We start from the raw sequence: 144,179 nt of genomic DNA on the forward strand, positions 1-144,179 counted from the left end.
AAACTTCAAGTCTTCTTTAAAAGGTAAAGGCATGTTACAGATTTGTTGACCTGTTATTCACCAGTTAATCAATATTAAAATTTGTACAACTTTCACTTACATTTGATTCTTTGCAGCTTGCCTCTGAGCTTTTCTTTCTTTCCTTTTCTGATCTGGTGGCTTAGCAAAAACAATTTCAATATTTTCTCCCTCCAAGTCTTTGCCATTCATTTCTTCCATAGCCTTAAAAAAGTAGGTATTGATCAATACAAGAGACCTTTCACAACTATGATTCATTTAAAGTTAAGAAAATCATTTACTATTACCACTAGAAGGATGAGATAAAATAGGATTCTTGATTTCATTTAAAGATCCAGCTCTTCAACTATTAATCTTTTTGACTTAGTTTAGTAAGTTATGCGATTTGCCAAGGCCAATAAAGGTTAGCTTGAGTAATTACATGACCTCTGAGTTTCCTTCAATTTTCTAAAACATTCTGATTTTAGGATGACTAAAAATCATTAGTCTAAGTTAGATGCCTATGATAATTCCCCCAGTTATTTACCTTGACAGCACCATCTCGCTCATCAAAATGAATGAAAGCATAATCTTTTAATTTCTTCACTCGTTCCAGTTTCCCAAACTGACTAAATGCCTTTTCTAAAATCTCTTCTGTTACAGTATTGGCCAGGTTGCGTACGAACAGCACTTTTACCTGAAATTTAAGAAAGAAACAGAAACTTCCTATGTATTTCCAAAGGATTCAGTTTCCAAGATGTCACCATCCCAACCCTGCAGACTTAACTTTAGTCACAACCCATTAGAAGAGTACCAGAAATATAAAATATAGACTAAAATTTCAACTCATTTGGGTAAATACCAAGGAGCATGCTGCTGGATCTAATGGGCAAAAAATCTGAACATTCTCACCAAAGGTATACAGATGGTGAAAAAGCATAGGTAGTGATGCTCAATTATCATATGTCATCAGGGAATTGCAAATTAAAACAGTGAGATACCATTACAAGCCTGTTACAGTGACCGGCCAAAATCTAAGACACTAACACCATCGGATGCTGTTGAGAATACTGAACACAACATATTCACTGCATTAGAATGCAAAACGGTGTAATTTGGCAGCTTCTTACAAAACTAAACATACTTTCATACCATATGATTCACCAGTCACACTCCTTGGTATTTACCCAAAAGAGGTGAAAACGCATCCACACAAAACTCTGTATATGGATGCTTATAGCACCTTAATTCATAATTGCCAAAACTTGGAAGCAACCAAGCTGTCCTTCAGTAGGTGACTGGATAAACTATAATAAATTCAGACAATGGAGTATTACTTAACACTAAACAAGAAATGAGCTATCAAGCCATGAAAAGACATGGAAGAACCTTAAATGTAAAAGAAGCTGTCTTAAATGGCTACATACTATACGATTCCAACTACGTGACATTTGAGAAAAGACAAAACTATGGAGAGAGTAAAAAGAGCAATGGTTGCCAGGGATGAGGGGACGAGGGAGGAAAAGGCAATCACAGAGGATTCTTAAGGCAATGAAAATATTCTGTATGATACTACAATGGTGGATACAACATACATTTGTAAAACCCATAGGATGCAGAACACCAAAAGGGAATCCTAACGTAAACACTGAGTTATAATAATGTGTCAATTTAGATTCACTGATTATGACAAATGTACCACTTTGGTGAGGACACTGATCGAGCAGGAGGCTGCACAGCTATGTGGGCAGGTGTGCGTACGGGAAACTGCTGTACTTGTTGCTCAAAAAACAAAACATGCTACGCACAGTACTTTTCATTAGTTATTATTTTACGATTAAAATGGACGTGGTTATTTCCTAATAACGTGAACACCATGCCATCTGAAATAGCTGTTGAACTTAACACAGGGAGTCAAAACTAATTAGGACCTGCTTTTGAAACCCTAAAGAGAGGAGACAATGTTCAAAACACTGGTAACATAAAGTCTTCAATCCTGAAAGCTCCTCAAGTACAACTACAAATTTAAGCTTTTGGCTAAGAAACATTATCACTTCCTCCTAAAATACCTGAAGTAGCATCTGAATTTCTTAATCTAAAGGGCTAACCAATGAGAGCTTAATAAGCCAAAAAAAGAATGAATCCTAAGTATTTTCTGTCCTCAAGAACATTTACCCTTTAATATTCACTGTTCTGACACTTCACACTCCTCTCTTGATTTTAGTAAACTAGTTGTATTTCCTAGCCTATCGTCATCAAGGATTCTTTAAAAGGTTAGAATAACTTAACTGCAAACTGCACTGGTAAAGTGTTGACTCAAGAGATGTTTGTTTTCATAGATGTCTCAACTGACTGCTGAAGCACCTAATAATAGCTAAACCTTTTAACTGCAGCAGCTCTGCTGAGGCCAGTACAGTTCACTATTTTTAGGAGTAGGACTTTTAACACAAAACCCATGTAATCTAATGGCGCCTCTCTCAAAAACTCAAACTGCTCTTCGAATCCACACAAAAATGAAAGTGAATCATCTCCACTGCATGTAGGCTACCTACTTTATCATGAGAGTATGATGGCTACACAACTGTGGCTGAGGGTCCATGAATAAATTCCTATATTCACCCTCCATGCACTCGTTATTTATTTCTGGTGTGTGGCCTTTAACACAGAACACTTCTCTCACTTTCAAAAATATGGTTTAAGGAAAAAGCACACACAAGTTTCCCTCTGCTCTCTAAAGCCTACCCCTGCTCCCAGCAACACCACAAAAAAAATTGTAACTCAACTGTCATTACCTTTGCCATAACTTCAGGATCGGGATCTTCTATAGGATCAGCCCATTCAACAGTTCCAACATTTCCCCAGACCTTGACTTTACCACTCATTAACCTACGTCTTGCCTGGGCAGCTGTTTTGTGATCTTCGTATTCAAGAAAGCAAAAGCCTCTGTTTTTTTTCTTGTCGTCTGGTTGGTGATACAAAATGACGTCTGTAAGACCCTCTGAAAGTAAGCAACAATTCCAGAGAAATTAGATAAAATAAGCAGATCAAAAGATTTATTTTTCTAATATTATACTTGAATATCAGAATGAAAAATAATCTCTTATCTCTACCGGGGACTCTCAAAACACTGGTCCAGATAATTCACCTAATCCACACTTTCCAAGTGTTCCTAATGCAAAAATCCCCATGAAAAGAAAATGTATTCTTTTTACTTTGACCTGAGAACTATTCTGCTTCCATTTATCAGATGACAGAGAGGTATGAAATCTTTACAAAGCTGTTTTAGGAAAACCAGTAGTATAAGTCAGACATGGTTAGAAATTTTTCTCTGCTTCCATTAATTAGATGACAGAGAGGTATGAAATCTTTACAAAGCTGTTTTAGGAAAACCAGAAGTATATATCAGAAGTATAAATCATGGTTAGAAATTTTTCACCCCATGAAAGTAAAAACTAATTTTTTAATGGCACTTTTCTGGCCTCAGACATCAATGTTTATTTCAAATGAAACAGAGACTATCTTAGTATTGTATAAGAATTTCAAATGTTCCTGGAAACGGGTAACAGGCTGATAATTTGCTAAATATTCTAGGCAGACAAAACTATTTTTTCTAGTTTCTAAATGACAAAAGCCTGTCACTTGGGAACTTAAAAAAAAATGCTTTACAATTCAAAGAAATTGCACCATATTGACAAAGTATAATCTCTGCTTATAGCAAGAGTACTTACCATTCCTATAATTTGGAAAATCAAGTCATTACTTATCAAACATTTTTACTAAGAATGTCAACTAGCACCTCAAAATGCATAGAAACACACAAAGAAATACAATTTTCCAAAACAGGGGAAGCACAACGATTCTGCAGACTGAGTTCAAATCCCAGCCGTATTCCTTACTAACTACATAACATTCAGCAAGTTATTTCCCAAAACCTTCTATTTCCTTATCTGAAAAATGGAGTTACTCATCTTATATGGCTATAGTGAGAATACAAGTCCATAAATGCAGTGCTTAAAACAGTGCTTGGCACACAAAAGCATGCAATTACCTTAAGTATTAGAGAAGTTGAACCTCCTTCCAAGTAAACCCAACTTACCTGTTACTTTGCTAAATTCTTCAAGAATCTGTTCCTTGGTTTTACTCTTAGGAATAGAGCCCACAAAAAGCCTGTTGTTGGCAACGGAGATGCAGACACCAATGTGTTTTCCAGAACGAATTTCATGATTATTATACTGAAAGGTGGAAAAGTGCACCATGTTTTAAAAATACTTAAAATATCCTACTATAGGTGCTCATTATAGAAAGATATGCAAATCCCATACACAAAAGCAAAATTTTTTAACAAATTAAAACTTCATCACTTAGGTTTATCAAGTATTTTTATCCTTTAAAAAATTATAATCTGAGACAGGAAGATTGTACTGACAAAACACACTAACCAAGTTTATGAATTAAAGCAAAAAATTGTCAAGTCCTTGAAATTTAGCAAATTTGGTAAGAATCTAGTCTGTAAGCAGCTTAAATTCCAAATTACTGATTCCACAATACCTTATTTTCTACTTAAATTCATCCTTCCGACTAGTTATTCTCATGCAAGGGAAACAGATTCCAGTGCCAGCAAGCTTTCTGCCTTTCTATTAATCAGCGCTTAAATCTTATTTTTCCATCTCCCCTAATCACTTGTAAAAAGTTACAATAAGGGATTTTTGGTTTCAAATACTTAAATCTAAAAAGGAAACCTTGTTATTCTGAATCCGACCCAACTTTTCCCCCATTTCATTTTCATCAAGCCTACAATAAAGTTGGAGAAAGACAAGTAGATTATGGTAAACTACTATAAAACTACAGTAAAAAGTAAACAATCTTCAAGTAACCATATTCCATAAAACGGAACAATACCGCAGAGGCAAAACCCAAAAAGTTCCTATCCCTGTTATTCCCATTCTTGCGTAACAGGTATATCAGGTATAAGTGAAGAAAATACAGACAAGTCAGAAAACTGATGCCTCCCTCTCCCTTTTTCTCCATCTCCAGATATTCAAAATTAAACATGAAGTTCAAACATCCTTCCTTCAGTTCAGAACAGTTTTGTACTTTTTACCCCACTGACTCCGTTCACGCTTATCCGAGTCTCTGGTCATCATGATCCCAGGATTATCTCTATGCTTTACACTTATGCTGGAGACATTTTTTTTTAAATCACAACTTTGCCTATTGAAAAAGAATCCCACAATGACTCCCCATCAGCAAAACAAAGTTCAAACCCTTGGACGTCATTAAGCCCATCCTAAAATCCCTACCACTTCTCCCTTTTCTTCACAATACTATAATCTCGGCTATTTACATCAGTTCTCAAACAGTTTTCATACTGCTCAACCTCTGACTATAACGCTTTCCCTGAAACTTCACCATCCAAACTCCTCTGCATACCTGTAGATTTGAGCTCAACCAAATATTCTGCAATCCCTAAATCCTATAAAGGTCAACAAAAACACCCTTCTGTGTTAACACAGATCAGCAGTTCTCAACAGGAGTGATTTGCTGCTCCCCCGACACACACACATTTTGGTCAACTAGAGGTGGGGTTTGCTCTTGGTATTTAGTGGGTAGGTAAGAGGCCAGAGATGTTATTAAACATCCTACAATTCACAAAATAGTCCAGCATAATAAAAAGTTATGTAGTCGAAAACATTAATAGTGTTGAGGTTAAGAAATCCTGCCCTGGACTTCGTTTTCCCATACCATTTATATTCTATTTAGACCAAACACCTCTTAAAAATAGAAACATGTGGTTACGGGCAGATATTAGACCTATGGCTGAATCCACCATTGCATGGGATTATGGACAAGTAGACTACAATACCCTATTACACAAATAAGTTAACTTGAGAACACAATAAACTGCTTTAAGACATGTACATTCCCTAGATTTTTATATCTAAGGATCAAGTAGCCAGCCTTAGTGACAAATCAATGGCTTTCAATCTGGTCATTTAGTCTGTAACTCCAGAAGTTGACAAAAACAATTAAAATCAGAAAAAGAATGGACGGAAATACAAAGTTTTAAAAAGGGAGAAAGAGGAGTTATTTTGAAGATGACAATTTGGTATCATTTTCCCTTTACTGTATTTCTTTCCAAATATTCTAAGAGCAGAGGCTATTTACTTAACAATGCTGCCTCAAAATAGTAATGACTGTTTCTATTATTACCTACAAAAGAAAAGTTTCTTCCTTTCTAACCTATCCTCACTATGGTTAAATCAAGGCGGGGTAGGTAGAAGGTATTTAAATACTGTAGTCTCTGAACAATATGAAGACATGAATATTTAGTAGGATTTATAAAGAAAACTAACTTTTCATCCACATTTTTTAAATTTAAAAAATTGGAACAATTATAGCTGACCCATAGAGAGTAAACTGGCTCTCCAATGAAAAGAAGTCATTAAAGGAGCACAGGTGACCCTCTGCACATAGCATACTGTCCAAATAAAGCAAAAGTGCCTAGAAATAAACATTTCTTAAAGAAATGCCCCATCTACAGATTAAGCATGCACTTTTGTAAGTATATTTGAGTTGTTCAACTTTTCTCACTCTAGCATTTTTAAGACCAATCTATCACCTTAAATTCGAAAATAAACTTTGCATCCTAGCAGGTGTTAGCAGGTAAGTAACAGTGACTTGGATGGTAGAAAAACATTACGAAAACAACGGTTCTAATCCTTAATAGAGATCCTAATTTAATGCTGATAAACCCTTACTCTCAAGGGTTAGTAATCAGGACGATATGATAGTATCAAAATAAAAAAGAAAACGTAATCTTTTCCAAACTCTAGAAAAGTGGGCACTGAAGTTAACAAATTTTAGAAATCTAGCTTTCAGATCCAGTAGCACAGTGAGGTAACCAAATAAAATAAAGATGAACTTTGAACATTAACCAATGCAGTTTCAGTATTTCGGAACACCAAAATGAGTTGTACAGTCTGGAACATTCCCATCATCTACGTTCAAAATATCAATTCACTCTTTCCTTCCCTTATAGCCAATCAGTTACCAAATCCCCAGAAATTCAGCAATCTCAGACTTAGAAAACCAATCCAGAAGTGGCTGGTCAGTCCTAACCCTTACAGCAGCAAAGCCGTTACCTCCCAAGCCCGTCCATTTAAGTCTTCTTTACCTTGAGCCAAACCTACTTCCCTAAGAATTCTACAATAAATCTTATTTCCTCCTCCAAATGACAGCACTTCATATACCTGCACACAATGCTTAGGACTCAATCCCCCTCTATGCTTGGCTAATCATTACTTCTCTGAAATTGGGAACTGCCTCCAAGAGTGTCACCAAACAGTGACATCCATAACACAATCCTATAGAGGCAGACTGAGACTGAGGAGTCTAAAGTAAGATGGAGACTATTCTTACACTTCTAAACACCAGGCCTCTGCAACATGTAGTCCATGATTATCTTGGCTTATTTGGCAATCACACCACACCACTGACACACTACAGCTTACTCGTGGATTAGTCATGTATAGGACTTGACTCTCAGCCCTACTCAATTCCATCCTGCTGGTGTAAACTACTGTCCCAGGCTATCAGAATCTTTTCAGATCCTTATTTTGTCATCCATGGCATTAACCACTACATATAGATTCAAGTCACCAAACGTCCCAAGCACTCCAACTATGCCCTCACTCATATCACTGATTTAAAAAAACAGAACCTATACCGTTATTTACATCATGCAACCCATACAAAGGCTCAAAACTTTAATAGCACCATGCAACGCAGGCCAGCAGTCATGCCTACTGCCTTCTAGCACTGACTTTACACAAGTTTTATCTCCCTTCCCACAAAACAGTGCTTCAACTATTCATCTATTTCCTTCACTGCCCTGCTCACACCTTTTTGTCACAAAGCCTTCTCTAACAACCTCAACCCAAAGCAATCGATCCCTTCATCCCTCCTTTACCCTGTGAACCACCTGCTTCCACTTTCATTGTAGTTAGCCTCTCAAGTCCTAGAAACACCGAAGTCAAGAACTGGATCAAACTACCTTGTATGCCCATAGTAAAAGTTTTCATGTTAAACACACTAGACACTTGCTAATTGTTACTAAAATATTCTGTCCACCTGTCTTGCCAGCTGCATTCATCAAAATGGTTGTACACTGGTGTATACAACCGCTGTGGTGAATAAACTATCAGTGACTATTAAAGTCATAACCCTTAATGTGCAAATAGAGGTCAGTATTCCAGTCTTTGTAACAAAGGTATTTTCAGTAGGACACTTCCTATGTATAGGAACCATAACCATAATGGGCACTGCAGAAGCCAGTGGCCCTGGGCTCCAATTCCAGCAGCACACCACACAAATACATATACACACTTGCCTGGTCAGCCAGTCAGGTTATTTATCTAGTACCTACTCTATAATGGCACCATTCTAAATGTTGAGGATACAGGAAAAAAGAGCAAATTTTCTGATGGGAAGAGAGAAGCAAATAATCTTTCAAAGTCAAAAATAATTTTAAGTACATCTAAGCATTCTTTTTTTTTAATCATGTTCAGTATACTGTCATGGGGCAACTGGGTGGTAAGCCTTTCTTAGAAAGGCCTTCTAAGAAAACCTGATTGATAAGAAGACAGCAGCTGTGCTAACTGGGAGAAGTGGGAGAAAGAACAGAAGGCAGCCTCGAGATGGAAATGCTCATAGCTTTTGTGGAGGACAAAAAAGGCAAAGTGTGGATGGAAGGGTAATAAAGAAGAATAGGAAGAGAGAGGTAAGCAAAAACTTGATCAGATAGAACCTTGTTAGGAAGCCATTATTAGAGTTCTCAGCATGGGACTGTTGTGATCTAATCTACACAGCTAAAAGGTAAGACTGTAAAGGAGCAATGGAAAGCAGTGAGACTAGCTAGAAGGATTCTTCAAATGGTACCTCAGGCTAGGATGGTAGCAGGAAGATGGTACAAATTGGTTAGATGCCAAAAATAAATTTGGCAGTAGAGACGACTTACACTCTGAATTCCTTTTAACACTACCTAAACCACTAAATAATTTGAACAATCAGGCTACCTGGCAACATAACTTATACTGCTGGCTTAAACTGTTATGTCTAATTAACGATAAGGACATGCTAAACAAACCTGGTATCAAACTAAACCAGTATGGCTCTGTGCAAGCCACCCAGACTATTTATTCTACTGCAAAAGGAAGATATTTCACTTACCTTGAAGAATGGGTTGAAGTGATCTTTAAAGGTAATAATGTAGCACCTAGCACAGCTCCTGTGCCTCAACAAGCACAAGTGGTAGCTATTATTCACCTTTTCACAAATTTAAATCTTGCTTCCTTAGCTACATTGTCATCATTTAGGGATGAATTTTCTTATTCCCCCAAATACAAGGCAGATGTTAGCTGAAAATAGGGTCATTAAGAAGTTTGCAGTTGCCTCTAACTTCATGCCTCTTCTTCAGCTGTTAACATCAACCCATTTGACAAGTAATTCAGATGCAAACTTAAAATCTACAGTCTTTATTGGGGGGGGGGGTCGTTGTTGAATAACATCAAAAAATAAGGCTGAATATATAAACTATCTCAATCGAAGGTATTTCTCAAGACACAAAGTACAGGAAAGCAAAAAGAGATGGTGCTTCAATCTTGTCTCATCTATAAATAACGTAAAAAAGGCATTTTCTCAACATCTGATTATGTGCAACTAGAACAACAGTTCAACTACCTTATATAAAAATTCACCTTAGATAAAGCTGTAATTCAAGTAGACTTGTGACATGATACGAGTAGAAATAGTTTTCAAAATACGCTTCCTTAAAAAATACATTTAGGAGGGGTACTCATTTCCAGGAATCAAAACAAGGTAGCAAAAAACATCCAAATCAACTTCAGTTTTTTATTTCTCTAGAATGTTTCATTTCCTCAAAAGCCTAGTCCTTTCTTCTACTGTTGCATTAAGGCAAATCTCCCAATTCTATTATCGCCATAGTCCTAGCTATGGTAAAGCGTCCTTTTTAAAAAAGCAATGACAATACGTCCAATTCATCCCAGTGCTAAAGAATACCCTTAAAAAGACAATAAAGCACAGAGCCTCCTATTCATCAGACAATAAAAAATAATTATGCCCCCAGATAAGGACTCAAATCACAAACCCAGAAAAAAATGTTAAAAGATTTAGGACAAGAGCTAGCTCACAGACCAATCAAAATGGCTGTTTGGCTACCTGGAAATTTCTGCGTTACAGTTGAAAAACTTAACTACATTAATAAGACTACTCTAAGCCTACAGCAATGCAACTTTGGACTACATGATCTGTTAAGCCAAGGCAATTGCCCAAACTGAGACATATTTCATGTGTACTTATTGGCACTCAAAATAGTGATGTTAGGACTGGATTATATAACATCTTCTTCTAATGATGTTTCTTTACTATAAGGATTCTGAACATCATCTAGAAATAAATTCTAGAGAGGACCTACCATAATTAGTGTATTTTGGCAACAAAAATTAAGTAGTCTACAAATGTTTAATGATTCCTTTTAAAAATATTAATAAATACACAAATCATTACTTGTAACACTAAATAATCACACCTATTGAGCAAAACTAAAGCTTTATGTAATACCTAGTAAATAAACTGGATCTGACATCACTAAATTCTGTACTAGCTTTTTGTAGTAAGACAGTCTCATTGCCTCCTCAATCATTATGTATTTCCACACTAAAACTTACTGCTACTTTATTACTACCTGGCAAAATGTTCTATTCTTTTATAGATTCAACTGGATGCCTCCTAAAGTATCTTTCCAGAACTCTAAAAAGTCCTCAGTTTTACCTGAACTGTTTAAACTAAAAACGTGACAGTTCAAAGGTTACCATTGAATGGACCCCTAGAGCTGTACATACTCTCCCTTCTGAAATAGAAAGCACTCTTTGAAAGAAAAGAAAATCAGCCATGGTTTAAAAAGAAATATCTCAACTCCTGAATTCTTTATTCTTCCCAAGTAGCATACTTTTCTAATGTTAACCTTTACAATGTTCAATTACACACACCAATGGAGAGATCCAAGCAATACAAAAAGCAAAACCAAGTAAGTGTATTTGTTTTCTTTTTCTCCTTAAGGTTTGCCTTAAAATGTGATATATATGATGGTGAGGGAAGGAAAAATAAAATTCAGGATGAAATCACTCTAAGGAGTTCAAGTTTGCTTAGAATTACCCATAAAACATGTAAGTCAGATAACGCAAAACTAACAAACATCTGCTATAGTGAACCATTTACAAAAGTTCCTCCCCAGCTGTACTTTTTGATGTATTTCTTGGATTGAAATTAACTTACATCTTCTACTACAAAACACAGCAACTACTTGTCACAGAATAAGACTAATTTGAAGAATTATATAAGCCATAGTTTGAAACATTAAAATTCTTTCAATTGGGAAAATAACTAGGTCCTCACCTGACATCTAGTACTTTTAAATCAGACATTGCCAATCAACATAAAATCCTTTATTTCATTAACTAGAAAGTTATCATCACAATGTCTTTGTGAAACATTTTCGAAAAAGGGACAGCCAGATATGGCCCTTTAAGAGCTCTATCTACTACAGTTACTTTCTTAAACCTTTTAACATTCCTTAAAAAAAAAATCACTAAGCCAAATTCAAAGCACCAGTAACTTCAACTCCACCACACTACCTTATACATCCTGAGTCAGTTCAACTATACGTGGAAAAAATACTGCTACAATGTGTACACAGAAAATGTGACACTGCCTAATCAGCACTTCAAAAACCTTTGGTTAACACAATTAAGAAAAGTCCTGGCTTTAAATGAAAACAGAGACTGTGAAAACTGAAAAGAAAGAAAAACTCACCAGTTTAACAGCCTCCTGAGCTGCTTCTTTTGTACAAAAAGTGACAAACGCATAACCTCTATTGAGACCAGTTAGTGGATCCATCATTAGACGAAGATCCCATATAGGTCCAGCTTTTTCAAACAACGGAACAAGTTCATCCTCAAACAGATCTCTTGGGATCTTCCCTACAAATATCTGTAAATTAAATATGAAGTAAAAACCATGGAGAGTTTCTTTAGGGAACCAGACACCTGTACATTTACTACAAAGGGTACAAGTTTTTAGTCTCTTTACCTCAGTGCCAACAGAAGGCTGCTGACCTGAATAAACGGAATCTGGAGGCGGTCCCCCATACTTCCTCTGTCCAGTGGTCACATCGAGTGTGTATCCTGTTCTTTCCAAGAGTGCCTTAAAAAGTTCAAATGTCATTAATACATTTCATTCATGAGACCACACCCATACACTGAGCAGTTTAAAATCAATCTTGTTCAAATCTTTCCATGTATCTTAGCAACATTCCCTACTTACAGATTTCTGTTGTGTTTCAGAATTCCCCTTTTAATGTATGCTTGTAATTTATAATATGCCCTAATTTATAATGAGAATTTCAGGATCCTGGTCAAATTATTTTCTGGTCTCCAATTAATTACTGAGTAGTGCTTAGTGAACAACACAGAATATTGATCCGTCAACAACTTTCAAGGCAACGTGTACCTATTCGGCCCTTCTAAAAAATGACTGCACCTAATTAGGCTGAAAATAATTCTCTCCTGAAGAAGGAGATGGTTAACTTCTCTCTCAAATCTAGCTTTCTTACCCAATAAATTTCCCTGTAACCCACACTTCTAGGTACCTACCACCATTCTGGGAGTTTCACCAACCTTTATAGAAATTACACTCCTCCAATTAAGACCAGAAACTTAGGAGTTGCAGGAAAAATGACCTCTTATTCATCTGACATTCAAGTACCATGCTTCACAGGACAGCATGGATCACTCAGAAAAAATGAGAGCCAAAATGATTTTGAAAACTTTATGAAGCTGCAACAATGTGACATAACCTCTACATATTACCTCCCTAAAAGTGAACTGTTAAAATTTACACAACTCATATTTACTCAGAGCAAAATTTCTCTTCATCTTTTATAATAAGCAAAAAGACTAGAAAGAAGTAGTCCACTGTTAGCCTAAGGAAAAAACAAGAATTATTCCTTTTCCACCATCTCACCCACAAAGCACAAAACTGGTTTTCTGAATAATAAAAGCAACCCAATAATCAGATGATAAATTCTGAAATAAAAAGAAACACTAGGCACAGGACAAAACTTATCAAAATGCTATTAAGTGATTTGGGGGTCACTTTAGTCTTTGAAGATGAAAATGCCTAGACAGATTTTAAATATTTTCTACTCAAAGAACATTAAATATTTATGAAAAAATACTGTAATTGATAACAACTCCTTTATTCGTAAACTGTCTTAACAAAAAAGCCCAGAAAGTGCTACATGTTTTAAGTAGTCTTTTTCTATTATCTCCAAATATATTTGCTTAACAGTGCAACACTGGGTTAGTAACAAAAATAAACTCAAATCTATTACTATCACATAAACTAAACCATTAAATGGCTCTTCTTCCCTTTTTCCCATATGTAATCCCTGCGCTTCTTTCACTTTAATCTTTAAGTGACCCAAATAATACCTTTTATGTCACTCGCTAAAAACAAAAAGGAAAAACTTATTCCCTCTGAAAAATATCCTATAAAAATGTCTGTCTTCGACGTAGAGAATGAACTTGAGGACACGGGGAGGGGGAAGGGTAAGCTGGGACAAAGTGAGAGTGGCATGGACATATACACACTACCAAATGTAAAAATCGGTGCTTTGCAACCACCTAGAGGGGTGGGATTAGGAGGGTGGGAAGGAGATGCAAGAGGAAGGGGATATACGTTTGCATATAGCTGATTCATTTTTTTATACAGCAGAAACTACAATAAAGATGTTAAAAGAAAAAAGTCTGCCTTCTTGCCACAATTTAAGTCACACTAAAGCTTTAAGCCACTCCCTTCCAAAGATAGAACTGAATCTCACAAACGAAATTTTCAATTTTTCATAAAATTTTAATAACTGTCTCAGTATAGACTTAATTGCAGCTGATTAATTACAATGAGTAACAACTATATTCCATTTCTTTGGAAAAACTAAACTTATAGCTCAAACGCAATTCACCCACAGCTACAACTGCAGAAGGCTCAAATTTATAGATGGCATTAACGTCTAACTCCATATTCCAAGCTTCTCCCTCCTCACAACATTAAAACACACCTGACACCTATATTGTTCCTAATAACTTATTTTCTTAAACCATAACCCTTGGTTCAAGAGCAGTGGCACACTATATTAAGAGTACCAGATTAAAACTAGTATGATCACCGTCATATTTGCTATGAACTAAAAACTCAACACAACTAAAAAACACCAAGATCAAAACCTAGTTGACTTTGAGGCCATTTACTCTTCTGACTTTGGGGATGGGGGGAGCGCAAAGGAAACCTACCCTCAGCCTCAGTTTCCTCATTTACATTTCCACAGTAATCCATTTTATCCTTAAAAGCTGCTTTCAGAATTGAACAAATTGGCCTTAAAAACCCATACTAATGGAAGAAGAAGAAGGCAGTGTTAAAATACTAAACCCATTTAATTTGGGGGCTTGAGAATCCTAAGAAAAGCGGTCAGCTGCTGAATGTACACACTCCACCAGTATGGGGTGAGCTGATCCCCTCCCATTTTGGTTCCACTGTCAGTTAATCTGGACTTGCAGGTTTCTAAAAAAAAATATGGTGGCTGTATTTCTTTAAATCTTTTATTTAGAATACCAGTAACACAGATTTAAGAAACAGTAGCTGGCTAAGAAGAAAAACTTCAGAACTGTTTTAGAAACAAATTGTTAAAGGCAAGAAAAACAGTAATTACAAAAGATTAACAAATTACCTCATGGTCATTAACTTGCAACATCAAAAAAACCCACAAAAAACAAACAAAAAAACACGAAAAACAAAACACACCCACCCATTTCACACCCAAAGAATATTTACCAAAGCTAGAAAATAGGAAAAAAAAACTTTAAAACTGAAAGGAGTAAAAAAGAAAGTTTTTAAAGACATACCTTAATTTTTGCCTCATCTGGTCCTTTGCTAGAATCTGCTACTTTGGTCCCCTGTTTTTCTCTCTGCCTATAAGTCTTCATGACTCCACATAAAAAGGCACTTTTGTTCTGCAAACGAATTTTCCAATCATATTTAACAATAATTATCTTAAACGTATAAAACTTGAACTATCAAAACTACTCAGGTTTTTTATTCTTTTTACACTGACACTAGATTAACGTTACCTGAACATGAGAGAGATCACTGTCTTTAAACTGCTGAAGAACTGCCAATGCGCCGTCTTCATTGAATTCTTTTAAAGCTTCGATAGCTCTTTCATCTAAATCGCTATGTGCAACCAGCCCTGGAGAAGAAAAAACTTAATTAATTGTCAACTTTTAATATTTTTAGAAGGTTTTTTTTTAAAAAAAGACCATGTTTGCCAATACAGGTGCCAACTAAGAACTCTTCCATGCCCCCTTATCACCTATATAATGAAAAACACACATACTTTAGCCATTCTGAACGGCATTATGAACTAAATAAGGCCTCTCAACCACTTTTTTTTATCTTGTTCTGTGTCTAAATCAGACAATTCTGAACCCTATTTCTACAGCAAATATATAGGCTCACAAATTCTAAAACCAACCAACGAAGTACCGAGCATTACAAATGAACCTCTACTCAATTTCAAATACCACTAGAAAAAGCAAGAGCCACACGGAGACAGACTACAAGTCTACAGTTACCAAGTTATTTAACAAGAATCCTACTATAAAAATACCCCCAAAAAGTCACATGGCCTGCTTCCAATATTTAGCAGCTGTTGCTACCATCGTATACTTATCCATCTGGCCAGCCAGCCTTTACCTCCTAACCCTTTCTCTTCCCTCCCTCTATACACATTAACCTCTAGTTCACAACTAGCACAACAAGGCAAAACTCCAGGTCCCACACTAATTGGAAACCACAAAAAGTTGCTATTTTAGCTCAAAGCCAGAAATCCAATAGAAAAATTTCATGATATAATTTTGCAAGTGTTAGTTCTTACCTGCAACGTAAATTTCATCTAGTTTTTCAGCAACTTTCTGTGGTAAACCAGCATCAAGCAATGTCTGAAAATTTTCTGAATGGATAACTGCAGAAGTAGTATCCATGGGCTCTTCAGTACCATTTCCATTAACATGTTCTGTAGCCATGTTTCCAGAGATCTGTTCAAACGCAATAAGCAAAATTAAACTAGGATCTTCAGAAAGGGTAGGGGACAATATGAGAGCCCCAATCTTTACTTTCCCTACCAATTTCTACACCAGCCAGCCTGCACCTCCCTTTAAAGAGGCCTTACTTGAAAGTCACTGTCTCCTGACAAGCCACATTCGGAGCTCGGGGCACAGAAGGACGGATCCACTACGTTTTTCCTTAGCACCACCCCTGACTCACCTGCTAACACTCCCTAGGAAAAACCACATTACAAATGGAGCCCAACCAGCACGAGGACGAGCCAGCGTGCCACATGCAGCTGTGCCCGTACGGCGAACGAGGTGTGTGTGGAGCAAGCAAAGCTGGGCTTTTCCCTCTCAAAGGTAAACCCCCGAAGTGCGCGCTTTTCCCGCCTGACGCTTAAAGATCGGTAACAACAGCCTGCGAAGAACAAAGCGCTCACACAAGCTACCTTCCCACCACCCAATTTCTCCACCCTTCACCCGCACACCCCAAAGACCGCCCCCGACTCCGCACCCAGAGCGGCAGCCTCACCGCTGCGGCCCCCAGGAGCCCAGCAGAAACACGTGCTCTGCGCCTTCCAATGTCCTACAACTTCCTTCCACGAAAACCCACCGAGTCCCAGGCCAAGACCACCGTCACCGGCTCCCAACAGCAACCCCAAGCCGCGGCCGGAGCCCCCAGCAAGCAGCAGCAGCAGCACAACCTCGCCCCTCGACACCGAGGCCGCGGCGGCGCCAGGCCACAGGCTCTCCCCGCCCCCCAGCGCCGCCGTCTCGGCCGTGACACATGGCTCTCTCTGCCCCGGGCGCCGGCGACCCCCGGCCGCTCGCCCGCCCCGCCGAGACGTGCGCCGCGGCGCGCGGTGCAAGTCCCCCACCCCTCGCCGGTCCCGGCAGCGACTGCGGCGCGGGGGCCGGCGGTGCCACCCCCGGGCCGGGGCCGACAAGCCAGCGGCGCGAGGGCGTTCCGCGAACTGCCCAACGCTCGCCGGACCCCGAGCACCACCCAACCCCGCCGCGCGGCTGCGGGACAGGACCGGCTCCTCTCCGCCCACTCCCGCGCCGCGGCGACGGCCACGACAGCACCAACTCCGCCGCCGCTCGTGGTCCGCGCGGGCCACGGGGGCGCCTCCTCCCTGGAGCGCCGCAGACAAAGCCCGAATGGCAGCAGCACATGGAAGGGAGAACGAAGTGGCGGCGCGGGCCGCGGCCTACTCCCAAGCAGCCCCAGTCAACGTGCTCCTCTCTTCCTTGGAATCCATTTTCCAGAAAAGCCGGTTTCTCCCCGCACCGCCCTCCCCCAGCTCACTCCACAATGTCACGGAGCTCCCCTCCCAGACCCGGGTCCCGGCGGTCGTTACCTCCCCGTCGGGCTGCGGCGGAGGAATCCTGTCCGAGGAGATCCGGTTGCGGGCAACGCGTGCTCGCTGCTCCCTGGGTCCGGCGCGAGTGGAGCTGTTGTAAAATGGCGGCCGAAGCTCACGCCGCTGGCAGCAAACCCGATCCAGTTCCACTCGCCTCCGAGCGCGCTCCCAGTGCGCGCGCGCGCCTCCGCGTGACCCCCCCTTCCCTTCCCTCCCCTCCCTCGCGCGTCCGCTTCTCTCACTCACTCCTTCAGCCCCTGCCCACCTCCAGCTCCTCCTTCTCCTTCTCCCACCACCACCAGCGTCCGTCCGCCTCTTCTCTAGGCCTTTCTTCTTCCCCTCCCTGCTCCTTTCCCCCACCGCTCGCACTGTCGTCCGCGGCCGCTCAGGCACGAGTGGCCGCCCTTCCCCTCCTCGCTTGCACGCTCGCACGCTCGCTCCCTCCCTCGCTCTCTCGGCCCAGTCCCCCCAGTCCCGACCGACTCGGCTCCTCTCTTTCTCTCTCCCGCGCTGACGTGACGACGTAGCTTACGCCTCGGGACGCGCGCCCGCGGGCTCCGCCCCCACGCCCGCCACCTCCCTCGCTCCTCACCACACGGGAGGGCGCGAGACCCCGCCCTTCCGCTCCGGCGGCGGCGGAGGGGCCGAGAGTGAATGAAAGGCCCGCCCCTTCCCCTCCCGGCACTCCCCCTCCCGCGCCCCTCCGAGCGGGGCGGGGCGGGCCGGCTCAGCGTGTCCCACTCGTTCTCCTTTGTCAGGAGACAGGCATCTCCCCACCCCGCCCCACCCCACCCCCACCGCGGCACCACGCGCACGCCCCCCCAACCGAGCTGCCGCTCGCCCCACCCCCCGCCCCGTCCCGGGCCGGCGGGGAACGGGGCGGGGGGCGCGGAACGCGAGCGGAGCTCCGCGGAGGGTACCCACCGGTCCGTGTGCGCCCGGCCCCCGCCCCGGGCGCCGCGGCCGCGTAGCCGTTCCAGGCGGTGTCCACGCCGCCGCCGCCCCGCGCTATCCTAGCTCGGGAAGCTGCAGGCGCACGTGTCCCCCGGGGCGGGGCGAGGCAGACAATGGGGCGGCGGGGGAGGGGAGCGGCGCGGAGCCCGCGGACCTTTGGTCCACCTGGCCGGCGGGACTCGAGTGCGGGAGTCCCTCCTGGGAAACTGGGTCTCCCCGGCCGGACAGTGGGAACTCCGGGGCCCCGCGCCCGCGTGGCTTCCCTTCCACGGGAACCTTGGGCGGAGGGAGGGGCGCCCGGGGCTCGAACGAGGAAACCCCGGCTGCTTTTGAGGGGGAACCGGCTGGCTCCAGTGGAGCGAGGAGCGGCTCCCGCCTTAGGATGCTACGAAAGCCAGATTTGGAAGCAAAACCGCTGGGTGGTGAAGAGTTGTGCAATACTCCGTTTCAGTCCCTGGCCTTTTCAGCAGTTAAGGGCTTCCTCACGGCAGTTTGAGCAACTTGCAGCAGCACAGAGCTGCGTGGTTAGAGCAACTGTGAAGAGCATATCTGTGTTTCTTTTCGAAAATCTTGGCAATTAAATCTTAACTGTAGTGACACTTCTTTTGTAACCGTATACTAGGTACAAGAAAGACAAGACAAAGGCATTTGCATTTCAGACGCCGTATGGATACTAATTTTGTTCAATGCAGCTGTAATGAAAAACGGGAATAGTGTCCTTTTCATTAAAAAAACAAGAGCTCACTGGTTCCCTAAACAAAAAGTTAGATGAATACTCCTCAAAGTGCTTAAGCAGTTCGTATGCCAGATTATTTTCATTAGTACCTGGATCAAGATATGAAATTTTTGAAATATTTTGACCAAAAGACTAGCCAGTCGGTTTAGTAAGGATCTGGGCACTCTACTACCTAAAATTTCTTCCTGTCATACATGGACCTGCTGTTGTATTCAGCTCATTCAGCAATAGGGACTTTAGTTCATAATTCGAAGGTTGTAGATAATGTTATAAATGAAACCAAATAACCAAAATGTTTAATACAAAAATATAATAAAAACTGGGTAATCCTATAGATGAAGGAATGAAAACAACAGATCTGAACCATCCAACACTTTTTTTTAAGACTTTCCTGGGGATCAACTTTCCTTTAAAAAAAGAATGAGAAGGAGAGGGAGGGGGAGGGGGAAGAAGAGGAAGAGGAAGGAAAAGAAGAGTCTCTACCTAGGCGATGTCATCTACCAGATGACCAGACCTCCCAAATTGAAATCTCTAGTTCTTCTTTGACCTCTAATTCCTTCGCCTAACCCACCCACCCGACACCTTTCTGTGGGCTTTAGGCACTCCAAATCAACATTTCAAAAAACTGAGCACAACATCGTCCCCTTCATCATCCAGCTCCAGAGTTCCCATCTCAGTGAACATCACCCACTTGCACCCAGCAGCATTAGCTGAAAACCAGGGAGTCATTCAGGACAGTACCTTCTCCCTCAAGGCCGTATCAATTAACCAAGTCCTGTCAATTTTGTCTGCCTAATATATCTCCACTTCTCTCTGTGTCGCACCCCGGGGATAAGCTACCATCACTTACCACCTGGACTAATGATAGAGCCTCCTGATTCATCCATCCTTGCAGCTTTTCTAATCCATTCAAAGCCGCACATGTACGCGCGCGCGGTGTGTGTGTGTGTGTGTGTTTGGATTTTAATTGCAGATAAGATCTGCTTAAAACCCTTCATTAGCTCCCCAATACACTTAGAACCAAATCCTTAACTAGATCAACAAAGCCTTCCATGACCTGTCCCACATATCTCCCCAGCTACATCTCTGCCATTCTCCCAGCTTCAGCTGGCCTTCTCTCAATTCTGGCATTTCTCAGGATGGCACACATTAAGGACCTAGACAGGAACTTAGAGATGCCCTGAGCAGGCCTGAGAAAAAAGCTATCAGCTATGCTCTCCAGTTGACATCTTGTTGAGAGAAACAATGGTATAATTTTCCTCCTGACCTGCGGAACTTCTTATTCCAGGCTTGATGCCAAGAATTACTACTATTACTGAAACATAGGGAATCCCTAATAATACTTTAAAACAAAAAACAAAAAACAAGAAACTAATAGATAGATTGATTCACTTGGTACGATAGATGCATTGGACTAGATTGAAATGTATGTGAAACATCTGGCACAAGAAAATTCTCAAAAAATTCTCAATAAATATGTGTCCTTACTTATCTGAATCCTCTTTAGTACCAAACACAGGATTTGATGCTCAATAAATATCAGTATTTACTGAATAAAACCGAAGAATGATAGGCTGAGACCCAAAACAACCTTGATTCTAATCCCAGATCAGCTACTAATGGGTAGCGTGGGCTTGGGTAAATCAGTTAACTTCTCAGAGTTTCGATTTCCTCATCTATAAAAGAAGTGCATTGAAAGAGATAATTTTTTAAGATCTCTTCTAGCTCAAACATTTTGCAATATATTTTTAAAATTTCTCAAACTCTTTCTCTGGGTTCTCATGGCTTAAAAATATTCAAATGTCCTATTTGCCACTAAAGATCTTCCCCATTTGAATCCCAACTTTCCTTTACAACAAAATAGCCAGCTATTCACCTTACGTGAACCCTTGCTCCAAGCAAAAATAACAGCAACAATAACAAACATTGATATTATCTGATTTGGGATATCATCTCCACTGTGGTTGTGGAGAAATTGACACATTCACTGTTAGTGAAATGAGAGATTTTTTGTTAATAAATAAATAATCGTCATATTTATTAAGCCCTGCTCCCCCAAGTCTGTTCTTCCATCCTTCCACCATGAATGCCTTGTAACCTGGTACTTGCCGTCCAGCTAGAAATTCCACTTCCAGCCTCTGGGGCAGCCAGGTGTGGCCAGGTGACTTAATTCTCCCCAAGGGAGTGAGAGGATAGATTGATATGACTTTATTTACAAAATAATTGGACTATAATGCTTACTGAAGCATTGTTTGTAACATACATATATATGTGTGTGTGTGTTTTGTTTGTAAAAATGTATATAAGCTAAACATCAAGTAATAGGGGACTGGGTAAATAAATTATAGTGTGCATCCATAGCATGGATTATTCTGGAGCCATTGAAAAGAATGAAGTAGCTACCAATGTCCTTACATGGAAAGAGATCCAGGTTATATTCTTAATTTTTTTTTAAAACCACCTAGAGAACAATGTAGAGCGTGACATTTATTCATTCAGTTGAGCACCTTCTGTGTACTAAGCTCTGTGTTATGCACTAGGTTCACAATATTGTATGTCAATATAGACACAGATTGACCCCTGGCTCATGAAGCTTGCAGGTCTGTGTGAATGTGTATAACAAGGTATGATGGATATAAAGATTTTTGTTTCTAGAGAACAATTACAATTAGAAGGATGGGGTGGGTGGAGATCACCACTTTTTACTTCATACACTTTGGTAATGCTTAACTTGTTGCAATAAATATTTTTAAGTTAATTATTTATGGGCCTCATTACTGTTTTTCCATTCATGTAACCTTTGAATTAGTAAGAAAATGGAGACCTGTTAAGTTGCAATTAATCAAAGCCAGGCATAAAGTCATGCCTGTTTGCCTGTTTTGCTTGTCATCCAAATTCTTCCACTACTAAATGCCAAACTGTTTTTTTTAATATCATATTTTCTTCTTTTCTATATTTTCTAAACTTTTTGCAATTACCATATATTAATGTTATAATGAGAAGAGGGGGCTAGAATTCATATGGGAAAAATTCACACCATTGTTCTTTTCACAGAACCATAAAAACCTAGAGTCAAAGCTTACCCTTCCCCCTCCCCATATCCTCAAGTCCATTCTCTAGTAGGTCTGTGTCTTTATTCCTGTCTTACCCCTGTGTTCTTCATGACATTTTTTTTCTTAAATTCCATATATAGGACATATATACACTACCAAACGTAAGGTAGATAGCTAGTGGGAAGCAGCCGCATAGCACAGGGAGATCAGCTCGGTGCTTTGTGACCGCCTGGAGGGGAGGGATAGGGAGGGTAGGAGGGAGACGCAAGAGGGAGGGGATATGGGAACATATGTATATGTATAATTGATTCATTTTGTTATAAAGCAGAAACTAACACACCATTGTTAAGCAATTATACTCCAATAAAGATGTAAAAAAAAAAAAAAACCCTAGAGTCAAAAGAGACTGTGGAAGTCATTCAATCCACTCTTTCTAATAATCAAGAAAGTTTTTGCAACATCTCTTTCTCATGGTAATTGAATGGCTGATATGTTAAAATTTAAAACTTCTGCTCTGCAAAGACACTGCACAAGAGAATGAAAAGAAAAGCTACAGACTGGGGGGAAATCTTTGGAAAACACATATCTGTTAAAGAATTAGTATCCAAAATATACAAAGAACTCTTAAAGCTCAACCATAAGAAAGCAAACAGCTCAGTTTTAAAATGAGCAAGGGAGGGCTTCCCTGGTGGCGCAGTGGTTGACCGTCCGCCTGCCGATGCAGGGGACGTGGGTTCGTGCCCCGGTCCGGGAGGATCTCGTATGCAGCAGAGCGGCTGGGCCCGTGAGCCACGGCCGCTGAGCCTGCGCATCCGGAGCCTGTGCTCCGCAAAGGGAGAGGCCACAGCAGTGAGAGGCCCGCGTACCGCAAAAAAAAAAAAAAAAAAAAAAAAAATGAGCAAGGGACTTCCCTGGTGGTCCAGTGGGTAAGACTCCGTGCTCCCAATGCAGGGGGCCCAGGTTCGATCCCTGGTCAGGGAACTAGATCCAGCATGCCGCAACTAAGATCCCACCTTGCAACTAAGATCCTGCATGCCACAATCCTTTAGTTTCCCATGCCGCAACTAAAGATCCTGCACAACAAAGATCCCACTTGCCGCAACTAAAGACCCAGTGCAACCAAATAAATAATTGTTTTTTAAAAAAATAAAAATGAGCAAAATATCTAAACAGACACCTCATCAAAGAAGATATACAGGTGGCAAATAAACATATGAAAAAAATGCCCAGCATCATATGTCATTAGAGGATTACAAATTAAAATAGTGAGATACTGCTACACAACAGTTATTATGGTCAAAATCCAAAAAACGGATGCTAAATGCTGGCAAGGATATGGAGCAACAGGAACGCTTATTCATTGCTAGTGGGATGCAAAATGGTACTGCCACTTTGGAAGACTGCTTGGCAGTTTCTTACAAAACAAACATACACCGTATGATCCAGCAGTCATATTCCTTGGTATTTACTCAAATATGTTGAAAATTTAAGTATACACACACACACACACACACAGACCTGCACAAGGATGTTTATAGCAACTTTATTCATAATTGCCAAAATTTGGAAGCAACCAAGATGTTCCTCAATAGGTGAATGAGTAAACAAATTTTAGTACCCATATAATGGAATATTATTCAGTGCTATCAAGAAATGCACTCTCGGGCTTCCCTGGTGGTGCAGTGGTTGAGCGTCTGCCTGCCGCTGCAGGGGACACAGGTTCGTGCCCCAGTCCGGGAAGATCCCACATGCTGTGGAGCGGCTAGACCCGTGAGCCATGGCCACTGAGTCTGCGCGTCCGGAGCCTGTGCTTCGCAATGGGAGAGGCCACAAAAGTGAGAGGCCCGCGTACCGCAAAAAAAAAAAAAAAAAAAAGAAATGCACTATCAAGCTATGAAAAGACATGGAGGAATCTTAAATGCATTTTGCTAAGTGAGAGAAGCAAATCTGGAAGGGCTATACACTACATGATTTCAACTATATGACATCCTGCAAAAGGCAAAAACATGGAGACAGTAAAAAGATCAGTGGTTATGGGGCTTCCCTGGTGGCGCAGTTGTTGAGAGTCCGCCTGCCGATGCAGGGGACACAGGTTCGTGCTCCGGTCCGGGAAGGTCCCACATGCCGCGGAGCGGCTGGGCCCGTGTGGGCCATGGCCGCTGAGCCTGCGCGTCCAGAGCCTGTGCTCTGCAACGGGAGAGGCCACAGCAGTGAGAGGCCCGCGTTCCGCAAAAAAATAAAAAAAAAGATCAGTGGTTGTCAGGGGTTCAGGGGGAGAGAGGGAGGGTTAAATAGGTGTAACACAGGGAATTTTTAGGGCAGTGAAACTATTCTGTATGATACTATAACAGTGGATACATATACATTCGGCAAAACCCATAGAATGTACAACATAAAGAGTAAACCCTGGGCTTCCCTGGTGGTGCAGCGGTTGAGAGTCCGCCTGCCAATGCAGGGGACACGGGTTCGTGCCCCGGTCCGGGAAGATCCCACATGCCGCGGAGCGGCTGGGCCCGTGAGCCATGGCCGCTGAGCCCGCGCGTCCGGAGCCTGTGCTCCGCAACGGGAGAGGCCACAACAGTGAGAGGCCCGCGTACCGCAAAAAAATAAATAAATAAAAATAACCCCCGTTTAAAAAAAAAAAAAAAAAGAGTAAACCCTAATGTAAACTATGGACTTAAGTTTATAACAATGAATCAATGTTGGTTTGTCAATTGTAACAAATGTACCAACTAATGTACAATGTTAATAATAGGAGAAAGGGGCGGGAGAGGGATATATGGAAACTGTACTTTCTGCTCATTTTTCTTAAATCTAAAAACACTCTAGAATAATAAAATCTATTAATTTCTAAGGTCCTAATATTTTATAGTAACATTTTTTTAAAGTTTTATTTATTTTGGTTGTGCTGGCTCTTAGTTGTGGCAGGCGGCCTCCTTAGTTGTGGCACGTGTGCTCCTTAGGTGCGGCATGCATGTGGGATCTAGCTCACTGACCAGGTATGGAACCCGCGTCCCCTGCATTGGGAGTTGGATTCTTAACCACTGGGAAGTCCACCACCAGGGAAGTCCCAAGGTCCTGACATTTTAAATACACTTGAAATGCTAGGTATCCTTTTTATTGCTTTTAGCTTTTTTTTTTTTTTTAATTAGAAGTTTAGTCTCATTTTAGCTGTTTGCATTTTAACATTTACAATGGGGTTGATGGATTAAATTACAAGAAGCCACAGATTTTATACAAGTAACGACAAAAAGAACAAGGATTATGTAAACATAAACTGAAAGAATGTTTCTGTCAAAGTATTCCCACTCTACTCTGAATGGAGTCTCAGAATATAAGCAATCTTTGGTTGTTCAGATATTCAAGATGAATTGAGGCACAAAAAAGGAAAATTTAGTAATAATTTTTTCACTGAACATGTCATCATGTTGTGTCTCAAAGCTCTTCCCAAGGGTAACCTTACCCCAAAGCCCTGCTAAAGCAGCAGCCTAGGCTGTCACATTTTTACTCTGCACACTCACCCCTGCCTTGTCACAACTAATTGGATCAGCATCAGGTACCAGACCATACCTAGAGCAGAACCAAAGATAGAGTCAGTGTCTTGAAGAGGGAGTTAGAGCTGGGGCCATGAGAGGTCATGTCAAACTAAAATTATGAGGAAGCAGAAACCATAAATAAGCAGAAGCTAAGAGGAATCCCCTCACTATATTTATCATTCCACAAATATATTTTGAGCACCAGTTATGCGCAAGGCACTTACTGAAGCACCAGATGAGTATAGCAGAAATGTCTTTTGCCTTCATGGAGATCACAGCTAAGTGAGAAGAGAGAGAGAGAGAGAGAGAGACAGAGAGAGAGAATAAGTAAATTAATTAAATATTTATAAAATGTGATCAATGCAAAGAAGAAATTTACGTAGTATAGTGTTACATTGGGTTGGTTAAGGAAAGCATTTCTGAGGAAGTGATGTTTAAAGTGAGGAATGAAGTGGGGCTGGAAGAATATTCCAGGCAGAATGAATAGCGTGTGTGAAAACTCTGAGAGGAGAAAAAGCATGGCCTTTCCTGAAAAGATGCCAGTGTGGCTGGAGCATATTTGGTAAGGGAGACAGTGGCCCAAGATGAGTTTGGAGAAGTTGGTGGGAGATAGATTATGCAGGACTATGTAAGTAAGTATGATAGGAAGCCATTGAAATGTTTCCAATGTTTAAAATTAGTATTTAGAAACGGAATAGAAGTTGGGGGTTGACAATGGATATGGAAACAGGTAATGGATAGGAGTTACTTGGACAAGGGTATTGCAGAGGAAATGGAGAGAAGTGGACATACTCAATGTGTATTATTTTAATATAAATTTATTTATTATTTTTTTATTTATTATTTTTGGCTGCGTTGGGTCTTCATTGCTGCGTGTGGGCTTTCTCTAGTTGAGGCGAGCGGGGGCTACTCTTTGTTGCGGTGTGTGGGCTTCTCATTGCAGTGGCTTCTCTTGTTGCAGAGCACGGGCTCTAGGCACGCAGGCTGCAGTAGTTGTGGCTCGTGGGCTTCAGTCGTTGTGGCTCGTGGGCTCTAGAGAGCAGGCTCAGTAGTTGTGGTGCACGGGCTTAGTTGCTCTGCAGCATGTGGGATCTTCCTGGACCAGGGCTCAAACCCATGTCCCCTGCATTGGCAGGCGGATTCTTAACCACTGCACCACCAGGGAAGCCCCTCAACGTGTTTCTTTTTTTTTTTTTTTCAGTACATGGGCCTCCCACTGCCGTGGCCTCTCCCGTTGCAGAGCACAGGCTCTGGATGTGCAGGCCCAGCGGCCATGGCTCACGGGCCCAGCTGCTCCACGGCATGCGGGACCCTCCCAGACCGGGGCACGAACCCACGACCCCTGCATCAGCAGGCGGACTCCCAACCACTGTGCCACCAGGGAAGCCCCCCTCAACGTGTATTTTGAACCTAGTTTGCGAAGGACTTAGTGATAGACTGATGGTAGGGAGTTGAGGAAGCAATTGATGGATGTTGGTGCCATTTGCTGAGCTGGTGAAGATGTAGGGTAACATTTGTCAAGAACGTATCAGTTAGGAGTCAAGGAGAGAAGCAGAGCCATGACAAGGATTCTGGAATCAGGGGTTTCTCATAGGAATAAGAATTCATATGCTGGGAGAAGCAATGGTCCAAAAGGAGAGTTGGAGAAGGAGAGCTGAGTCACTAACCAGCCCTTCTGAAGCCTGGGTGAATAAGGAGACCTTGCAGGGGAATCTGGGAAGCCTAGCACATCCAGTTGCTGGCGTGGGAGGGGACCATGAAGGAGAACTAGTGGAGAGCTATGTGGAAGGCTGTTTTGTGGTGGGTGGCAGGCTTGGAGTCACTGTTGGTTTTCAGTGTTGACAGTTGGGAAAAAGAGCTAGATATGTACCAGGGAAGAGAGAGATCAAGCTAAAACCCACCTCTGCATCTCTTTTTCACTACGTTTAACCAAGTTCTTGAGTAGCTTTTTTTTTTTAAATGTTTCTTCAGTTTCTTTTAATCTGGAGCCAAACTGTCCAGTACCATAGCCACCAATCCCATGTGGCAAATTAAATTAATTGAAATTGAATAAAATCTAAAATGCAGTCCTTCAGTCACACTGGCCACCTGTCAAGTGCTCACTAGCCACATGTAGCTACTGACCATGGTACTGGACAGCACGGATACAGAACATTTCCATCATCACAGAAAGTTATATTGCACAGCACTGATCTAGAACAATCCATTTGCATTTTCAATTGTCTTGTAATAAATGTATTTAAAGCCATGTGAATGGATAAAATCACTGAGGTAGAAGAGTAGGAAAAGAGCAAGGACAGGAAGTCCAAGGATTGATCCCCAGAAAGATCAATTTATAGAGAATGAGTAGGCAAGAAGCCTGTAAAGAAGCATGAGATGGAATGACCAAAGAGGTAGGAGAAAAACCAAGAGAGAGCAATGTTTCAGAAAAGAAAGGAGGGTGTTTAAGGAGGAAGTGGTCAACTATGTCGAATGAATGCAGGTAAGAACTGGAGTAAGGTGGTGGCGCAGTGGTTAAGAATCCGCCTACCAATGCAGGGGACATGGGTTTGAGCCCTGCTCTGGGAAGATCCCACGTGCTGCAGAGCAACTAAGCCCGTGCACCACAACTACTGAGCCTGCTCTCTAGAGCCCGCAAGCCACAACTACTGAGGCTGCGTGCTGCAACTACTGAAGCCAGCCTGCCTAGAGCCCGTGCTCCGCAACAAGAGAAGCCACCACAATGAGAAGCCCATGCACCGCAACGAAGAGTAGCCCCCGCTCGCTGCAACTAGAGAAAGCCCATGTGCAGCAATGAAGAGTAGCCCCCGCTCACTGCAACTGGAGAAAGGCTGCACACAGCAACAAAGACCCAACAGATCCAAAAGTAAATAAATAAAAATTTAAAACAACATTACAAAAAAGAATTTGGGGTAAGACTGGAATAGAACTTCTTAAGAAGAGCAGTTTCAGGAGTGACATGCTGGCAAGAGCCAGATTAGAGTTGTGTAAGGGGCCAAAGAGAGGGGACGTGGAGGCAGCACAGGCAGACCGTTCTTTCGGGGCCTTTGGGAAAGGGCCCAGAGAGATGGTTGGTTGCTTAAGGGGGATGTGGGTTCAGGATAGGTTTTTTTTTTTTGGCTTGTCTTTGTTTGTTTGCTTTGGTTTTTAAGATGGGAGATATCTATCTATCTATATATAGATAGATATAGATATAGATAGATATCTTTCTATCTTGTATATACACATATATACCTGTGGATGAGGTCCAATAGAAAGAAAAATGTTGAGGAGAGAGGAGTTGGAAAAAGGAGAAAGGTTTTGGAGAAGGCAAGAGCGAAGAGACTAGATGTAAATAGTAGAGATGGATGGAATAGAACAATGGAATGCAGAAGGAAAATAAAGCAAATATCCAGAGATGGGCTAAGATAGTCTGAGAAAGGTCACACACAGCAAGAGAGGAGGCACAAACCATCAGGCCTTTGAGCCTCCTTGGTCCTGCGTCCTCGCCAGGTCCAGATCTTGTAGGTGTTGACTGGACAATCATTCTATCATTGAGTCTCAGATTCCTCAGTCCCCTCCTATGAATGCCCACCCCATCCTATGTGTCCTTTAAGTAATATTTTCTTTATTTGGCTAAATTGAGTTCCTTGATCTAGCACAAAATGGCCAATTAGAACACACCCATTTACGATTTAACCATTTATATGAATCAATTACATTATTTTGTCAATTTTTTCATCATAGCTGATAAAACATGTCATAATTGACTAGTTCTTCTCTCCTTGTATATGCATAGTGGTAAGTCAAGTGGTTAAAAGGCCAGCAAGAAAAATGTGAGGAAATAAACATCCTAGATAACTGAACCACAGAATCTTCCAAGAAGAGAAAGAGAATCATACAGCTTATCAGGCTACTAACCTGTATATCCTCAGTCCTGCTTTTATTTTAAATATATTTTATTGTTTTTTATTATAAAAGATAACATATGATCCTGATAAAAATTCAAGCATTATATAAATATATAAAATAGAGGGTAAAATGTCCTATAACTTCATTGCCAGAGATGGTTACTGTATAAAAATACAAACGGTATATATTTCTTCTGATTTTATCTCTCCAGATACTAATATTATATTCATATATTTGACAATAATGGTTTCCTATTATATATATAATATTATTAATATAACTTGATTTTTTCACTTAATATGTATATTTTGGACACCTTTACCTACCTTTCACAATCATCATTAATTATTGCAATATTATACTCTTACAATAATAAATATATTCATATCCTTCAACTGACAGAATTGCAACATATAAAGCATATTGAATAGTTTTTTACTACAGGAAACATCTAGAATGCTTGTCCTATATTCAGATGTTAAAAATATGTCCAAATGACAAGGCTTGTTCACATTACTGATGTACTTACTCTGATTAAAGATGATGGTAAAAATAAATAAATAAAAATAAGATGATGGTAATATTTTGACCACATGGTCATTGGTTGCACACGAGTTCAGAGATACCTTGAATTCTTTTGAAGCCTGCATTTGACAATTCAGTCACGCACAAGCTAAACATGAAATGTAATAACAGTGTAATGGCATATTTTAGCCTAATTCCAAAGCCAAAGCCAATTTGCAGTGTAATATTTACAGCAAAATTTAGACTGCAGCCAAAGCTGCACTTAGAGGCAAATTTATATAATATTCCATGTTTCCACTTTGGAAAAATATAGAATGAAAATAAATGAACTAAGCATAACATTCCTATCAGAAATAAAGAACTATGAAATAATGTAAGGTAAATTTAAAAAGGAAAACCAGAAAACATTAATTGAAAAGTAAAAGAAGAATGTAATTGATATATATACCCCCAAACTATCTTTCCTTTTAAAGAAAGAGTAATGCAAATAAATGTCAGGCAGTCTGTTTAGGGAAAGAGGGTGAAAACACACTTTAGCAAATAAAGAATGATAGTAGAAGAACAAAGATTATTTTTAATGATGAATATTTGTGTACTACTTCATAATACCTGGATATAGGTTTGCAAATATTGATAAAATTGAAAAGTTTCTGGAAAAATATGTTATCAAAATTAAGTGAAGTAGAAAATAGAGACTTAAAAACTAGGAGAGAGGGCTTCCCTGATGGCGCAGTGGTTGAGAGTCCGCCTGCCGATGCAGGGGACGTGGGTTCGTGCCCCGGTCCGGGAAGATCCCACATGCCGCGGAGCGGCTGGGCCCGTGAGCCATGGCCGCTGAGCCTGTGCGTCCGGAGCCTGTGCTCCACAACGGGAGAGGCCACAGCAGTGAGAGACCCACATACCAAAAAAAAAAAAAAAAAAAAAAAAAAAAAAAAAAAAAAAAAAAAAAAAAAAAAAAAAAAAAAAAAAAAAAAAAAAAAACTAGGAGAGAAATTGAAAAAGAATTTATAACCCCGCAAAGGGTTTTTGGCCTAGATAGTTTGAAGAGCAGATTCTTTCATGGACTATATCATTACAATGTTATATAAACTGTTACAAAAAATAGAAAAAGAAGGAAAGTTTCTTAGTTCATTTTATAAAAGCATCATGATATAAAATCGTGATATAAAACCTGACAGAGTACGCATGCATGTGCGCACGCACACACACACACACACACACACACACAAGCAGACCAATTTCCATTATGAAAAGAAATATTAGAATCCTAAATAAAATAAGTACTTACAAGTTAAATTCTACAATTGATTAAAAAGAAAAAACAGTAGAGTTTATCTCTAAATACCTCGTCTATTACATCACATCAATAAGTCAAAAGGAGGAAGCTATATATTCATTTAATTAGATGATAAAAGGGTGTCTGATAAAAATAATATCTACTTTTGAAAATTTTTTTTTTTCGGTACGCAGGCCTCTCACTGTTGTGGCCTCTCTCGTTGCGGAGCACAGGCTCCGGATGTGCAGGCTCAGCGGCCATGGCTCACAGGGCCCAGCTGCTCCGCGCCATGTCACATCCTCCTGGACCGGGGCACGAACCTGCGTCCCCTGCATCGGCAGGCAGACTCTCAACCACTGCGCCACCAGGGAAGCCCTACTTTTGAATTTTAATAATAGTAACCTAGAAACTGAATAAAACTTTCTTACAATAACAAAGAATACTTTCGTGAAATCCAGGCAATATCACACTGAACACTGAAATATTAGTGTTTCCATTAAAGTAAGGCATACAAAAGGAAACCTGTCCTTATTACCATTATCTAACAAGTGCTGGAAATTCTAGCAATTAAAATGAGATATGAAACAAATAAGAAGCATAACTGTGGAAAAGAGAAAATAAATGTATCATTATTTACATATGATAAAGTTGTATACTTTTATTACTAGTAAGAAAGGTCACTGAAGTAGCGAGATAAGAAAGCAATCACCAACACATTAGATTTCCTATATACCAGCAATAGCTGGTAATAAAAGTATGGTGGAAAAGACTTCTGATTTGCAATAGAAATGATTTCACATATGTGTATATTTACACACATAGGCATACACAAACATATAAAACATTTAGTTACCTTTAAAAGAAATATGAAGATCATATATTAGAAAAATTACAAAATTTACCTTAAGTAATATAAAAATAAGACATATAAATGGAGAGAAAGAGCATAGCTCTGGATGAGACTGACTGAATATTGTAAAAATTGTCAATATTTCCTAAATAAATCCAGGAAAATAAACATCTGGAAATGAAGTTAGCAATATATGTCAAGGACTTTAAAATGATTATATTCTATTATCCAGTTACAGTTTTACTTCTAGGGCTTTATCCTAAGAAAATAATCATAGACCTTGAAAATATTCAAGTCCAAGGGGGTGTATAGGTAATAGTGTAATGTACTCTACATAGAAAACAGGAAAAAAAAATTAATTTAATGCAATATTATTTTTAGCGTTACGCGGGCGTCTCACTGTTGTGGCCTCTCCCGTTGCGGAGCACAGGCTCCGGACGCGCAGGCTCAGCGGCCATGGCTCACGGGCCTAGGTGCTCTGTGGCATGTGGGATCTTCCCGGACTGGGGCACGAACCCGCGTCCCCTGCATCGGCAGGTGGACTCTCAACCACTGCACCACCAGGGAAGCCCTTAATGCAATATTATTTTTGAGCACTTGCTGAATGCCAGATTTTGTGCTCAACAATGGAGATACAAATGAACATTGTCCCTTCCCTCACAAGACCAAAAGTCATCTGAGTTCAGTAATAGGGGAAACATGCTGTTAGAGCTCTTAAGAAGAATGACTCACCTGGATTTAGGGGCCAGAGGAGGTTTAGCAAAGTATCACAAACTGGGTGGCTTGAAACAACAAATTTGTTATCTCACAGTTCTGGAGGTCAGAAGTCTAAAATCAAAGTGTTGTCATGGTCATGCTCCCTCTGAAACCTTCCGTGCCTCTTCCTAGCTTCTGGTGGTAAGTGGGCAATCTTTGGCTTTCCTTGACTTGCAACCATATACTCTAATCTCTGCCTTCATTGCCCCATGACATTCTCTCTGTGTCTGTTTTTTTTGTTTTTTGGTTTTTTTTGCTGTACGCGGGCCTCTCACTGTTGTGGCCTCTCCCGTTGTGGAGCACAGGCTCCGGACGCACAGGCTCAGCGGCCATGGCTCACAGGCCCAGCCGCTCCGTGACATGTGGGATCTTCCCAGACCGGGGCACGAACCCGTGTCCCCTGCATCAGCAGGCGGACTCTCAACCACTGCATCACCAGGGAAGCCCTCTGTGTCTGTTTTTATATGACCATCTTCTTATAAGGACACCAGTCATATTGGATTAGGGCTTCACCCTACTCCAGTATGACCTCATCTTAACTAATTATACCTGCAACGACCCTATTTCCAAGTGATGTCACATTTTGAGGTACTAGGGTTTAGGACTTCAACATGTCTTTTTTTGGGGGGGGCAAATCCGGATTTAATAACTGTTGAATGAATGAATGTGATTTGGAGAACTGGAAGAGGAATTTGCCTTAGATCAGAGGAGGGACACCTTTCCATTGCAGTAAGAGAGAAGGAAAAAAAAAACAGTGGATACATATAATGGTTGGTGTAAGGAAATTGTCATCCGAAGTCTTCAAAATTCTCCATGAACAGGAGGGTGAAATCTCTGCTGAGGTGAGGGGAAAGTTGAGGCAGAGGAGGGAAGAGTTAAGAGGTGTGGAGGAGAAAGAAAGTCTGAAATGGGAAGGAAAACTGACAAGGGAAAAGAAGAGTGCTTAGTCGCATTGAGGGCCTGCTTGGGGTTGGAGACCATGAACGTATAGTGGCACAAATCTGCCCTGCTCTGTGATTTCTGCAGCAAGGCAAATGGTTGGATTCATCTGTAGTTGGGGTATTGCCGAGTAGTAACCAAGGAAAGAAAACAGGGATAAGGGGATAAGAAATATTGCAATGAGAAGCCCACTGATATGTAATGAGAGGTTCTTTTTTTTTTTCAATTGAAGTATAGTTGCTGTATAAGTTACAGGTGTACAATACAGTGATTCACAATTTTAAAGGTTATACTCCATTTATCGTTATTATAAAATATTGGCTATATTCCCTGTGTTGTACAATATATCCTTGTAGCTTATTTATTTTGTGCATAGTAGTTTTGTACCTCTTAATCCCCTACCCCTATGTTGCCTCTTCCCACCTTCCCTCTGCCCCCTGGTAACTGCCAGTTTGTTCTCTGTGTCTGTGACTCTGTTTCTAGTTTGTTATATTCACTAGTTTGATGTATTTTTTAGATTCCAAATATAAGTGATAGCATAGAGTATTTGTCATTCTCTGTCTGGCTTATTTCACTTAGCATAATACCCTCCAAGTCCATCCATGTTATTGCGAATTGCAAAATTTCATTCTTTTTTATGGCTATGTATTACACTGTAGGTGTGTGTGTGTGTGTGTGTGTGTGTGTGTGTGTGTGTGTGTATCCTCTTTATCCATTCATCATTATCCTCTTTTTAAAAAAATATTTATTTATTTATTTATTTGGCTGTACCAGGTCTTAGTTGTGGCATACGGGATCTTCGTTGCTGCGTGCTGCCTCTTTAGTTATGTGGATCTTTAGATGCAGCATGTGGGATCTAGTTCCCTGACCAGGGATGGAACCTGGGCCTCCTGTATAGGGAGTGCGGAATCTTAACCACTAGACCACCAGGGAAGTCCCCATCTCTGTTCTATTTATCCATTCATCTGTTGATGGACACTTAGGTTGCTTCCATATCCTGGCTATTATAAACAATGCTGCTATGAACATTAGGCTGCATGTATCTTTTCTAATTAGTGTTTTTGGTTTTTTTCAGATATATACCCAAGAGTGGCAGTGCTGGGTCATATGGTAGTTCTATTTTTAGTTTTTTGAGAACCTCCATACTGATTTCCACAGTGGCTGCACCAATTTACATTCCCACCAAGAGTGAATGAAGAAGATTCCCTTTTCTCCACATCCTCGCCAGCTTTTGTTATTTGTGCTCTTTTTGATGATAGCCATTGTGACAGGTGTGAGAATGGCTATCAACAATGTGATATGTGATGCTGAGAACTACATTTCATTGTGGTTTTGATTTGCATTTCTCTGATGATTAGCGATGTTGAGCATCTTTTCATGTGGCTGTTGGCCATCTGCATGTCTTCTTTGGAAAAATGTCTGTTCAGGTCTTCTGCCCATTTTCAATGAGGTTGTTTGGGGTTTTTTTATGTTGATTTGCATAAGCTGTTGATATATTTTGGATATGAACTTCTTATCAGTCATGTCACTTGCCATTATTTTCTCCCATTCAGTAGGTTGTCCTTTAGTTTTGTCATTGGTTTCCTTTGCTCTGCAAAAGCTTTTAAGTTTAATTAGGTCCCATTTGTTTATTTTTGCTTTTATTTCCTTTGCTTTGGAAGACAGATCCAAAAAAATATTGCTATGATTTATGTTAAAGAGGTTTCTGCCTATGTTTTCCTTTAGGAGTTTTATGGTTTCCCATCTTACCTTTAGGTATTTAATCCAGTTTGAGTTTACTTTTCTATATGATGTTAGAGAATGGTGTTTGTTTTTTGTTCTGTTTTGTTTTTGGCTGTGCTGCGCAGCTTGCAGGATCTCAGTTCCCCGGCCAGGGATTGAACCTGGGCCATGGCAGTGAAAGCCCGGAATTCTAACCACTAGGCCACCAGGGAACTCATGAGAATGTTCTAATTTCATTCTTTTACGTGTAGCTGTCCTATAATGAGAGGTTCTCAACTATTTGTGCATGAACTACTTTGCCACTCTGGTGAAGCCTATGGAATCAGTCTCAAAGTATTTTTAAGTGCATGAAACAAAATATATGGGGTGACATATGAAAGCCCTTACATTAAAATATAGTTGCCAAAATATTTAAACAAACCAAATGTGTGCTACAGTAATGTAGCTATGATCTGAATGTTTGTGTCTCTTCAGAACTCAAATACTGGAATCCTAACACCAATGTGATGGTATTAGGAGGCTGAGCCTTCCAGAGGTGATTGGGTCATGAGGGTGGTGCTCCCATGAATGGGATTAGTGCTTTTATAAAAGATACCCCAGAGGGCTTCCCTGGTGGTGCAGTGGTTAAGACTCCACACTCCCAATGCAGGGGTCCTGGGTTCGATCCCTAGTTGGGGAAGATCCCACAGGCCGAGTGGCATGGCCAAAAAAAAAAAAAAAGGGGCCCCCACAGAGTTCTCTTACCCCATTTCACTATGTGAAGATACAATGAGAAGTTTGTGACCCAGAAGAGAGCCTTCACCCGACCATGTTGGCACCCTGATCTTGGACTTTCAGCCTCCAGAACTGTGAGAAATAAATTTCTCTGTTTATAAGCTACCTAATATGTAGTATTTTGTTGTAGCACCCTGAATGGACTAAGATAATGTGCTTCTTTGCATTAAAAAACAAGATCTAGCAGCAGGCTTAAAAAGGAGCATTGTTTTTAGGTAGAAATAAACATAAGTGAACATTTTTAAGTATTTCTATGTGATATGAACTGCAATATATATGAAAATAGCTGTGTTTTCTGTGGTTGACAGCACCATATGTACTGCTAATAAATCTGTGGTATATTGCATTCATTTATTATTGAAGGAAATGCTAAACTTCAATTAGTGTTTAGTGAAAATAAAGACATAGATTTTCCCTGTCCACATTCATAACCCCCTCGAATTCTACCCATGGCTCCTCGGAGGCCAGTGGATCCCAGATAAGAATGTTGGGTGTGGAGGGATAGGGTAGAGGAAGTCAAACAACTGAGAAGCCAGATTGTTTGGACATTGATGTGTAGACATTGGAGACAGATGACATAAAATAGGACAGCAAACCTGGTCCCAAACTCTTCAAAATCAATAAGGGGCAGTAATTAGAAAGTTGGAATATAAAAACCTTAAGTCAGGACAAAGGGTGGCAAGCCAGGTGGGATGAGCCTAAAAAAATTGGGGGTTGTACATAAAAATAGAGGAATAATTGTCAAGAAGTGGCAGTAGGAAGCAAGGAAGGTATTGACCTTAACTTCCACATCTGAAGGAGAGAACTTAAGAAGCCTGCAAAGGGAAGCAGTGCCCTGAGGGGAGAACCAGATTTTAATTAGTGCAAGGAGGTAGAAGGAAGGCACAAAAACACGGTTAAGGACGTGTAGTAGTTTCCTACCCTGTAGACTGGACGGTGGAAAAGGCTCACTTATACATATATATACATTCTTTTTCATATTCTTTTCCGTTATGGTTTATCACAGGATATTGAATATAGTTCCCTGTGCTATACAGTAGGACCTTGTTGTTTATCCATCCTTTATATACTAGTTTGCATCTGATAATTACAGCAGTAACACGTTGTAAATCAACTAATATTTCAATAATAAATAAATAAATAAATAAATAAGAAGATTAGGATAGAGGACACCTGTTGGGAGGCAGTTTGGACTAGAACGGCTGCACATCAATGTGAGAATATATGTTACCTGAGGCATTTAATTATTGGATGGTAATATAAACCCACTATCCAGAGATAACCAGTGCAGCATTACTGTTTGCAATTTTTTTTTTTTCGGTAGGCGGGCCTCTCACTGTTGTGGCCTCTCCCGTTGAGGAGCACAGGCTCCGGACACGCAGGCTCAGCGGCCATGGCTCACGGGCCCAACCGCTCCGCGGCATGTGGGATCTTCCCGGACCGGGTCACGAACCCGTGTCCCCTGCATCGGCAGGCGGACTCTCAACCACTGCTCCACCAGGGAAGCCCTGTTTGGAATTTTTACTGCTGTATAATTTGTCATCATGATAAAATCCAAAGCAATCGAAATTTCCAGTCTTTGGGAATTAAATATCCATTAAAATGAAATGTTCCTAGGAATTCCCTGGCAGTCCAGTGGTTAGGACTTGGTGCTTTCAGTGCCGGGGGCGGGAGTTCGATCCCTGGCTGGGGAACTAAGATACTGCGCGGCCAAAAAAAAAAAAGGAAATGTTCTCCATGTTGCCAATGAGTAGAAGAATTTCTAACGGTATTGAAAATTGTCATTATAGAATATTAAATAAAAAATCAGGAAAACAAACCATACAGTAAAATTTAAATTTTATTAAAATTTATATCTACATAGAAAAAGATATTAAAATTTTTTTTTTTTTTTTTTTTGCTGTATGCGGGCCTCTCACTGCTGTGGCCTCTCCCATTGCGGGGCACAGGCTCCGGACGCGCAGGCCCAGTGGCCATGGCTCACGGGCCCAGCCGCTCCGCGGCATGTGGGATCCTCCCAGACCGGGGCACGAACCCGTGTCCCCTGCATCGGCAGGCAGACTCGCAACCACTGCGCCACCAGGGAAGCCCCTAAAAAATTTTTTACAGTTGTTTAACTCTAAACGGTGGAATTGTGAGTTCTTTTAATTTTATGCTTAATGTTTTCCTTATTTTTATCTTATAAGATACCTTTTTTATAAAAAATTATAAGATAATTTTTAATAGGTAAAAAAGAAAAAATTATAGCCTTTAGGAAATTAGGTACATTTAAACGCCCCAGAACCCTATGCCTAAAATTGAAAAAAAAAAAACCATATTTTACTTACCCTGGAAGTTTGTGTTCTGCAGATTTGTTCTTTTTTTTTTTTTTTTTTTTTTTTTTTTTGCGTTATGCGGGCCTCTCACTGTTGTGGCCTCTCCCCTTGCGGAGCACAGGCTCTGGACGCACAGGCTCAGCAGCCATGGCTCACGGGCCTAGCCGCTCCGCGGCATGTGGGATCCTCCCGGACCGGGGCACGAACCCGTGTCCCCTGCATCTGCAGGCGGACTCTCAACCACTGCGCCACCAGGGAAGCCCAGATTTGTTCTTTATTCAGTTAAAAATTGATAAATAATTTAAATACCAAGTAAATGGCAAATTGAAAATTGCATAGGAGACAGTTTCTTATATTTGGATTTCACGGAATATAAGTTTAGTAGGTTATATTTATTCTAAGTTAAGAAAAATGTTCAAAGAAATTTGAGGTGCTATTATATGAATCATCTATTAACCATAAATCTAGAATAAACATTAATATGGATTGAGTGTATTGTACTTCCTGAGATATGGTTATTTAGTAAGATAGACAACAGTACTATGGCCAGGACTGATATCACTAGTTGATAGAAGCGTTTAAACTGTATATAACAAGCTCGCCTCCCCAAGATGCCACTGAAGCTGAAGTGATAAATCTCGTGTCATTTTATTCATGTCAATAATTAGCTTTCTAGATTTTCTTTGTTAAACTCACCCAAGGAACTCTTTTTTGATAAATTTATTTATTTTGTTTTTATTTATTTATTTTTGGCTGCATTGGGTCTTCGTTGCTGCACGTGGGCTTTCTCTAGTTGCGGCGAGCATCTTGCGGTGCGCGGACTTCTCATTGTGGTGGCTTCTCTTGTTGTGGAGCACGGGCTCTAGGCGCATCGGCTTCAGTAGTTGTAGCACGTGGGCTCAGTAGTTGTGGCTCACGGGCTCTAGGGTGCAGGCTCAGTAGTTGTGGTACACGGGCTTAGTTGCTCCAAGGCTTGTGGGATCTTCCCGGACCAGGGCTCGAACCTGCCATTGGCAGGCAGATTCTTAACCACTGCGCCACCAGGGAAGCCCCAAGGAACTCTTTTGGGGGAGCCTGATCAGACAACTTGCAGATATGTGACATTATTGCACAATGGAAAGTGCCAATATCTTCGGATAAATATATCATCTTTGTTGGAAAGAATGATTATATCATCTTTGTTGAAAAAAAAATCTTTGATGGAAAAATTATTTATTGTAAATATATCATCTTTGCTGGGAAAAAAAGCATATTTCCTGTGGAAAGCAGATTTTCAAGTAGCATGCTGTTGACACGACCCCAAAACATCCAGTCAGCCACTTAGACTCTGTTCCCTCTCTCTCTTTTTTTTTTTTTTGCCACGCGGGCCTCTCACTGCTGTGGTCTCTCCAGTTGCAGAGCACAGGCTCCGGACACGCAGGCTCAGCGGCCATGGCTCACGGGCCCAACCGCTCCGCGGCATGTGGGATCTTCCCGGACCGGGTCACGAACCCGTGTCCCCTGCATCGGCAGGCGGACTCTCAACCACTGCGCCACCAGGGAAGCCCTTTTTTTTTTTTTTTTATGTTAGCCAACATGGATGATCACTGCTGGTACATTAATTCAAGAGATGTTACAAAATGGTGATATTCTGTCAATCTTTTTCAGTTACGAACTGGGATACATCAATAAAAAACTTTTTCACTTGGGGGCTTCCGTGGTGGCGCAGTGGTTGAGAGTCCGCCTGCCGATGCAGGGGACACGGGTTCGTGCCCCGGTTTGGGAGGATCCCACATGCCGCGGAGCGGCTGGGCCCGTGAGCCATGGCCGCTGAGCCTGCGCGTCCGGAGCCTGTGCTCCGCAACGGGAGAGGCCACAATAGTGAGAGGCCTAGTACCGCAAAAAAAAAAAAGAAACAAAAAACCTTTCTCACTTTCAATCTGATTATTTGTTACTGCAGTTGGTGTTGGAAAGTCCCTTATTTGCCAGTTCTGAAATTGATAAGTCGGTTCACTAGCATCTTCTAACAGCATCAAAATCAGGTTTTTTTTTCTTTTAAGGTATCATTATGAATTCACAGATTTGAACATATTTTATGTATCTCAGTCTATTGTAGTTATCACCCTTGATAATAGTCAACATTTCCATATTTGGACAGTAGGAGATGCTCCAAGTTGGCTCCTGAGTTCTTTTCACACAACCGCAAATGTCTGATAGCTTTCTTGCTCTCCTTCTATATAGCAAGATGCAGAAGGCTCATCTTGTACATTTCTTGCCTCAGCTCTGTAATCAGTCATTTCTCCAATGAGCCCTGTCTTCTTTTAATGGTAAATGGTAGACTACAATCTGGGCCATAGGGGTAGGATTCACAGGTTTTGATGCACATGAATCATACTTTCAGTTTCTGTATTTCCTTTTACACGGGTTCGCATTTTACTCAGAGCAAAATTCTTTCAATGATGCGTAAGACCCGACATGATCCACATGCCATGTTTCTTCTCTTTCTTTAACACCATGCACCTGTCTTTGGGCAGCTGTCCTGGGAATGCCCTTTGCTCAGATATGTCCATAGCTCAATCCCTCACTCTCTGTAAATCTTTGCTTAATCTCACCTTCTCATTGAAGCCTATCCTGTCAATTCTATTTAAAAATCACAACAGTATTTACCTCCCTCCCCAAACCCACTCCCAATGTCCTGTGTTCTTTTTCATGTCGCTTCTCATTCTCTCAAATACTTTATAATTTCTCACATACTTTATAATTTATCCTTCTTTTCCTCCTCCTAAAATGTAAGCTCCACAAGGGCAGGGATTTTGTTCGTTTGGTTCACAGCTGTATCTTCAGTGCTTAGGACAGTACCTGCACATGGTAACTATTCAGGACCTATTTGTTCAATGAACAAAAGAGTGAAACCTTAGGATATTTCTGAATCACCCCACACCTAACCTCTCAGTGTGCCTTGATCTTCAAAGGAACAGATTGAATTTAAAGCAAACAAAACTTGGGACTTCCCTGGCGGTCCAGTGGTTAAGACTCCGTCCGCATTTCCACTGCAGGGGGGGCGGGTTCGATCCATGGTTGGGGAACTAAGATCCCATGTGCCAATTAAAAATTAAAAAAAAAAAGCAAACAAAACTCATCAAGGAACTGAGCTTTATTCAGATATGTGGAAACAGGTCCATGAATTTCAAAACTATCTTGACATTTCTGGGTGTGTGGTCAGACTCTGAGCAATGTTTCTGCATTCATTTCTGAAGAAGAAATGTAATTTAAACTGTGAGTCTACATCAGTGATGAGAATAAAAAATCAGAATTGAGATGTACCCCCAAAGAATACACCTTACTGTTGCCCCAGAGAAGTTTACTCTGCTTAAGGCCTCTGTCGCACTAATGTAATTAAATTGATCAACCATTAGTAACAGGGCCCAAACTGTACTTCTGTATAAAAATAGTTGATTAAAGTTATTTGGTTTGTACGATCTTTCCCATTCCCATAGATTAATGAATTCTGAGGAAATTTAAATTTTTGCAGGAAAAAAATTGGGGCACCACACTATCAGTGGATTGAGCACTGGACTGAGAGAGGGATAGAAGGTGTTGGTTGTCAACTTGGTCATTAACTAGCTGGGTTACCTTGGGCAAGCCAAGAATCTGAATTTAGACTTAGAGCGGTCTTTGAAGTTGACTAGGGCCAGCCTCCTTCCTCCAGCTCACACCGATAGGAGACTGATAAGGAGACTGTACATTCTGTTATTCTGTTATTCTGAAAGTTCATTTTTAGGTTGCAGTTTGCCTCTTTTTATTTATTTCATTGATCTCCTTTGTGTCTTCCAAAGAAACACTTCAGTTAACTACTCCTCTGGGGAAGGTATTTAGTGGGGTAAGAACACCATCTCTTGATTTAGACTGCCAGATTTTCAACCTAATTCCCTCACTTCCTGTGACCTTCATTAGGTTACTTTTCTAAGTTTCAGTTTCTTCATCTGTAAAATTGGCCTAATCATAGTACCTACCAGATGGGATTCTTATTACTATTATTCCACATGAAGTACTTTCAAATACCTAAAAATAGTTATCATGCCTTCCCTTGATTTTCACTTCTTCAGGTTAAGTATTTCCAAGTCCTTAAAATATTCTCTAGAATGACATGGTTTCTAGAACCCTTGTCTTCATCCTTAGGTTGCCCCCTAGTTTGTCACTGTTCTTAAATGTGGCACCCAAACTAAAAAGTCTATATTATAGTGTGCAAAATACAGATGATGATGAAATCATTCCTTCCAGTGATCTAGACCTTAAGCAGTCTATATATATATATATATATATATATATATAATTTTATTTATTTATTTATTTATCTTTGCTGTGTTGGGTCTTCGTTTCTGTGCGAGGGCTTTCTGTAGTTGCAGTGAGCAGGGGCCACCACTCTTCATCTCAGTGCGCGGGCCTCTCACTATCACGGCCTCTCTTGTTGCGGAGCACAGGCTCCAGATGCGCAGGCTCAGTAGTTGTGGCTCACGGGCCGTTGCTCCGCGGCATGTGGGATCCTCCCAGACCAGGGCTCGAACCCGTGTCCCCCTCATTGGCAGGCAGACTCTCAACCACTGTGCCACCAGGGAAGCCCAAGCAGCCTATATTTTAAGTCTCTCAGTTCACTCACATATAAATTGTGTAAATACTAATAATGCCTACTCCGTGGGTTACTGTAGGAGAAACCAAGATGATGTATGTCAAAGTACTGTGGAAAATAAAAGGAGCTATAGAAGTGTCAGCCATTATTTTATACCAAGTATTTTTCATTAAACAGTGAAATCATGATAGATACGACCTATCAGTTACCAAAGATGTTAAGTTAAAAATTTTTTTGCAATCTTAATGTTCATATAGAACAAGGAAATTTTACAGTGAAATATCTAGTAAGCCTAAATCATTGTTTGTTATATGAGGTAATTATAAAAGATCTGATTTCATTTATGTTAAAAAGGTTTTCCTGTGAACCATAAGACTTCAGATAACATTCACTTTATAAGATAGTTTAATTTCTATCTCTAATTGTTTTTTTTTTTTTTGGCCATGCTGTGCAGCATGCGGGATCTTAGTTCCCCGACCAGGGATTGAACCTGTGCCCCCTGCAGTGGAAGCAAGGAGTACTAACCACTGGACTGCCAGGGAATTCCCTGTAGTTTCTTTACTGAGTTTTTTTATTGAAAAATTATCTATTTCTTAAATAACTGATCTTGATGTTGAAACAGGTTGGAAAGCTTTGTGAGTGGCAGCTGTTTGTTATTATTCAATAAGAAAGTGCATTTAAAGAAAAAAAAAGTGCATTGTCAATCCAGTTTCAATGTAATAAGTAAAAACCTAAAGGGAAAATGTATAAAACCAGAGACATTACATTGCATGGACTTTTTTCGTAGTTATTACTCATAAATCTTTAGCCAAATATAAAGTCCCCTAATTATAGCAGTGGCCATTTATCCTTTACTTTTGTCTTAGTCTGTTAGAGCTGCCTTAACAAAATACCACAGACTGAATGGCTTAAACGATAGAAATTAATTTTCTCATAGCTCTGGAGGCTGGAAAGTCCAAGATCAAGGTGCCGGCAAGGTAGGTTTTATTCTGAGGCCTTTTGTTTGGGCTTGTAGGCAGCCACCACCACACTGTATCCTCACATGACCTCTTTCTTGTGGGTGCACATGGAGAGGGAGAGAGTGAGCTCTCTGGTGTTTCCTCCTACAAGGACACTCATCCTATGGGACCAGGGCCCTACCCTTATGACATCATTTAACCTTAATTACTTCCCCTGAGGCTTCATCTCCAAATATTGCCACACTAGGGTTAAGGCTTCAACATATGAATTTTGGGAGGACACACATAGAGTCCATCACAAGTTTTCAACTTTTCTCATTTCTTTTATCTCTTTTGGAGAACTTAGATCATACCATCATTGCCCACCCTAAATATACATACTGAATTCCATGTAATGAGACACATTTGTAATGGGAATCATTACATTGTACACTAGGCACAGAGTTTAAGAAGTGAAAGGGCACAGTTTCTGCTTGAAAAGAACACACTCTAGGGCCAGAGAGAGATAAACACTAATTCGAAATGCAACTGCTATGGGTCATTTTATAGTATAACTGGAGAGGATCTTATTTTACCTCATTTTCATCATCTTTCTATGGTACCTCTGATCTTTGTTATTACCTGGGACGGTTTTCCAGCAGTCTAATTTTTTTCCCTCATCAACCTGGATCTCAAGGTCACTTTTAACAACACTTTCATCTACACCCTTGACTGGCCCATCATGGTTCTGCTCCTCCTGTCCAGTTTATCCCTAATTTTGGAGGCAAACCTCTAACTTGTCTGTAGTCAACTCCACTTCTCCACGTCCAGTGTCTGATGAAAACCCTTATCACACTTCGTCAATTCCTCATCTCGTTCTCTCGGCAAGGCCCCTTTGCCTAATACTTTGCAAAGTTGTCCTTGGAACTCCTTCAATTTTATGCTGACCAATGCTCTGCATTAAATACAAGGCAACCTCCAGCCTCATTACCTCAAGCAATTATTTGCTTAGCTCTCACCCTTGTTTTCTGAAACTCCCCGATTTTCTATCTAGTTTGTTTCAGATGCGGCAGTTGAACTTGACAACAGATTTCTGCTTCCCAGTTTTTGTTGATACAAAATCATCTTTAGGATTTGAAATAAACCTGGAATGTCTTACCCCTGGAATGTCCCAGGACGCTTGGACCATTCTCCATTGGTATTCACTCCCTTGGTGATCTCACCTTATGGCTTTAAATATACCATTCACATGCTGATGACTCTGCAGCTCAGATCTCTCCCCATATCTCATTTGAATATCAAATGCCATCTCAAACTTACCATGTTCAAAATCAAGCCTCTGCAAAAAGGTGCTTTTGGGAGAGATGGATTTAACCACTATCTTGATTGCAGTAATGGTTTCATGGGTGCATACTTATACTCATAACACTGTACATTTTAAAAATGAACCACTTTTTGTTCTTTAACTGTATTCAGTAGTTAGGAGGCAAGGGCACATCCAGTTTCCTGACCTCAGTAATGCATTGTATTTATAAATATTATTTTCTTCAAATGATGAATTCTATGGGAATTCTGAAATGCTTTTTGCATTAATACTCCTTTGAAAGGAACTAGAATCAACTGAGTAAGCATAACTAAGGTAAAGTTCCCAAGTATGTTGGATTATACTGTACTCCATGTGGGATTCTGTGAGATTATATCTATTTCCTGTTATAACTCAGCTGCATGGCATGCCAGGACCTGAGATGGACTGACTACTGATTAGTGGTCAGGGGGAAGAGGCCAAGACTTGTGAGAATGAGACTGAGTGGTTCTCATATTGGAAAGGTACCCTTCCCGCCCCAAATCAAAATGGTCCATAAAATTTTCAAAGCTTCATGGCACACTTATATTTTGACCCGATTTCTGTACATACCCCAAAATGTAGAATCAGTGAGGTGGAACAATGCTGGAGGCAGTGGCAATATTCAGTGAGGTAATTATAAATACTGTGCTTTAAATACTATCTGGATCTGGAACCAAGCTTTTGGGAGGAAATATGGGAAGGAGGGTCCCACCCCCAGGGAGGAGGAATTGACAAAAGATAAGCAGACTATCCTAGTAGGCTGGGATTCAAAGGCTCTAAATTTAATGGGTGAACTGGTTTAAAAATCATGAAGCAGCCAAAAGCTTTCACACAGGCTGGGCAAACAGCAAGGATTATGAAGTGTATAATCAGTTCAGAGGGCACCTGATTGGGAAGCCAAGTGCAGTGGATATTGGATTTCTAGCAATAGAACTAATTTAGAAAACACCAAAAGGTAGGATTGAGCCTACTGTATTTTAAGATAACCTGGAGGCATGGTGTTAAGCAGGGAAAATTATTGGTTCAAGTCACACACATGTAGAATCTGCTCTTTCGATCTGAAAACAGCCCTAACTAAGCAGATCCTGGTCTATTTCAGTCCTATTCGTTTAGGTCTTTAGGCTTTTGATTTTTAATCTACACTGCCTCTCTAAGTTGCAGATATGCTCTGGAAGGTAAATCCCTTACCTAGATAACAGCTTAAGGTCCCTGGCCTTAGCTAGTAGTTAGTTGCCTATTACCCAGCTAGGTCAGCATTCACAAATCAGAAGGCCAGTAGGGTATAACAAGACCTCTGCTGTGTGAAAGAAAGTGCTACTAAATCAATCGGTAATTTAAAAGGAAGCTGCTATGTTGAGCTAAGTTCCACTAAAATTGTACCTTTTTGGACCCAACACTCACCTCTTGTCAAGTGTGTACTGTGCAAAATCAGTGGGGCTCAATAAGTGGCTATGTCTCTTCCTACTGAAAACATGTCAAGTTTCAGGGAATTTGAATGATAGCTTTTTTTTAGTTCTGTTGCTCAAAAAGCTTGGGGTACTGTAGCATTTCAGTCTTATCCTCCACCTTATTTGTCCCACATCTATCCATCCAACTGATGTCTAAATTCTCAATTTACTGCCCTCAGCATACCATCTTTGGGTGGTGTCTCCTACACCTAACTGTATCACTTGTTCAATCTTCTCAGTTCTTTGCATCCCTGTATCTTTGCCTTCTTTCTTGTACAACTATTGATGTGACAGTGGACATAGGAAATGCTTTACCCTTGACCTCCCTGGCAGAACCTAGTATAGTGCAATGAAGTATATGTACATTATTTAGATTTTATCAACTAAGGAAATAATATTTTATAAGACTGACTGGGAGGGAAAGGAGCAAAACCAGAAAGGACTGCGGGAAAAGAGGTCAAAGGGCTCTAAAGCCAAGTTTTATTCATTTCATGCCTTGTTTTGAAGTGACTGATGTTTGCCAACTTTGACAAAAGGGCAGTTTTCTCTGCAAGTTTTGTGTAGATCCCAATTGGTCTTTAATCATTCATTGTTCGTTTAACTGACAACCAAGTGCCAGGTAGTTAAGGTATCTAGGTACTTAAGATGTCAGTGTGTGAAACGGATCTTATCGAGCATGTTGTAAAAGTTCCAACCAAATAAAGCAGGGTAAGGGAGATCAGTGATCAAGGGTGCAGACTGCAGTGCCAAAGTTTCCACATTTCCAAACACACGTGAGTGCAATAAACAATGTAACACAATGGAGCCCCATTTTTGTACACTGTCTTAATACTTGGGCCAAATTCACTATGTGCCTGACCACTGCAGGCTAATCAGTCTCATGAACCTGACTGAGCTGCATGGACCCCAAATTGAATTCTCACCGAGGCAGGTGAACATTTTAAGAAACAGAGTTCATTATAAGGTGACAAGAATATCGGCACTCTGACTCTGACATTTAAGTATGGGCTTGGGAACGATTTATTCATGCAGCTATTTAGGGAAAATGATTATGCACGGAGCCCAACCACCTTGGTTAGATCAGATGCTATTACTGTTTACACTAATCCATTCTGTACAATGTTTGACCAGTTTTAACCCGGATTTTACCAGTGACCTTCCCTCATGGCTCCTGTTATGCTGTGCCCTCCTCCTTAACTTTCAGCATTACTCCCCCCCATTTTTGGCATAAATACCCCTTCATATTACTACTATACTAGGACTGAATACTCCACAGTTCAGCGAGTATTACTGATCGTTCGGGTGCCTGGCTTTCCCTCCCCTCGCCCCAGTCACAGGTCCCGTCTCTCTCCTCTGCCTTCACCTCCAGTAATTCAGTAATACTTAGTCCCCTGCACAAAGCCAAGGTTTCCCGGATCCCCTTGGGATCCTTATGATCGCCAAACCCAGTCCTCTCTCCCCTCTAAGGATTTTCCCACAATAGTATAAACTTTCACTTGGCTGTATTTACAATTATGCATTTTAAATTCAGACAGGTGACCAAAGGCTAAACATTCACTCAGAATTATTTAATTACAAGGCTGGATAACTGAAAAAGAATTTTCCATTAAAAACAGTTTCAGAGCTAGAAAGTATCAATAATATACTGGCTAACAGGTTACGACTCTAGGCCAGTGACAAGATTAAACAGAAATGGCTTGAATCTTATGGATGCATTAATCTAGATTCGATGTCCGCTCAGAAATCTATTTACAAATGCAATTTCAAAATTAAAGTAAATAATCTGTCTTGAGTTTTGTTTCTTTCCGTGTCCATAAAATGAAGAGCTTTTCCTGATCACCAGTTTTTCATACAACAGACAAGTAAATCTCGTGGCATTAGCCCTAGAAAAGGAAGAACATTTGAGATTTACAAGACTATCAACATCTCAAGAACTTATTTAAAGGAATTTTCAAAAATACTGTCGTCCTTATAATGGTCTATCTCAGAAGCCAGATCCGTATAAGTTTTTTTCAACAGAAATTCAGGTTCGGGATAGGATCATCATAGATAAGACCAAGGACACAAGATTGATTGTAAAGCAAAATATCTCTACTCACAGACATGTTCACACCTTAGGAACTTCATGGCAAACTGGCCTCTTTCAATGTGCAGACAGCGACCCCTGTCACTGTTGGCAGAGAAGAAAAACACTAGTGTGAAGCAACAGTTTTTCCCCTAAGAGGCATAAGCTAACAGAAAACTCAGTTATAAAACCCAGGCAACAAAAATTTGTTGTCTCATATCTGCATATGGGTCTTATCTCAGAAGCCGAATCCGTACATACTTTTCTTCAGGTAATCCGCTTCGGGATAGCTTTCCTCATTGATCAGACCAAACTCCATTAAGCTCTATCACACTGACACTTACCACAAACCAGAGCAACATTAAAAGGCAAGTACTACGGAATGCTATAGTAGATGTTGTACGCCACGTAACTTACTTTCAAATGAAGCTGTTCATCATCAGTCGGTGACGGTCATAGCTTCATTAGTATTCATCGACCTGCAGGATGCTCCTTCGAGGACAAAAACATGTCTCATTTACTCTACATGTGGACTAAACACATGCAGACTCAAAGTATTAATACGAGTCCAATACACACCTGGTAAGATTGTCAGGTTTTAACCAAGTCATTTTCCAGCAAACCTTCTCCCATACGTTTTGGAACTTTCCTTTGCATCTAAAAAAAGAAGCTTAAGTTCAAATGATGCTCCATCATCGTTTCTGTAAATCAACAGGTTTACTCCTTCGGTTTAAAAACTAAGCCCTCAACAACCCTTACCTCTGCCTCTCCACGGAACAGCTCCGTTCCACCGAAAGCCATTGCTCTTGCGGGGCATCTGTTTAAAATTAAGCGTTCTCACAGAATGTCATACTTCAAGGTTTTCAGCACTAAACTCCTCCCCTTCAATAATCCTATTTGCACACAGCGCCACCTGGGCACAATACAACTCAAGTCTCACGCCGAGTCCGGGGCTACCCATTTTGAAATAACCGTTGATCTGGCCATGGGAGAAAGACACCCTATCACAGGCCTCTCGCTCTTAACGTTAGGGTAACCCCCCGCCCCCAAATCCCAGGAATGTTGTCTTCTGCCGGCCGCCTCCCAGGCTCAGTCGGCGGCTGCACGGGCGTTAACAACCAGACCGCGCGCAGCGCCGCAGCCACCAGCGGCCGCCTCCGCACGCCTAAGCTCGAAGCCGGCCGCCACCACGACTCGGGACACGTGGCGGCCCGGCGGCGCGTTCCCCACCTCCAAGTTTTCATCACCGCACTCTAGGTTCCAATTTCTGAAATCGTTTCACCGTACTGCATCCCCCAACCTAAGCTGCGCCGCCCGGGTTCGCTCGGACAACCGCCCGCAACGCCCGCTTACCTAGTACCACACCGAACCTCCCAGGTCCTGACGTAAAAGACCGAGCGGTGTCGCCAGCAGTTCCCTATATAGTCTCTCCCGAGCAGGAACGAGGCCGCCCCTCCCTCTCGCATCTATTGGGCGCTGTACAGTAAGGGGGCGTGGCCGGCTTCTGACGTGAAGAGTGAGAGCGCGCCAGGCGGCTCTTTTCTTTCGGGAACTCGTTCCGGGGCGTGGTGCACGCGCCGTCCCTGCGCGGCGCGCACGCCCAGCCCCGGGCGCGCGCCCGCTGGCTCGCCGCGGTCCTTTGCTTCCGAGTCTGCCTCTACGTGGCGCGGGAGTGGCGCCAGAATTTAAACGAACAGCCGCCTTTGCAGGCGAGGCTACCACCTACCCTGAGCCAAGTCTGCCTGCGACGGCTGGGGCGGCTCGGGGCCGGCAGTGGACTTGAGTGTAGCAGTGGACTTGAGTGTAGGGCGGCCTCACCCGGTGACCCGCTCGAGAAGTCGGGCTGGCTGGTTGGCTGGCGCCTGCGGGAGTTGACGCCGGGCGACCGCTACACGCCCGGAAAGAGAAATTGGCGGGCAGAAACGCTCGGGTGAAAAAAGTCTGTGAAAGCACCGTGTTTCTCCTCCGGTCCACAGCGAGAATGCCGCGCGTCTCGGGAGAGCCGGCCCGCCGCGCGGCACGCGGCTCAGCTGCGCTCCGCGGGACCCGCCCCACCCACAAGCAGCCGGGCGCAGGGCGCTGCTGTTAACGCTGATCCGCCCAGAGAATTCATCCCGAGACGGGAGACCCGAAAGGTAAATCCTCCGCTTGGTAGAGGAGAACACTGAGGCCTGAAGTAGCTAAGTAATTTTCCTAAATTCACACAACCAAAAAAAAAAAAAAAAAAGGTTTTGCTATTTAAAATTTTTTTGTACTAAATTCATTGTAATGCATGCAGGAGAAATATTAATTTGAGAAATTTCCCAGAATGCTTTATCCAAACGACACTTCAATTCAGTAGCAACGATTGCATTAATTAGTAAGTACGGGTAAATATACGTACGTCTATGCACACACGGGAGCAGGTGACATTAGAACATTTCGGCATTTGAAAATTCAGGTCTTCGTAGCACTTAACAACTAGTCATTATGTACGTGTGCGTTTGTTTATTGTCCTCCGCCGGTGCACCGCTCTTTATTTTTCTGCCTTAGAACAGTGCCTGGCATAAAGCAGGTGCTCAGTAACTACTGGTTGAATAAACGAATGAATGAATATATGCGGTGGCTTTTTAGAAAATTAAAATGAAGACCAAACTCCAGACTAAAAGATAATAGTGAAAAGTAAATTTCTATAACAGGAACCTAAGCGATGAAGTGTTTACTTGGCTGGGCGTTATGTATATTTGAAAATAACCATTTTGTAATGTACAATGTAAATTTGCATATTCCTCATATTAAAAAAACTAAAACAGTACAAAAGGATATAAAAAGCAAAGTAAAAGTTCCTTTTCATATCGCTGGGAATCTTCTCCCTGCTATCAACAGTAACCAATATTAACAGTTTTTGAAACTTTCTATGCACATATATGTACGTATTTTTTCACATGCAAGTAGGATCTGTGTCCTTTTCTGCAACTTGCTTTGCCCCCTGGTAAATATCATAGACACCTTTCTGTATCAGTACATATAGATGACCTTCTTGTTTATAGCCTGCATAGTATTCAGTTGGATGTGTCATAATTTCATAACTTTCCAGCTTTTCACTATTTCAAATAGTGCCGAAGTGAATTATAGGTATATCATAGTGAGCTTGTGAGAAGATCTGCAAGGTCGATTTCTAGAAGTGAGGCAACGGTTCCGTGCACTTAGATTTGTGATAGATATTACTTAATTGTTCCCAGCTTCCTTCCACTCCCATCAAATGGTTGTGTTGTGATTATATTTTGAAGTGTGTTTTGTTTTGCTAATTGAGAAACATGTATGGCTGTTATGGGATGGCCATTGTCACACAATTGAAACCGAAAACTGTTACTCCCTTTGTTCCCTTTGAATCACTGTTTGCTGTGCTGAAGACCCTTAAAATCATCTGGTCAAAAGCAGTATAAAACAATGATTCTCTACCCTGACTTATCAATTGAATTACTTGGAGAGAGAAAAAGTATCAGATTTCTGGTTCCTAACCTGGAGCTACTAAAGCAGAATATCCAAAAGTGGGACCCAGGAAGCATTTTAAACAAGCATCTGGGACAGTGCTAACAGAAATATAACATAAACCACAAATGTGAGTCATATAGGTAATTTTGAATATGCTAGTAGCCATTTTAAATTTAAAATAGTAAATAGCATCAGATGAAATTAATTCCAGTACATTTTATTTAACCCAATAGAGCCAAAATATTTTCATTTCAATATATGTTTAGCATAAGTTATGTACTCAGTCCTTAAAATCCGTTGTATACTTTACACTCACAGCACATCTCAGTTTGACTGTCCACATTTCAAGTGCTTCATTGCCACATGGCTAGTGGCTGTTGTATGGGACAGCTCAGGTCTAGGGTGATTCATATACATATATAAATTTGAGAACTGCTGTATTAGGGTAAGTGCAGTACTGCACATCTGATATATATTCCAGTCTTAAAAAAAAAAGACTCCCATATTCCTTTTAACTCATAAACGGATAACTCTAACAAATGCAGTGCAAAATGAAATGAATTTAGAGCCTGATTAGTGACAACACTGCCCTCCAGTGAATGTGGCTGATGACTGTAAAGTCAGTACTTAATTCATTCAAGACTTTTATCTCTTCAAGGAACAGGAAAACATACTGAGGGATGAAGCCAACAGTTATTGCTCCCACACCTAAAGCAGACAAACGAAATGCTACCAAATATTTTTAAGGGAGTTAAGAAAGACCATATACAGGTCAGAACTGAAATTAAAAGTATCCTTGAAGAATTTAGCATACTGAAAACAACTCCTCATATTCTGTTGCAAACTTTCAGATAAGATCATGATTTTAATCATTTTTTTGGAAGAAATGTTTACTGAGCCCCTGGTGCATGCATTGTGCTTCAGGGAAGGTTAATGTGAATACACAAAAGTCCTTGCCCTTCCTGAAAGAGTTCATACTTTAGTAAGAAGTAACCACCCAATTTTAGACACCTCTGCTTTATTTTTTTTGTTTTGTTTTAATTTTTGCTGGAATATAGTTAATTTACAATGTTGTGTTAGTTTCAGGTGTACAGCAATGTGACTCAGTTATACATATACATATATGCATATACATATATACTCTTTTTTAGATTCTATTTTCATATAGGTCATTACAGAGTTTTGAGAAGAGTTCCCTGTGCTATACAGTAGGTCCTTATTAATTATCTATTTCATATATAGTAGTGTAGACACTTCTGCTTTAAAAATTAGACATTCATGAAAGACTTTTAGGTAAGATTATAGTGTGAACCAAATAATCTTTTAGGAAGAGTTTGGAGAGAAAAAGCAGTGTTTAGAAATTTAGTGCAATCATTTAGATGACATTTTGTGAGGGATGCCACTCTAATTTTGTCCATGGAGATGGAAGGCAGGGAAGAGGACAACGCATGGTGAGAACTTATGTGCTACTAGGTTCTTGTATGCATTGGATCATGTAATCTTCAAAACAATCCTGGTGTACACTTTAAAGCTGAGGAAAATGAGGCATAGAGATCTCGGTTAACTAACTTCCCAAGTCCTTCTGACCCCAGATTCATAATCCTGTCCCCAGAACATGCTGTGGCTGTGTTAAAGGAGGAGATGGTAGGATGTGATGATCTGTGGGGGAAGAGGAAGTGGAGTGGAGCCTAGGCAGGCAAGAGAATGGCAGCTCCACTGACAGGAAGAGGCAAGTCAGGAATGACTGATTTGGGAGCAGGAAAAAGAAGATTCAGTTTTGGTTGTGTTTGATTTTGAGGGGAACATTTGGTTACACATTTGTCCAGTGGACCATCAGCAATGTAGAACTGAAGCCCAAGAGAAGAGTCGGGGCTAGAGAAGGACCATTTGGCAAACTAATGAAGATGATGAGTGAAGTCATGTGCACAAATGAGTGTGGGGAGAAAAGAAAAAAGGGCCAGCAGCAGTTGCCTAAAATCAGTACTGTAGTGTGTGCAGATATCCTGCAGTAGATAGTATTTGAACACATAGTCAATACACATAAAGAGCTGGTTAGATAATGAATGTATGAGAAAAGAGTTCACATTGACAGCTTTTGGTTAAATCATGGGAAGCATATGTATGCTAAGTTAGGTAATGTAAACATAATTAACTTCTTCCAAAGTGGGAAAAAAAGTCAGCTTTCAGAAATAAGAATTATCTGATAAGGGATAATATCCAAAAAATATAAAGAACTCACACAACTCAGTAGCAAAAACCCCAAAAAATCCAATTGAAAAATTGACAGAGGATCTGAATACACAGATTTTTCCAAAGAAGACATACAGATGGCCAACACGTATTGAGTTGACCAAAAAGTTTGTTCAGTTTTTTCCGTAAGATGGCTCTAGCAGCACTTAGTTATCTTTAACTTCATTTGAAACAATTTTATTAGATTGTGTTGTGACAGCTGTCATATCAGCGTGCATTTAAAAAAGCTTATCAAAATTAGTGAATTTTTGTGTAGCCATTTTAATATTGAAGGTGGAAGAAAAGCTACATTTTTGGCATATTACGCTCTATTGTTTCAAGAAAGGTAGAAACGCAACTGAAATGCAAAAAAAGATTTGTGCAGTGTATGGAGAAGGTGCTGTGACTGATCGAATGTGTCAAAAGTGATTTGTGAAGCTTTCTGCTGGAGATTTGCTGGACGATGCTCCATGGTCTGGTAGACCAGTTGAAGTTGATAGCAGTCAAATTGAGACATTAATTGAGAGCAATCAACGTTACAGCACTCGGGAGATAGCCGACCTACTCAAAATATCCAAATCAAGTGTTGAAAATCATTTGCACCAGCTTGGTTATGTCAATCACTTTGATGTTTGGGTTCCATGTAAGTTAAGCAAAAAAAACCTTCTTGACCATATTTCCGCATGTGATTGTCTACTACACGTAATGAAAACATTCCGTTTTTAAAGCAAATTGTGATGGATGATGAAAAGTAGGTACTGTACAACAATATGGAACGGAAGAGATTGTGGAGTAAGCGAAATGAACCACCACCAACCACACCAAAGGCTGGTCTTCATCCAAGGAAGGTGTTGCTGTGTGTATGGTGGGATTGGAAGGGAGTCCTCTATTATGAGCTCCTTCCGGAAAACCAAACGACTAATTCCAACAAGGAGTGTTCCCAATTAGACCAACTGAAAGCAGCACTTGACGAAAAGCATCTGGAATTAGTCAGCAGAAAACGCATAATCTTCCATCAGGATAACACAAGACTGCATGTTTCTTTGACGACCAGACAAAAACTGTTACAGTTTGGGAAGTTCTGATTCATCCGCCATATTCACCAGAATTGCACCTTCGGATTTCCGTTTATTTCAGTGTTTACAAAATTCTCTTAATGGAAAAAATTTCAATGACCTGGAAGACTGTAAAAGGCACCTGGAACAGTTCTTTGCTTGAAAAGATAAAAAGTTTTGGGAAGATGGAATTATGAAGTTGCCTGAAAAATGGCAGAAGGTAGTGGAACAAAACGGTGAATACGTTGTTCAATAAAGTTCTTGGTGAAAATGAAAAATGTGTCTTTTTTTTTTTTTTTTTTTTGGTACACGGGCCTCTCACTGTTGTGGCCTCTCCCGTTGCGGAGCACAGGCTCCGGATGCGCAGGCTCAGTGGCCATGGCTCACGGGCCCAGCTGCTCCACGGCACGTGGGATCTTCCCGGACCGGGGCACGAACCCATATCCCCTGCATCGGCAGGCGGACTCTCAACCACTGCGCCACCAGGGAAGCCCGAAAAATGTGTCTTTTATTGTTACTTAAAAACTCAAGGGACTTTTTGGCCAACCCAATACATGAAAAGATGCTCAACATCACTAATCATCAGGGAAATGCAAATCAAAACCACAGTGAGAAATCACCTCACACCTGTTAGAATGGCTGTTCTCAAAAAGGCAAGAGATTAAAAATGCTAGTGTAAGATGTGGAGAAAAGGGAACCTTTGTGTTCTGTTGGTGGGAAGGTAAATTGGTACAGCCACTATGGAAAACAGTGTGGAGGTTCCTCAAAAAATTAAAAATAGAACTACCATATGATCCAACAATTCCACTTCTGGATGTTTATCTGAAGAAAATGAAAACAGTAACTCAAAAGATATGTGCATCCCCATGTTCATATCAACATTATTTACAATAACTAAGATATGGAAGCAACCTAAGTGTCCATCAGTGGATGAGTAGATACAGAAAATGTGGTATATATATATATATATATATACACGATGGAATATTATTCAGCCATCAAAAAGAATGAAATCTTACAATTTGTGACAGCCTGAATGGACCTTGAGGGCATTATGCTAAGTGAAATAAGTCAGACAGAAAAGGACTAATACTGTATGATCTCACTTATATGTGGAATCTAAAAAGAAAAAAAGAAAAAGAAAAGAGAAGAAAAAAATCCAAGGTCAAAAAGACACTGAGACCAGATTGGTGGTTGCCAGAGGTGGGGGATAGAGGGTGGGCGAAAAGGGTGAAGGGGGTCTAAAGATACAAATTTCCAGTTATACATAAGTAATGGGGATGCCACATACAGCAGGGTGACTCTAGTTAATAATACCGTACTGCATATTGGAAAGTTACTAAGAGAGTAAATTGGAAAAGTCTCATCACAAGGAAAACAATTGTGTAACTATGTATGGTGACCCATGTTAGCTAGACTCACTGTGGTGATCATTTTGCAATATATACAAATATCGAATTTTTATGTTGTACAGCTGAAATTAATACAATGTTATATGTCAATTATACCTCAAAAAAATTAAAAATATGAGAATTAAAGAATCTTATCTCTTAATGTTCATTTTTCCAGTGTCTAAAACTGAACGGGTCAGTAAACTCTAGGTTTCGTTGCAGGACAGACAACTGTAAATTGAAGAAAATCTTGTGAATACTTCATGAAATAGTAGAGTTTAACTTAAGCACGTGAAATAGTAAAGTTAAAGAGCTACATCGGGGGGAAAAAATCACATGTATCTGGAAAGGTCAAGGGGGCAGTTTGACACATGAGCCTGAAGTTTAGAGGAGAGGTTAGGGCTTGAACGTCATTCGCATGAGTAAGGTATTTAAAGCATGATACTGAGTGAGAGCATCAGGGAAAGAGTATAAATAAAGAGGAGAGAGCCCAGGACAGAGCCTTGGAGCACTGCAAACTTTCGAGTTCCAGCAGAGAAGGAAGTGCCAACAAAGGAAACGCCTTGGAGGGAAAGGTGGAGAGTGCGATATCTCCGAAAGAAAGTGGGGAGTTTCAGGGAGAGTTAGGTCGATTAGCATGAATGTTGAAAGGTCAGGTAAGGTAACAGAAATGACTGTGGGGTTTGGCCACATGAGGATCACCAGTGAACACAGTGTCAAGTGGAATAGGGATGACGGAAGCACAGTTGAAGAGGACTGGGGAGTAAGTAAGGTGAGAAGGCAAAAATGGGTCTGTAGCTGGAGAGGGTTGTAAGAGTGAGGGACTGCTTTTTAACTGAGAGATACTAGAGCATCTTTATATGTTCACGGGATTGATTTAGTAGAGGGTGGAGATTTATGATGCTGGAAAAAGAGGCAAAAGTTATAGGAGCAAAATCCTTGAGAAGGCAAGAGGAGATCCTTTCCAGAATACAAATGGAGGTCTCCGTATTCTTTGATTGTTAGAACAAGAGATAAGGCAGGTGTAGGGAAAGGCAGTCATGCGTAGCCTGTTGACCCTTGCATAACTGCATAAGAGCATGCCCTGGGCCTGGAACGTTTTCTTACATGGAAATCAGAAGTCCTCACAGCCTGTGCTGGGCATGATTTGTACTTTCTTTGTTCTGCTTTAAGTATGTGCATCGTATGACACCCGACCAGCCCTTCTGCTATAATCTATTCCTGGTGGGGAGAGAAGGGGGTCCTTCACCAGCACAGGAGGGGTACGTGTAGACCATCTTCCTGCATCGGCTGTGGGGCCAGATGCACTGGCCATGGGGGAGCCATACTCACTACTGAGGCTGATCTTGCTCTGTCTGTTCTCTGCGTGAGTGAAGTGTTGTTCCACCCAGTGCCTGAGTGAATTGTTTCTTTCTTGGCAACTCTGATGCCTGCAAACTCTGCAGTGAGAACACAGCTTGGTACTGCTGCTTCTGGTGGTAGGCACCAGGTGTCACTTGCTTGACAGTTTGGTGCAGTGAGCAAGGTCACCAACAAAGTATACCATGGCACAGGGTTCATCAGCGCAGCCATCCCAGGGTGGTGCTAGCTCCCTGGGGGGATGACGTCCCTCTAGCTGCCTGGGGATAAATGAGATGCTGACAGTCTCCTTGTCAACAAGAATAAACTGGTGTGATGGACGAGGGCAGAATGCAAGAGGTGAGCCCTAAAAATTTTTGGAAAATTAGCCTAGCTTCTGGCCACCTTCACACTCCTACACCAGCCCCTAACTTCCACATGCAAGGGGTTGCAGATGACACCCAAGGGGAGTCAAAGGCCCTTGTGTAGGAAGCTCTTCCTGATTTGGGTTGTTTAAAAACCCCAAGTAAAGCTTGTTTTCACTCAACACAAAAGCACTCATGGTGTTGCTGAAAATGTAACTGATGAAATGAGGTCCTTCTCTCAGAATGAAATACGAAAACTGAAAGATATGGGCAGAGGCCAGGGGGAGTCTCATGTGACTTGGATGGTGCATGTGGTTGATTAGGGGGCCTTGCAGACTTAAATATCTCAGACTGAGTGATGCAGTCCAGAGAAGCTAATCACTGACCCCTGGCTGCAATGTGTTTTTGCCCACATGGGACAGGGCAGTCAACGGGGCAGAGAAAAAGATAAGCCCATGTTGCTCTTGATCTGGATTGCAAAGAGTATGAGCACGGCATTCCCAACAGTAGGGACTTCCCTAAGACTAGGAGCCCCTGGAAAACCACTCATAAAGCCATAACTGCATTTCAGGTAAAAGCCATAGATGCTGCCTATATGACCCTGACTCTGGGGATGTGGATGATGCAGTGGAGTCCTTCATGTGACAGGGGGCTCTCCAGTGGAAGACCCCATTAACCCTACAGTTGTCCCCTAAAATGACTACGGGACAAGAAATAGAAAAGCTCCACTGAAAATGTTCTGTTTGGGATAAAAACAATAGAATGATTTCAGTGGTTTCCAACAATTTGGGCTAAACAGATAGAAAACCAGCAATGGGAAGCCATGCCCAGAGGCCAAAAGGGGAACTCAAGGGAAGACAGAGGAGGACTGAAGGAGAGAACAGGGTTGACCCACAGCAATATGGCTTCAGTTGTTAAACCTGGATAGAAAAAACAAACATTGATGAGATCCCTACAGAAGACTTTTACCAGTGCTACTGGACAGAGAGAGGTCCCTCTAAATTAGAGGTTAAGGCTCTAATCCCATATTCCCATTGTGATAGCTCGGCTGGTGCAAAATGACTCAGACACTCTCCACGCACTCCAAAACAGACAAGACTCCCTGAACTCACTAGCTAAGCTGGTGGTGGTAATGGACAACCAAATAGCCTTGATCTGCTGGCAGAACATCATGGCATTTGTGTTATTGCCAACACTTGTGTATATATCAATAATTAAGGAAAGGTTAAAAACTGAGCTGGAGAGGATCCATGCTCAGGCAGGATGATTATCAGCTGTATACCTGCAGTCCCCCTAGACTCTTTTCAGAAAACTCTTTAGTTAGCTTACTCCAGGCCCTTGGGGTTCTTGATTAGGGAGCATCCTTGAGGGAGGTCTGATCACCCTCCTGGGTCTGGTTCTCCTTGTGACCCTGATGAACTGCTGTCCCAAAATGACATGGAGCCTCTGCGAGTAGACTGCATCCATATGAATTGTTCAGGGGCCCCACTGGACCTAGTTCCATCTCCAAATTTGGGAGCAGAGGGTGTTCCTACCATATTTGATGTGTTTTATCTGCTATTTCAGTGGCTGAGCAAGGGTTGGGGGCTGGACTATTGGGAGACAGTTATGTATAGCCTGTTGACCCTTGCATGGCTGCATATCACGGGACACATGGAATCGTTTGGGAATATCTTTCCCTGTACTGGGTTTGATATGTAATTCTTTGTTCTGCTTAAAGTGTGTGCATGATATGGCACCTGGCTAACCCCAGCTCTATCTGAACCTGGTGTGGAGAGGAGGAGGTCCTTTACCTGCAGTACAGGAGAGGTGTGTGTAGACCATCTCCCGGCACTGGCTGTGGGATAAGATGTGCTGGCCATGGGGGACCGACACTCATTACTGAGGCTGATCTTGCTCCGTCTCTTCTCTCTGTGAGTGAAGTGTTGTTCCATCCAGTGGCCGTGTGAACTGTGTCTTTCTCGGTGACCCTGACACCTGCAAACCATGCAGGTTGACATCCTGGGACTGCTGCCCCTGGTGGTGAGCAACAGATGTCCACTTGCTTGACAGCAGGAAGTACAGGTCCGGATAATGGAAGTCATTGTTTGTATTTTCTCACATAACTACGAGGCAAGGTCATCAACTGAGAATGGAAAATTGGGAAGTATAAGAGGTTTAAAGAGAAAGGATGTGTGAAATTATCAGTATGCAGAGTAGCAAAGCAGGCAGACCAGGGAAGTGAAACGGGATTGGTTCGCAGTGTGGAGTGCACATGCAATTTATGGGCGTACATTTATTGCGAGTAAAGCTGTGAACTTCCTATTTCTAGAAATATTCAGACTTTTGGATGCCGGCATGGAGCAGGTGGGATTAATTGGGATAACTAGGGCTAAAGCTTTGTCAGGCAAGATAATGAAGGGAGAAAGGCCTGACTCAGAGAGTTAAGGGTGTTTGCAAGGAAATGATTTGACCAATTAATAACGAAATATAAACTGGGTAAGAGGATCATCTGTAGTGAGAAAGTGATGGTGTCCATGGACTGGAGGTTTCATTATAGCCGAAGAAGAGCTGCAGTGGGAAGACTAGAAAAGATAGGAAATGGGAGGATTAGAAAGTAGCATTCTGGAATTTGAGCTCTTGGAGGTACTGTAATTGTTGGTAAAGACAGGGTCAACAGTGTTACTGTGGGAGTGGCTGGTTGAGGTGGAAGGATGAAATGATCACTGTGGGGAAGGAGGTTGGGGAGCTGAGAGTCTAAGGTGTCAGGTGGGTCATCACCGTGGATGGTGACACTATAATTGAGGAGTAGTGGGAATAAAGACTACAAAACGTGCTAGAGTCATCAGTGAATGAGGGGGTGTGACCCAAGGGCTTGAAAGATGACAGTAACGAGAAAGAACTAGTGTAAAAATATGCTGCCCTACTTCAAAGATTATGGGGCTTCTTTAGTTTAATTTATTTATTATTTTTGGCTGCGTTGGGTCTTCATTGCTGCGTGCAGGCTTTTCTCTAGTTGTGGCGAGTGGGGGCTACTCTTCCTTGTGGTGCGCGGGCTTCTTATTGCAGTGGCTTCTCTTGTTGTGGAGCATGGGCTCCAGGCGCGTGCTCTTCAGTAGTTGTGGCGCACGGGCTTAGTTGCTCCGCGGCATGTGGGATCTTCCTGGACCGGGGCACCAACCCGTGTCCCCTGCATTGGCAGGCGGATTCTCAACCACTGCGCCAGCAGGGAAGCCCGATTATGGGGCTTTTGTAGGAGGAAAGAGGAATAAGATTTGGGAGCTACGACAGAGAGCGAGGGGAGCACCCCTCTGCCTCCGAGTTCCATGGGTGGTTCAGTTTGGGACAAAGTTTGAGATGTTTGGACACATCCAGTACAAGATCCCAAGTGTGCAATTGAATATTCAAGCCTAGAATTTGGGAGAAAGGTGAAGGATGGAGATATGCACTTAAGATTTGTACTAGAAATTTATCAGCTTTTGGCCACCTGACATCCACAATGATCCCCCTTCTTCCAAGTTCTTTTACTTTTTCGTGGATCTGTCTTTCATTTACTCTCAGCTCATATTATTAATATTTGGATGCAGTTACAGCACTCTCAGCTCTAGAGTAGGGCCTGACTGGCTTAACCACCCAGTAAATCCTGCCACCTAGCCTCAGTGACTGGCCTGCAGGTGGAAATGACCCAGTTGGAGTCAGTGAGAGTAGACTTGACTCTTGTCCAACTGTTGGGAAAAAGAAGCTTTCTCTTTCCTTTTGCAAATTGAGCATAGAGGATGTGAAATCTGGGGGTGCTGCAAACACCTTTTGACCACAAGAGGAGAACCCCTCTGAGAATCAAGTCAATACACAGAGGGCAAGAGAGTGGAGCTGAGCTGAGAGGCAGAGAGAATTGGGTGGTAAGGATATCATGTGACCATAATGGAGTCCTGTGGCCCTGGAGTTCAGCCATTCCTCAGTGAAAATCAAGTTGTGTTCAGTTACCTATTGCTGCGTGATAAACCACCCGAACTTAGTGCCTTAAAATAAAAACAATTCTCATTTTTCAAGATTCTGTAGGTCGACTGGACAGTATTTTGACTGGGCTTATTCATGCTGAGGCATTCAGTTAACCAATCTGCTGGGGGTGGGCTCAGCTGGCACAGCTAGGATAGCTGGGTTTCTCTTTCCACATGGTGTTTCATCCCAGGCTTCTTCACGGCATGGAAGTAACAGGGCAGTATTCCAAAAGGTTACCTATTAAGCCTTTGCTTATATCATGTATGCTGACACTCCATTGTTCATATGAAGTCATATGGCCAAGCCTAGAGTTAGTATGGAGGGGGTACCCAAGACTGTGGGTCCTGAGAGGTGTGAATAGTACTGAGAGGTGTGATTCATCAAGGCTATTACTCTAATGATTTACAACCACCTGTTTCTACTAATAGTTAGACCACTTGAAGCTCATCCATGGACTGAAGTGATAGATCAACCTCAGTTTATCTCATTAAAAGAATCTACTGTGTGAAATATCCTGTATTTCCCACTCTAGATCCACTCTTTAACGTTCTCCATCGTGCTTCGTGCTCTGGGAGGCTGCCCTCAATGGACTGCAAAAATGAATTCCCTTGTCCTCTGGCTTCCCATTGGTTTGGCCCAACAGGGAACCCCAGCAGGAGGGCACAGGGAGGAGGGGGTTGCTGTTGGCCTCCACTGAAGGGAAAGCTTCTGTTACGCTGGCCCTCTCCACTCTTCTCTTTCTTCCCTTGCCCCTTCAGACACAAGAGTAGTAAAGCTCAACAAGGCTCAGGATATTATTTTATCCTTTTGGTTTCCCTACACCTTATCCACCTTGTAAATAGTCTATTTATTGAAGTATTCTCTAATTATCCATATGTTTCCAGTTGGGACTGTCAATAATATTTACCTCTACAATCCTGTTTTAATGAACTAGGATTAAGTGCATTTAAAAGTACACATGTAGGGACTTCCCTTGTGGTGCAGTGGTTAAGAATCCACCTGCCAATGCAGGGACACGGGTTCGATCCCTGGTCTGGGAAGCTTCCCACATGCCACGGAGCAACGAAGCCCATGCACAACTACTGAGCCTGCACTCTAGAACCCACGAGCCACAACTACTGAGGCCGCGTGCCACAACTACTGAAGCCCACGCACCTAGAGCCCGTGCTCCGCAACAAGAGAAGCCACCGCAATGAGAATCCCGTGCATTGCAATGAAGAGGAGCCACCAACTCGCCGCAACTAGAAAAAAGCTCGTGCACAGCAGTGAAGACCCAACAGAGCCAAAAATAAAAATTAATTAATTAATTAATTTAAAAAAAGTACACATGTACTCATATATGTGATAAAGAATATGCTTATTTTGTCAACTTTGCCAAAGTGAATTAAGCTTTTGATTTCTGTATACCAGCCTGACCTTAACTACCCCTTTTACTTCAGCTTCTCACAAGCAAATTATAGGCAGTATTAAATAAGATGTTTGGATCATTCTTTTTTTATTTTTAATTAATTAATTAATTAATTATATTTATTTTTATTTTTTGGCTGTGTTGGGTCTTCGTTGCTGCACGTGGGCTTTCTCTGGTTGCGGCAAGTGGGGGCTACTCTTTGTTTTGGTGCGCAGGCTTCTCATTGCGATGGCTTCTCGTTGCAGAGCGTGGGCTCTAGGCATGAGGGCTTCAGTAGTTGTGGCACGCGGGCTCAGTAGTTGTGACTCACAGGCTCTAGAGCGCAGGCTCCATAGTTTTGGCACATGGGCTTGGTTGCTCCGTGGCATGTGGGATCTTCCCGGAGCAGGGCTCAAACCTGTGTCCCCTGCATTGGCAGGCGGATTCTTAACCACTGCGCCACCAGGGAAGCCCTGGATCATTCTTAAGCATTGTTTAGAATGGCTGCAAACAAATGATTGCCTAGAAACTGGCTGGGAATGCATATAATAATTGAATTCCATACCTTGTCAGTAAATTTTATACACTTGCTGTTGGTTAGTTATCATTTTATAATGTCTTGAGGGACATAATCCTAGAATCCTAAATCCTCAGAGTAAGGTTTGCAACCATTTCACCCTTTAGCTTTACAATACACAACCATGTGTTATTTTTAAACTCTGGTTTTATAGAATTTCATAATTCTCTAAATGACAAACAGCTAGATGACAAACAGCTATTATAGATTTCTTAAAGGTATTTTAAGAGGATGAAATTGTGGCCAAAGTTCTGCATGTTATTAAATTCCCAACACACTACAAAGTGTTGCCAGTTATTTTTACCATACAACAAATGTGATGACTGACTATATTTTGTAAGTACTTCAGCTATTAAGTATCAAATGTCATTAGTGGTTCAGTAATTTCTTAAAACCAAAATTAAAGTGGAGTTGGAAATGGGCTACAGTGTGTGGCTTCCTAGATGTACATTTTTACTTCGCTCTTGTCACACTGTACTTTCCTGTGATATTCTGGTTGGTCTATTTCAGGTGTATGGAGGAACCTGAAATGCATGTACTGTCCTTCCATGCCAGTGCATTGCAAGGCCACGGATCAGGAGACTTTAGCTCAGAAATGTTATTTAATAGCCGATCATAGACAGAATTTTCCCAACTCGTATTGTGTGGGTAATTAAACCTTGTCAACTTTGTGAAATGATTATACAATGAGGGTTTTTAAATGTTAAGAAAGAGTTTACTTCTGAGAGTTACTTATGTATAAGAATAGAAAATAAAAGATAACCTTTTAAGAAAGACACACTGGAAATCAACTTTAAAAAAATTTTTAATTAATTAATTTATTTTTGGCTGCGTTGGGTCTTCGTTGCTGCCCTCAGTCTTTCTTTAGTAGTGGAGAGTGGTGGCTTCTCTTGTTGCGGAGCATGGGCTCTAGGCACGCGGACTTCAGTAGTTGCAGCATGTGGGCTTCAGTAGTTGTGGCTCCCCAGCTCTAGAGCACAGGCTCAGTAGCTGTGGCGCTTGGGCTTAGTTGCTCTGAGGCATGTGGGATCTTCCCGGACCAGGGATCCAACCCGTGTCCCCTGCATCGGCAGGTGGATTCCTAACCACCGTGCCACTAGGGAAGTCCCGGAAATCAACTTATTTGGAAAGAGTTTCATTACATTCAAAATTCATTAGCCATGACAGACATTATGGACAGACCTTATGTACACACTGCATGCTCTGAACATAGACAACAAACATCAGCTATAATTTATACTTTCATGGCCATTAGAAAGCCCTCATGAGTTAAAATAGACTTAAGGCATAACAACCAAATAAAGTGAGGGAACCTTGATAAATTCTGGTTGAAAAATATCAGTTAAAAGACATTTTTTGGACAACCGAGAAATTTGAATTTGGACTGGATATTACGTAGTTTTGGGGTATTGTAATTTTCTTAAATGTGTGAATGCTATTGTTTATAGAGGAGAATCTCCTAATTCTTAGAATATACATATTGAAATATTTACAGGCAAAGCTTCATGATGTCTATACCTTACTTTCATATGGTTTGGACAAATATTCACACACATACATTTCATGTATTTGCTTAGTTTCTATGGATAACGCATGGAAAATGGTTCAGCAGTACGTATGTGAGATACATACATCTGTGTATGTGTATGTATGCACACACACTGACATATATGTATGTATTTTTACCATATTCTCTCTCCCCCCAACATGCGCATATGATAATATTATTAACAATTATTGACTCTAGTTGGTGCGTATAAGGTTATTCATTATCCTTTCAGTTTTTCTGTGTGTTTAAAAGAAGGGAGTGGGGAGGAAACCCTGGAAGGTGGGGAATCCTTGTGGTAGGTTACCGTAAAGACAGTTATTTTTCTCCCAATATCTATTTTCTCCTCCTTCCTCCATCTTCTTCCTTAGTAATAGAGCTCTGAATTTATTTGGCGTGGCAAGATGCCTTCCTACCTTACTTTTTTGTTTGTTTTTTTGTTTGTTTGTTTGTTTGCGGTACACGGGCCTCTCACTGTTGTGGCCGCTCCCGTTGCGGAGCACAGGCTCCGGACGCGCAGGCTTAGCGGCCATGGCTCACGGGCCTAGCCGCTCCACGGCATGTGGGATCTTCCCGGACCGGGGCACGAAATTGAGTCATTTGACCTCTATAGTTTCTTACAGCATTGATTTTGTGGATTATATCCTCATAGTATATTTTAACATGTTCCTCGATCTTCCGTTTTTTCAGTACATTGAATCTAGATTCAATAGGTACATAACGTCTGGTTGTCTCTTTCAGGAAGCAGACAGTGAAACAATGCCTAAATCCATTAATGCTTTAGGGATTATAAAATTGTGATCTCTAAATCTCCTTTTCACAAGAGGAATAATCCTAATTCTCAAGAATATTGGGGATGACATAATTATAATCACATAATTACTTGTTTATTTTATTCCACATTATACATGCAATATTCTCAGAAAAACAACACCAACACTACCACCATTCATGTGGTTGCTGAAAAAAATTAATTTTGTGTATGCTCTCCTCATGTTCCTACGTTTAAAAAAATAGATGTATGGCACAGTAGTACTGTAACAACATTATTATAAATGCATATAACCATTATGTACTACATAGTCTCTTGTATTCGTCATCTAATCTTAGTTTTATATGGAAATAAATATTTGATGTTAACCGATAGTTCTTATGTCAGTATTTCTCTAGTCATCATGTTATCTGAAGCTCATTCCCTAGTAGATTTGAACAGGAAAGGCTCACGTGAGCAATATTATGTGAGTTCTTGTATGTTGAAAACAGTTTACTTGCAGCATTTAATTTTGAAAATCAGTTTGGCTGTATATAAATCTTGGTCATATTTTCTTTCCTGGAGTACTTTAAATATGTTACTCTATTTTCCTTTGGCATAAAGCATTACTGTGGAAAAGTCTAATGACAATTTGAATTTCTTGCCCATTTAAGTGATTTTGTCCTTTGTCTCAATGCCAAAAAATTCTTTTTTCTCTCTTTTCTTCAAAATCTAGTAATTTTATTCACATATTTCTTTTTTTCCCCAGCATTATTAAGATATAATTGACATATAACATTGTGTAAGTTTAAGGTATACAAGATGTTGATTTGATACATGTATTTGATTTTATGTATCACAAAATAATGACCACCATACCCTTTAGCTAATACCTCCATTATGTCACATAATTACCATTTATTTTGTTTGTGATGAGAACATTTAGGATCTACTCTCTTAGCAACTTTCAAGTATGTGATACAGTGTTATTAACTATAATCACCATGCTTCACATTAGAACCCCAGAACTTATTCACGTTTTAACTGGAAATTTGTCCTATTTGATCAACATCTTTCCTTTCCCCCAACCCCAGCCCCTGGTAACCAGCATCTTATTCTCTGTTTCTATCAGTTTGGCTTTTTTAGATTCCACATATAAGCAATAGCATAATATATGTGTCTTTCTTCGACTTATTTCACTTAACATGATGCCCTCAAGGTCCATCCATGTTGCCACAAATGACAGAATTTCCTTCTTTATAATAGCTGAATGATATTCCACTGTGTATATATACCAAATCTTCTTTATCCATTTGTCTGTTGATGGATACGTAGATTGTTTTCATACCTTGGCTACGTAATTATTATGGATAATGCTGCAGTGAACATGGGAGTGCAGATATCTCTTTGAGGTCATGTTTTCATTTCCTTTGGATATATACCCAGAAGCATGTAAGTATTCCTGGTTCTTATGGTAGCTGAATTTGGTTTGCTAATATTTTGTTGAAATATTTTGCCCTCAAGCTTATCAGGGATATTGGCCTGATATTTCTTATAGTGTCCTTGTTTGGCTTTGGTATCAGGGTTATGCTGGCCTCATAAAATGGGTTTGGAGGTGTTCTCTCTTATTCTGCTTTTTGGAAGAATTTGAGAAGGATTGGTATTAATTCTTCTTTTAATGTTGTGGAATTCACCAGTGAAGACTTTGTTAGGTTATACTTGAGAGGTCCTTTTGCTGGTTAGTTTTGAGAGATCATATTGTCAAGACTGCTCCATCCCTTTCAGACCTTACTATGGACCCCTGATGTTAGAGTGTGCAAAACGCTTCCTAGTTTCAGCTGTTATTCTTAAATTGACCCTTTGAACTTTTCAGTGAACACCTGTTGGCTTTTTTTTGGCTTCTCAGGTCAATCAGCTGTCTTTTGCTTCTCTTTACTTTCCTCTGTCACTGATACCATGCAGCTCTTGTAGCTGTTGGTTTTTATGCCCATATACTCACATTTTGGGGTTTGTAAAGCTACCTTTAACCTAGTTTTGTTGTAGATGTTGTCTGTGGGCTGTTTATATTACTACTCTAATTGCTGTATTTGTTTTTATGGTGAAATTTGGGGAGATCCAAAAGCTATGTTGCTTCTGCTTCAATATTCCTAGAATCCTCTATGATTTGTATTAAAAAAATTAAAAGCCATGCCTACGGCTTCTACTGCCTACAATCACTCTATTGGTTTGTTAGGGCTGCCAGGCTTCTTGACTTATAGATGGCTGTCTTCCCCCTGTGTCTTCACATCATCTTCTCCTTGTTCATGTCTTTGCCTAAATTTCCTTTTCTTACAAGAAAACCAGTCATATTGGATTCAGGCCCACTCTAATGACCTCACTTTAACTTAATTACCTCTTTGAAGACCCTATTTCCAAATATCACATTCTGAGGTACTGGGCATTAGGACCGCAACAGATGAATTAGGTGGTGTGGGGCGGTGACGGGGTAGGGGTGGGCAGAGAACACATGATTGAACTCATGTCAACCACGTATGTTCTGATGGCTCCAAAATCTTCTTTATTTTTTTAATAAACTTTACTTTTTAAATTTTTATTATATTTATTTATTTATTTTTGGCTGCGTTGGGTCTTCGTTGCTGCACGCGGGCTTTCTCTAGTTGCGGCAAGCAGGGGCTACTCTTCATTGCGGTGCAAGGGCTTCTCAGTGAGGTGGCTTCTCTTGTTGCGGAGCACGGGCTCTAGGCGCGCGGGCTTCAGTAGTTGCGGCACGTGGTCTCAGTAGTTGTGGCTTACAGGCTCCAGAGTGCAGGCTCAGTAGTTGTTGTGCACAGGTTTAGTTGCTCCACGGCATGTGGGATCTTCCCAGACCAGGGATCAAACCCATGTCCCCTGCATGGGCAGGCAGATTCTTAACCACTGCGCTGCCAGGGAAGTCCCAAAATCTTCTATTTGTATCTCTTGACCAATACCTCTCTGACAGGTCATTTTCCCACATTTATATGCTCTTGTTACTTAGCACACTTCACTGAATGAATAAATTACCTAGTAGCCAATAAATATGTGGCTCCACAACACTTGAAACATAACATGTCCCCAGTTGTACGCATTTTCTTTGCTTTAAACTTGTTACTCTCTTTGCATTCATTAACTTGGTAAGTGGCACCAGTATAGTCACTTAGTTTCCCAGGTCAGAAATCAGGGGCTATTATAAGCTCTCTTCTCTTACGTGTCACCTGTATAGAGTCATGAAATTCTTTTGTTTCTGCTTCCTTAACTTTTTCTTATCTACCCCTTTTTTTCTCCACCCGTGATTGCTACTGTTTTAATTCAGGGACCCTCTCTATCCACCAGGATTACCTCCCTTCCTTAAACTAACACTGAATTTATTTATTTAGGAATCGGTAATGCACTCACATGATGCCAGACTCAAAAGCTCTAGTGAAATATCTGTTCCCACTCATCTCATCCACCCAGTACACCTCTCTGGAAGCAACTAAATGCTATCACTTTCTAGTGTTTCCTTCCTGAGATATTTTATGCATCTGTTGTTTTTTTCATGTACTGCATGCATATTAAATGCATAAAATACTTTTGTTTGTCTTTTTTACTTAAGAGGTGAAATATACTGCATGTTGTTCTGCAAATTAATTTTTTGTAGTTTAACAACTTTTGGAAATCATTCTATATCAATACATAAAATTTTTACAATAGCTTTATTTCATTTCATGTGTGACTACTGAACATTTAGGTGCTATGAATAACCTTGTATATAACCTTCTATACGTGTGCAAATGGACCCATAGGATAAATTCCTCCAAGTGGAATTGCTGAGTCAAAAAGTACATAGATTTTTAGTGCTGACAGATGTTGCCAAATTGCCCTTCAATTTTTTGTCTGTAGTCCTTTTTACTCATCTCTCTGCTTTGACTTCACCCTCTGGGATGCTGCCAGAGGCAATCTCTAAACTGAAACTCTAATCATGATACTCTGCTTCTTAAAACTCATCAGTGACTCCCAATTACTTATCAGAAAAATTCAAACTCCTTGGTATGAAGTATATAACCCTGCCTCGTGGGTATTTGCTCATCTGGCCGGGCTCACTTCTCCACATTTCCCCAGGTATACTTTATACTGTGGTTAAACTAGTTCATGTATCTCATACAATCTGTGCTTCATGCCTCTGTACAATACATGCTACTGCTTCTGCTTGGAATACCTGCTCATCCTTCAGGATTCAGTTGAGTGGTCTCCTACTCAAATGGAGTAGAACATGCCTTGGTTCCTGCTACCACAGTGCCAGGTACATATCTCTAAGATTGCCCTTTGTCGTTGGATGGCAATTACCTGTTCATATCTGTTCATATCTGTCTCTCCTAGCCTGTCAATTAAATAGCTATAGAATTGATGCCACACAAAGAAAATATAAAGGAATGCAGAATCCAGTCAGGCAATAAGGAGATGTGTTGAGTCCAGTCAACCAGGAGGATTTATTAAGAACTGGCAAATTAATCTTAATCCCACTTTTTTATCAGACATACCTCAGGGGATCGACAGATTCCAAAAAGGATTTGAGGTGGCTACATAAACACACAGAGAAAAGAAAAATAAAATAAATAAAATATCAGAGGGAAAGAAAGAAAAATTAGGATGCAGTACTCAAAACAAGTCAGGGGAGATGTTAGTTAAAACACAAGGTATTAGTTTGCAATGGTTGCCATAACAAAGTACCACAGACTAGGTGGTTTAAACAACAGAAATTTATTTTCTCACAATTCTGGAGGCTAGAAATCGGAGATCAAGTGCTGGCAGGCTTGGTTTCTTCTGAGGCCTCTCCTTGCTTGTAGCTGGTTGTCTTCACATGTTCTTCCCCCTCTGTGTGTCTGTGTCTTAATCTCCTCTTCTTATAAGGACCAAGGCCAAGCATATTGGATTAGGGACCACCCTGTTAGCCTCATTTTAATTTCTCTCTTAAAAGATCCTATCTCAAGTACATTAACATTTGGAGGTACTAGGGGTTAAGCCTTCACTGTACAATTTTTTGGGAGACACAGTTCAGCTCATAACACACAATAATCTATAGCATAAGATTTTGTCCAACTTCAGGAAGAGAGTCATATATTTCATTCTAAATTTCCTAAAAGCAAAAATAAATAAAAAGCTGGGGGAGATAAGGTCACTTATAACCTTCACCACATCACCATTCATCTGAGCTAAGACCTAAATAATGACACTCTATCAGCCACAAGAAGGTATAGGAGCAGATAATTCCAGAGAGAAGGCCCAAAGGCCCAGAGATGGGAAAGAACTTGACTGGAGTGTAATGAAGGAGAGATGGGCCAGGTCAGGTTAAGTCCACTTAGAATCTGGTAAGGGGCTTAGATTTTATTCTAGTTGCCATGGGAAGGCTCTGGAGGGTTTTAAGCTGGGGGCAACATGATGTGATTAATGTTTTAAAAATAATTTGGGGTACTATACAAAGAATGGGTATATGTTTAAGTGGGCAAGAGCGGAAGCAGTGACAGCAGCAACAGTGAAGGGCTTCCCTGCAAAGAAATACAGAGCTTCCTCCAGAGTACAAATCAATGCATCCCTTCTTTTATCAAGAAAGTCTTGCTATGAAAAAAATTGTTAGTTGAACTAAATATTATGCTTAGCGAAGTAGTTGTATTTCATTTTAGTGCAAGGTTCTTATGTTGTTGTGGGCTAGAAACAAGCAGTTCTTGTCTGTGGGTCTTACTTTGAGTAACACCTCCAAGGCTATTGCAGAGGTCCAGGTTAGAGGTGACAGTGGCTGGGACTGGAGTAATAATGGTAGAAACAGTAAGAAGTGGGCATATTAGGGCTCTGTCATGATGGCAGAAACAATGGGACTTGTTCACAAATTCACTAGGGTAGAAGAAAGAGAAATTAAGAGTAGGTCTCAGATTCGGAACTTGAGTAAGAGCGTGGCTGGTGTGTTGTACTGCGTTAGGGAAGAGTGGGAGAGGAGCAGGTTTGAGGGGGAAAGTCAGATTTTCCATTTTGGACATGTCATATTTGAGAAGCCTATTAGACACTTCAGGGGAGATGTTGGGCGGGCAGTCTTGAGTTCCAGAGGGAGGTCAGGGATTTACATTTTTTAACTTATTCTTTTGAAAAGGCAATTTGTTCACATAGTTCAAAACTAAAAATGTAAAATATTGTAAAGTGCTAAGTGTTTTTTGTGTGTGTGTGGTACGCGGGCCTCTCACTGTTGTGGCCTCTCCCATTGTGGAGCACAAGCTCCGGATGTGCAGGCTCAGCGGCCATGGCTCACGGGCCCAGCCGCTCCGTGGCATGTGGGATCTTCCCAGACCGGGGCACGAACCCGTGTCGCCTGCATTGGCATGCGGACTCTCAACCACTGCGCCACCAGGGAAGCCCGCAAAGTGTTTCTTCATGCTTGTCCACCATCTGTCTAGTTCCTACCCTACTTTCTTCCCTTTTATGTATCCTCAAACATTTCTTTATGTTTATATAAGCATATACAAAGACATATTCTTGGTTTTGCTCCTTTTTATACAAAAAGCAGTACTCATCTATACTGTTTTCATGTTGATTTTTTCTTTTAATATGGTGTATCTTGAGATCTTTCTATAACATCAAATAGCTTCCTCATTCTTTATTAACAGTTGCATAGTATTTAGTCATATTGCTATACCATAATTTATGTAACCAATATTCTATGAAAGTTCATTAGGATTGTGTTAGTCAGCTTGGGCTGCTAGAACAAAATACCACAGCCTGGGCAGCTTAAACAAAAGGCATTTAATTCTCACAGTTCTAGAGGCTGGGAAGTCCAAGATCAAGGGGCTGGTGGATTCACTTCCTGGTGAGGGCTCTCTTCCTGGCTTGTAGGTGGCTGCCTTCTCTGTGTGTCCTCACATTACAGAGAGAGGAAACTCTGTTGTCCTTTCCTTTCGAATAGGGGCACTGATCCCATCATGTGCACTCTACCTTAATAACCTCTAAACCTAAGTAGCTCCCAAAGGCCCCACCTCCTAATACCATCACATTGGAGGTGAAATATGAACTTTTGGGGGTGGGGCACAAAAAATCAGTCCATAACAAGGATAGTTTCTAACTAGATTTTTTCCAAGATCCCTTTTCTATTCTAAGGTTCATGATACTCTTTATTAAATTATTTTTTCAGTACTCTCTTTCCCTCCCACCTCCCCACAACAGGATGCATAAATTGTGTTCTGGTACTTCTAATTATTTTTAACAAGTTATCTTCATGATTTGCTAACAAACTCTTCAATATTTATTGTAAGAAGTATTTGTTGAGTGTTAACTAATAATATGTGCACAGTGCTGTTCTAGGTGTAGGGGATACAACAAAGAACAAACTGACAAAGATCTCTGTCATGGAGTTCACATTTTAGTGGGTAAGACTAAATGCAATAAATAGGTAAAATATATGACGTGTTAGACACTGATAATAACGAAGAAGAAAAACAAGACAGGGACCGGGGTCAAGATAGCAGAGTAGGAAGGCCCTGAGCTCACCTCCCCCACCCAAACACATCAAAACTACAACTACATATAGAGCAACTCTCTCTGAGAACGACATGAAGACCAGCAGAATGGCTCTTCTACAACCACGGCTGTAAAGGAAGAACCACATGGAGTCTGGTAGGACGAGAGAAGTAGCGATCTAGTCAGAACCCACACCTCTAGTGCGTGACCCAGAAGAGGAGGGGATTATCACAGGCTCAGGGATCCTCTCTAAGGAGCAAGGGGTTCAAGCTCCATATTAGGCACTGGAGCTCTGGGGTCCAGCACTGCGAAGACGAGCTCCCTTAGTGGATTTGAAAATCAGTAGGGCTTACAGGAGGGCTGGAAGCAAAGTATTTGAAAAAATTCAACATCCATTCATGATAGAAACTCTTACAACAAGTGGGTATAGAGGGAACATACCTCAACATAATAAAGGTGTATACGACAAACCCATGGCTAACATCATACTCAGTGGTGAAAAACAAAGTTTTTCCTCTAAGATCAGGAATATGACAAGGAAGCCAACTCTTGCCATTTCTACTTAACATGGTATTGGAAGTCTTCACCACAGCAATCAGTCAAGAAGAAGAAGTAAAAGTCATCCAGATTAGAAGGGAAGAAATATAACTCTCACTATTTGCAGATGGCATGATACTATATATATAGAAAAACCTAAAGAAGCCACCAAAAAGCTATTAGAACTAACAAGTGAATTCAGTAAATTTGCAGGATACAAGATTAATATTCAGAAATCTGTTGCATTTCTGTACACTACTAATGAACTATCAAAAAGAGAAATCAAGAAAACAATCTCATTTCCAATCATATCAAAAAGAATAAAATACCTAGGAATAAGTTTAACAAGGAGGTAAAAGACATATACTCTGAAAACTATGACATTGATGAAGGAAATTGAAGACAGTACAAATAAATGGAAAGAGATTCTATGCTCATGGATAGGAAGAATTAATATTGTTAAACTGTTCTTGCTACCCAAAGCAATCTACAGATTGAATGCAATCCTTATTAAAATACCCATGACATTTTTCACAAGACTAGAAAAAAATAACCCTAAATTTATATGGAATCACAAAAGACCCCTAATAGCCAGATCAATCTTGGCAAAAAGAACTGACTTCAGACTATACTACAAAGTTACAGTAATCAAAACATTATGGTGGGGCCTTCCCTGGTGGTCCAGTGGCTAAGAATCCAAAGTCCCAATACAGGGGGCCTGAGTTTGATCCCTGGTCAGGGAACAAGATCCCGCATGTCACAACTAAAATGCAACTAAGACCTGATGCATGTATATATGTAAATATTTAAAAAAACAAACAAAACATTATGGTACTGGCACAAAAATGCATAGATAAATGAACAGAATAGAGAGCCCAGAAATAAACCTATGCGCATATAGTCAATTAGTACCACAAAGGAAACAAGAATATACAATGGGGAAAAATACAGTCTCTTCAATAACTGTTGTTGGGAAAACTGAACAGCTACATGTGAAGGAATAAAATTATAATATTTTCTCATACTATATACAAAAATAAACTCAAAATAGATGAAAGACCTAAATGTAAGCCCTGAAACCATAAAATATCTGGAAGAAACACAGGCTATACACTCTTTGACATAGGTCTTAGCAATATTTTTTTGGATCTGTTTTTCAGGCAAGAGAAATGAGCAAAAATAAACAAATATGACCTAATCAAACTTAAAGGCTTATGCACAGTGAAGGAAACCATCAACAAAATGAAAAGGCAACCTACTGAATGGGAGAAGATATTTGCAAATGATAAGTCTGATAAGGGATTAATATACAAAATATATAAAGAACTCATACAACTCAATATATTAAAAAAAACTCAATTAAAAATTGGGCAGAGGGCCTGACTAGGTATTTTTCCCAAGAATACATACTGATAGGCACATAAAAAGATGCTCAACATCACTAATCATCAGAGAAATGCAAATCAAAACCACAATGAGATATCACCTCACACCTATCAGAATAGCTATCATCAAAAAGTCTACAAATAACAAATGTTGGCATGGATATGGAGCAAAGGGTACCCTAGTACACTGTTGGTGGGGATGTAAATTGGTGCAGTCACTGTGGAAAACAGTATGGAGTTTCCTCAAAAAATTAAAAATAGAACTACCAGGGAGTTCCCTGTGACCCAGTGGTTAGGATTCCAGGCTCTCACTGCTGTGGCCTGGGTCCAGTTCCTGGCTGGGGAAGTTCATGTGGTGTGGCCAAAAAAAACCCCCCAAAACTGTCAGCAGTTAATTAATTAATTAACCCAGCAATTCCACTTCTTATTTTTCCAGGAAAGACAAAAATGGTAATTCCAAAAGATACATACACCCCAATGTTCATAGTGACATTATTTAAGATAGCCAAGATACGGAAGCAACCTAAGTAACCATCTACAGATGAACGGATCGGGAAGATGTGGTGTATATACCACAATGGTCTATTTATTACTCAGTCATACAAATAATGAAATTTTGCCATTTGCAACAACATGGATGGTTCTGGAAGGTATTATGCTTAGTTAAATAAGTCAGACAGAAAGACAAATACTGTATGTTATCACTTATATGTGGAACTTAAAAGTCACTATAATAAAACAGAAACAGAGTCACAGATACAGAGAACAAGCTAGTGGTTATCAGTGGGGAGAGGGTCAGAAAGAGGGGAAAGATTGGTGAAGGGATTAAGAGATATGAAGTACTAGGTATAAAATAAGATACAAGGATGTAATGTACAGCACAGGGAATATAGCTAATATTTTATATGGATATTTAATATCGTAAGTCAACTATACTTCCATAAAAACAAACAAAAGTCAAGCTTGATTTTTTGAAGAGTATAGACAGACCTCTGGTGTGATAAACGAGAAAGAACAGAAAGAACAAATAATTACAACAGATCCCACAGGTTATTTAGAAGTGTGTTTTTAGTTTCTATACATACAGGGAATTCTTTTTTTTTTTTTAATTTTTAAATTTTATTTATTTTTTTATAAGCAGGTTCTTATTAGTTATCTACTTTATACATATTAGTGTATACATGTCAATCCCAATCTCCCAGTTCATCCCACCCCCCCGCTCCCCACCACTTTCCCCCCTTGGTGTCCATACGTTTGTTCTCTATATCTGTGTCTCTATTTCTGGATACAGGGACTTCTTAGATATATTTTTGATATTGCATTATGGTCAGAAAACATACTTTATATGATTGCTATCCTTTGAAGTTTGTTGAGATTTGCTTGTGGCCCAATGTATGTTTTACCTTGGTGAGTGTTCCATGGGCACTGGAGAAGAATATGTTCTGCAGATGCTGGGTGTAGTCATCTAGATAAAATCATTAGATCAAATTTGTAATGCATTGTTAAAATCTTGCTCTTAATGAATTTTCGTCTGCTTGTTCTATCAGTTAATGAAATAATTTTTGAGTTATCCATTTCTACTTATAGTTCTGTAAATTTTGCTTTATATATTTGAGGCCATGTTATTAAGTGCATGCAGATACAGAATTGTTATATCTTCCTAGTGAATTGAAACTTTAAGAAGTAAACGTATATCCGTAGTAATGCCAAAAAAAACAGAAAAAACAAGACAGCGGGAGAAGGAGATGGGTGTGTGTGTGTGTGTGTGTGTGTGTGTGTGTGTGTGAAGGTGTTGGCATTTTAGATAGGATGAACAGAGAAGACTTTGCTGTAAAGGACACTTTTTTTTTTTTTCCCTAGAGATTCTTTTTCTTTTTTCTAAAATAAATTTATTTATTTATTTTTGGCTGTGTTGGGTCCTTGTTTCTGTGCGAGGGCTTTCTCTAGTTGTGGCAAGCATGAGCCACTCTTCATCGCGGTGCGCGGGTCTCTCACCGTCGCGGCCTGTCTTGTTGCGGAGCACAGGCTCCAGACGCGCAGGCTCAGTAGTTGTGGCTCATGGGCCCAGTTGCTCCGCGACACGTGGGATCTTCCCAGACTCCCAACCACTGCGCCACCAAGGGAAGCCCAAAGGACACGTTTTGATCAAGTCTGAATAAGAGAGTAAGTCCTGTGGATATCTCAGAGAAAAGCATTGTGGGCAGAGGGAAGGAGTCCTCGTTCAAAGTATTTTTTTTCAGTGGTTCCAGTACTTGGGTTATTGGAGACCTCTTTGGGTACCTGTTTGTTTGGATCTTCCTTCTACCGCATCTCACGGACCCACCATCTCCCTCACCTAACTCACTAGCTTCCCTCTCTGCTTTCTAGGGTGGCTACACTGGAGTAACCTGGTCTTTCTAGGCCTTTGTTTCCATCTCCTTTCCCAAGATGCTTCACATTTACTGTCCTTCTGCTTTTTTAGTTTTGCTCCTCTGCCAAGCTGCCATTTTGGTCCCTGATGGCTGCTGCAATATGCCTCATCCCACCGCTGTAACAACTTTAATCCAAAGCTGAGCCCATTAGATCAAAGCCTGTTCAAAGTGAAGCTGAGTCTGGTAAAGTGACCAAATTAATCCCTCCTTATTAAGTGAAAATAAAAGAATGCAGATATTTCAACTACAGAAATAAACAAAAGGAGAAGCAGGAAAATCAAAGCCCAAATCCAGGTCAATTACTGATATTCAAAAACACTCTCCAGCTTCAAGCTTCTTTATCAGGCCCAGCATTACTCCCTGGGGTGAGTCTCCTTTAAATTCAACAAGGTGGCCTCATTCCAAAGATGTCCATTGATCCAATGAACTCTACTTGGTCAGCTCTAATCTTTTATTCTAACTTTTGTATCCTACACTTTGTTCTCTGTTTAGGGCTTTACTCAATCCCTGATGTCTGTTTGATATGATATTCTAGCTTTTTAGAAAGATCCTATCTACAGTTCTCTCTCTCTGGTTTATACCAGTTTCCAGCATCTGGACTACTGGCTATTTTATGACTATTGCTTTGCTATAACATCCTTGTGAGTCCAAGTTCCTAGTCTTGAATTCCTATCCCTGAGAGGACAATGTAGCCCTCCTCAAATTCACGACTGTCCTCTAATAAAAGCCTGTACAGTTCTGTCTTTCCAGCTGGGTTAGCTGTGGGAGACCATTTTATGGCAGTATCAGAATATATGGAATGGTGCTAAAGTAAAAACATTAGTGCCAGGAAGTAAACACAGTCCAGGGGTTGGAAAAATTCAGCAGACTCAAATTGTTGTGATAAATTCAGCAGACTCAAATTGTTGTGATCTTATTAAAAAATTTAGGAGTAATGTCGATGTTTTTTTTTTTTTTTTTTTTTTTTTTTTGCGGTACGCGGGCCTCTCACTGTTGTGGCCTCTCCCGTTGAGGAGCACAGGCTCCGGACACGCAGGCTCAGCGGCCATGGCTCACGGGCCCAGCCGCTCCGCGGCACGTGGGATCCTCCCAGACCGGGGCACGAACCCGTATCCCCTGCATCGGCAGGCGGACTCTCAACCACTGCGCCACCAGGGAGGCCCAATGTCGATGTTTTATTACAATCTTGCTGCAAGGGCAAAAGCCTTGCAGGCTGATTCAAAGATTCCCTCCCATTAGGACCATTTGATAGGAAAAGAGAATGATTATGTGCTCTACAGACTAGCTTTATTTGAACAAAATCTGGTTCACTAGAGGTTATTAGACTTTTCACTGGCAGTCAGCTGGGTTTGGGGAGTGAAACAAGTCTTATTTTTAAGAATAAAGGTACCAAATGTAGGTTGAACATTTGTGTGTACCAGGCACTTTACGTGTATTAATTCATTTTGTCCATGGCACAACCACTGAGGGAGGTAGAATAATTCATACAAGCCCAAAGAGTGATGAAGAAGGATTTGAACCCAGGTATTTTCTGATTTCCAAGTGTGTGCTTTACAGCATTTTTCTTTCAGCCTTGCTTGCTCATAAGACACTTGTTAAAACTGCAGATTTCCAGGCCTTCCTTCGTAGATATTCTGGTTCAGTGGGTCTGGCACAGATCCCGGGCATCTTTACTTTTATGAAGATCCTCGTGTGAATTTAGTGGGCAGACGGATTGAGGAGACCCTACCCTGTATTGCACCGCCTCTCTAATGCCAGGTACTAAAACTAAGCTTTATTCCAGCTCTAGATTCCTAGTGCTTACCTATTCTAAATAAGTGAAACCAAATCAGAGCACATTATCTTATTTGTAACAAGAGGCAGAAGTTTTTATTCAGGAACAAAAAGCCAACATCTAGTTTCCTTTCCTAGTTTTCTTTTCCTCCTTTCCTTCCACACATAAACATAATCATGTCCATTGTCCTTTAAAGCAAGCTGCCACCTCATTTTCCCTTGCTTTTCCCAGCCAAGCTTCTTGAAACAGTCACCTACATTGACAGTCTACAGTTCTTTACTTCTCCTTTATTCCTCAACCCAGTGTAATGTGGTTTCTGCTTTATGTCTCTATAGAAACTGTGTTCATCACCAATAACTTCCTGGTTGGATTCATATCAGCTGTTACCCAACTTGACTTTCCTAGAACAAATCTTAATTCTATTAAAGTTTATCTGAAAATTGCTTAAGCATTTTATCAGGAATGCTCATTTCTTCCCAGAAAGAGGCTGGATGTTACATCAAGTAAAAAGTTCTGCCCCAGACCAGGTTTGGAACAATTTTTCTTTTATAGCTGGCAGCTGATTTTGAAAAGCAAGGGATAATATGTGCAGTCCAAAAGAAATTATGGGCCAAAAGCTAAAACAGACATCTGGAAGGAAAGAGCATGGCCGATGGGATGGAGTCCTGAAGGAAGGTGGTCAGAAGGGACAGTGGGGAGCTATGTCTAACCAGATTCTTCCAGCCCCAAGAGAAGAGCAGAGGCTTGGTGTTTATAAAATGGATGGAAGGAAAGAGAAGTCTCTGTAACACTTTACCTACTGACCTTATTATTCATTGTTAGGAAGTTACAGCTAAAACAGTTATTTTAATCTCACTCCATTTTACCCAGGTACACCAGGAGAAATTTTTATTAGATGAACACTTTTACAACCTAGATCTGATCTTGCTCTTCCAATTCAATGATCTAAGACGACCTGGGACCCTGATTATAGTCCTGCAGCCACTCTGTCAAGCTAAAGTAAATGTGGCCAAGACCAAATTTCTCCCCTTCAAATGACAAAATCCTCATTATTTCAATTCTTGTTTTGGTTCTATCTCTACTGAAACTGTAAAGTAATTTTTCTTATTTTTTCCCCATTGTTCTTTGTTTCTCCCATTATGTACTCACTCACCTTCTGTCACAAAACTCTTAATTCCTTTCAGTGACTATTCCTGGCAAACTTTTGCATCATCATTAGATAATCTCCAAAACCTCAACACTGTCTAATAATTTATTCCAGTTGTAATCTTTACTAAGTGCTTGGCTTTAAGAGAGCGTGAGTATTTGCATGCATTTCTATAAAGCACATATATTATTCATACAATTCTAATTGTATTCCATGCGTAGGGCAGATGTTATCCAGGTTTTGCTTTCTTTTTTTTTTTTTTGGTATGCTGGCTCTCAGTCCCCAATAAACATATATCATATTGCTTTAATTATAGTAGATAATCAATAAATGATTAATGATGTTGACAATGTATAGTACTTTATATTAGTCAAAGCGTTTTAACATACGTTTTCTAACATTAATATTGTGCAGTGGGTAAAGCATATATTATTATTTCCATATTTTAAAAATGGGAAAATAGGGCTTCCCTGGTGACGCAGTGGTTGAGAGTCCACCTGCCGATGCAGGGGACATGGGTTCATGCCCCGGTCCGGGAGGATCCCAGATGACGCGGAGCGGCTGGGCCCGTGAGCCATGGCCTGTGCGCTCCGCAACGGGAGAGGCCACAGCAGTGAGAGGCCCATGTACCGCAAAAAAAAAAAAAAAGGGAAAATAGATGCAGAAAAGGCAGTTTATCTGATGTTATGTAACAAAACAGTGGTTGAGCTGCCTTCCCACACCTACAGCAGTGTTTCTCAAAGGTCTGGCTGGTTCCTGCTCTCTTGACAAGAACTTACTATATTTTTAAAGAGTTTGTCATGTGTTTTCTCCATTTTTCTAAAGTTGTGACTTTAACATCTGTGCCTTGGTAAACATGTACCTATGCAAAGGATTAGTATCCTGGACAGAAAACTTCCCAGGCAGAACTCAGGGAATGAGGTTCAAGGATTATTCGTTTTTTCACTAAATGAATCTGAACTTGACAAAACTGTATGTTCTCATTTCTTTAAAAACTTGTCTTAGAGGAAAATGGACAAATATCTTAGCTTGGACTCCTGTATTTCTCCATTTTCATGTTCATTAGGTAGCTTGTTGTTACCACTAGTAGAGTGCTTTGGGCTGAGCAGAAATTGCAGCTGGAGTTTCATGTATGGAATCCAGGGCACTTTTCACCATCATGCTGTCATACTTCATGAAAAAACACATTGTTTTCCTAATTTTAGGGTAGTAGATAGGTTTTTTTTTTTTAATAAAAAGAAATATAGAAGAGAGCATTACTACATTTCAGATACCTGTAGTTTTATTGCTGCTGGAACTCATGTTGCAGGCTGCCTAATACATATGTCCTGCTTTGGACATAAATTATATTGTTACTCTGCTTATAAGTGAAACTGCTTTATGACTAGGCCTTGTCAAGGCTGTGCCCCTCCTGGCATGGTTTGCTGTTCCTCCAGTTTCTTCCTGGCTCATTCCCTTACCTCCTACTGGTCCTGACCTAAGTGTCACCTTCCCAGTGTGGTTTACCCAGGCCAGCCTACTTATTTATTTATTTATTGAATATTAAAACGCTAAAATTAAATTCCAAAATAGGGAGAGAAAAAAAATTGATCATGGTAAATTATTCCTAACTGGCAATCTAAGATTTTCAATATTTAAAACTAGAAAGTATAATTTGCTAAAAGTAAAGCAATGGTTATGATTAATAAATAATTTATTTCTGAAAAGAAATAGGATTTATTAGACTCTTATTATATACTATCAAAATTTCAACTATGTCTTATTAAAAACTTTTAAAAAATTGAGGTATAGTTGATTTATAATATATGTTTCAGGTATAAACATGGTGCTTCACAATTTTTAAAGATTATACTACATTTATACTTATTTTACAGTTTTGGGAATATTCCCTGTGCTGTACAATATATCCTTGTAGCTTATTTATTTTATACATAGTAGCTTGTGTCTCTTAAGCCCCTCCCCCTACCTTGCCCCTCCCCCATCCCCTCTCCCCACTGGTAACCACAAGTTTGTTCTCTACAGCTGTGAGTCGGATTCTTTTCTGTTATATTCACTAGTTTGTTGTATTTTTTAGTTTCCACATATAAGTGAAACATAGTGCTTCTTTCTCTGTCTGATTTATTTCACTAAGCATAATACTCTGCAGATCAACTCATTTTGTTGCAAATGACAAAATTTAGTTCTTTTTTTATGGCTGAGTAGTATTCCAGTGTGTGTGTGTGTGTATACAAATATATGTATATCTCACACCTTCTTTATCCATTTTTCTGTTAATGAACACTTAGGTTGCTTCCATATCTTTGCTATTATAAATAGTACTGCTATGAACATTGGGGTTCATGCATCTTTTCAAATCAGTGTTTTTTTTTTGTTTGTTTGTTTTTTTGGCAGAACGCGGGCCTCTCACTGCTGTGGCCTCTCCTGTTGTGGAGTACAGGCTCCGGACGTGCAGGCTCAGCGGCCATAGCTCACGGGCCCAGCCGCTCCCCGGCATGTGGGATCTTCCCCGACCGGGGCACAAACCCGTGTCCCCTGCATCGGCAGGCGGACTCTCAATCACTGCACCACCAGGGAAGCCCCAAATTAGTGTTCTTGTTCTCTTCAAATATACACCCAGGAGTGGAACTGCTGGATCGTATGGTAGTTCTATTTTTTGTTTTTTGAGGAATCTCCATACTGTTTACCATAGTAGCGGTACCAACTTACATTTCCAACAGCAGTGTACAGCGTTCCCTTTTCTCCACATCCTCACCAACATTTGTTATGTATTCTTTTTTTCTTCCAGTTTTATTGAGACATAATTGACATACAGCACTGTATAAGTGTAAGGTGTACAGGTGTACAGCATAAAGATTTGACTCACATATAATATGAAATGATAATCACAAGTTTAGTGAACATCCGTCTCATATAGATACAAAATTAAAGAAATAGAAAAAAAATCTTTTTATTTTGTGATGAGAAGTCAGGATTTACTCTCTTTTTAAAAAAATTTATTTTATTAAATTTTATTTCATATTGGACTATAGTTTTGTTTTTTTTTTCCTTCATTAAAACCTTTTTTATTGTGGTAAAATATCCATAATGTAAAATTTACCATCTTAACCATTTTTAAGGGTATGGTCAAGTGGCATGAAATACATTCATACTGTTGAGTAACCATCATCACCATCCATCTCCAGAGCTCTTTTTCACCTTGCAGAATTGAAACTTCATACTCATTAAACAATAACTGCCTGTTCCCACTCCCCCTGGGCCCTGGCAACTAGCAATCTACTTTCTTTCTCTGTGAATTTGACTACTGTAGCTACCTCATATAAGTGGAATTATACACTATTTGTCCTTTTGTGACTGGCTTATTTAACTTAGTATAATGTCCTCAAGTTTCATCCATGTTGTGACATATGTCCGAATTTCTTTTTCCAGCTGAAATTAGTATTTGAATTGGTAGACTCAGTGAAGTCGATTGTCCTCCTTAAAGTGGGTGAGCATTATCCAATCCATTGAGGGTCGGAATACAACAAAAGGCAGAGGCAGGAGGATTTTGTTCCTTTTTTCCTGCCTCACTGTTTGAGCTGAGACATCTTGTATCATCTTTTCCTGCCCTTGAACTGGGAATTTACATCATTGTCTGGGACTATAGTTGATTTACAATGTTGTGTTAGTTTCAGGTGTACAGTAAAGTGATTCAGTCATACATATACATACATCTATTCTTTTTCAAATTCTTTTCCCATTTAGGGTATTACAGAATATTGAGCAGAGCTCCCTGTGCTCTTCAGTAGGTCCTTGTTGGTTACCTGTTTTAAATATAGCAGTGTTATTTGTGTTCTTTTTGATGATAGCCATTCTGACAGGTGTGAGGTGATTTCCCATTGTGGTTTCTATTTGCATTTCTAGGCCAGCCTATTTAGAATTGCAGCCCTGGCCCAACACTCCCCACCTGTCTCTCCCTCCTCTGTTTTTTTCTAAAGCACATATCGCCTCCTAACACACTAAGTTTTGTGTTTATTGGTTTTTATATTCTTCCCTACCAAAGTAAGCTCTACAAGGCCAGGAATTTTTATGTTTTATTCTCCATTTGGCTAAGAACAGAACCTGGCACATAGTAAATGCTAAGTAATTATTGAGTACATAATGTGTGAATACATGTATTCTGGTACGTTCACAATTACATTCTATCATGGAATCCAAAATAAGACAATTATATATCAAAATCTGCCAATCAGTATGACAGTTTCTGAGATTGCTGTATAAGTTCAAGGAAAAAACAGAAGGAATGCATAGTAGGTGCTTAAAATTTTTAAAGTAAATTAATTCAGAAAAACATTGGCCATTTACATTGATTTGAGCTAGTTATATTCACAGTTTCCTGGGTAATTAAAAAATGATTTAAAAAATTAGGTGGAAGGGCTTCCCTGGTGGCGCAGTGGTTGACAGTCTGCCTGCCAATGCAGGGGACACGGGTTCGTGCCCCGGTCCGGGAAGATCCCACATGCCGCGGAGCGGCTGGGCCCGTGAGCCATGGCCACTGGACCTGCGCGTCCGGAGCCTGTGCTCCGCAACGGGAGAGGCCACAGCAGTGAGAGGCCCGCGTACCGCCAAAAAAAAAAAAAAAAAAAAAAATTAGGTGGAAGCCCTCTGATCTGTTGCTGTAGTTGGTCATGTCACCATGAAGAACTATGCTCCAACTTAGATAATGTCATTTAGCTTTATTTAAAATGAGTGTGGAATGCCCTACTTTGGTGAAGATTCCAGACAATTGTCATGTACATAAACTTTTTATACAAAACATTGATGTTAGCAAGGTAAAAGCAGTGTAATTTTAGGGGTCAGAAGTTTGCACAAATATTCCCAGATGTCACTGCCAAATGTTATGTTTTGATTTTTTTTTTAGTTAATTAATTAATTAATTAATTTTTGGCTACGTTGGGTCTTTGTTGCTACATGCAGGCTTTCTCTAGTTGCGGTGAGCAGGGGCTACTCTTCGTTGTGGTGCACAGGCTTCTCATTGCGGTGGCTTCTCTTGTTGTGGAGCACAGGCTCTAGGTGCACGGGCTTCAGTAGTGACACACAGACTCAGTAGTTGTGGCCCACGGGCTTTATTTTTTTTCAAGTCTTTTTAAAAAATTTTTTAACATCTTTATTGGAGTATAATTGCTTTACAATGGTGTGTTAGTTTCTGCTTTATAACAAAGTGGATCAGCTATACATATACATATATCCCCATATCTCCTCCCTCTTGCGTCTCCCTCCCACCCTCCCTACCCCACCCCTCTAGGTGGTCACAAAGCACTGAGCTGATCTCCTTGTGCTATGCGGCTGCTTCCCACTAGCTATCTATTTTACATTTGGTAGTATATATAAGTCCATGCCACTCTCTCACTTCGTCCCAGCTTATCCTTCCCCCTCCCCGTTTCCTCAAGTCCATTCTCTACATCTGCGTCTTTATTCCTGTCCTGCCCCTAGGTTCTTCATAACCTTTTTTTTTTTTTTTTTAGATTACATATATGTATGTGTTAGCATATGGTATTTGTTTTTCTCTTTCTGACTTACTTCACTGTGTATGACAGACTCTAGGTCCATCCACCTCACTACAAATAACTCAATTTCATTTCTTTTTATGGCTGAGTAATAGTCCATTGTATATATGTGCCACACCTTCTTTATCTATTCATCTGTCAGTGGACACTTAGGTTGCTTCCATGTCCTGGCTATTGTAAATAGAGTTGCAGTGAACATTGTGCTACCTGACTCCTTTTGAATTATGGTTTTCTCAGGGTATATGCCCAGTAGTGGGATTGCTGGGTCATATGGTAGTTCTATTTTTAGTTTTTTAAGGAACCTCTGTGCTGTTCTCCATACTGGCTGTATCAATTTACATTCCCACCAATGGTGCAAGAGGGCTCCCTTTTCTCCACACCTTCTCCAGCATTTATTGTTTGTAGATTTTTTGATGATGGCCGTTCTGACCGTTGTGAGGTGATACCTCATTGTGGTTTTGATTTGCATTTCTCTAAAGATTAGTGATGTTGAGCATCCTTTCATGTGTTTGTTGGCAACCTGTACATTTTCTTTGGAGAAATGTGTATTTACGTCTTCTGCCCATTCTTGGATTGGGCTGTTTGTTTTTTTTGATATTGAGCTACATGAGCTGCTTGTAAAGTTTGGAGATTAATCCTTTGTCAGTTGCTTCATTGGCAAGTATTTCCTCCCATTCTGAGGTTGTCTTTTCATCTTGTTTATGGTTTCCTTTGCTGTGCAAAAGCTTTTAAGTTTCATTAGGTCCCATTTGTTTATTTTCATTTTTATTGCCATTTCTCTAGGAGGTGGGTCAAAAAAGATGGCTCACGGGCTTTAGAGTGCAGGCTCAGTAGTTGGCGTGCACAGGCTTAGTTGCTTTGCGGCATGTGGGATCTTCCTGGATCAGGGCTCGAACCTGTGTCCCCTGCATTGGCAGTTGGATTCTTAACCAATGCACCACCAGAGAAGTCCCAAATCATGGTTTAATTTTTACCAGAGACAGATTTCCTGTATTTCAGGTCACACAGGCCCAAATTCATTTTAGAATCAGGCCAGATCCACATTCCATACAAGTTTTTAACCAAATATATATAAAGTGTGAGCAGATGGGGGCAAAAGTACCCTTCAGACTCATTGAATCAGAAGAGTCAATTAAAGTAGAGAATCATTCAAAAAGATCATATGTACCTAAAATATTTTAGTATAAAAATATGAAAAGGAGTATTTTTACCAGCCTTTTGATTTTAGGCTAAGGCTTTTATTAAAAATTATTTTTTAAGTAGCCTGCTGATGTTTTGATGCTACTGGATTTATAATTCTTATAGATTTTTATGACTTCTCGATGTTTTTAGTTTTCTTACCCATGTACAATCTCAGAAAGTTTTTCCCTGATTACATTTTCTGACGTCATTTCAAAACATCCAACTTAGTTTTGTTTTACCTAAAAACACGTTCTTTTCTTTTAATAACTCATTATTTTCCATATTATTTAATTTATTTACATAATTTGAGTAGAAATACAATTGATATAAGTAGGTTTAGGATCAAACAGCTGATGCTTGGAAAGTAGACACTCCACCCATTGGGAGCTAGAGAGTTGAAGCATACAGGAGCCTACCTGTATGGTCCTGAGACTTCCTCATGTTCTGGGAGCATGTCTAGCTACTAATCAGGAATGGAGAGTATTTGGGAGACAGTTAAGTGATGATCGGTTGAAAGAGCCTCTGTCATATTTGACTTTTATTGGAGCTACCAGAATACTTGAAGGAATAGCATTTTTATGTGACTTATTCATATTGTCTATTAACATTAATCAAGTTCTTCAGGTATTTGTTATTTCCACACTTAAAAGCACTGGTACAAATTGGCCTAGCAATAGAGGGCATTTTGTGTTTGTGAAATGACTCAGTTCAAATTACTTCATATGCAACTGAAAGATATTTACAAATTCATTTAAACGCTTATTCTATCACAAGAGGGCACTCATGCCCCACTCTTTAAAGCAGTGATGTTGCAGTCATTGATTTGAGAGCAATTATCACTGAAATAAAATTTAGTCCTACAAATTGGAATCTTAAATTCAGTAAACTGTTTATGATCTGGCAGAACTGGGATTGGTGATTCTGTTTATGCAAATACAGAGATTCTTGATATGTTAATATCATAAAATGATGTTCACACATAGACTATAAAAATAGGCATACTTGCTATGGTAAAAAATTTCATTTTTGTAATGAGTCTTTCCAAGATCTTCATTATTTTGAAATGTAATTATCATTTTATTGATTATTAAATTATTGAAATGAGGTTTCCAGTCATCACACAAGAAATCAACATCATTAAACATCTACTCTTTGTTGTGTTTTTGTTTTTTGGGCAACAGGTTTACTGTATTTTAAAGAATGTATTGAGGGGGCTTCCCTGGTGGCGCAGTGGTTGAGAGTCCTCCTGCCGATGCAGGGGACGCGGGTTCGTGCCCTGGTCTGGGAGGATCCCACATGCCACGAAGCGGCTGGGCCTGTGAGCCATGACCGCTGAGCCTGCGCGTCCGGAGCCTGTGCTCTGCAACAGGAGAGGCCACAACAGTGAGAGGCCCGTGTATCGCAAAAAAAAAAAAAAGAATGTATTGAGGGAGTTTGGCTAAGATGACACAGTAGAAAGACTTGCGCTCACCTCCTCTCATGAGCACACCAAAATCCCAACTATTTGCAGAACAACCATCAATGACAAAGACTGGAACCTACCAGAGAAGATCTTCTACAACTAAAGACATAAGGAAGGAATCACAGTATGACAAGTAGGAGGGGCAGACTTGTGATGTAATCAAGCCCCTTATTCCTGGGTGGGTGATCCACACAATGGAAAATAGTTATATTGCAGAGGTTCTCTCACAGGAGTGAAAGCTCTTAATCCCTCCTCAGGCTCCCCAGCCTGGGGGTCCTGAAGTGGGAAGACAAGCCCCCAGGGCATGTGTCTTTGAAGGCCAGCGGGGCTTAATTTTGGGAGTCCCAAAGGACTGGGGGAAGTAGAGAGTTCCCACTTAAATGGAGCATGGGAAATCTCACACATACTGGGACCCAGGGCAAAAGCAGTAATTTGATAGGAGCCTGGGCCAGACCTACCTTTTGGTCTTGGAGAGCCTCCTGGAGAGGTGGAGGGTGGGGGTGGCTGTGGCTCGCCCTGGGGACACTGGTGTCAGTCATACTTGGGAACTCCTTTTACGACATGCTACTGGTTTGGGTGGACGTGACTGTGGGATCCTCCCTCCAGCTCATTAGCACCAAGACCTGTAGGCTCCAGTGCTGGGATGCCTTAGGCCAAACAACTAACTGTCTGGGTAGACAGCTCCACCCATCAGCAAACAGCCTGCTTAAAGACTTCCTGAGCTTATAGCTGCCTCTAGACACACCTCTGGACATGGCCCTGCCCATCAGAGGGCCATGATGCTGCTCCACCCACCAGTGAGCAGGCACTGGTCCTGTCCTCCAGGGAGGCTGCACTAGCATCTAGAGCAGCCTCACCCACCAGGGGGCAGACACAAAATTCAAGAAACCTACGATCCTGCAGCCTGTGGACCTAGCCTGCCTACAGCAGACCTGGCCCTGCCCATTAGCAGGCCAACACAACCTTTGGGACACCCTGGACCCTGTACCCAACTGTGTCAGGAACCACCCCCCTCCCCCAGCAATCTGAAACCAGCTCTGGGATCCCTGAGCCCTACAGCCAGACTCCAGGACCCAGCTCTGCCTGCCAGTAGTCTGATACTAACCCCAAGACCTGGCTTCACCCACTAGTGGGTGGGCAACAGCCCTGGAGTCTTTTGGACCTGACTCTGCTCACCAGTAAGCCAGCACTATCCCCAAGGCCCCCGGGGGTTCTGCAGTCACCTGCCTCATGACCCAGCCCCCAAAACTAGCAACCAGCAGCTTCAGCACAAGGCAGGGCCTTGCAACCAACTGGACTAGGGGCCAACCAAGCCTACCACATCACCCACATACTCAGCCTGCCACAACAGAGGATGCATGCAGCCCTCATAACAGGAGCCCCTAGAGCATATAGCTTGGGTGATGAGAGGGGAGTGAGCTGCTAGGATGCATAGGATGTCTCCTACAGAAGGCCACTTCTCCAAGGTAAGTGGGAAATGTAACTAACTTGTAACTAAGTTGAAAAATTCCCTAAGCTGGGAAAGGAAACAGTCAGCCTAATCCAGGAAACACAGAGAGTACCATGCAGGGTGAACCCAAAGTGGAACACTGTAATTAAAATGACAAAATTAAAAGCAGCAAAGGAAAAGCAACAAAGAACATACAAGGAAACTCCCATAAGGCTTCAGCTGATTTTTCAGCAGAAACCCTGCAGGCCAGAAGGGAGTGGCATGATCTATTTAAAGTGATGAAAGAGAAAATACTACAACCAAAGATACTCTACCCAGCAAGGCTCTCATTCACATTTGAAAAAGAGATCAAAAGCTTTACAGACAAGCAAAAGCTAAAAGAATTCAGCACCACCAAACCAGCTTTACAACAAAGGTTAAAGGAACTTCTCTAGGCAAAAAGAAAAGGCCCTAACTAGAAACAAGAAAATTGCGAAATAAAACTAACACAACATTGTAAATCAACTATACTTCACTTAAAAAAAAGTATGAAATGCAAAATTTCACTGGTAAAGGCAAACGTACCGTAAAGGCAGTAAATCATCTACACACAAAGCTAGTAGGGAGGTTAAAAGGCAAAAGAAGTAAAATCATATCCACAATAAGCCGTTCATAGATACCTGAAACAGATGTAAAATACGACATCAAAAACAGTAATCATGGGACTTCCCTGGTGGCACAGTGGTTAAGAATCCGCCTGCCAATGCAGGGGACACGGGTTCGAGCCCTGGTCCGGGAAGATCCCACATGCCACGGAGCAACAAGGCCTGTGCACCACAACTACTGAGCCTGCGCTCTAGAGCCCACGAGCCACAACTACTGAGCCCACATGCCACAATATTGAAACCCGTGCACTTAGAGCCCATGCTCTGCAATAAGAGAAACCACCACAATGAGAAGCCCGCGCACCACAACGAAGAGTAGCCCCCACTTGCTGCAACTGGAGAAAGCCCGTGTGCAGCAATAAGGATCCAACCCAGACAAAGATAAATAAATAAATTAATAAATTAAAAAAAAACAAAGAGTAATCATGAAGGGAGAAGAGTACAAATGCAGGGTTTTAAAAATGCATTAGAGGGCTTCCCTGGTGGCGCAGTGGTTGAGAGTCCTCCTGCCGATGCACGGGACGCTGGTTCGTGCCCCGGTCCGGGAAGATCTCACATGCCGCGGAGCGGCTGGGCCCTTGAGCCATGGCCGCTGAGCCTGTGCGTCCGGAGCCTGTGCTCCACAACGGGAGAGGCCACAGCAGTGAGAGGCCCGCGTACCGCAAAAATAAATAAATTAATAAATAAAAAATAAAAATGCATTAGAAATTTAGAGATCAGCAACTTAAAACAATCATATATCATATCTTCATATATCAATCATATATAAATCATATATCATATATATCATATCTTCTATATCTATATCTATTTCTATATCTATAAAAACCTCATGGCAACAACAAACCAAAACTCTATAATAGAAATACACACAAAAATGGGAGAAAATATTTGCAAATGAAGCAAGTGACAAAGGGTTAATCTCCAAAATATACAAGCAGCTCATGCAGCTCAATATCAAAAAAACAAGCAACCCAATCCAAAAATGGGCAGAAGATCTAAACAGACATTTCTCCAAAGAAGATGTACAGGTTGCCAACAAACACATGAAAGGATGCTCAACATCACTAATCTTTAGAGAAATGCAAATCAAAACCACAATGAGGTATCACCTCACAACAGTCAGAATGGCCATCATCAAAAAATCTACAAACAGTAAATTCTGGGGAGGGTGTGGAGAAAATGGACTGCTGGTGGGAATGTAAATTGATACAGCCACTATGGAGAACAGTATGGAGGTTCCTTAAAAACTAAACATAGAACTACCTTGTGACCTAGCAATCCCACTACTGGGCATATAACCTGAGAAAACCATAATTCAAAAAGAGTCATGTACCACAATGTTCATTGCAGCTCTGTTTACAATAGCCAGGACATGGAAGCAACCTAAGTGTCCACTGACAGATGAATAGATAAAGAAGGTGTGGCACATATATACAATGGACTATTACTCAGCCATAAAAAGAAATGAAATTGAGTTATTTGTAGTGAGGTGGATGGACCTAGAGTCTGTCATACACAGTGAAGTAAGTCAGAAAGAGAAAAACAAATACCATATGCTAACACATATATATATGTAATCTAAAAAAAAATGGTTATGAAGAGCCTAGGGGCAGGACAGGAATAAAGACACAGATGTAGAGAATGGACTTGAGGACATGGGGAAGGGTAAGGGTAAGCTGGGATGAAGTGAGAGAGTGGCATGGACTTATATATACTAGCAAGTGTAAAATAGATAGCTAGTGGGAAGCAGCCGCATAGCACAGGGAGATCAGCTCAGTGCTTTGTGACCACCTAGAGGGGTGGGATAGGGAGGGTGGGAGGGAGACGCAAGAGGGTAGAGATATGGGGATATATGTATATGTATAGCTGATTCACTTTGTTGTAAAGCAATTATACTCCAATAAAGATGTTTAAAAAAAAACACAAAAAGAAAAAGGAATCCAAACTTAACACTAAAGATAATCATCAAATCAGAAGAGAAGGGCTTCCCTGGTGGTGCAGTTGTTGAGAGTCTGCCTGCCGATGTAGGGGACACGGGTTCGTGCCCCGGTCTGGGAAGATCTCACATGCCACAGAGCGGCTGGGCCCATGAGCCATGGCCGCTGAGCCTGCGTGTCCGGAGCCTGTGCTCCGCAACGGGAGAGGCCACAACAGTGAGAGGCCCGCATACCGCAAAAAAAAACAAAACAAAGAAAAAAAAAATCACAAGAGAAGAGAACAAAGGAAAAGAAAAAAAGAACTACTAAAACAACCCCCAAACAATTAACAAAATGGCAATAAGAACATATATATCAGTAATTACCTTACGTGTAAATGGAGCAAATGTTCCAATCAAAAGATATAGAGTGACTGAATGGATGCAAAAAGAAGACCTATATATATGTTGCCTACAAGAGACTCACTTCAGATCTAAAGACACACACAGAATGAAAGTGAGGGGATGGAAAAGGTATTCCATGCAAAGGGAAATCAAAAGAAAGCCTGAGTAGTAATACTTATATCAAATAAAATAGACTTTAAAATAAAGGCAAGAGACAAAGAATTACACTATGTAATGATCAAGGGATCAATCCAAGAAGATATAACAATTGTAAATATTTATGCACCCAACATAGGAGACCCTAAGTATATATAAGACTAATATTAATGTACATAAAAGGAGAAAGCAATAGTAACACAAAAGTAGTGGGGAACTTTAACACGTCACTTACATCAATGGACAGATGTTTCAGACAAAAAATCAATAAGGAAACACTAGCCTTAAATGATACATTAGACCAAATGGACTTAATTGACATAGAGCACTATCCAAAAGCAGCCAAATACACATCCCTCTCAAATGCACATGGAAGATTCTCCAGGACAGATCACAGACCAACAAAACAAGCGTTGGTAAATTTAAGAAACTCGAAATCATAGCAAACATCTTTTCTGACCACAATGCCATGAGACTAGAAATAAACTACAAGAAAAAAACTGCAAAAAACACATACATGTGAAGGCTAAACAATATGTGACTAAATAACCAATGGATGACTGAAGAAATCAAAGAGGAAATAAAAAAATGTCTAGAGACAAATTTAAAAAAAGGACAATCTAAAACCTATGGGATGTAGTAAAAGTAGTTCTAAAAGGGAAGTTTACAGTGATAACAAGCTTACCTCAGGAAACAAGAAAAATCTCAATTATACAACGTAACCTTTCACCTAAAAGAACTAGAGAAAGAAGAACAAACAAAACCCAAATTTAGTAGAAGGAAAGAAATCATAAAGATCAGAGCAGAAAGAAATGAATAGAGACAAAAAAAAAAATAGAGACTATCAATGAAACTAAAAGCTTGTTCTTTGAAAAGATAAACAAATTTGATAAACCTTTAGCCAGACTCTTCAATAAAAACAGGGAGAGGGCCTAAATCAATAAAATCAGAGACAAAAAAGCAGCTACAATCAAAACCACAGAAATACAAAGGATTATATGAGACCACTACCGACAACTGTATGTTGTCTTCTAGACAACCTAGAAGAAATGGACAAATCCTTAGAAAGGTACAATCTCCCAAGACTGAACCAGGAAGAAATAGAAAATATGAACAGACCAATTACAAGTAATGACATTGAATCAGTAATTTTAACACTCCCAATAAACAAAGTCCAGGACTAGATGGTTCACAGGTGAATTCTACTGAACATTTAGAGTTAACACCTATCCTTTTGAAACTCCTGCAAAACATTGCAGAGGAAGGAGCACTTTCGTATTCATTCTATGAGGCCAGCATCCCCCACCCAGAAACCAAAATCAGACAAAGGTATCACACACAAAAAATTACATGCCACCCCCCAAAAAGTTACATGCCAATATCACTGATGAACATAGGTGCAAAAATTCTCAACAAAATACTAGCAAACTGAATGCAACAATACACTAAAAGGATCCTACAACATGATCAAGTGGAATTTATCCCAGGGATGCAAGGATTTTTCAGTATTCACAAAGCAATCAATGTGATACACCACATTAACAAATTGAAGAATAAAAACCATATGATCATCTCAATAGATGCAGAAAAAGCTTTTGACAGAATTCAACATCGATTTATGATAAAAGCTCTCCAGAAAGTGGGCATAGAGGGAACATATTTCAACATAATAAAGGCCATATATGACAAACCCACAGCTAGTGTTATACTCAGTGGTGGAAGCTGAAAGCATTTCCTCTAAGATCAGGAACAAGACAAGGATACCCACTCTCGCCACTTTTATTCAACATAGTATTGGAAATCCTAGCTACAACAATTAGGCAAGTAAAATAAATAAAAGGAATCAAAATTGGAAAGGATGAAGTAAAATTGTCACTGCTTGCAAATGACATCATACTCTACATAGAAAATCCTAAAGACGCCACCAGAAAACTACTAGAGCTCATCAATGAATTTTCTAAAGTTGCAGGATACAAAATTAATATATAGAAATCTGTTCCATTTCTATACACTAACAAACTATCAGAAAGAGAAATTAAGGAAACAATCCCATTTACCGTCACATCAAAAAGCATAAGATACCTAGGAATAAACCTACCTAAGCAGGTAAAAGACCTGTATTCAGAAACCTCTAAGACACCGATGAAAGAAATTGAAGATGACACAAACAGATGGAAAGATATACCATGTTTGTGGGTTGGTAGAATTACTATTGTTCAAATGACCATACCACCAGGAGATTCCATATTTATGTCTAAAATAATTCCTTAACAATAACCTAGATTCAGTTTATGCGTCTCTGTTATTGACGCCTGTTGGAGAAAAGTGTTAGAAATAAAAAGAACTGTAGCAAGTTGTGTTATCTGGGTGGAATTAGGAGACACACCTCCTCAGCTTTGAACTATTTACATAAGCTGAGTTCTTTCTGGGGGAAAAGATGGAAACCCCACCATTCAATAAGGGTTCAGACAGACATTTTGGGCACATCGAGGGTGAGGACCTCAGTGGAAATCTTAGACTATTGAGAGCATGACCAGAACCCTGAGAAAGAATTCATTGGAAGACAGGAGGATGTCTGGCAGGTTAGGTCATGCTCAGGAACAGCACTCCATCTTGAAGAGGTTCCAGCAACAATGTAGAGGTCAAACCTTGGTTTGTGCATCCCAGGAGAAGGTGTGTGTGTTAATAATTGTAACAAATTGCTGACTTTAGGACTCAAGCAAGTTTATTGTGGGACACTTTCTCTGAGTATAATACAGAAAGAATAGTCTCTACATGTTGCACAAGCATCAGTGCCATCTCTTGGGAGCCTGACAACTGACTGATTACCCAGTTTGGGGCACATGTGTTGGGAGAAGAGTTCCATCTCAGAGTGATGCCTCTGAGAGATTTTTGAGGCTTGAAGCTGTGGGGTTTTGGCCTGGCTATTTGTAGTGGCTAGCTATAAGTAACGGCAGACCCACTGGCTAGTGAAAACACCCCTGATTCTTCCTGAAAATTCTTGAGGAGAAATGACTTCCTGCAGTTAAGGAGATGAGACATGTAAATTTGAAATTCTTTTTATACTTTTATATGGAAGTTTGCAATCTCACTGGGAGATAGATAAATGGTATGATCTCCTTGATAGAGTATCTGTATCACTTTAAAATATGTTGCTGATCTCAGAACACACACCCTCTGGTGGCCAAGACCCTTTGAAGGCTCTGGTATAGCCTAGGAGCAGAAATGTTTGGCTCCTAGGATCTTAGAGGAGGTATGATTTACTCCATGGGTGTCCAGCCAGTTGGAGTCAGGCAGTGCCCAGTCCAACCCTGATGCAGAAAGGGATATCTTCACAAAGACTTTGTTGAACCAATAGGATAATATCTTCTAAGTTGTTTCCCAGTTAAGGCCCCCCACCTCATTTTCGTGGAAACCTAACAAAGGGGAAGCAGGAGAGATTGTGCTGTTATTTGCAGGGTTTTTGTCTTACTTTTTAATGTTCTAAATAGGCTATTGTGAGAAAACATTCTAAATTATCTATGTTTTCTATATTAGAGAGAGGATACACTTCATCTTTCCTAATCAACGTGATCATTTATAGGGAAGGGTCTATATAACCAGCCCCAGCAAGGACACCTTCAGACTCTAGCAGATGGATTCTAAACTGATTAGTTGGGAATGAAAACATGTATAGCAAATGCATTATGTAAATACAGGCCATTTAAGATTACCGTCTTGAAGAGATAAAGTTAGGTACTTCGCAGAGAAGGGGGAGGTTGGGAGCAGATTAGAGGTTCATTTAGATTATATTTTGTTATTAGTTCTCCTTATCATTAACATCTGGCCTCTGTAGCTATAAATTATAAATATTCCACAGGTGTTACGTCAAGTTTTCAATTGATTTTAGAAGGCTGATTTATATATGGCCACAGAGCAGGTAACATCTGAGGCAGAATATGATTATAAGCTGAATGGAGTTAATATTTGGGGGAAAATGTATAATTAGTTGAAGGTCCCTGCAGATTCACCAGCGTATTTCTATATTTTTCTTTGAAGTTCATTTGAAAATAAAAAATAAAATCTATGATGAGCTTACTTGACCAGTTTTGAACACTTTCCTTTTACTACATTAAAAAGAGAGTATTTGCAATGGTTCTGTAATACATTGATGAGGCTGAACTATTTCCCTAGGTATTTCCAGTTAGGGTAAACCACAGGAGAGATTCTTGCTCAAGACTGGTAGGGTGGAAGTGAAGCAGTAACCATTTGGTAGCTCACAGACATTGCTGTTTATCTGCTGGTTCACATTGTTGAAACTGCAACTGTTCCACCTTCCCCCGGGTCTTCTTTCAGTTTCTCTGACTCTTGGGCAAGGTGTGTGTTTAGTTCTGCAACCAAGAGCCCCAGCTTCTGTAGGATACCCCTGTCACCAACACCAGAGGCAGCAAGAAGAAACCTGGGTGTCATTCCCTCTTTGTGGGAATCCAGCTCAGGCTGGTGAGTTCCAGTCCCTTCTTGTTCATCCCTACTCTATGTCCGTCTTCCCTTCCTGACTACCCTGGGGACTTCAAGCTCCTTCATCAGAGTCGGAGACCCCAACCTTACGGTGCCACAGCTTCCACAATCCCTGTATCAAATCCCTTCATACAGGTTGTTCTCAATTGAGGGTAATTTTTTTTTTTTGGTCACGCACAGCTTGCGGGATCTTAGTTTAGTTCCCCGACCAGGGATCAAGTCTGTGCCCCGCTGCAGTGGTAGCGTGGCGTTCTAACTGCTGGATGCCAGTGAATTCCTAACTGAGGGCAATTTTGACCCCCATGGGAAACTTGGTGATCTTTGGAGATGTCTTATCGTGACAGAAGTGAGGAGGTGGGAGGGGTAGGGAGGCAGGCATGAGGGTTGCTACTGGCATCTAGTTGACAGAGTTCAGGTACATGGCTAAACATCCTACTACGTGCAGGTCAGCACCCTGTGGCCCTTGTGCCCCCCCAACCCCAACACACACACATAGAATTATCCGGTGCAAAATGTTAATTTTGGAGGTTGAGAAACCCGTAGGGTTTGGACTGGATAATTCTTTAGGAGGTAGAAGGTGCAGGGGCTGTGGTTCTGTTTCAGATTGAACCCTAATTTTTTTTTTTAAAGAAAAAATTTTTTAAAAATTTATTTATATTTTATTTTTATTTTTTGTGTGCAGGCTGAAAGCTTTATTTATTTATTTTTATTATTATCTTTAAATTTTTTTAAGCCTATTTATTAACATCTTTATTGGACTATAATTGCTTTACAATGGTGTGTTAGTTTCTGCTTTATAACAAAGTGAATCAATTATACATATACATATGTCCCCATATCTCTTCCCTCTTGCGTCTCCCTCCCTCCCACCCTATTTATATTTTATTTTTGGCTGCGTTGGGTCTTTGTTGCTGCACGTGGGCTTTCTCTAGTTGCGGCGAGCAGGGGCTACTCTTCATTGTGGTGCGCGGGCTTCTCATTGAGGTGGCTTCTCTTGTTGCGGAGCATGGGCTCTAGGTGTGTGGGCTTCAGTAGTTGTGGCACGCGGGCTCAGTAGTTGTGGCTCGCAGACTCTGGAGCACAGGCTCAGTAGTTGTGGTGCACGGGCTTAGTTGCTCCGCAGCATGTGGGATCTTCCTGGACCAGGGCTCGAACCCCTGTCCCCTGCATTGGTAGGCGGATTCTGAACCAGTGCACCACCATGGAAGCCCAGTCCAGATCTTTTGCCTTCTCTTAAATTGAGTTGTGTGTTTTCTTATTGTTGAGTTTTAAGAGTTCTTTATATATTCAGAAATAAGTACTTTATCAGATATGTGTTTTACAGAGACTTTCTCTTGGTCTTTGGCTTGTCTTTTCATTCTCTTAACAGTGTCTTTCACAGAACAGAAGTCATACACTTTAATTAAGTTCAGCTTATCAGTTGTTTCTTTCACGGGTTCTGCTTTCGGTGTTGTATCTGTAAACTCACTGCCAAATCTAAGGTCACCTAAATTTTTTCTGATGTCGTCTTTTAGGAGGTTTATAGTTTTATGTTTTATATTTAGGTCTATAATCCATTTTGAATTAATTTTTGCGAAAGGTGTCGGGTCTGTCTAGGTTAATTTTTTTTCTTTTTGCATGTAGATGTCCAGTTGTTACAGCATTATTTATCAAAAAGACTATTGTTATGGGCTGAATTGTGTCCCCCCAGCCCCCCAAATTCATATGTTGATGCCTTAGCTCAGTGCTTTAGAATGTGACTGTATTTAGAGATAGGGCTTTCAAAGAAGTAATTAAGTTAAAATGAGTTGTTAGAGTGGGCTCTTATCCAATATGACTGATATCCTTTATCCTTATAAAAAGGGACTACAAACACCAGACACATATACAGACCAATATGAAGACACAGTGAGAAAGTTGCCATCTGCCAGCCAAGGAGAGAAGCCTCAAAAGAAACCAGACCTGCTGACGCCATGATCTTGGACTTCTAGCCTCCAGAACTGTGAAAAATAAATTTCTGTTGTTTAAGCTATCCAGTCTGTGATATGTTGTAATGGCAGTCCTAGCAAACTAATACAACTATCATTTATCCATTGAATTGCTTTTGCTTCTTTGTCAAAGATCAGCTGTCTGTATTTATGTGGGTCTATTTTTGTGCTTCCTTTTCTGTTTCATTGATCAATTTGTCTGTTTTTCACCAATACCATATTGTGTTAATTACTGCAGCTTTATAGTAAGTCTTTAAAGTTAGGTAGTGTCAGTCCTCCAACTTTGTTCTTCTTCTTCACTGTTTTGTTGGTTATTTTGAGTCTTTTGTCTTTCCATATAAACTTTAGAATCAGTTTGTGAGTATGCACAAGATAACTAGCTAGGATTTTGATTGGGATTGCATTGAATCTATAGGTCAAAACGGGAAGGACTGAGATCTTAACAACATTTTGTCCTCCTATCCATGAACATGAACTATCTCTCCGTTTATTTAGATATTCTTTGATTTCATTCATCAGAGTTTGTATTTTTCCTCATGTAGATCTTGTACATATTTTGTGAGGTTTATACTAATATATTTCTTGTTTTGAGTGCTAATGTAAATGATGTGTTTTTAATTTCAAATGCTAATTTTTCATTGCTGGCATTTAGGAAAGGAATTGACATATGTTCGTTTTCTTTGGGGACAGGCAGTTGCTGAGGAAACAGAAATGCTCTGGGCTTATTTCACAATGGTTAATTTTTCCCTTCCGCTGCCACAAGCACAAGGGGGGTTTTTCTCTGATCTTCACCCTGAGAATGTGGAGGGGCTCCTGAAGGTAAAACTCAAAAAATGTGAGGTTTCCCCTGAAGCTGGGCACCCTGGAGTTTTTATCTCTTAAGTTAGACCAAACTCAGTATCCAGAAGTTAGTGAATTGTCCTTTAAGTGGTCCTTCCAGGCTCTAGCAGCAGCTTCTGCTCCAGTAAGCTGCGATTCTCTGTATTCTTCAGTTTCTCCAGTTTTCAGGGCAGTGGTTTGCCCTATGGTCTCAGTTCTCTGGAGGATCTAAGCAGAGTTGTTGATTTTCGCTTTGTTCAGTTCTTATTTTTTTTAGATGTGAGGATGGGAATTACAATTTCCAAGCTCTTTCCATGTCAGACTGGAAACTAGAAGTCTCACAGCATTTTATAAAGTATCAGGCGCCTCAAGTCTTATAAAAATAACACATCAGTAGCATTATATTGAACAATAATATGGAGATTTTTCACTATATAATTTTATTTTATATGATTATTAAAGGAAATTTAAGCTCTGTTAAAAAGAAAGATAAAGTAATTAAAACAGCAGTCTCTAATTAGTCCTATCACCCAACACCATCTCTGTTCACATTCTAGTAAATGTCTCCTTCCTTCCTCCCTCCTCTTCAGATTTTGTGAAGTGCCTACAATCTGCTATTCCCTGAGCTAGATGCAGGTTCTTTGGAGTTTCTTGTACCTGTATCATTGTGTGCCTATATGCTATGTGATGAACTCAATTCTCCCAACCATTTTCTTCTGGTTCAGCTAGTACTGGTTCAGTATCACAGTGCCCTGTGGTGTCATCTGGTTTCACTTGGAACAAAAAAGATTCTACTTTTAGAGATACACAAGAGGACAGATATCACCTGGTAGTACTTAGTGATGAGATAGTCATCCAAACTTTTAATACCATTGTTTTTCTTTAGATTATCACAAAATGAAAATATAAACATATAAATTCATGGACTTTCCAACATACTCTTGTTTATTAATTTGAAAAAAGGGCTTTTAAAAGATATGTGTAATTAGATGCCTATTTTGGCCTTACTTTTTTTTTTTAATTTCGCACCCATAAAAGGTCTAGCTTTACATAGTAAAACTTTATGTAGTGGTTAATAAAACCACTTCTTGATGGACCTTCCAAAGGAAACTATTTGTGAAATGTATAAGAAGAAATACTGATTAAAATGCCTAATTGTGTGGATGTAAATTCATTATGTGTATATAAAATCTGATGTATATTTTATCATAGATATAATTCTCTATTTTAGATTCCAGCAGTAATGTTAGCCCAGTAAATTCTTAAGCTTTAGCAACACCTTACTGAGTTACTTGACATTGTAGAAGCCTTTACATTATTACGAATTGAGAAAGGAAAACAGAACAGCCCCTGACATTCAGAAGCTGGCCTGGCACTCACAGCTAGGCTGTATTATTCTCCTATGAGACATACATTACCTCACAGAACACAACCTCAGACCAGATTCCTCTGAGACCATGAAAACATGAGACAGAGCAACGCGACTTCATACTTTTGTCTCAGCACAGACATGAACAAGGTCACTCCGCCACCCTCAACATGTCCATGAAACACCCCTGTCAGAGCCAAAATGAGTGGCTGCTACTTCTTTCCTAATTACCGCTCTATCCTTATGCTGTTCTCTTTCCCATAGATAAGATTGTTGGAGAGACTTAATCATAGACTCTCCCCCAAGTCACTGAATCAAATTCCAAATCCTGTAACTGGTTCTTTCTACTACTGTCTTCCTGAGACGACTTATGATTCCTCATGGTGTATATTCTTCCTCTCTGCACCAAGGAATAAACCCAACTTGTTCAACTACACCTGTGTTTCCAGTGGTTCTTTGGCTGGAGGACAGTAACAGAATATATAAATAAATTAAGTAGTTTGTTCAGCAAACATAAATTAAGCTTGTAGTATGTGCTTCCAAACTGCTTGAGTGTCTTGGTTTGAAATCTTTGAGAACATGATGAAAGTTAGAGAACTTCTTACAGGAAAAGTGCACATGCATTCAAAACTTCACACAGTTTCAGAGGTTCACAGACCTTTTTGATTAAGAGTTTGGATCTAGTCATTAGGAGTGATGCCCTCCCTGCTTTTAAGGAGATCAGGATCAGCACAAGGGAGTAAGTGACATATTTCTTTATTGGGAACATTCTTTAAATAGAAATGATTTGCAAATGAAAAATAGAGAACCTGGGTTATGGCCAGGGTAAGGCTAATTCTGGAAGTGTATTCTTTTCCTTCTGCATATTTTAAAGATTAAATAAATTTATTATTAATTTATGGCAATCACAAAATTTCTGACAGAGATAGGTAGAGAAGGAAGGAGGGAAAGAGAGATAAAGTATTGCAAAATGTGCAATTCACACAGTACTCCTTTCAAATGGTACAGGATTGTTCCTTTCTTCTCATTTACAAAGTCTTTCATTCTACCACTTGAACAGAATCTGAACAAGGTGAGGGACTTGTTTTCCAAATAAGGTCATATTCTGAGGTTCTTGGTGGACATGATTTCTTGGGGGGATACTGTTCAACCCACTACTGCTGCAAAGATGGTGTAGGGAATTCCTGTATACTGTTTACCCTCACATCAGCTTTTAATCTGAAGTAGACAGCTCCTCAAACCAGGCAGACCGAGTGAATCTCTGCGTCACAAGTGATTCATGCCCAGGTGTCCAAGGCCACATCTCCTGGTGCCCATTCCTTTCAGGCAACTCACAGAATGACCTCTCTCTGAGGTTCCACTACATCAGAGGTGCGATATGGCGAGAGCAGGTTCAAGCCTTTGCTATGTGGAGAAACTGAAAATGCTAATCCCATCCTTACTCTCTGGGATCTACCCTGGGTGTTGGTTTTTTAATTGAATGTTTTATTTTGAGATAATTGTTGATTCATATTGAACGTATAGTTGAAATATATAGTAGAGGGAGATCCTTTGTACCTTTTCCCCAAGTTTTCCCCAGTGTAACTTCTTGCAAAACTACAGTATAATATCACAGCCAGGGTACTGACATTGATACAACCCACTGATCTTACTCAGATTTGCCCAGTTTTTCTTGTTCAGTGGGCCCTCCATATCAGCATGTTCTGTGTCCCCGGATTCAACCAACTGTGCATCTGCAACTGGTTGAATCCCTGGATGCCGAACCCGCTGATAGGGAGGGCCCACTATAACTAGAATACAAGATAGACAATAGCAAACTTTCACAGAGAAGGGAGATGTAAAACTGAGTGTTCAGAGGCAGAGGTTAGTAGTATATAGTGAGATCAAGGAAGTCTGCAAGGAGGAGGTTAAATCTGAGTTGGGTTTATACTGAGAGGGAACGTTAGAGATGAAGAGGAAAAGATTCTAAGTAGTGAGGTGTTATACGCAAAGCTCTAGAGATGGAAAGCTTAGAGCGTATGTGGAGAAGAGGAAAGTTGTTTTGCTGAAATGATCAGGGAAGAGCAAATGTGGAAAATGAGGTTGGGATTTCTATTAGGGCCAGTCCACAGAGTGCATGAATGATAGACAGGAGAACGTGGCATTCATTCTGCCAGCAATGGGGTCCTGTAAGAGTTTTGTGTAGGAGACTGATATAATTGGAGCAGTGTGGTTCTGGAAGTTTTCTGGGGATTGTGCTATAAATGGATTGCAAGAAGGAAAGATGTAGGCTGTGTATTGTTGCAGAAGTTATGAGGCACTCTTCCAGAGGCCCTGGACCCTGAGTGGAGAGGTGACAGAGGGAATGGAGAGGGAGCAAGAGTGTGACAGAGGTAACGAGGGCAGAACCCACAGGACCTGGCAACTAATTGTTCTGACAAACTGTGATGTTTCCTTCACGTTTTCTGTTTGAGTATTTATTTCACTGCTAATTGCTATTAACTGTCGCCTTAATTTTAGTGATTGCAATTATTTGAATGTTTCATAAAAGCTATTATATTAATGTTCACGATTTTGTAATCAGTTTTGTCATGGCCCTTAAAAATTAAGTAGCAGATGCCTGCCTTCAGAGGATGGTAATGGATCACTACATGCCAGATCCAATTATGAACTTAGAATTGCTCTCACACTGTACATTTACAAGGACAATACTCCCTCAGGATGCTATTTAAAATACATGGAGCCAAATTCTGCCCTTAGCTGAAACCATGAGTCTCTTGAACTGTGAATGCCTGTCACTTGGCAGAATTTAAATCCCATCAGGGACTTCCCTGGTGGCGCAGTGGTTGCGAATCCGCCTGCCAATGCAGGGAACACGGGTTAGAGCCCTCATCCTGGAAGATCGCACATGCCGCGGAGCAACTAAGCCCTTGTGCCACAACTACTGAGCCGGCGTCCTAGAGCCCACGAAGCCACCACAATAAGAAGCCTGCGCACCACAACGAAGTGTAGCCCCTGATCACCGCAACTAGAGAAAGCCGGCGCCCAGCAGTGAAGACCCAATGGAGCCAAAGGTATATAAATAAGTAAATAAGTATTAAAAAAATAAATCCCATCAAATACAGCAGAAGCATTTCCACGCACACTGTATTTTTTTTCCATGAGAAATACATTTATGTGTTATACTAACTGCACAAGAGCATAGATCTGTATTCGTGTGTGTTTGTGTGTATTTGGATGGACTGATACACTAATATGTCTGTTGTCAGCAATGGATGTATAGTAACTTCTGACAGTATGTCATTGCTGGACATTAAGAGATGTAGTCTACGTAAACATGTCTTAATAAACCATGTTATAAAGGAGGTTCTATTCCTTTGAAACTCTTCTTGGCTTTTCAGATAAAAGTCAGGTGAGTTGTCAACATTTTGAAAAAAGAATAATGAATCATAAACACATTAAAGCAACTGTGATTTTATTTAGTGTATCCTAAATTTGATGCATATGTTATTCTGATGACCTAGTCAGTTAATTATACAAGCTAATATTAAAATTCCAGTGCCTGGATCAATAGCTGTTCTATTTGAATAAATGAAAATTATTATATTTTCATTTAAGATTTGCATTTTAGATCTTTTTTGGTTGCTAGTGCAGACTCTGGAGCCAGAGCATAGGTTTAATGCAGACCATAACACTCTCTCTAGCTGTGTGATTTAAGTAGTATACTCTATCTCTTTGTGCTTTAATTTCCTCATCTGTAAAAAAGGAATGATAATTGTACCCACCTATCAGGATTATCATGAGGAATTAAATGAATTAATTTGTGTAAGGCCTAACACACAGTGAACAGTTAATAGTTATTAGCTATTATTATTGATATCAAATATACATTATGTATTGCTATCTAAGTTAAATTTAATCTGTGTAATTACTAAATTATGATTCAGAAATTCATGTACTTGTATAATTGCAGTACTAGGTAGAGGTGACAGTTCCTTTCCAAATCCTCCCATAGTATTTTCTGTCTTGAGGAACATAGGACATCATATTTCTTTATACTGTGTGAGTATCCCACTAATTATAAATAATAAGTAAATAATTATGCAGCTCATTAACTTCCTCTGATTATCTTTTGTAATGTAATAGATAAATAATATCTAATGCTGGATTGGTAAATAATGATACTTACAGTCAATTTTAGTTTGTAATATTTACTTTGCTGCTAACTACTATTAGCAATTGCATCAACTATATCACAATGATTTGAAGGATTTAATAAAATCCATTGTTTTAATAATCACAATTCAATGATTAGTCCTAAATTTTCCAATATTTGTCTCAAACTCTGAGAATAAAATGTAGAATAGAGAGTAAAATTTCCCTTTTCCCTTCAATCACATCTTCCTTATATTTTAAAAAAGAAAAAGAAAACCCAAAACAGAAACAAGAAGCCAAAGCAAACACACTGCTCATCCAGTGAAACTATTTCCATTTCCAGACATTTCTAGCATTTTTTTCTTTGGGTAGATATTTCTGAAATGAGTGGTTTGTGTATCTTGAACACTTTTAACACACTTGAACTCATTTACACCACGTTTTCCTCCTCATTTTGTACTGGGTCAGCACTCAACAAAAATGACCATGTTCTTTTGCTTCCCAAATCCTTGGCTGTATCCTCATTCTCTTCCTAACTGTTCTTAATAATGGGTGTTCCTTATGTTAGCACTTGGGTCTCATCTCTTCCTTTTTTTTTTTTTTTGTCTTACTAAGTAATTCTTTTGGAGATTTTAGCTGTATTTTTTACTTTAATTATGTGTTTTCAAGCCACATTCTTTGCCATTAGCTCTGAATTTTCCATTACCTCTGAAACATCTTAGGGCTGCCATAACAAAATACCACAAATTGAGTGGCTTAAAACAACAGAAATGCACTCTGTCACAGATCTGGAGGCCACAAGTCTGAAATCAAGATGTCAGCAGGGCTTCAGTCCCTCTGAAGGCTCTAGAGGAGAATCCTTCCTTGCCTCTTCCAGCTTTTGGTGGCTCTCAGTATTCCTTGGCTTCATGGGTTTGTGGCCACATCTTTCCAATCTCTGCCTCTGTCTTCACATTGCCTTCTCCTCTGTGTGTCTGTTTTCTCCTCTTCTGTCTTGTCTCCCCTGTGTGTCTCTCTCTTAAAAAGACACTTATCATTGGGTTTAGGGCCCGCCTGGATAATCCAGTATGTCTCTTCATATTGAGATCCTTAACTTAAATGACATCTGTAAAGGCCCTTTTTCCAAAGAGGATAATTCACAGGTTCTGGGAATTAGGACGTGGAAATTTCTTTCTGGGGGTTGTCATTCAACCCACTACGCCAGGCATAAGGAAAACACTACCTAGTCCAATGACAAATGATAACTGAAAGCAGACCTAGGTGTTGGATATCAGAAGGAATGAGGGAATAGAAAACTAGAGCACACATGCCCTGGCCAGCCCTTCCTCAGCTCTAGCTACTGTTGACATGGGGCCATGCAGACCTGCTATTGCCAGTTCTTCTGTTAACCCCAGAGAAGCTGAAAATCCAGATTTTTGTGTGCTGGTAACTAATTAAAACTTTAAAAATCCACATAGTAAGTAACATTGTGGGGAATACAAACCTGCCGGTGGGTCAGATGCAGCAAAGTTGCCAGCTTGTGACCTCTTGTTACAGTCTGATGCTCAGAAAGCAGCTTTGATTAGAAGGGCCGAGAACCCTTACCCCAGAGGTGAGAGAGGTGTTTAATCTAATGTCAACTGAGATAGGAAGAAAGATGCTAATATTACCTTTGATTTGCCACTCTTTGCTCTTTAATGAGCAGCTCAGTTTCTAAACCTGAAAGCTCAGTTTCTTGTTGATGTCCTCTGATGAAAATTTTAAGTTGAGAATTGTACAGTACTTGCTTAATAGTAGTGTCTAAAAACTTTTGGAAGGCAGGCAGAAACCTATTCTTTAAGTACCATTTCAACAGGATTTTTTAGGCTTAATTCTTTTTCTTCATGTTTTTAGCAGCAGAGTAAATATTTTTTATTGAAGTATAGTTGATTTAGAATGTTGTGTTAATTTCTGCTCTACACCAAAATGACTGTTATATATATATATATATATATATATATATATATATATATATTCTTTTTTATATTCTTTTCCATTATGGTTTATAGTTCCCTGTGCTATACAGTAGGACCTTGTTGTCTATCCATTCTATATATAATAGTCTGCCTCTGCTAACCCCAAACTCCCAATCCATCCTTTCCACACTCCACCTCCCTGTTGGCAACCACAAATCTGTTCTCTATGTCTGTGAGTCTTTTTTTTTTTTTTAATATTTATTTATTTATATTTGTTTGGTTGTGCCGGGTCTTAGTTGTGGCAGGTGGGCTCCTTTAGTTGTGGCTTGAGGGCTCCTTAGTTGTGGCACACGGGCTCCTTAGTTGTGGCATGTGAACTCTAGTTGCGGCATGCATGTGGGATCTACTTCCTTGACCAAGGATCGAACCCAGGCCCCCTACATTGGGAGCGCGGAGTCCCAACCCCTGCACCACCAGGGAAGTCCCTGTGAGTCTGTTTGACAGAGTAAATATTAATGTGACTTAATGTCCCAGCCATACTGTTATGTCTGCAGCGTCCTGAATATGCTATGCCCTCTTTCATCTTCAACCCTTCTCACCACTGGCCCTGTGCAGTCACCTTCAATTTCTACTGGCTCAATTAACTGGTGTGACTTTCTGCATTAGTCTTTCCTACAGCCCTATGGCTGTGTTGGATTCCCCTCTTTCTAAACCCTGGAATGGTGGTTCTCAGTGGGGACAGTATTGCCTCCTGGGGGACAGATTGAAATTAATGGAGATTTTCTGTTGTTGTTTCACAATGACGTGTTACTGGAATTTTTTGTGAGGGAGATTGGTATGTTGGCATAAGGGACAATCTCACACAATGAAGAATTGTCCTGCATTTGTAGGGCTTTTGAATGTCCTGCCGAACATTTGCATTGTTAAAAATGTTTATCGTACCTTGTCTAGAATAAAACTCATTTTACATATAAACTCAATGTAGTTTTTGCATCATTGAAATAAAACTGTGTATTTTCTAAGAATGCAATTGCTAAGTAAATCTAGTGAAGATAATGCTGTTTTTTGTTTGGAACTTTCCTCAGGGAAAAGGAAACCATTTCAGAAAATCATATTACTGAGTGCAATGATGTTTGTGGTTTTTGAGGCCAATACAGCATACCGGATCAGTCTGCACATGTAGCTGTCTCCTTCGCAGTGATTCTAAGTGTATTAGTCAGTTCAGAGTACCATAACGAAATACCATAGACTGGGTTTATTTATTTCCCACAGCTCTGGAGGCTGAAAAGTCCAAGATTTGGTTTCTGGTGAGAACTTCCTGGCTGGCAGATGGCTGCCTTCTTTTTTGGTTTTTTTTTTTTTTGCATTCATCTGTTTTTAAAAATTTTTTTAATTTTTAAATTTTTTTATATAGCAGGTTCTTATTAGTCATCCATTTTATACACATCAGTGTATACACGTCCATCCCAATCTCCCAATTTATCATACCACCACCTCACCCTCCCACCTCTTTCCCCCCTTGGTGTCCATACGTTTGTCCTCTGCATCTGTGTCTCTATTTCTGCCCTGCAAATGGTTCATCTGTACCGTTTTTCTAGGTTTCACATATATGGGTTAATATACGCTATTTGTTTTTGTCTTTCTGACTTACATCACTCTGTATGACAGTCTCTAGATGCATCCATGTCTCTACAAGTGACCCAATTTCCTTCCTTTTATGGCTGAGTAATATTCCATTGTATATATGTCCCACATCTTCTTTATCCATTTGTCTGCCGATGGGCATTTAGGTTGATTCCATGACCTGGCTATTGTAAATAGCGCAGCAGTGAACACTGGGGTGCATGTGTCTTTTTGAACTATGTTTTTCTTGGGTATATGCCCAGTAGTGGGGTTGCTGGGTCATATGATAATTGTAATTTTAGTTTGTTAAGGAAGCTCCATAGTGTTCTCCATACTGGCTGTATCAATTTACATTCCCACCAACAGTGCAAGAGGGTTCCCTTTTCTCCACACCCTCTTTTATTGTTTGTAGATTTTCTGATGATGCCCATTCTAACCGGTGTGAGGTGATACCTCATTGTAGTTTTGATTTGCATTTCTCTAATAATTAGTGATGTTGAGCAGCTTTTCATGTGCTTCTTGGTCATCTGTATGTCTTTTTTGGAGAAATGTCTATTTAGGTCTTCTGCTCATTTTTTGATTAGATTGTTTGTTGTTTTAATATTGAGCTGCATGACTGTTTATATATTTTGGAGATTAATCCTTTGCCTGTTGATTCATTAGCAAATATTTGCTCCCATTCTGAGGGTTGTCTTTTCATCTTGTTTATGGTTTTCTTTGCTGTGCAAAAGCTTTTAAGTTTCATTAGGTCCCATTTGTTTATTTTTGTTTTTATTTCCATTTCTATAGGAGGTGGATCAAAAAAGATCTTGCTGTGATTTATGTCAAAGTGTGTTCTTCCTATGTTTTCCTCTAAGAGTTTTATAGTGTCCGGTCTTGCATTTAGGTCTCTAATCCATTTTGAGTTTATTTTTGTGTATGGTGTTAGGGAGTGTTCTAATTTCATTCTTTTACATGTAGCTGTCCAGTTCTCCCAGCACCACTTATTGAAGAGACTGTCTTTTCCCCATTGTATATTCTTGCCTCCTTTGTCATAGATTAGTTGACCATAGGTGCGTGGGTTTATCTCTGGGCTTTCTATCTTGTTCCATTGATCTATGTATCTGTTTTTGTGCCCGTACCATATTGTCTTGATTACTGTAGCTTTGTAGTATAGTCTGATGTCAGGGAGTCTGATTCCTCCAGTTCCGTTTCTTTCCCTCAAGACTGCTTTGGCTATTCGGGGTCTTTTGTGTCTCCATACAAATATTAAAATTTTTTGTTCTAGTTCCATAAAAAATGCCATTGGTAATTTGATAGGGATTGCATTGAATCTGTAGATTGCTTTGGGTAGGATAGTCATTTTCACAATATTGATTCATCCAATCGAAGAACATGGTATATCTCTCCATCTGTTGGTATTTCGTTCATCAGTGTCTTATAGTTTTCTGCATACAGCTCTTTTGTCTCCCTAGGTAGGTTTTTTCCTAGGTATTTTATTCTTTTTCTTGCAGTGGTAAATGGGAGTGTTTCCTTAATTTCTCTTTCAGATTATTTATCATTAGTGTATAGGAATGCAAGAGATTTCTGTGCATTAATTTTGTATCCTGCAACTTTACCACATTCATTGATTAGGTCTAGTAGTTTTCTCGTGGCATCTTTAGGATTCTTTATGCATAGTGTCATGTCATTTACAAACAGTGACAGTTTTACTTCTTCTTTTCCAATTTGTATTCCTTTTCTTCTCTGATTGCCGTGGCTAGGACTTCCAAAACTATGTTGTATAATAGTGGTGAGAGTGGACATCCTTGTCTTGTTCCTGATCTTAGAGGAAATGTTTTCAGTTTTTTACCATTGAGAATGATGTTTGCTGTGGGTTTATCATATATGGCCTTCATTATGTTGAGGTAGGTTCTCTCTATGCCCACTTTCTGGAGAGTTTTTATCATAAATGGGTGTTGAATTTTGTGAAAAGCTTTTTCTGCATCTATTGAGATGATCGGTTTTTATTCTTCAGTTTGTTAATATGGTGTATCACATTCATTGATTTGCATATATTGAAGAATCCTTGCATCCCTGGGATAAATCCCACTGATCATGGTGTATGATCGTTTTAATGTGTTGATGGATTCTGTTTGCTAGTATTTTGTTGAGGATTTTTGCATCTAAATTCATCAGTGATATTGGCCTGTAATTTTCTTTTTTTGTATTATCTTTGTCTGGTTGTGGTATCAGGGTAATAGTGGCCTCATAGAATGAGTTTGGGAGTGTTCCTTCCTCCGCAATTTTTTGGAAGAGTTTGAGAAGGATGGGTGTTAACTCTTCTCTAAATGTTTGATAGAATTCACCTATGAAGTCTTCTGGTCCTGGACTTTTGTCTGTTGGAAGAGTTTTAATCACAGTTTCAATTTCATTACTTGTGATTGGTCTGTTCACATTTTCTGTTTCTTCCTGGTTCAGTCTTGGAAGGTTATACCTTTCCAAGAATTTTTTTTTATTAACAAATTTAATCAGTTATACATATACATATGTTCCCATATCCCCTCCCTTTTGCGTCTCCCTCCCGCCCTCCCTATCCCACCCCTCCAGGCGGTCACAAAGCACCGAGCTGATCTCCCTGTGCTCTGCGGCTGCTTCCCACTAGCTATCTACCTTACGTTTGGTAGTGTATATATGTCCATGCCACTCTTGCGCTTTGTCACAGCTTACCCTTCCCCCTCCCCATATCCTCAAGTCCATTCTCTAGTAGATCTGTGTCTTTATTCCTGTCTTACTCCTATGTCCTTCATGACATTTTTTTCCCTTAAATTCCATATATATGTGTCAGCATACAGTATTTGTCTTTCTCTTTCTGACTTACTTCACTCTGTATGACAGACTCTAGGTCCATCCACCTCATTACAAATAGCTCAATTTCATTTCTTTTTATGGCTGTGTAATATTCCATTGTATATATGTGCCACATCTTCTTTATCCATTCATCCGACGATGGACACTTAGGTTGTTTCCATCTCCAGGCTATTGTAAATAGGGCTGCTATGAACATTTTGGTACATGACTCTTTTTGAATTATGGTTTTCTCAGGGTATATGCCCAGTAGTGGGATTGCTGGGTCATATGGTAGTTCTATTTGTAGTCTTTTAAGGAACCTCCATACCGTTCTCCATAGTGGCTGTACCAATTCACATTCCCACCAGCAGTGCAAGAGTGTTCCCTTTTCTCCACACCCTCTCCAGCATTTCTTGTTTCTAGATTTTTTGATGATGGCCATTCTGACTGGTGTGAGATGATATCTCATTGTAGTTTTGATTTGCATTTCTCTAATGAGTAAAGATGTTGAGCATCCTTTCATGTGTTTGTTGGCAGTCTGTATATCTTCTGTGGAGAAATGTCTATTTAGGTCTTCTGCCCATTTTTGGATTGGGTTGTTTGTTTTTTTGTTATTGAGCTGCATGAGCTGCTTATAAATTTTGGAGATTAATCCTTTGTCAGTTGCTTCATTTGCAAATATTTTCTCCCATTCTGAGGGTTGTCTTTTCATCTTGTTTATGGTTTCCTTTGCTGTGCAAAAGCTTTGAAGTTTCATTAGGTCCCATGTGTTTATTTTTGTCATTATTTCCATTACTCTAGGAGGTGGGTCAAAAAGGATCTTGCTGTGATTTATGTCATAGAGTGTTCTGCCTATGTTTTCCTCTAAGAGTTTGATAGTTTCTGGCCTTACATTTAGGTCTTTAATCCATTTTGAGCTTATTTTTGTGTATGGTGTTAGGGAGTGATCTAATCTCATACTTTTACATGTCCCTGTCCAGTTTTTCCAGCACCACTTATTGAAGAGACTGTCCTTTCTCCACTGTACATTCCTGCCTCCTTTATCAAAGATAAGGTGACCATATGTCCGTGGGTTTATCTCTGGCTTTCTATCCTGTTCCATTGATCTATCTTTCTGTTTTTGTGCCAGTACCACACTGTCTTGATTACTGTAGCTTTGTAGTATAGTCTGAAGTCAGGGAGCCTGATTCCTCCAGCTCCATTTTTTGTTCTCAAGATTGCTTTGGCTATTCGGGTTTTTTTGTGTTTCCATACAAATTGTGAAATTTTTTGTTCTAGTTCTGTGAAAAATGCCAGTGGTAGTTTGACAGGGATTGCATTGAATCTGTAGATTGCTTTGGGTAGTAGAGTCATTTTCACAATGTTGATTCTTCGAATCCAAGAACATGGTACATCTCTCCATCTATTTGTATCATCTTTAATTTCTTTCATCAGTGTCGTATAATTTTCTGCATACAGGTCTTTTGTCTCCTTAGGTAGGTTTATTCCTAGATATTTCATTCTTTTTGTTGCAATGGTAAATGGGAGTGTTTCCTTGATTTCACTTTCAGATTTTTCATCATTAGTATATAGGAATGCCAGAGATTTCTGTGCATTAATTTTGTATCCTGCTACTTTACCAAATTCATTGATTAGCTCTAGTAGTTTTCTGGTAGCATCTTTAGGATTCTCTATGTATAGTATCATGTCATCTGCAAACAGTGACAGCTTTACTTCTTTTACGATTTGGATTCCTTTTATTTCCTTTTCTTCTCTGATTGCTGTGGCTAAAACTTCCAAAACTATGTTGAATAAGAGTGGTGAGAGTGGGCAACCTTGTCTTGTTCCTGATCTTAGAGGAAATGGTTTCAGTTTTTCACCATTGAGGACGATGCTGGCTGTGGGTTTGTCATATATGGCCTTTATTATGTTGAGGAAAGTTCCCTCTATGCCTACTTTCTTCGGGGTTTTTATCATAAATGGGTGTTGAATTTTGTCGAAAGGTTTCTCTGCATCTATTGAGATGATCATATGGTTTTTCTCCTTCAGTTTGTTAATATGGTGTATCACGTTGATTGATGTGCGTATATTGAAGAATCCTTGCATTCCTGGAATAAACCCCACTTGATCATGGTGTATGATCCTTTTAATGTGCTGTTGGATTCTGTTTGCTAGTATTTTGTTGAGGATTTTTGCATCTATGTTCATCAGTGATATTGGCCTGCAGTTTTCTTTCTTTGTGACATCCTTGTCTGGTTTTGGTATCAAGGTGATGGTGGCCTCGTAGAATGAGTTTGGGAGTGTTCCTCCCTCTGCTATATTTTGGAAGAGTTTGAGAAGAATAGGTGTTAGCTCTTCTCTAAATGCTTGATAGAATTTGCCTGTGAAGCCATCTGGTCCTGGACTTTTGTCTGTTGGAAGAGTTTTAATCACAGTTTCAATTTCATTACTTGTGATTGGTCTGTTCACATTTTCTGTTTCTTCCTGGTTCAGTCTTGGAAGGTTATACCTTTCCAAGAATTTGTCCATTTCTTCCAGGGTGTCCATTTTATTGGCATAGAGTTGCTTGTAGTAGTCTCTTAGGATGCTTTGTATTCCTGCGGTGTCTGTTGTAACTTCTCCTTTTTCATTTCTAATTTTATTGATTTGAGTCCTCTCCCTCTTTTTCTTGATGAGTCTGGCTAATGGTTTATCAATTTTGTTTATCTTCTCAAAGAACCAGCTTTTAGTTTTATTGATCTTTGCTATTGTTTTCTTTGTTTTGATTTCATTTTTTTCTCTTCTGATCTTTATGATTTCTTTCCTTCTGCTAACTTTGGGTTTTGTTTGTTCTTCTTTCTCTAGTTCCTTTAGGTGTAAGGTTAGATACACCTTACACCTAACGAACCTTACCTTGTTTATTTGAGATTTTTCTTGTTTCTTGAGGATGGCTTGTATAGCTATAACATTCCCTCTTAAAACTGCTTTTGCTGCATCCCATAGGTTTTGGATCGTCGTGTTTTCATTGTCATTTGTCTCTAGGTATTTTTTGATTTCCTCTTTGATTTCTTCAGTGATATCTTGGTTATTAATAACGTATTGTTTAGCCTCCATGTTTTTGTGTGTTTTACATTTTTTTCCCTGTAATTCATTTCTAATCTCATAGCGTTGTGGTCAGAAAAGATGACTGATATGATTTCAATTTTCTTAAATTTACTGAGGCTTGATTTGTGACCCGAGATGTGATCTATCCTGGAGAATATTCCATGTGCACTGGAGAAGAAAGTGTAATCTGGTGTTTTTGGATGGAGTGTCCTATAAATATCAATTAAATCTGTCTTGTCTATTGTGTCATTTAAATCTTGTGTTTCCTTATTAATTTTCTGTTTGGATGATCTGTCCATTGGTGTAAGTGAGGTGTTATAGTTCCCCACTATTATTGTGTTACTGTCAATTTCCTCTTTTAGAGCTGTTAGCAGTTGCCTTTTGTATTGAGGTGCTCCTATGTTGGGTGCATATATATTTATAATTGTAATATCTTCTTGGATTGATTCATTGATCATTATGTAGTATCCTTTCTTGTCTCTTGTAACAATCTTTATCTTAAAGTCTATTTTATCTGATATGAGTATTGCTACTCCAACTTTCTTTTGATTTCCATTTGCATGGAATATCTTTTTCCATCCCCTCACTTTCAGTCTGTATGTGTCCCTAGGTTTGTAGTGGGTCTCTTGTAGACAGCATATATATGGGTCTTATTTTCGTATCCATTCAGCAAGCCTGTGTCTTTTGGTTGGAGTATTTAATCCATTCACGTGTAAGGTAATTATGGGTATGTATGTTCCTATTACCATTTTCTTAATTGATTTGGGTTTGTTTTTGTAGGTCCTTTTCTCCTCTTGTGTTTCCCACTTAGAGAAGTTCCTTTAGTATTTGTTGTAGAGCTGATTTGGTGGTGCTGAATTCTCTTAGCTTTTGCTTGTCTGTAAAGCTTTTGATTTCTACGTCGAATCTGAATGAGATCCTTGCTGGGTAGAGTAATCTTGGTTTTACCTTCTTCACTTTTGTCACTTTAAATATGTCATGCCACTCCCTTCTGGCTTGTAGAGTTTCCGCTTAGGAATCAGCTGTTAACCTCATGGGAATTTCCTTGTATGTTATTTGTCATTTTCCCTTGCTTCTTTTAATAATTTTTCTTTGTCTTTAAGTTTTGAGAATTTGATTACTATGTGTCTCGGTGTGTTTCTCCTTGGGTTTATCCTGCCTGGGACTCTGTGCACTTCCTGGACTTGGGTGGCTATTTCCTTTCCCATGTTAGGGAAGTTTTCAACTCTAATCTCTTCAAATATTTTCTCAGGTCCTTTCTCTCTCTCTTCCCCTTCTGGGTCCCCTTCTGGGACCCCTATAATGTGAATGTTGTTGAGTTTAGTGTTGTCCCAGAGGTCTCTTAGGCAGTCTTCATTTCTTTTCATTCTTTTTTCTTTATTCTGTTCCCTAGCTGTGAATTCCACCATTCTGTCTTCCAGGTCACTTATCCGTTCTTCTGCCTAAGTTATTCTGCTGTTGATTCCTTCTAGTGTATTTTTCATTTCAGTTATTGTATTGTTCATCTCTGTTTGTTTTTTCTTTAATTCTTCTAGATCTTTGTTAAACCTTTCTTGCATCTTCTCGATCTTTGCCTTCATTCTTTTTCTGAGGTCCTGGATCATCTTCACTATCATTATTCTGAATTCTTTTTCTGGAAGGTTGCCTATCTCCACTTCATTTAGTTGTTTTTCTAGGGTTTTATCTTGTTCCTTCATCTGGTACATAGCCCTCTGCCTTTTCAACTTGTCTATCTTTCTGTGAATGTGGTTTTTGTTCTACAGGCTGCAGGATTGTAGTTCTTCTTGCTTATGCTGTCTTTCCTATGGTGGATGAGGCTATCTGAGAGGCTTGTGCAAGTTTCCTGATGGGAAGAACTGGTGGTGGGTAGAGCTGGCTGTTACTGTGGTGGGCAGAGCTCAGTAAAACTTTAATCCGCTTGTCTGCTAATGGCTGGGGCTGGGTTCCCTCCCTGTTGGTTGTTTGGCCTGAGGCAACCCAACACTGGAGCCTACCTGGGCTCTTTGGTGGGGCTAATGGCAAACTCTGGGAGGGTTCACACCAAGGAGTACTTCCCAGAACTTCTGCTGCCAGTGTCCTTGTCCTCATGGTGAGCCACAGCCACCCCCTGCCTCTGCAGGAGACCCTCCAACACTAGCAGGTAGGTCTGGTTCAGTCTCCTACGGGGTCACTGCTCCTTCCCCTGGCTCCTGATGCGCACACTACTTTGTGTGTGCCCCCCAAGAGTGGAGTCTCTGTTTCCCCCCAGTCTTGTTGAAGTCTTGCAATCAAATGCCGCTAGCCTTCAAAGTCTGATTCTCTAGGAATTCCTCCTACCGTTGCTGGACCCCCAGGTTGGGAAGCCTGACATGGGGCTCAGAATCTTCACTCCAGTGGGTGGACTTCTGTGGTATAAGTGTTCTCCAGTTTGTGAGTCACCCACTCAGCAGTCATGGGATTTGATTTTATTGTGATTGCGCCCCTCCTACCATCTTCATTGTGGCTTCTCCTTTGTCTTTGGATGTGGGGTATCTTTTCTGGTGAGTTCCAGTGTCTTCCTGTTGCTGACTGTTCAGCAGTTACTTGTGATTCTGGTGCTCTCGCAAGAGGGAGTGAGAGCACATCCTTCTATTCCGCCATCTTGAACCAATCTCTACCGACCTCATTTAATCTTAATTGCTTCCTTAGTGCAATACTGTGCAGTCACTTTGCTGTTAGAGTTTCAACACATGAATTTTGGGGTGAACACAATTCAGTGCATAGCATTAAGCATGGGTAGAAATATGCAGGCACCCACCTTATTCATAATATCTTCTAGTGTGGTCTTGCCTAAACATCTGCATATTTAAATACATCTAATTTTATTATAAAGTATTTCCCTCTTATTTCTTCTTTATATTAATTGTATTTCAGGCATATATTAATGTTTTAAAAAATATGTGTGCAGATTGGTTATACTATCTGCAAATTTTATTTCAGTATTGTGAAGGGAGCATTACAAAATATTATAGAAAGGGATGTTGGGCTTAATAGGGTTGATGATCACTTTCCTAGCCCAGTATAACCACACTGCATTGTAATTAGCTTGTTGTTTGTCTATTTCCTCCAATAGTTTGTTGCACATGCATTGGGATCAGAGGCAATGTCTTGTTCACTGATGTATCCTCCAATCCTTTTATAGCATATAGGAGGTTCTCAAGAAAGTTTTTGTTACTGAAAGAATGAGTGAATGAATGGATAGATGCATATAAACACCATTCTGATCTAGAATCCATATCTTCAAGGATGCTTGATGGCCAGAACGCCACTGAGGATTAACGGTACTTGTTTTTGCTAAAGTAATCTTCAACGACTGGCACAAAATGGTGACTGAAGCAATCTTCACAAATAGTTTTTTTGTCTTCCATATTAGGGCTGAACTTTCATATAATATCAAAAAATTTTTATTCTACATCATCTGTAACATTGGTGCCAGACGAAAGAGTGAAACTTGTGAATGACTCTCTCTGGCATGGCTTTTTCTTCTTTCATAAAGTCTCTCCTTGAGAGCATTTTTTATCTTTCAGAAAGACTACTTTTGTCACCAGAAATAACTTTCCAAGTATAATTCACCCTCTTCAGTGGGTTTAGCTTGTGATTTCACCAATGTGGCCTTGTCTTCAGTCCTACCTGAATGTGATGCAAATTGGTTGTGGCTTTAAAAATTAGATCCTTTTTGCCTGAAAATCCTATATGAGAATTTTTCCTGTTTTCTTTAGACATTCATTGAGACTCCTAGCATTCTTCACAGGCAGTGCAAAACTATATTGTTGATTTTGACCTTCTATTTAAATAATTAATATTTTTTTCCACCTAAACAGTAAATCAATAGGGGTCTTCCTAGAAGGCCATGATAATTGACCGCCCATGCAGTGACTCCTCCACATTGCTCTTCAGTTCTTATGTTGCTTTATGGTAGTGACTTCAGGAGTGAAAGAATACTATTTATTTCAGCTGATATCGTCCCTTTCACAGAATTCTTACTTTCCTTTGTGGCCAAACATTTGCTCATTAGAATAGTGAAGGTCCTGGGGAAGGCATAGCACTTGGATGGGGCTGCTCCCTGAGGACACAGTGGTGAGGGTGAGGACTGGATTAACTTCACTTCTTCCAGGGCTGATTATGGCAGGGAGGTCAGTTATGTGGAACTTGGGCTTGAGAAGCTGGAACTAGGCAGCAACCATTGACCATTGTCTCCTCTGTAGACTCTGTGGGTTTGTTTTTCCTCAAATGAGTTTACCAAAAATAACAAACCTCATGAAAGATTCTGAACCAGAACCACCCATCTGAGCCACTCCCAGATTCCTGACCCACAGAAACTGTGAGATAATTACTATGGTCTGCATGGTTGTATCCCTCCCAGATTCATATCTTAAAATCCAAATGTCCAAGGTGATGGTATTAGGAAATTAGGTTATGAGGGCAAAGCCTTCATGAATGGGATTAGTGCTCTTATAAAAGAGGCTCCAGAGAGATCCCTAGCCCTTCCCATTCTCCGAGGACACAAAGAGAATCTGTGACCCAGAGGATTGGGCCCTCACCCATGCATGCTGGCACCCTGATCTAGGACTTCCAGTCTCCAGAATTGTGAGCAATAAATTTCTGCTGTTTATGAGCTGCTCAGCCTGTGATATTTTGTTATAGCAGCCTGAACCAACTAAGACCATAATAAATGTCTATTGTTTCAGGATGCTAAATTTTGGGATAACTTGTCACATAGCAATAGATAACTAATACATATCAGTGTACAATTCTGTATATTAAATTTTCCCTGTTTAAATTAGTGATGTGTTTTCTGTTTTATGACTGATATAAGCATGAAAATAAATAAAAAGGAAGTCTAAAAAAGAGTAATAGGGCTTCCCTGGTGGCGCAGTGGTTGAGAGTCCGCCTGCCGATGTGGGGGACACAGGTTTGTTCCCCGGCCTGGGAAGATCCCACATGCCGCGGAGCGGCTGGGCCCGTGAGCCATGGCTGCTGAGCCTGTGCGTCCAGAGCCTGTGCTCCCCAACTGGAGAGGCCACAGCAGCGAGAGGCCCGTGTACCACAAAAAAAAAAAAAAAAAAGAGTAATAATGTTTACTGGGGGTAAAAAATCCCAAATTACCTGAAGTTGGAGTACTGATATTATTTATGAGCCCAGATATTATAATGCCAAACTAAAGTGATTATTTCTACATATCAATCTAGGCTTAAGGGTAATTTTATGTGCTCCATATCTATGAAATTTGATAGAAATTTCTATATGTCAGTAAAAAAACTAAATGACTTAAACAAATTTTTTTTTAGAATCTCAAAAAGAGAAGCATATTAATAAACATATATACAGCCATTATGGAAAACAGAATAGATGTTCCTCACAAAGATTAAAAATATATCTTTCATATGATCCAGCTCTCCCACTTCTGGGTATATATCCAAAGAAAATAAAATCACTATCTCAAAGAGATATCTTCACTCCCATGTTCACTGCAGCATTATTCACAATAGCCAAGATATAGAAACAACTTAAGTGTTCATTGATGGACAAATGCATAAAGAAAATGTGGTATATATGTACTACAATGAAATATTATTCTGCCTAAAAAAAGAAGGAAATTCTGCCATTTGCAACAACGTGGATGAAACCGGAGGACATGATGCTAAGTGAAGCAAACCAGACACAGAAAGACAAATACTGTATAATTTCACTTCTATGTGGAATCTAAAAAAAAGTCGAACTTATAATAAGAGAGAATAGAATGGTGGTTGCCAGGGCCTGGGGGGGTGGGGGAAAAGGGGAGATATTGGTGAAAGGGTACCAACTTTAAATTATGAATAAGATGAATAAGCTCTGGAGACCTAATGTTATAGTATGGTGACTGTACTTAATATATTACATACCTGAAATTTGCTAAGAGAGTAGATATCAATTGTTCTCATCACAAAAGGAAGGGTAATTATGTGAGGTGATGGATATGTTAATTAGCTTGATTGTGGTAATCAGTTCACAATGTATATGTATATCAAAACATCTCATTCTACAACCTAAAGATACACATTTTTATTTGTCAATCATACTTCAGTAAAGCTGGAGAAAAACATAACATACAAAGGTGTATATTTTAAAAAGGCATAGGGCTTCCATGGTGGCGCAGTGGTTGAGAGTCTGCCTGCCGATGCAGGGGACACGGGTTCGTGCCCCGGTCCGGGAGGATCCCACATGCGGCGGAGCGGCTAGGCTGGTGAGCCATGGCCGCGGAGCCTGCGCGTCCGGAGCCTGTGCTCCACAACAGTGAGGGGCCCGCGTACTGCAAAAAAAAAAATAAATAAATAAAAAGGCATATATATTATATATATGTACATACACACATATATTTATGTATCTATAAAATGAAGGATGTAGCAAACCCAACTATCAGTTTAAATAAAAGGACATTTATTGTTCTTAACTTGAAGAAAACAAATTACCTGAGTGATATTACATGTATCAGCTTGTAGACTTTAACAGACCTTCAGTATTTTACCCTATGCAGCCATCTTATTTGATATCAGCTGTAAAGTTATTGATAGCTCAACAGTTATTGACAGTTATTGAAAGCCATACATATATATGGCTTTCAGAGGCTGCGATTCTGAACTTTACAATTTAAATATTTTATTTTGGAAGGGATGGAAAGTCAGTTTTATAGTTTCTACAGAACTGGAAGTCCTTCACTCAAAATGACTCCCAGCCATTTATTCATTAGTCAGTTCAAGCCTGTGAAATAATTCCTCTTGCAATCACAAGCAAGGAGGGAGGTGGCCATGAAGTCACTATTGCTTGCCCTGCAGGTAGTTAAGCCAGCGATTGGCTGCTGTCATTTATATAATTGATTACTGTTACAAGATGGCATAGAAAACAAAGATTTAAGATTGCCAAAGAAAGCACTAGAGGATTTTATGGGAGGATGTAGTGACAGCAAAGAGTTTAAGTACTTTGCCGAAGGTAAATGTAGTCAGTGGTGGGGCTGGGATTTAAACTCAGGCACCCTGGCTCTAGTGCTTGTTCATAATAGCTATAGGGATTTGAGGAAAGGACTATCAGAGGAGAAAAGGTAGAGAACGATTTATCCATAAGGCCCCATTTAAAACGTGCTTCCTTTGTGAAACCTTGATGAATCATTTTAACTGGATGTAATCTCCCCTGCTTGGGACAACTCTAACTCAGAGTGTCAGTTCCAGTACTCTGATGACATTTAACATAAATGGCCACATAATACAGCTATTTGTGTGTACATCTCATAAATCCATTGAGATTTACTCAGCTGAGGTATTCTAAAAATTTCATGCATAAATTGAGTTATTTGTAGTGAGGTGGATGGACCTAGAGTCTGTCATACAGAGTGAAGTAAGTCAGAAGGAGAAAGACAAATACCATATGCTAACACATATATATGGAATCTAAAAAAAAAAAAATTGGTCATGAAGAACCTAGGGGCAAGATGGGAATAAAGACGCAGACCTACTAGAGAATGGACTTGAGGACACGGGGAAGGGGAAGGGTAAGCTGGGACAAAGTGAGAGAGTGGCATGGACATATATATACACACTACCAAATGTAAAATAGATAGCCAGTGGGAAGCAGTCTCATAGCACAGGGAGATCAGCTGAGTGCTTTGTGACCACCTAGAGGGGTGGGGTAGGGAGGGTGGGAGGGAGGGAGATGCAAGAGGGAAGAGATATGGGGATATATGTATATGCATAACTGATTCACTTAGTTATAAAACAGAAACTAACACACCCTTGTAAAGCAATTATACTCCAATAAAAACGTTAAAAAATAAAATATAAAAAAAATTTCTGCATAATTTGAAATTCTACAAGTCCAATTTTAAACGGATTGTAGAGATTGCTATTTAAAGCAACTTTGATAGTATCTATCAAAATTACAAATGGGTAAAACCTTTGGTCCAACAATTCCATTTCTGGAATTTTACAGATATACTTGCAAAATGATAGTTATACAAGGTTATTCTTTGCAACATTGTTTGTAATAGCAAGAAACTGATGAAATGTCTCTGAGAGTCATAAACACTATTTCTTAAATATTTCCATTTTCCCCCCTGGTTAGGATTGCTTTTCCTGATTCTCTTGTGGTTGGGCAGGGCCATGTGACAAGTGAGTTGTAATCAGAAATGATACGTATCACTTTGAGATCAAGGCATTTAATAGCCAGTTGTGGGACCCTCCAGAACTTTTTTCTCTTCACCACAGTGATGGGCAGTGTTTGAAATGGAGACTCCTCCATTAGCCTGGGTCGGATATGAGAAGATATGGAGGAGGGTGCCTGGCTAAACTGCAGCTGACATCTGGCATGAGTGAAAACTACCTAAAACCCTTTGTGAAATCAGAGTAGCAGTTTCTGAATAGGGAGTTTGCAGGGATAATGGCAGAAACTTAAAAAGAAAACTTTAGTTGGAATGGGCTTTCCAGGTACCACTTAAACAATTCACAGTTAGGCTACTAAACACAGCCTCAGATAAAATGTGAGGCCTGGAAGCTTTTGCCATTTATCAAATCCTTTTTTTAAAAAATTTTTGTTTGTTTTTTTTTGGCCGCGCCAGTGAAAGCATGGAGTCTTAACCACTGGACCGCCAGGGAATTCCCTATCAAATCCCAATTTGAGCTACATCTAGAAATTTTAAAAGCATAGAACAAGTTGTATTAGTTTACGTTCTTTGTAATTTGAAGTTATCTAAATTGAACGATTATTATAGGCATGTACTTTTCATCTTTCAATATTCATGGTTGTTTTGCATGCAAGTCTTTTATCACTTAACACACTAAGTGATGTGTGTTAGTTATGGAACACCACCTGACATATACAAACTGTGCAGGTAAGCAATTGATCTTAAAAATTTATTGAGGTCTCGGACATACTTGTGTAGAAACACAATGTAATATGAACTTTAATGTGTGGGAATTTTTTATTTTTAAAGAAATGTTGTTCATTAGATGGTTAATTTTAGAGATCTCTTTTAGAAGATGGAAACCATTATGCTATGACAGGAGTGAACATTTCCCAGTTAGTAGATCACAGTTTTACATACATTAATCATTACCCAAGAAACGGTCAATTACCATCTCTGTCCCTTCTCCCAACTCATGAACTCTGAGGCTTATTTTTTCTAAATTCTAAATATTTATCATCTTCAAATCAGCTTTATGCTGCTTTCCCTAAACCATTTTTAAATTTCAGTTTGAGCCTTTGAACTCCTCTTTTATACCTGGCATTAATTTTTTTTCACAAACGAAAATGCTGTTGATTGAAAGTATCAATAATTGCAATTGAACCAGGCCCATTTTCCTCTGCAGCCAACTTCTTGCTCTAAATTGTAGTCAATGGTATTGCAGGCCCACTGCCTTCAGCAATCATTAAACTGGTCCTTTTCTTTCCTTTGGAACTCTCATCAGGGAATGAGGATTGCACTGGATTCTTACTTGGGGATGGAAAATTCCAGCTGCATTATGCATGCCACAAAAAGCGAAGCATCAACACCTCCCTGTTTTTCTTGATTAAAAGCCATTTTTAAATCGGATCAGTGGGTATAGTGAAGTGACACACAAAAGGTTTCTTAATGATATAAAAACAGAACTTTAAAAACTGTAACAACAATATCAAAAAGTCACACCAGTATGCAGCTTGTTAAAGCAAATATGCATTTAGAAATCGCTATTTATTTCTGGGAAAATCAACTATTCTGATTGTCTGTTGTGTTTCTTTATGCTCTGCCATCTCATTTGTCGTTGAATTACTGAGTGATACCAACTTACCAGAAGATCATTTTTTGGGGGGACAGGAGTTTTAAAAAATTGTATCTCAGCAACTGGGGTAAATATTTATGTAAAGCAGATGATTAGAGATCTCTCCATTCTTTGTTCTGAAAACAGGAAATATGTAAAATGTAAGGATTCTATTGTCCATTTCTGCATTTTCTGTTTACTAACATTTTATTTGGACTTTCTCTTATTTCTAGACAGTTTTAGTGTTTTTCCATCTGCCTCTAGGGGGCAGCTTAACCTAAATTATTTTTGGTTAAATGATAGACCGCTATACTAGAAATTTTATGTCAAATGACATTACACAGTTAAGATGATTGCTGTCTAATGCAAACGTGGTGGAATTCGTTTCTGTTCATGGAATCAACTTGAATGAAGTCATTGTCTGTAATTTCAGGCACTCAAAATCTGTGGGGCTATCAAACTGTAATGCTTGTGTGGAGGCAGAGAAGATGAAGAGGGCACAGATCAACCTCATATAACTTCACTGTGAAGTTCTCTTTCTGTTCTCAGACCACAGCTGGGCTTCTGGAAGGAAGATGTGGAAGCAAGATTCAGAGGTGCACCACCACACATACCTACTCCTCCTCCTCTTGTTTAGTGTGTAAGGACTCTAGTTTACTTGATCTTAAAAAAGAAACCTGGATAGCAAATTCAACTTGACACTCTTAGTAAACATCTTGTTCCGTTTCCAAATTAGATACAGTCTTCCTTCATGGACTTGGTTTGTTTCTTACCTAATTTATTATCTCAGGTCTTTGTGTCTTGCCATTCTTAACATGCCTTTCAAAATTATCTTCCCTGTTCTCTGCTTTGAATCAGCAAACTACAAGGAAACTATTCCTATTCTTCAGTATTGTGTGCATCTGTCTTATAGAGATGTAAGGTGGATTGTGATATATTTTGACATAACTTGTTGGCTGAGACCATGAAGTGAGATTCATCCCAGTGGGGTAAGATCCCTCATTATTGGTTTTGTTTTTTTTTTCCTACTTTTTGGCTGCACTGCATGGCAGTGGGGTCTTAGTTCCCCGACCAGGGATTGAACCCACGCCCCTGCAGTGGAAGTGCAGAGTTTTAACTGCTGGACCACCAGGAAGTCCCTCTCATTATTGTTATTTAGGCAAGTAGTCTGTTCTCAGTGGAAGTCAGTACATGGATGGCAAACCTGCAGCAGATAGGAGAGAGATTTTGAGATTTCAAAAAGAGTAGATATTTAGGCATGAACTTTATTTATTTTATTTTATTTTTTTAAATGACATTTTGCAGTTTATTTATTTTTATTTATTTATTTTTGGCTGTGTTGGGTCTTCGTTGCTGTGCGTGCGCTTTCTTTAGTTGCGGCGAGCAGGGTCTACCCTTCCTTTTGGTGCACGGACTTCTCATTGTGGTGGCTTCTCTTGTTGTGGAGCATGGGTTCTAGGCGCGTGGGCTTCAGTAGTTGTGCACGTGGGCTCAGTAGTTGTGGCTTGAGGGCTGTAGAGTACAGGCTCAATAGTTGTGGCACACGGGCTTAGCTGCTCCACAGCATGTGGGATTCTCCTGGACCAGGGCTCGAACCCGTGTCCCCCCGCATTGGCAGGCAGGTTCTTAACAACTGTGCCACCAGCGAAGCCTCTATATTTTGTTTTTTATTATTTTTAATTTATTTTATTTACTGATTTTTTGGCTGCACTGCATGGCTTGTGGGGTCTTAGTTCCCGACCAGGGATTGAACCCGGGCCCCCGCAGTGACAGGGCTGAGTCCTAACCACTGGACCACCAGGGAATTCCCGAACTTTTTATTCTTTTAGCAGGGAGTGAGAAGGATCACCAAGTTGGTACCCACTATAGGACCCAGAATGCACTGGGTTCTGCAGGCTCTGGAAAGGGACTCATCTCTTATAGGTTAGGTTTTCTAGTTTATTTCTTGTTATACCCAAGTCATTATTGAAACCTTATCCCAGATTTTTCACAGATGAGCTACGGAGTCCAGCTTAGGTCAGCATTTTCTGGAGGAAGTAACATCCTCATGAGACCAGGATTCACCCCTGAAAGGGATGGTAAATTTGGTGGGGAAAAGGAGGCTATTTGCCTTTCCTACTTGCTTCCTATCACATCGTTAGAAGATTCATAGTTATTAGCTCCACCACTCAATGGTGAGCTCAGAAAGAGGCCAGGGCACATATCAGTGAATAGTACCACTGTCAAGTAAGGCATTCAAACATGAAACTTGAAACACAGGTTTCTTTTTTCCTATATTGTCTACATCCAATTGGATTCTTGAATATTCTTCTGTCCATCCTCACTGCCATCTTTTTTAGTTCATATCTTTTCCACGTATTGCCTAGGCTTTGAGGTTAATATTTAACAGACACTTACGTATACCAGAAACTGTGAAGGTTCTTTATTTATCTTTATTGCTTTTAAGCCTCTATCATATGAGTATGGAAACTATAACTTAATTAAACTTCTTAATTAAAGTTAACTTAGTATTTTTCTGGTTAAAATTTTCTTTTTCATTTAAAACCGTCTCTTTTAGATAAATTATCAGCCTTCCAGAGTTATTTCCTTTCCCTCTTCTTCATTGCTAAGTTGGTGCCTGTGTATATGATGGCACTCTCATGACCTTGTAAAGGTAGGTGTGATGGTTAATGTTATGTTTCGACTTGACTGTTCTAAGGGATGGCCAGATAACTGGTAAAACATTATTTCTGGGTGTGTCTGTGAGGGTGTTTCTGGAAGAGATTAGCATTTGATTCAGGGACAAGTGAAGAGATCAACCCTCACCAATGTGGGTGGGCATCATCCAATCCATTGGGGGCCCAGATGGAATAAGAAGGTGAAGAAAGGGTGGATTCCGTCTCTTCTTTTTGAGCTGGGATGTCAATTATCTCTAGCACTTGGACATCAGAGCTACTGGTTGTCGGGCCTTGGACGCCAGGACTTATACTCACAGTCCCATGGTCCTCAGGCTTTTGAACTTGGACTGAATTATGCCATTTGCTTTTTTTTTTTTTTAAATAAATTTATTTATTTATTTATTTATTGGCTGCATTCGGTCTTTGTTCCTGCACATGGGCTTTCTCTAGTTGTGGCCAGTGGATGGTACTCTTCGTTGCTGTGCGCAGGCTTCTCATTGCTGGTGGCTTCTCTTGCTACGGAGCACGGGATCTAGGTGTGCGGGCTGCAGTAGTTGTGGTGCATGGGCTTAGTTGCTCTGCAGCACGTGGGATCTTCCGGAACCGGGACTCGAACCCATGTAACCTGCATTGGCAGGCGGATTCTTAACCACTGCACCAGCAGAGAAGCCCGTTTTTTTTTTTTTTCTATCTTTTTTGGAGTATAATTGCTTTACAATGTTGTGCTAGTTTCTGCTGTATAACAAAGTGAATCAGCTGTAGGTGCACAAACATTCCCATATCCCCTCTCTCTTGCGTCTCCGTCCCACCTTCCCTATCCCACCTCTCTAGGTGGTCACAAAGCACCGAGCTGATCTCCCTGTGCTGTACGGCTGCTTCCCAGCTATCTGTTATACATTGGGTAGTGTATATATGTCCATGCCACTCCTTTACTTCGTCCTAGCTTACCCTTCCCCCTCCCTGTGTCCATAAGTCCATTCTCTATGTCTGCGTCTTTATTGCTGTCCTTCCCTCAGGTTCTTCAGAACCATAGTTTTTTTTACATTCCATATATATGTGTTAGCGTATGGTATTTGTTTTGCTCTTTCTGACTCACTTCACTCTGTATGACAGACTCTAGGTCCATCCACCTCACTACAAATAACTCAATTTCGTTTCTTTTTCTGGCTGAGTGCTATTCCATTGTATATATATGCCACATCTTCTTTATCCATCCATCTGTCGATGGACACTTAGGATCTTCCATGTCCTGGCTATTGTAAATAGTGCTGCAATGAACATTGTGGTACATGACTCATTTTAAATTATGGTTTTCTCAGGCTATATGTCCAGTAGTGGGATTGCTAGGTCATATGGTAGTTCTATTTTTAGTTTTTTAAGGAACCTCCATGCTGTTCTCCATAGTGGCTGTATCAATTTACATTCTCACCAACAGTGCAAGACGGTTCCCTTTTCTCCACGCCCTCTCCAGCATTTATTGTTTGTAGATTTTTTGATGATGGCCATTCTGACCGGTGTAAGGTGGTACCTCATTGTAGTTTTGATTTGCATTTCTCTAATGATTAGTGATGTTGAGCAATCTTTCATGTGTGTCTTGGCCATCTGTATATCTTCTTTGGAGAAATGTTTATTTAGATCTTCTGCCTCTTTTTGAATTGGGTTGTTTGTTTTTTTGCTATTGAGCTGCATGAGCTACTTGTATATTTTGGAGATTAATCCTTTGTCAGTTGCTTCATTTGCAAATATTTTCTCCCATTCTGAGGGTTGTCTTTTCGTCTTGTTTATGGTTTTCTTTGCTGTGCAAAAGCTTTGAAGTTTCATTAGGTCCCATTTGTTTATTTTTATTTCCATTTCTCTAGGAAGTTGGTCCAAAAGGATCTTGCTGTGATTTATGTCATAGAGTATTCTACCTATGTTTTCCTCTAAGAGTTTTACAGTGTCTGGCCTTACATTTAGGTCCTTAATCCATTTTGAGTTTATTTTTATATACGGTGTTAGGGAGTGTTCTAATTTCATTCTTTTACATGTAGCTGTCCTGTTTTCACTTACTGAAGAAGCTGTCTTTACTCCATAGTATATTCTTGCCTCCTTTATCAAACATAAGGGGACCATATGTGTGTGGGTTTATCTCTGGGCTTTCTATCCTGTTACATTGACCTATAGTTCTGTTTTTGTGCCAGTACCATATTGTCTTCATCACTGTAGTTTTGTAGTATAGTATGAAGTCAGGGAGCCTGATTCCTCCAGCTCCATTTTTCGTTCTCAAGATTGCTTTGGCTATTTGGGGTCTTTTTTGCTTCCATACAAATTGTGAAATTTTTTGTTCTAGTTCTGTGAAAAATGCCATTGGTAGTTTGATAGGGATTGCATTGTATCTGTGGATTGCTTTGGGTAATATACTCATTTTCACAATGTTGATTCTTCCAATCGAAGAACATGGTATATCTCTCCATCTGTTTGTATCCTTTCTATTGCTTTCATCAGTGTCTTATAGTTTCCTCCATACAGGTCTTTTGTCTCCCTAGGCAGGTTTATTCCTAAGTATTTCATTCTTTTTGTTGCATTGGTAAATGGGAGTGTTTTCTTAATGTCTCTTTCAGAATTTTCATCATTAGTGTGTAGGAATGCAAGAGATATCTGTGCATTAATTTTGTATCCTGCAACTTTAGCAAATTCATTGATTAGCTCTAGTAGTTTTCTGGTGGCATCTTTAGGATTCTCTATGCATAGTATCATGTCATCTGCAAACAGTGACAGTTTTACTTCTTCTCCAATTTGTATTCCTTTTATTTCTTTTTCTTCTCTGATTGCGGTGGCTAGGACTTCCAAAACTATGTTGAATAATAGTGGTGAGAATGGACATCCTTGTCTTGTTCCTGATCTTAGAGGAAATGCTTTCAGTTTTTCACCATTGAGAATGATGTTTGCTGTGGGTTTGTCGTATATGGCCTTTATCATGTTGAGGTAGATTTTCTCTATGCCCACTTTCTGGAGAGTTTTTATCATAAATGGGTGTTGAATTTTGTCGAAAACTTTTTCTGCATCTATTGAGATGATCACATGGTTTTTCTTCTTCAATTTGTTAATATGGTGTATCACATTGTTTGATTTGCGTATATTGAAGAATCCTTGCATCCCTGGGATAAATCCCACTAATCATGGTGTATGATCGTTTTAATGTGTTGTTGGATTCTGTTTGCTAGTATTTTGTTGAGGATTTTTGCATCTATATTCATCAGTGATATTGGCCTGTAATTTTCTTTTTTTGTAGTATGTTTGTGTGGTTTTAGTATCAGGGTGATGGTGGCCTCATAGAATGAGTTTGGGAGTGTTCCTTCCTCCACAGTTTTTTGGAAGAGTTTGAGACGGATGGGTGTTAACTCTTCTCTAAATGTTTGATAGAATTCACCTGTGAAGCCATCCAGTCCTGGACTTTTGTCCGTTGGAAGATTTTTAATCACAGTTTCATTACTTGTGATTGGTCTGTTTATATTTTCTATTTCTTCTTGGTTCAGTCTTGGAAGGTCATACCTTTCTAAGAATTTGTCCATTTCTTCCAGGTTGTCCATTTCTTCCAGGTTGTCCTTTTTATTGGCATAGAGTTGCTTATAGTAGTCTCTTAGGATGCTTTGTATTCCTGCTGTGTCTGTTGTAAGTTCTCTTTTTTCATTTCTGATTTTATTGATTTGAATCCTCTCCGTCTTTTTCTTGATGAGTCTGGCTAAAGGTTTATCAATTTTGTTTATCTTCTCAAAGAACCAGCTTTTAGTTTTATTGATGTTTGCTATTCTTTTCTTTGTTTCTATTTCATTTATTTCTGCTCTGATCTTTATGATTTCTTTCCTTCTGCTAACTTTGGGTTTTGTTTGTTCTCCTTTCTCTAGCTCCTTTAGGTGTATGGTTAGATTGTTTATTTGAGATTTTTCTTATTTCTTGAGGCAGGCTTGTATAGCTATAACCTTCCCTCTTAGAACTGCTTTTGCTGCATCCCATAGGTTTTGGATCATCGTGTTTTCATTGTCATTTGTCTCTAGGTATTGTTTGATTTCCTCTTTGATTTCTTCAGTGATCTCTTGGGTATTTAGTAACATATTGTTTAGCCTCCATGTTTTTGTGTTTTTTACGTTTTTTCCGTGTAGTTGATTTTAATCTCATAACGTTATGGTCAGAAAAGTTGCTTGATATGATTTAAATTTTCTTAAATTTACTGAGGCTTGATTTGTGACCAAGATGTGATCTATCCTGGAGAATGTTCTGTGTGCAGTTGAGAAGAAAGTGTAATCTGCTGTTTTGGGATGGAATGTCCTATAAATATCAGTTAAATCTGTCTGGTCTATTGTGTCATTTAAAGCTTCTGTTTCTGTATTAATTTTCGGTTTGGATGATCTGTCCATTGGTGTAAGTGAGGTGTCAAAGTCCCCCACTATTATTGTGTTACTGTTGATTTCTTCTTTTGCAGCTGTTAGCAGTTGCCTTATGCATTGATGTGCTCCTATGTTCGGTGTATATATATTTATAATTGTTATATCCTCTTGGATTGATCCGTTGATCATTATGTAGTTTCCTTCCTTGTCTCTTGTAACATTCTTTATGTTAAAGTCTATTTTATCTTATATGAGTATTGCTACTCCAGCTTTCCTTTGATTTCCATTTGCGTGGAATATCTTTTTCCATCCCTTCACTTTCAGTCTGTATGTGTCCCTAGGTTTGAAGTGGGTCTCTTGTAGGCAGCATATGTATGGGTCTTGTTTTTGTATCTATTCAGCAAACCTGTGTCTTTTGGTTGGAGCATTTTATCCATTCACGTTTAAGGTAATTATCGATATGTATGTTCCTATTACCATTTTCTTAATTGTTTTTGGATTGTTTTTGTAGGTCCTTTTCTTCTCTTGTGTTTCCCACTTCGAGAAGTTCCTTTAGCATTTGTTGTAGAGCTGATTTGCTGGTGCTGAATTCTCTTAGCTTTTGCTTTTCTGCTTTTGATTTCTCCATCGAATCTGAATGAGATCCTTGCTGGGTTGAGTAATCTTGGTTGTAGGTTTTTCCCTTTCATCACTTTACATATATCATGCCACCCCCTTCTGGTTTGTAGAATTTCTGCTGAGAAATCAGATTTTAACCTCATGGGAGTTCCCTGGTATGTTATTTGTCATTTTTCCCTTTGTCCTTTCAATAATTTTTCTTTGTCTTTAATTTTTGCCAGCTTAATTACGATGTGTCTCGCTGTGTTTCTCCTTTGGTTTATCCTGCCTGGGACTCTGTGCACTTCCTGGACTTGGGTGGCTATTTCCTTTCCCATGTTAGGGAATTTTTCAACTCTAATCTCTTCAAATATTTTCTCGGGTTCTTTCTCTCTCTCTTCTCCTTCTGGGACCCCTATAATGTGAATGTTGTTGTGTTTAATGTTGTCCCAGAGGTCTCTTAGGCTGTCTTCATTTCTTTTCATTCTTTTTTCTTTATTCTGTTTTGCAGCAATGAATTCCACCATTCTGCATTCCAGGTCACTTGTCCATTCTTCTGCCTCAGTTATTCTGCTATTGATTCCTTCTAGTGTACTTTTCATTTCAGTTATTGTATTGTTCATCTCTGTTTTTTCTTTAATTCTTGTAGATCTTTGTTAAACATTCCTTGCATCATCATCTCGATCTTTGCCTCCATTCTTTTTCTGAGGTCTTGGATCATCTTCACTATTATTATTCTGAATTCTTTTTCTGGAAGATTTCCTATCTCCCCTTCATTTAGTTGTTTTTCTAGGGTTTTATCTTGTTCCTTCATCTGGTCCATAGCCCTCTTCCTTTTCATCTTGTCTGTCTTTCTGTAAATGTGGTTTTTGTTCCACAGGCTGCAGGCTTGTAGTTCTTGCTTCTGCCGTCTGCCCTCTGGTCTATTCTGTGGTTTTTGGATGGAATGTCCTATCAATGTCAATTAAGTCTCTTTTGTTTACTGTATCATTTAAGGCTTGTGTTTCCTAATTTATTTTCATTTTAGTTGATCTGTCCATTGGTGGAAGTGGGGTGTTAAAGTCCCCTACTCTTATTGTGTTAGTGTCGATTGCCCCTTTTATGGCTATTAGCATAGAAGGGCCTTCCTAGTGTGTGGAAACATTTCCTCCTTCACGGCTCCCTCCCACTGGTGCAGGTCCCGTCCCTATTCTTTTGTCTCTGTTTTTTCTTTTTTCCTTTTGCCCTACCCAGGTATGTGGGGAGTTTCTTGCTTTTGGGGAGTCTGAGGTCTTCTGCCAGCATTCAGTAGGTGTTCTGTAGGAGTTGTTCCACATGTAGATGTATTTTTGATGTGTTTGTGGGGAGCAAGGTGATCTCCACATCTTACTGGTCCGCCATTTTGAAGGTCCTTCTCGCCATTTGCTTTCCTGGTTCTCTAGCTTGCAGATTGCAGATTGTGTGAGCCAATTCCTCTAATAAATCTCCCTTTATATCTATATCTATACCTATATCCATATCTATATATCTTACTGTATATCTATACTCTATATCTATCTATATCTATCTCCTATTGGTTTTCTTTCTCTTGGGCTGGATCTCTGGGTATGTGAGTTTGAGATTCTGATATATATTGCCAAAATATTTGCTCTAGAGGTTGTACCTATTTGCAACCTACCAACCACAATTTAGCATGTTTGTTTCCTTTGATATAGGAAAACAACACAATGTTACCATATTTTTGGGTCATTGCTCATATAATAGGTGAAAAATGGTATCCCACTGTACCTTGTAATTCAAATGGCTATTATGTATAATGCTAAGCCTCATTTCAGGTCTTTGAAAGCCATTTGTTTCCTTTACTGTGAATGATGTCTTCCCCTATTTTTCTTTGAGGCTCTTGGTTTTTTCCTTATTGATTTGTAGAGACATTTTATATGCTAACAAAGGTAGCTTTTGTCTATAATATATGTTGCAAATATTTTTCTCAGGTTGTTATTTGACCTTTGACTTGGCGCTTTTTTTCCTAGGCAGAACGTTTTTTATGATATGTGGTCCTGTTTATCATCTTTTTAAGTTTTCTGTATTTTGTGGTATACTTAAAAGTCTTTCTCCCCCCCAGAACAGTTAAACAAACTCTTCATATTTTCTTTTAATGCCTCGATAGTATTTATTTTTACACTTAGTCTGTAATTAATTTTGCTATAAAGAATAAGGAGCAGGGCTTCCCTGGTGGCGCAGAGGTTGAGAGTCCGCCTGCCGATGCAGGGGACGCGGGTTCGTGCCCCGGTCTGGGAGGATCCCACGTGCCGCGGAGCGGCTGGGCCCGTGAGCTATGGCCGCTGAGCCTGCGCGTCCGGAGCCTGTGCTCCGCAACGGGAAAGGCCACAACAGTGAGAGGCCCACATACCACAAAAAAAAAAAAAAAGAATAAGGAGCAATCCAATTTATATTTTTATACAAATTGGTAAAGTGCTACTTAATTTTCCCAATAGCATTTATTTATTAATTTATTAATTTTTATTTTATTTATTTATTTTTGGCTGCATTGGGTCTTTGTTGCTCCGTCCAGTATTTCTCTAGTTGTGGCGAGCGGGGGCTACTGTTCATTGAGGTGCGCAGGCTTCTCATTGTGGTGGCCTCTCTTGTTCCAGAACACAGGCTCTAGGCACATGGGCTTTGGTAGTTGTGGTGCATGGGCTCAGTAGTTGTGGCTTGCAGGTTCCAGAGCACAGGCTCAGTAGTTGTGGAGCACAAGTTAGTTCTCTGTGGCATGTGGGATCTTCCTGGACCAGGGTTTACACCTGTGTCCCCTGTGCTGGCAGGCAGATTCTTAACCACTACACCACCAGGGAAGTCCCTCCCAACAGCATTTGTTGAGTAATGCATTCCCTCCTTTGATTTGCAAGTCTACCATATAATCTTCTAAATGTCTGTATTCTATTCCATGGTTTGTCTGTTTAATCATGTACTTGTATCATACCATTTTAATTACTGTATCATAATAACATATTTGAGTATCTGGTAGGGTTGGGTTTGCCCTGATTACTCATCTTTTTCAGACTATTGTGACTGTTCTTGAATGTTCATTTTCACATATGAAATTTAAAATTATCTCTTGTTGATATTTTAATTGGTATCACATTCATTTTATAAATTATTTTAAGGAAAATTGGCATCCTTGCAGTATTCCTGTCCACAAATAAGGTATACCTTTCTCTTAATTCAACAGTTTGTCATTTTCAAATCAAATTTTTTTGAAACCAATTTTAAGTTCATATACTCCAGACATTTTTGGTCATAATTTAGACTTTTTTTAGTGAAGTATAGGTGATTTACCATATTGTGTTGGTTTCAGCTGTACAGCATAGTGATTTGGTTTTTGTTATTTTTTGTAGGTTATTACGAGGTATTGCATACAATTCCCTGTGCTGTATGTAACTCTGTGTTGCGTATCTATTTTATGTGTCACAGTTTGTATCTGTTGGTCCCATTCTCCTGAGTTGTCCCTCCCCTCTCCCTCTCCCCTTCGTCACCATGTTTGTTTTCTATGTCTAGGAGTCTCTTTCTGTTTTGTACATAATTCACTTGTATTATTGTTTAGATTCCATGTGTAAGCGATATCATATAGTATTTTTCTTTCTCTGTATGGCTTATTTCACTAAGCATAATGTTCTCTAGGTCCATCCATGTTGCTGCACATGGCAGAATTTCATTCTTTTTTATGGCTGACTAGTAGTCTGCTGTATGCATGTACACCACATCTTCTTATTATATGAGCTGGTTGTATATTTTGTATATTAACCCCCTGTTGGTTGCATCGTTTGCAAATATTTTCTCCATTCCATAGATTGTCTTTTCATCTTGTTAATGGTTTCCTTTGCTGTGCAAAAGCTTTTAAGGTTGATTAGGTCCCATTTGTTTATTTTCACTTTTATTTCTTTTGCCATGGGAGACTGATCTAAGAAAATATTGCTTCGATTTATGCCTGAGAAGGTTCTGCCTATGTTCTCTTCTAGGAGTTTTATGGTGTCATGTCTTAAATTTAGGTCTTTAAACCATTTTGAGGTTTTTTTTGTTTAATCAGTATGTTTTGTTTATTTAGTTATTTATTTATGGCCTCGCTGTGGAGCATTCAGGATCTTAGTTTCCCTACCAGGGATCAAAACCATGCCTCCTGCAGTGGAAAAGCAGTGTCTTAACCACTGGACCACCAGGAAAGTGCCCATTTTGAGTTTAGTTTTGCATATGGTGTTAGGAATGTTCTAATTTCATTGTATTACATGGAGCTGTCCAGCATTCCTAACACCACTTGTTGAAGCGGGCTTTCTTGATTTACTTGTTTAACTATGAACAGTAAACAAGTAAGAAAACATACTTGTTTAACTAGTTTTAAAAACTGAGTATATTTGACATATTCATTATATTAATTTCAATTCAAAGTATGGCCCAGACCAAACTATGGACATCAGTAGGCAGCTTGTTAGAAATGCAGAGTCTTAGCCACATCAGACATGCTATACCTGAATTTGCATTTAACATATCTCCCAGGTGATTTATGTGCCCATCAACATTTGTGAAGTGCCAGTGTAGAGTAGTCTCCACAGCTTTTTAATTTTATTTTTATTTATTTAATATACGTAAAATTTTATTTATTTATTTAATTTTGGCTGCATTGGGTCTTCGTTGCGGTGCACGGGCTTCTCACTGAGGTGGCTTCTCTTGTTGCAGAGCACGGACTCTAGGCACGCAGGCTCAGTAGTTGTGGCTCGCGGGCTCTAGAGCACAGGCTCAGTAGTTGTGGCGCACATGCTTAGTTGCTCTGTGGCATGTGGGATCTTCCCAGACCAGGGCTCGAACCCGTGTCCCCCGCATTGGCAGGTGGATTCTCAACCACTGCGCCACCAGGGAAGCCCCCACACCTTCTTTCTTTTTCTTTTTTTTTTGCGGTACGCAGGACTCTGTTGTGGCCTCTCCCGCTGCAGAGCACAGGCTCCGGACGCGCAGGCTCAGCGGCCATGGCTCACAGGCCCAGCCGCTCCGCGGCATGTGGGATCTTCCCGGACCAGGGCACGAACCCATATCCCCTGCATCAGCAGGCGGACTCTCAACCACTGTGCCACCAGGGAAGCCCCGACACACGTTCTTTTTTAAATCATGCATCCCTATCCATTATAAAAAATAATACTCTCCAGTATGTGTGTATATATTTGCAAATTATGTGTGTATTACTGTAACATGTTGCAATATATATTTGGTAAACAATGCATAAAAAATTAAAATTACAAAAAAATACATTATATTAGTTTCAGGTGTACAACATAATGATTTGATATTTGTGTATATTTCAAAATGATCATCACAGTAAGTTTAGTTAAGCTCCATCAGGACTTCCCTGGTGGCACAGTGGCTCAGAATCCGTCTGCCAATGCAGGGCACATGGGTTCGAGCCCTGGTCCGGGAAGATGCCACATGTTGTGGAGCAACTAAGCCCATTTGCCACAACTACTGAGCCTGTGCTCGAGAGCCCGTGAGCCACAACTACTGAGCCTGCATGCCACAACTACTGAAGCCCCTGCGCCTAGAGCTTGTGCCCCGCAACAAGAGAAGCCACCACAGTGAGAAGCCCGTGCACCACAACGAAGAGTAACCCCCGCTCACCACAGCTAGAGAAAGCCTGCACGCAGCAATGAAGACCCAACACAGCCAAAAATAAATTAAAAAATGAATAGTAATGCACTCATTAAAAAAAAACCATCACCATGCAAAGTTACAAAATTTTTTTTCTTTTGATGAGAAAATTTAAGATCTACCCTCTTAGCAACATTAAAAAATACAATACAGTATTATTAACTATAGTCACTATTATATCAGGACTTATTTATCTTATAACTTGAAGTTTGTACCTTTGACTCCCTTCACCCATTTTGCCCATTCCTGACACCTTCCCCTGGCAACCACCAACCTGTTCTCTGTATCTATGAGCTTGAGCTCATTTTTGTTTGTTTTTTTAATATTCCACATGTAAATGAGATCATATATTTGTCTTTCTCTAAGTTATTTCACTTAGGATAATGCCCTCAGTGTCCATCCATGTTTTCACAAATGGCAAGATTTCATTCTTTTTTATGTCTTAATAATATTCCATTATACACACACACACACACACACACACACACACACACACATCTTCTTTATCCATTCATCCATTGATGGACAGGTTGTTTCCATGTTTTGGCTATTGTAAATTTTGCTGCTATGAGCATGAGGGTGCAGATATCTCATCAACATAGTGTTTTCATTTCCTTCCAATATATTCCCAGAAATGGAATTGCTGGATCATATGGTAGTTCTATTTTTAATTTTTTGGAAAACCTCCATGCTGTGTTCCATAGTGGCTCTACCAATTTACATTCCTACAAAGAGTGCACAAGGGTTCCCTTTTCTTCACCTCCTCGCTAATACTTATTATTTTTGTCTTTTTGGTAATAGTTGTCTTTTCATTTTGCTGATGCTTTCCTTTGCTGTGCAGATGCTTTTTAGTTTGATGTCCCATTTATTGATTTTTGCTTTTGGTATCAAATCCAAGAAAACATCACCAAGACCAATGTCAAGGAATTTACCACCTATGTTTTCTTCTAGGCGTTTTATGGTTTCTGGTCTTACGTTCGGTTCTTTAATCAATTTAGAGTTGATTTTTATGTATTGTTTAAGATAGGGGTCCAGTTTCACTCTTTTGCATTGGCTATCCAGTTTTCCCTATATCATTTATAGAAGAAACCCCATTGTATATTCTTGGCTCCTTTGTCAAGAATTAATTGACCATATATGTGTGGTTTTATTTCTGGGCTCTATATTCTGTTCCATTGACCTGTCTGTTTTAATGCTAATACCATAGTATTGATATTTCAATTACTATAGCTTTGTAATATAGTTTGAAATCAGGGAGTGTGATGCTTCTAGTTTTGTTCTTCTTTCTCAAGATTGCTTTGGCTATTTGGGGTCTTTTGGTTCCACACAAATTTTAGGATTTTTTTTTATTTCTATGAAAAATGGCTTTGGAATTTTGATATGGATTGCATTGAATCTGTAGATTGCTTTAGGTAGTACTGCCATTTTAACAATATTAATTCTTACAATCCATGAGCATGGAATATCTTTCCATTTCTTTGTGTCTTCTTCAGTTTCTTTCATGAATGTATTATAGTTTTCAGTGTACAAATCTTTCCCTTTCTTGGTTAAATTAATTCCTAAATCTTTTATTCCTTTTGATGCGATTGTAAATGGGATTGTTTTCTTAATTTCTCTTTCTGATTGTTCATTGTTAGTGTATAGAAATGCAACAGATTTTTGTATATTGATTTTGTGTCCTGCAACTTCACTGAATTCTTTTATTAGTTCTAACAGTTTCTTGGTAGAGTCTTTAGGGTTTTCTATGTATAATATAAGGACTGTGGCTTTGTAAGAAGAGGAATATTTCTCTCTCTCTCTCTCTCTCTCTCTCTCTCTGCCATATGGGAACACAGTGAGTAGGAAACCATCTGCAAGCCAGGAAGAGAGGCCTCACCAGAATCTGACCAGGCTTGCACCCTGATCTCAGACTCCTAGCCTCCAGAATTATTAGAAAATAAATTTCTATTGTTTTAAGTCCCTCAGTCTATGGTATTTTGTTATGTCAGTCTGAGCTGACAGATACAGTGATCCCATCAACATTTTGGTTTTAAATGCCATATACTACATGCTGATGACATAAAGATTTATATCTTTAACATTCTCCACTAAGCTTTAAATTCATATATGAAACTGCCTATCTGACATTTACATTTGATGTGCAATAAATATGTCAAAGTTCCTATCAAGTAGTCTTGATGTTTATCTGCAGATTGGTTTTTCTCTGTCTTCCCCTTCTCAGTAATACCATTGTCTATCCCTCCAGTAACTCAAGCCAAAAATTTGAGTTGTTCTTGAGTTTTTTCTTTCCCTTATTCTCTATGTCTCTTTCATCAGCAATCCCTGTCAGCTTTGCTTTCAGAACATATTTCAAGTCCATCTATTTGTCTCCATCTTCACTTCATAAGCTTAACCCAAATTGCTACAGTTGTTTGCTGGATTACCATATTTCTTCCTAGCTAGACATCCTTCAATTCTATTCTCCTGAAAGCAGGGAAAATCACCATCTTAGAAAATAACTTGGACTATGTCACTTACCTGCTTAAAATCTTTCAGTGACCTCCACTTGCCCTTAGACTAAAATCTAAATTCTCTACCATGATCTACAAGGCTCTACTTGTTTGCTGTTGTATCTCCCAGAGTTTAGAATAGTGCCTGGCATGCAGTAGGAACTCAATAAGGCAATGTTGAATAGATAAAAGATCTGTTCTTTATGTCTCTAACCTTATTTCATACTATTCTCCCCCAACTCATGAACCTTCAACCACACTTGCTTTTTTTATTCTCTTGCAGAAATATTGAAATATTTGGAGAGAATATGACCTATTTCTTCCTCAGGACATTTGCATTTATTTCTAAGAAGAATCTTCTTCCCACGAAATTTGCATGACTGCCCTCTTGCTTATCATTCAGTTTTCATCTCAAGTGCTGCCTTCTCAGAGGGGCCCACCCTGACTACCCTCTATTCCTTTCTCTATGACATTGCTTCTATATTTAGGTATTCCAAACTTAGGGGTGCCTCTCTGTCTGCTGGAGTAGACCATAACTGAGATAGAAATTGCATAGTCTTCAAAGACCGAAAACCATGAAAGGGTTTCAATCACCATTTGCTAACAGGGTTGGACTCTTGGATATTCTAGATAAACAGTCCTGGATGAGGATTATTCTTAGGGAGGTTTCCATAGAGACATTGTGGACACCAGGACACAACTCATATTCAAGCCTCTGTGGGGAAACTCAGCAACTGTTCAAGGAAAGAATGTGGATATCCTGAGCCTAGAGTGGATGCTGGGGTGTGCTACACAGATCTGCCCTTCCACACCAAGGCTTCATTCCTCCAGCTGCTGGAAGACTTGCTGCTGACAGTCATAGCTGTGTCCTTCCTCAGGACCTGCCCTCCAGCAAAGGGAGCTGCACTTGCCCAAGTATACTCACCCTCCCCAGGGGAGACCCCTTTCAAAGACTAGTTGTTGGAGGTTAGGAGTTACAAAGCTCTTGTCCTGTTGTCTTGAATTGGGACGTCTCTGAAAGGCTATCAGCTCCACTGCTTCTTATGGATAGACCCCTACGTCACATGTCAGTTTCTCCTCTGCCCACTCCTGCTTCCTCCACTCCCAGTAACTTCACTGATTTGTTATTCCCAAGGGCACGCCCAGTGATTCACCTAATGCAAATCTGTGTCTCAGACCTTGTTCCAGAGGCATGCTGCCTGTGACAAGCCCTTTCGTCTGTTATCCCAAGACAGAAGTTATGGGCCTGTGGGGATATCCAATTTCCACTTTCCTTTGCTTTATTGGGGTTACAAAGATAAAACTTTCTTTGTAATTAGATATGTATTAAAAGAACACTACAGCAAGATTTCTTTTTTTTAATCTTTTTACTTTTATTTTTTTGATTTCCAAGTCTTTTTTTTTTATTAGTTTCTGCTTTATAACAAAGTGAATCAGTCATACATATACATCTGTTCCCACATCCCTTCCCTCATGCAT

The 144,179-nt window shown here is 40.1% G+C and overlaps 1 protein-coding gene and 2 long non-coding RNA genes across 11 annotated transcripts in view; 1 reads left to right on the plus strand and 2 right to left on the minus strand.

Moving 5' to 3' along the window:
• Positions 1-16,208, minus strand: part of SYNCRIP (synaptotagmin binding cytoplasmic RNA interacting protein) — a gene marked incomplete at both ends in the record, with an annotated part of 21,438 nt that extends 5,230 nt beyond the window's left edge. For 3 of the 9 annotated variants that reach the window (XM_079716140.1, XM_079716139.1, XM_079716137.1), the window contains 9 exons: positions 101-222; positions 545-694; positions 2,790-2,995; positions 4,094-4,229; positions 11,887-12,063; positions 12,163-12,276; positions 15,030-15,137; positions 15,255-15,373; positions 16,061-16,208. In XM_079716140.1, the coding sequence (XP_079572266.1) occupies positions 101-222; positions 545-694; positions 2,790-2,995; positions 4,094-4,229; positions 11,887-12,063; positions 12,163-12,276; positions 15,030-15,137; positions 15,255-15,373; positions 16,061-16,208 (1,280 nt within the window). Of the gene's footprint in view, positions 1-100; positions 223-544; positions 695-2,789; positions 2,996-4,084; positions 4,230-11,886; positions 12,064-12,162; positions 12,277-15,029; positions 15,138-15,254; positions 15,374-16,060 lie in introns of those variants that run through there. The other 6 variants (XM_079716141.1, XM_079716138.1, XM_079716144.1 and 3 more) reach the window with 5 other exon arrangements.
• A 32,599-nt stretch (positions 16,209-48,807) lies between these two features.
• LOC307061381 lies at positions 48,808-50,705 on the minus strand. The gene is made up of 6 exons (XR_013811183.1): positions 50,679-50,705; positions 50,085-50,142; positions 49,905-49,982; positions 49,743-49,817; positions 49,360-49,430; positions 48,808-49,143 (listed from the first exon to the last, which is right to left on the minus strand). It is a non-coding gene; the product is annotated as an uncharacterized lncRNA (long non-coding RNA).
• Positions 50,706-51,021: 316 nt separating this feature from the next.
• On the plus strand, positions 51,022-101,501 carry LOC307061613. Its single transcript, XR_013811189.1, has 2 exons — positions 51,022-51,460; positions 101,267-101,501. It is a non-coding gene; the product is annotated as an uncharacterized lncRNA (long non-coding RNA).
• The last annotated feature ends 42,678 nt before the right edge of the window (positions 101,502-144,179 follow it).

This window comes from Hyperoodon ampullatus (genome assembly GCF_949752795.1).
Source record: "Hyperoodon ampullatus genome assembly, chromosome: 12".
Taxonomy (NCBI): Eukaryota; Metazoa; Chordata; class Mammalia; order Artiodactyla; family Ziphiidae; genus Hyperoodon; species Hyperoodon ampullatus.